The sequence below is a fragment of the Lotus japonicus genome, chromosome 1 (genome assembly GCF_012489685.1).
Source record: "Lotus japonicus ecotype B-129 chromosome 1, LjGifu_v1.2".
In the NCBI taxonomy this organism is placed as follows: Eukaryota; Viridiplantae; Streptophyta; class Magnoliopsida; order Fabales; family Fabaceae; genus Lotus; species Lotus japonicus.
This window is the reverse complement of record NC_080041.1, coordinates 99659215-99772188: the sequence shown is the minus strand read 5'-3', so window position 1 is coordinate 99772188 and position 112974 is coordinate 99659215. Positions and strand designations below refer to the sequence as shown.

The window sequence follows — 112974 nt, the reverse complement described above, 5'->3', positions numbered from 1 at the left end:
TTCAATTTATTTATGATGTGGTAAAATAGTGAATGCTTCTTGGATGTTCTGCACTTTACCTTCACTTCATCCTGCAATTACCTTCACTTCTCCCAAGCATTTGTTTTCTGGTGTGGCATAATGTTGCATCCATGGTGGTATCTTTGGCTTAGATTAGATATTTTTGTTACCTAATTAATGAAAAGCTCTTATCTTGATAATCATAAACGTGCATTACTGTACTGGTCTGTGAATTTGTATGTTTACTACTCTCATTGGATGCAACAAGTGGAAATTCACGACCAAACTTGTAATCAAAGTAAAATGGTGGCATATATCTAATACAATATATGATAAGGATCATAGTCATGCTCATGCTTATTGATTTGGGTGGTCCCAGAATTGATAAATGGGACACCCCTAAGAGGGACACAACAAGGGGGTAGATGGTTAGCTTTTTCACTCACCTTTGATAGAGGGGACTGAAGAGTGCTAACTTTGGCCAATAGCCCCTGTTTTTGATGGGTGTTAATTGTTGTTGGAGAAGATAGATGTGATGGTATCAATGCATATTGTTGTGCCCAACTGTATATATTATGGTAGGTAGTGGTTGGGTGGGAGTATGGCAATAAAACCTTAGCTACATGCCTGCTGTTTTGGTATCTTGTTAGTTCACTGCCCTTTACTACATGATTGACTCCCATATATAAATACAACAAGGCTTTTTCATTTTATTTATGATTAGAAAAAGCCATTTATGTTTCTTCACCCAACACATTCAGATTTTGAGACAATTTGTTAATGATATGGTATCAAATTCTCTAGGACTAATAAGTGGTCTAGAGTTTAATCCCCTTGTTGTCTTTAATATTAGGATAACAAGTTGAATTTCAACAATAGATAGATAGACCTATACATTTTCCACATTTCAAGCCGAATGAGCTATTGCGTGAGAGAGTGTATTGGAAATATATTATCAAAACCATCATCATGTGTCTTAACTTAATGACAATTAATTTCTAAGTATTGTATGATACTTAGGCCCTGTTTGAAAGAGCTTATGTAAATAGCTTACAACCTACCTGTAAATTATTTTGAGCTTATTTCTATAAGTTGTTCAAATTAGCTTATAAATAAGAGTTTATGCTCACCTTAATCTTTTTTAAACTTATTTCAATAAGTTTCTCAAGTTAATTTATGAATAAGCGTTTGATGGAGTTGTTTACCTAAACGCTCCGTGATTATAATACTAAAGCTTTGTAATGTATAGAAAGCATGAGTAACTGATACCAGAAGTGCTTACTTTGTGCACCAAACTTCTTTCTCTTTTTGATTCAATTCACCAAAAATAAAAATCACTGTTTATCAGTATTGGTAAATCTATGGCTGTAAATTTTGGAGTTGCATATCTCAATTTGGTGTCTTTGAGAGCATTGTTTGGGAATCTTTCCGACCTCAACTCGGCTACAGCCCATGTGCTGTTCAAAGCATATTTTATGAATAAAATGTGTTGGGTCTCTGTTTCATTATTTTGGCTGTAAATTTTTTATGAGCTAGCTTGTTTATAAAATTTCAAAAAAAAAAAATCAAATACCAAGTCTTAATATAAGGCATTTGCTCTTGTGGAAGCTGACTAACAATGGGTTAGCTACTAACCAAATGAGATATCAGCGTCATCTATCCCCAACAGCTGCGTGTTCAGTTTGCTGCAGGGAGGAGGGAGAGCTTGCAACTGTATGGGTTTAGTGATTGGCACCTAGATTTTGGGGTGGTTTGTGGCACATAAGAAACTTGGATCTTTGAGCAAACACAACATAGGCTCTTCGTCTAGGTGTGCTGAGCATGCTGCACACCCATCTCAGTCAACTCTCCCCGCTAGTGCTCTTGCTATCCTACTTGTGTTGCTCCGGTGCTCACGATCACTTTCCTTGCTTTTGTTCTAATCAATATGGATGTAGTATGTGTCACTTTCCGAATGGTAGCCGAAATGCCTAGCTACTCTGGCAATGCAAGATCCAACTGTGATGTGTCTGGTGTTCCCTATAGAAAGTCTCTAATCGAGATCAAGGCATGCCCATAGGAAGGCAATGCCAGAACTGCATCGCTGTCCCATAGTCATGCACCAAAGGCATACAAGGCCCAATGGGGTTCTGAATAAAGCGTGTAATACAACAATGAAGTATTCAGACAACGGGGTTCTGAATCTTATTAGCCTTTGACATACTAGTTAGGTATTGTCTCGACCCTGTGAGCTCAAACCATAATTCATCTCCTCATCATAGTTGTTCTCTACTGCTTTGTATGCCTTTGAAGTGACCGATTTCGCTGTCTCAAATCCACAAATCCCATTGAATATGGCCATCGTCCTGGATCACTATGCGCCCCTCATATAGAATCCTACCATGTAGTCAATCCCCCTCATGGTTATTAGCGTTGGGTGAGCCTCTCCATTCTCACCAGGTTGCTAAAAACTCCAAAGTCAGTTTCATTGAAGTTGGCTCTATAATATCAGCAACCCACTCCCCACCCAATGGCCTTGAGTGCCCGCCATACATCGCCATCCAGCTGACGGTCTTGAAGATTAAGATACCTTTGTATGAACTTTCTAGGAACAAGTATTTGTGGTTCCTATTTTGTTGGTGTAATTCTTGATCTCTTCTCGGCTCTAGAAGGTGAGTCAGAGGATTCCATTGCAAAGTATCTGAAATCTGACACATAAATTCGTTAATTCAGGGTCTTTGTTCAGCAAAGCACCACACCACCATGGCGAAGATTTCCACGAGCATGCTAAAGGGAACCACGACCGTGTTTGAAGGTTTCCCAAGGTCAAGGATAGACTATTCTTCACATATGTAATTAATTAAGTTAAGAATATTGTGAATATTTGCCTTCTATAATCATAAGTTATATTCCTAGATGTATGGCAAATTTTGCTTGAACGAAAGTGACTCATTTTGAATTAGCACCAACTCATAGAACCAGCCGAGTAACAGAGAACAGAGCGCAACATAGAAAGCTAAGTTGAGAAGACTGAAATAAAACTCAATCTCAGTTTAAGACCTCCGCACCAGAAATAGTGCATCCCCTGCCAATAATCCCACACAGTTGGACATGCGGAAAGGAAGCAGAGCAACGTCACAAGCTGAAAGATGTTGTAGGAAATGAGCTTCCTCCTTCGGTACTGCAATAGACACCCCACAACACTTGTATATCCTCATCCAAACTTTCCATAAACTTTCACAGGTGAAGAAGAGGTGAGAACTTGGTTCCTCCTCCAAAGAGTGAAAGGGTCAAGGGGCATAAGGATTTCAGTACACTTTGAAGAACTCTCTTCCTTAAATTTTCTCTTGACTGGACTCGGTTTAGAAGTACTTTCTAGACACTTTGAAGTACTCTCTTCATTAAATTTTCTCATTTCATTTTCTTAGATTTGTTATGGAACAAGAACTAACCCTATCAAAGCTATATTTTATTCTTAAACTGGTGATCTTAAGAATTTATTAACGAAACAAACTTAAACAACTGAAAAATCACAAGTTCTTAAAACACATAACAACGATCAAGTAAATTTAGGCCAAGACTATTTGTACCCTCCCTATTTACTATACACACCATCCCCTTATTTTTTAATCCCAACATAGAAAACATACAAAGTAGAAAAAAAAAAACTCTCCCAACCTCACTTTCTTCTTCCTTCTTCCTCTTCCACTCTCACCTTCCCCATGCCTATTTCATCTTCTAAATCACATCACACACCTTAGAGGTATTTGAAGTTCCAAATCAGTGTAGAATATAAGTGGGTGAGATCAAGAGAAGAATAGAAGCTCAAAATATGTGTGATTTTGGACATTTTTACTGTTTTTGCGTAAATCTGGGTAGAATATATGGGTTCCGGTTTGATCCGCCATTTAAACTGCGGACGTTTTATTGCTACCGCAACTTAAATGGCGGTAACGTCCGCTAACTTAGTAGCAGTAGCGTCCGCAATTTTAGTTGTGGTAGCTTCCGCTATCTTAGTAGCGGAGGTTAGGTTTAGGTTTCCATTCTTCTTCCTTTGCCAAGACCACCGTTAGCCATGAATGAGAGAGGAAGATGGTTTGAAGATTTGGAAGGGGAAGAAGGTACCGTGAATGAGAGAGGGAGAGAGATGGTGAGGAGAGTAGGTTTTTTGTTTAATTGAATCAGTTTTTTTTTTTAAATTGGCGGTATAATTGTATTTTTGCTCAAAAGGGGATGGTGTGGATAATAAATAGGGAGGGTACAAATAGTCTTGGCCGTAAATTTATTCATCCAACACATTTTAAAAGCAAATATACTTAAACACAACATCTAATAGAGTAGACAAAACCATGATTATTAATTTTTTAAAGCAATTTTTTTTATTAATATGCGATCGATCAGGAGCTAAGAGCCCTCCAAGTTGGTGAACAATAACAACTGAAAAAATCAAGCCTAGCAAAACCATCCGGGAAACCCCACAACTCAAAGATTAAAAACCAAAATGCAACAACATAATGAAAAACACCCAAAAGATCCAAGTACCAAAATTCCTATCGCGCTCTACGAGAACTGATCTGCTTCGCCAGCTCCTGAATGGTGTCTTCATTCCTTGTCTATTGGCTTGACTGCTTCATCTGCCATTTGAGCTTGGCTCTGTGATGTTGAAGCCTTGTTGTCTAGTTCAGTGATCCTCCAATTGACATGCTTCAGCTTCTCATCAATTATCCATGCCATATCATTCAACTCAACATTGTTCATATTGTCAATAATATTTCCATTGGCCATTAATTCGAACATGCGCATAGACATCTCCATCTCCCTGTTCTCCTTCTCAAATTTTGCTAATTTTTCTGTGGCCTTTAGAATCTTTTCCTCCAAAAAGCTCTCCTGGTTCATCATGTTCTTACTCTTCCCAAATTCTGAATAATTATTGAAATTGTTGATCATCCTTTGAACCTCCGGTGGAGATGGCCATACTAGTGGTTGGTGATGAAACTCACTATAAACCACAGCACATACATCAATCCCACAAAGGGTGGTGAGTTCTTCCAGCTTCTTCAGCATGCCCTTTTTCCTTCTCACGTATGTTGCCTTCCTTGAAGATCCATCGACGATGTACTCAAGATTCACCTTATTTCCCATGGTGAATAGGAAAAGAGGAGGAACACAAAGGATATTGGGAAGTGTTTTTGTGATGTTCTTACAACAAGCAATATGTTATTTATATAGCCTGAGTATTTGATACACTCATCAACACAGCCAATCTCATCAACACAGCCAATATACCTCCAACTGTAGACAGATTATATTATTTATTTTACTTTCAAAAAAAATATTTATTTTAATGTTCTAATATATTGTTCATAATATTTTACTTCTATCCCAAATTTATTTAATTTTAATAATATTTTAATTACTGATATATCATATTATTAATTCTAAATTAATAATATTATTAATGCTTATCTACAAGATAATTTTACTTTTCTATATATATGTAGATAGATTAAAAAAGAATCAATTATATATAATAAAGTCTTAAATTCAATTATTAATAAAATTAAAAATGCCAGCCCTGATTAATATAAATTGAGGATATATAATCTCATTCATTCTTAATTAATATTATCATTAAGTTTTAATGATTGGTTTAACTCATCATCATTTTCTGTCAAAAAAAAAAACAACTCATCATCATTTATTTAATGAATGGTTTCTCATGGATTTATCTTAAACCCTGTACCAGAATAAACATATTATTGTGAATTAATTTTGTAGTATAACATTTAATTTATATATAAGACAACTTTAAATGTAATAACTTATAAAATTAATAAAATAAGTCCTGATTAATAAAATTTAATGATATAAACTGTCTTATTGTGTCATGTGATTTACCTTCACCGTTGTTAGCTTGCTGGATGATAGAGCTATATTTCAAATTTTGGTAGAGGATGCACTAGGATACAAGAAGAGAAAGATGGCGTATGATGACCTCACATACGAGGCGACGTGAAAAATATGAAAAGAATGGGTGGGACAAGCAACACAGCAGTTGTTAGAATCTCTTAATTACTTTTGAATTGTGTATTATTTCTCTTATATGTTAAGTTACAATTATGTAACTATAAGAAAATTGCTAGTTATCGATGATTAAAAGTCGTCAATAACATATAAAAGTCATCAATGAGTAGGATTTACTAACAGATAGGGATGGAAATAGATCAGGTCAGATCAGGCTTTATATGACCTAAGCATGACATGCATTACAATTTTAAGGCCCAAGCCAGCCTATGGCCTGTCATAGGAAAAATTTGAAGGCTTGACCTGACCTTTTTTATAGTCTGGTCTGACCCACTAGCTTGTTTGTTGTTGGCCTATTTAACATAATTAATTTTTTTATTTGCCTAATTCACGCCCAACAGAATTGGGAAAATTAGCCTTCATCCGCATGCTGGATCAAACCTTTAAGCCAGAGCCAGTTTTGTGCCATTAATCTGTAAACTTGACATTGAACAAACCTTAACGTCATATTGCAAAGCAAATGCAGATTTAAATTGAAAAATGAAAAACTACAAATTTTGACACTACTCAAATAAAAAACGTAAACTCAATAGAAACTAGAAATTAAAATGCCATATAATACAAGGAGATGAAAAAAATGTAGGTGGTGCCCTCAAATAGTCAAATCAAATTAGGAATCAAAGAGAGGAGACATGTTGATATAATCAATTCAATTCCGTACACACAACCATGCGTTCTTCATTATGTAATTCAGAGCATCGAACAGATTAAGATATTAAGATATCATAATTAAAAGTAAAAACTTTCATAATAAAATATAAAAGATTGATTCTCAAACCAAAGAAACTCTAACGAATTGACAAATGATAGTAAGGTGAATACATAGCCGCAGCAGCTTCCAATGAATATTAGGGAGGGAAGAGTTTAGCGTTTGATTAAGGGTGGGTGGGAGCGACAGAATGAGTCTTGGGCTGTTAGTCTATTTTTTGTTTGGGCCAGAAGTCTCATTTTTAATTTGGGTTTACATATCACATGTTTTTTTAATACATGCAAGCTGTTAGGCCACAGGCATTTTTAATAGCCTAGACTCGGCCTACTTAATTAATCAGTATTTTTAAAAAAGCCTAAGTTTAACTTTTTTAATTATTAAATGGGTTAACTCAGGCCTGGCCGTAGGCTCCGGATAGATCGTCTATCCTATTTCCACCTCTACTAACAGTGACAGACCACGATGGCAAGAGAGTTGTGTGTATTTCCAACGACATTTAGATATCAAATTGTGTTATTGCTCCAAGTAATCAAGTTTTGATAGTAATAGTCCCCGCGTCTAAACATGGATGGTTTCAACATTTGTGTTACATTTCATGGAAAATAAATAATAATTGACTAGCTGCCTAACAAATATTAAAAATAAAAAAATTACAAGTTAACACATGATGGTTTTGGTTGCCAAAGTTTTAGTTCAACTTTGACGAAGAAAGCTTGAATTATCCCCCTTTTCTTATGTTTTTTGTCTTAAAAATGGATCTCTGAGAGGATCAATGCATAAACTCCAATATTGCATAGTAGGCAACTAAGACAGGAAGCGAAACAATCATTCCAAAGATCACCCTGAAGACAATAAAATTTAAAATATATATTAGCATAAACTGCAACATATTACTCTACACTTGTTCCTCAATTTCTTTCAAAGTTTTAGCATAGGAATTGTAAAAATAAAGTTGGTTTAAGAATTCTTCAACATAATAAGCAAAACAGTAATGATTGGTTACTGCAAGACATCATGAGACACTAATAACACTAAATTTTGTAAAGGTTTTAGACCGCCATCAAACGTATTTTATAATTTTTTCTATAATTTTTCACTTTACAACGGTCTATAACCTCAATAAAAATATATGTGATGACACCATTTGAGGTTCACGTATCATGCACAGTTGTAAGATAAAGGAATATTGAACTTACGCAGTACTAAGAACCTCTGGATGTAGCCCGTATTCTTTAGCATAAATGAAGGATGTGATGGATTGGGGAACTGCAGCCTGCATGCACAAAATAGAACAAAATAATATTATAATTGATATCGTTTTTAAGCTAGAAATTAAGAACATAATATTTATTTAAAAAAACGTGTCTATTATTTTTCATAAATGATATAGACAATCCTGTTATTTTCAAAAAAAAAAAAACAATCCTGTTATTTACTCTGAAATAATGTTTTTTTGACGGGTACTCTGAAATAATGTTTATGCCTAACTCAAGTTTGATTTTTAGATAAGTTAATTTACTATACTAATTATTTTGTTTATTTTTTTTTGAAATCAACTATTTTGTTTATTTCAACCGGACATTACCTACAATTGATTTAAAAAAATCAAAATAGAAGGTTAACAGAGCAAACATGTAGTGTGACATCCTTGTTCCATATTCCTCCTCACTGTCACTCATCCACTAATTTGGATGCTGACACGCTTATAATTAAATTGGTTCATTGACTGTAAAAATATTTTCACAATTCTTAATTGTGTAAAATATCAGTTAAATTAATCAATGTTTTTAGTGATTAACTTGACCAACGTTTTACATATCAACACCTTCCTTTTATGTATGAACAAACTTGTCCTCGCACAATTTTTTTGATGCACCAATTTCACCACTCGCTTACCAATTTACAATAGATGAATAGTGACTAGAATTCTCTCATCCTTGAAACTATTTTAGGATAAACATATAACACTTTAATACTTTTTTACAATACTCTCATTGATTGGTTGATCATATTCACGCGGATTCTACTAAATTGAAAGAGTGACCTGTATTTTTAGTGCACTCATGACTTTTAATTAATTAAAGAGTGTTACGAGTATTTTTTTTATATGGAATTTTTGTGTATGGGAGTGGAAGCATATATGCATGTTTGGTGAATTGAATGAAGTTACCTGAATGATAGCAACTCGTAAAACGTCACCATGCAATCCAACAGCGATAGCACTAATAGCCATAGCTGCTGGCCCCGCAATGAACTTTAAAACCAAACCAAACACACTCAGAGTTGGTCCACACGAAATCAGCTTGTCCTGAAGTGCCATGAAAATACCTGCATATATGCACATCACACAATATATATCACCTACTAATCCGAATTAACCGCTTATTTTTTATTTATCTAATTAAGTTGTCAATAAAAATACATAGTGAATTAGTGATAATCAAAATAGACCCTTCAACCATGCTTGGCATTAAGTACCATATTATATTGTTATATACATGATATATAACAATATTAAGTAAGTCACTCACCCATACTAAACATGGCAGTTCCCATCCCTGCTTTTGACATGATCAATATAGACCCTTCAACCATGCTTGGCATCTCCAAATTCCACCTATATATATATATATATATATAACATACATGCACATCACACTCACATAAATAATAAAAATATTTGATATACAAAAGCAGCAATTGGCAAATAAAGTGAGAGTCTCTTAAAAGGAATCAATCAATAGTTTCTGACACTTCGTGACATGTTATTGACATACGTGTTCAACGATGGTTTTTACCATATATATCTGCTAAATGTGAATAGAAAAAAAAGACGTTACTAAGAGTTTTAAAACGTCTGAAAAATAAATACGCAAAACTTTGTGGAAGTTTGTGCCTCTTTTCTAAGTTGTCAGAAAAATATTTTATTTGATTAAAAATTGCCACAAATCACGTGTTTCAATATGTGTCAAAACTTGCTATATGTCAATAAACATTCTCCAAAAGAATAAACGCTTGCAAAACATCATAAATTATTAGTTATTATTTAAATAAAATAATTATGTTCGAGCTGAGAACATACACATTATAGTTGGCTCAAATCTCTTAATAATAATGACTTTTCATGCACAAGACTCAAACTTAGTACTTTATTTAAATAAAATCAAGTATGTATCACTCAAAACAACCAATGTTTTGTTAAATGATTTCAACATATAGACAAATGGGCATGAAATTAAGAAATGGAGTACCTGTTAGATATGAAAGCCCATGAAATACCAATGACACAACCATATGTATTTGGATTCACTGCAAGCTTAATCCCCACAAGCTTCATCACCTTGTATAAAGGAGGCCTAATATCAGTACTATTGTCTTCCACATCAACAGCTACTTCTTTCCTTTCTCCATCTTCACGGTCCGGCAAGTTACCACCGCCGCTAACAACCGTCATTTTTGGTTTAGCGTTGAAGGTGGTGGTGGTAGTGCCCTCAATTCCCGCCCTTCGAAACTCCATCACAAAGAGAAGCAAAGTGAGCCATATGATCGCCTGCACGACCGAAGATTGGACCACCAGGTCCACGCCTAGTGGTCCATACATGGACTTCACCATCGGCACTCCCACGACAAGCGCGTTCGTGAGAGTGCACAGAGAGAAGCTCGTTATGAACCAGCAGAAGCTCACTTTGCTGCTGCACTTGGCCCAAAGGGCGAGAACCGCGATGATGATGAACTTGGAGATGGTGTCAGCGGCGATGAACAAGTAGTTCATCTTGAAAGGGTCGATGTGAGCGGTGAATTGGAAGGTGAAGAGTGGCAAGGTGAAGTAGCAGACGAGCTTGTTTATCGCATCGCACTGTTCTCTTGTGAAGATGCTCCACCACCGCACGGAGCCGTAGCCTAAAAACAGGGCGAAGTAGAGTGGCACCACCGCTACTATCACCTTATACACATCTTCTAAGCCGATCATCTTTTTTTAATTTTTTTCTTGTCTCTCGCTCTCTTCCCTTTTGTGCCCTTTATGATCTTAATTCCTTCAACTTCTCAAGAAAAAATTATGAATAATTTGCATGCACAAGGCTTCTAACTAGCAAGCTAATTAAGAGCTGTAAGGAAAGTGCATGTTAAGTTCAACACATCAATGTTAAGTATTTATATGCGAACTGTTAAGAAAGGACAAAAGGTAACAATGATACTTAGACGGAGAGACACTTCAATTTCTCTACTTATATCATATTACATCACATATCACATCTATTACTTAATTTTCTTATATTTTCTTTTTCATTCTAGATTTCTGCATTGTACGGATGTCTATTGACGCCCTTAATTCACTCACACTAAAAGAGAATAAAAAAAAAAGAAATAAGGAATATGATAAATAATGCACTAAAAAACAATAAAAAACAATACAAGTGAAAAAATGGGATGGATTAGAAAATATAAGTCAATGTATAAAAAATCATGAGCATATTAATAGTTTTATTCTACAAATTAAGATAATTTCCATACACACACATTGCGAACACGCATGTGTATAAAATTGAAAGTGAAAGATAAAATATCATATCAATTAAAACAGAGATGATGTGTGTACATATACTTTCTGGTTGGGGTAAACCTAATCAAATCACCAGGATGAGGGTTGTGAGCGAGGTAAGGAACACAAGAGGAAGATACTATGCGGGGGTGATGTCCTCTGCCAAGGGGAATAAGATGGGGTAGTACTTGAATATTGAACACTAGTACCCTGACGTTCAAGTTAATTGGAGTAACTTAAAATGCAAGATAAGGAAAATAGAGTATTCTAGTAATATATCTTTGTTATTTGTGTAAATACAGTTCTCGCACAGGACAGATGTCGAACGCGATGCTGGGACAACCGGTTCGACAACTGACTAACAGTAACAAAACCAGAAAAATAATAAAGTAGAACACAGAAGATTGGTAACCCAGTTCGGTGAAACTTCACCTACGTCTGGAGGGTTTGCACCCAAAGAAAGGAAATCCACTATCTCAAGATTCAGGAATTACAGACACTCATGAACACCACAGTTCATAGTTCACTTCCTAATCTACCCAAGTGTATTTCTACTTAGTATCTCAACCTAAGTATGAGAGTCCCTCTCCCTTTCTCTCAATCACTGCCACAGTGATTGGTAACAAACAATCAACAATCAGAGTTTGAAGAATTAAAGAACACAGAACACAACTTTGCTTTATAGAATCATGGAGCAAAGTTTGTTCACAAGAAACAAGGATAAAGAACAATGAACAACCCTAAAACACTTGATCTCTCTCTATTAGCTTCAGTGGTCTTCAAGCTTTAGGTCTTCATCCTTTTTATAGACTTCAGCAGCAGCAGGTAGGCACTAGGGTTTGTTTGGGCTGAAGTAACAGATTGCAACAATAATCAAATCAAAACAGAATCTCCAAAGATCTTGTTGCGTTTTTCCCAAGTAAAGATAGAAACAAATCTTTTATCAAAGATTGTTTCAACAAATAACAACCCAACAATTAAAACCCTTCTGAAATAGCTACTTGCTCCTCAAGTAACTCAAAAACATATCTTCAGCAAATCTTCAGAGGGCCCACAAAATTAAACTTCAGCAAAGGACTGATGTCCTAGCTTCACGAAATCAGATGCCACGGCATCTGCTTCGACAATCAGTTGTTTTTGACAAAATGCATGACAAAATGTTCCAACAATCTCCCCCTTTGTCAAATTTTGTCTAAAACAACTCACAGATCAGAGAGGATAAAAACTAGAGAAACAACTCTCCCCCTTAGTCAGAGCTCCCCCTCAAACTGATGCATCTACACAACCAACTACCATACTTCAGAAGACATAGTCGGAACAAACCACTTAGCAGCACAAACACACAACCAGAGGTACAATCAACCTTAGCACATGATGTCTTCAAAATGGATCAGCTTGGACATCATCATATCAAAAATACTACCATCAGAAGCTGGCAGCACATACCCAGAAGTACAGCTAACAGAAATACTGCTCATCAGAAGCACCGTCAGAAATACTGCTCATCAGAAGCAACATTTCAGAAAACAAACATAGCCATCGTCTTGAACTTGTCTTCAGACCAGAGCTAACACTATCAGAACACACATAGCACAGTAGAAACAGAAGCAACTTCACCTAACTTCTGAGAACATGAACATCTGAACAAACTTCTGATCTGCGAACATCTGAACAAAAACAACTTCTGATCTGCGAACATCTGAACAAAACCAACTTCTGAACTACTAACTTCTGATCATAAACAACTTCTGAACCACAAGCTTCTGAACATAAACATCTGAAAACACTGTTCACACACTTCTGAAACTTCAAAACAGCTGAAACCATCTGAAACATAAACTTCTGAAAACTCAAACATCTGAATCACAAACTTCTAAATCACAAACGTCTGAAAACTACTCCCCCTTTTTAGCACAAATTTGGCAAAGGTAGCACAGCATAAACAACCCATCACTTCTAAGACCAGAATGACAACAATTCATGAACACTTTCAACAACTGACTTCTTGCAAACGGTAGATGGTTCAGAACCCAAGGTAGATTGATGGATTTGGAGATCAAGTTCAGATGTGTCAACAATGGGGTTTGGATTTCCAACAGAGGGTCCCATACTCACATCTGAAGTAGTCTCAACTAATGTGTCAACATGGGGTTCAACATTTGGAACAGAAACAGATTCAACTGATATCTCATGAATCACACTAGGCACAATAGCATTAGGATCTGCACTTACAGATTCACCTATGCTTGCATGAACAGTTGATGGTGCATTTGAACCTTCAAGAGAACTTGCAGCAACAAATTTCTTCCTCCATTCCTTCATAACATCTACACCAGAACTCTGAGATTTAAGAAGAGCAACATCCTTGTTGGTCATGAGAAAATGCCTAGGAGCCTTCACAATCTCTTTCTTCTCCTTCTCTTTAAGCCCACTTGGTTTCCATTCTTTCCTTGTTGGAGCTACTTGTGGATTAGTCCTTGGTTGATCATGAGACTGAGGATATCCATATAGCTTGTAACAGTAGGGCCTTATATGACCAAGTTTTCCACAGTGATGACATCTCCAAGTAGATTTCTTGGATTTTCTGAACTGAGGGTACACATGTCGTACAGAATGATGCAACATTGGGTCTGACATTGGTTGCTTAGTTTGCTTTTCAGATGAAGCAGACTTATTTGCACTCTTGTAGCTGAAGCCTATCCCCTCCATATCTCCAACTGTTTTCCCAACTTTCAGAATCTCCTCTAACACATTAGTGCTTTTATTCATCATACGAATAGACTTTTTCATACCTTCAAGCTTTGAGTTCAGTAATGTTACCTCCTCCTGCAGTTTTGCATTAGTGATCTGAAGTTTCTCATTCTCCTCACGCAACTTGCTGATGGTCTTTACTTCTTCTTGCAAACTGGAGTTATTACTCTGAAGTTGCTTCTTCTCAGCAATCAAATCCTTGACTTCTTTTCTCATTTTCTCACCATACATACATGATTCCTCCCACTTAGCCAGCAACAATTTGTAGGTTTCAACTAGTTCTTCCTCATCACCATCACTTGACTCAGCATCAGAATAGCACTTCCCAATGAGAGCCTTTACATGAATAGCCTTGGTTGTATCATTCTCATGTTTGTCTTTGAGTTGAAATTCAGTATTCTTCACATTGTCCGACACATTGTCCAGGACATTTGTATTTGACATTCTGCCCAAACTCTTCAACGCTTTGTTAAGTAATGATACAGCTTCTGCAATGTTTGCATCAGTATCCTTCTCCCTCTGATCTTCATCTTCTTCAGTGTTGGACACAAAGGTTATACTCTTCGCCTTCTTCTCAGATCTACCATTAAGAGACATCTCAAAGGTTTGCAAGGAACCAATGAGTTCATCAACCTTGATGTTACTGATGTCTTGGGCTTCTTCAATGGCAGTTACCTTCATATCAAACCTCTTGGGGAGAGACCTGAGAATCTTTCTTGCTAACTTTTCTTCAGACATTGGTTCCCCTAGGGCAAAAGAAGAGTTGGCTAGATCCCTTATTCGCATGTGAAACTCATATATGGATTCATCCTCATTCATCTTCATAGTTTCAAACTGAGTTGTAAGAAGTTGAAGCTTTGACATACGTACTTTTGATGTTCCTTCATGAGCAGTCTTGAGAATCTCCCATGCTTCTTTAGCCACAGTACATGTGTTAATTAACCTGAACATATTTTTGTCAACTCCATTAAAAATAACATTCAAGGCTTTGGAGTTTCCAAGAGCTTCGTCATCTTCTTTCTTTGTCCACTTATCTTCAGGCTTCAATTCAGTTGTGGATGCTATCACAGGATGTTTCCATCCCTTGACTATTGCCTTCCATGTTATACTGTCCATAGATTTGAGAAACACCATCATTCGAGCCTTCCAGTAGTCATAATTGGTACCATCCAAAATTGGTGGCATATAAATTGATCTTCTTGCATCCATAATGTTGTCCTTGAGAACATAATATATTCCCTGGAGCTCACCCAACAGAGTAGGGTGCCTGCTCTGATGCCAATTGTAAATACAGTTCTCGCACAGGACAGATGTCGAACGCGATGCTGGGACAACCGGTTCGACAACTGACTAACAGTAACAAAACCAGAAAAATAATAAAGTAGAACACAGAAGATTGGTAACCCAGTTCGGTGAAACTTCACCTACGTCTGGAGGGTTTGCACCCAAAGAAAGGAAATCCACTATCTCAAGATTCAGGAATTACAGACACTCATGAACACCACAGTTCATAGTTCACTTCCTAATCTACCCAAGTGTATTTCTACTTAGTATCTCAACCTAAGTATGAGAGTCCCTCTCCCTTTCTCTCAATCACTGCCACAGTGATTGGTAACAAACAATCAACAATCAGAGTTTGAAGAATTAAAGAACACAGAACACAACTTTGCTTTATAGAATCATGGAGCAAAGTTTGTTCACAAGAAACAAGGATAAAGAACAATGAACAACCCTAAAACACTTGATCTCTCTCTATTAGCTTCAGTGGTCTTCAAGCTTTAGGTCTTCATCCTTTTTATAGACTTCAGCAGCAGCAGGTAGGCACTAGGGTTTGCTTGGGCTGAAGTAACAGATTGCAACAATAATCAAATCAAAACAGAATCTCCAAAGATCTTGTTGCGTTTTTCCCAAGTAAAGATAGAAACAAATCTTTTATCAAAGATTGTTTCAACAAATAACAACCCAACAATTAAAACCCTTCTGAAATAGCTACTTGCTCCTCAAGTAACTCAAAAACATATCTTCAGCAAATCTTCAGAGGGCCCACAAAATTAAACTTCAGCAAAGGACTGATGTCTTAGCTTCACGAAATCAGATGCCACGGCATCTGCTTCGACAATCAGTTGTTTTTGACAAAATGCATGACAAAATGTTCCAACAATTTGACTAGCGTTGCTTTATGTAGAGGTGGGTTTCGTGCCTTCTGAGTTATCGAGGTACGGGGTTACAGAGTGCTGCATTTGGACTGAGGGGTCCCCAGTTTCATGGATCCACATGATCGTTGGATTGGTCTGACCTTTCCTAATTATGTGGCTCTAAGAGGGTTGTGTGGGCTTCGTCTTCTCGATCTCAACGCGCGCGACGGGTGCAGAGCCTCGATCATTGACCTCAATAGGACTAGTGATGGGATGGGTTAGAGTTCTGTCGTTCGCTTGGCTCCAAGGAAATGATCAGTCTCATCTCGTATGTTTGCATGAGTTATCTTGTTCCCTCGTGACAAGTATCCATGTTCGGCAGACTGTCGACTATGAGGGAGTAATGGGAGGTGTGTTACGCCCGAGAATCCCTAACTTGTTTTCATAGTAGCTCTACAAAGGAATCCGCTAGCTCATCTGTTAGATCACTTGCTTGCAACTATCGCTCGACCAAAAATATAACTTGTCCCCTTCTGATCCATTCATTTCTGCAAGTAGGGGAATCCAAAGCTAAGCCTCTCGTCTATTACATAACCTATGAAAGCTATAAGAAAAGTACCAAAGGTGCTTTAAGCAGCAGTGCTTTGTTGGGGTGGTGAAGATCCGATTGAAGAGGAAGAAAGTGTTGGATGAAGCTTGCTAGGGTACGTTGCTCCTTAGGGATATATATGATCTTGTGGACGCCAATCTTTGATTGATACCCTGATCCATCCGTCGGAACAGTACTCTCAGCCCGAACAGAAGTCTCGTGTCTCCGTTGTTGGCAACACCGACGATAAAATACAAGATTAATTGAGTGTGGCGTGAGAATACCCAAATCCGCTGATATAACACTTTCCATTGATTCTCTTTTTATGTACAATTTTGTGGTTTCTTTTATTTTGAACGACAAAAAGCTTTCATTACTTAAAAAACTAAGAACACTACTCTCAGTTGCGATACGGTCACTATAAAACCCAACCTATATCAACTACAAAAAATAGTCCAAACAAGACTCACATATGGAGTAAAATATTTTCTCTACCATCAATTTGGGGTTTTAAGCAGAAATTTCAGGTTGGAGTACTGTTGCATACAATTAGATCAAAATTTTGGTCAAAAGAGCTTTGTCGCTCATAGTTAGTGGTCATATTCATTTCAAACAAGACTATAGTTGCGTCAAATATTTGGTATGAAGAGTTGAGCATCTCATACTGCATTAAGTATTTGATAGTAAAGTTTTTATGCTTATAGTGATTTTATCCGACTCAAACATGATGATTGTGTCCGTGAAGGATATTGTGGTTTAAAAAAAAAGTCTCGTATCTTATTGGTGGAAATCTCCTTGCATATAGAAAAGAACATGTCAGTTTTTATGTTTTAGATTTGTCTATTAATAATGATTTTAGACATAGACATGGGTTGGTGGAGTACGTTCTAAGAATTGGATTCCATGCAATATGGGTTCCTGAGGGCTGACACGAGTGAGTCTTAGTGCATGCAAATGTGTATTTGTTTTCACCACCATGCATGTTTTATTTTGTGGTCAGCAATTTTCAATAAACAGAATAAAGAATGAGGTGCAGCTAGCTAACGATTATTATTCCACTCATAGTGTTTATGATTTCATAAACTATTGGCTTATTGCATATTATTCTTAGCACAGCACAAAGTACGAATTTGAGACAGCTCCAATAATGTAAGCATCCTAAGTTCCTGCTTGCAAATGAGGCTGTTACTTCTTTGTTTTTTTCAGTAAGAAGGTGACTACACCAACGAATACCAATTTTGAAGTCAGTCAGAGAGACTTGAATTAAAGTAGAACGTTGATGTGTCCTGCTTGAGCATAAATCCCTCATTCTCATCAGTCGACAGTCAATTACAAATTCGTTTGAATTTTCACTTTTGCAGTCACTAGACACATCTAGCAGTATTTATTGATTTTTAAATGATCTTCCAAAAATCTAGCATGGTAGTTGAGCGTGGTGGTAACCGGCTGAGGTGGTACAATGGATGAGCATGACGGTAGAGGTACCTTCAATAAAAAAATCCACGCTCAAGTCAGTAATTAGTTCAAAATCATAGAGATAGAATCGCAAAATTTAATTAGAAGAGAAATAAGAGAGTATTAATGAGTGATCTGAATAGCTAATAGTGCATTATAATTAAACATTTTTTTTGTCAATGCAATCAAACCTTTATTTTCGCAATCGTTTATATTCTTGTTTGGCAATCCTCGCGCCATAAATGCCCATGTGACAACACCCTTACGTTCCGCCCGCGATGGAGGAACTACTACTTCACCAAGACACAAGAAGTAAGCGCTTAGCATAGAAAATCCTAGGTCAGTCTCCTATAAAAAGGGAGGGAAGTAATATCCGAACAAATACACACTAAAGTACACAACTAAACTTGCTAGAGTTAGCGAGCTGCTATTCCAGAGGTCGATTTCGATTTGGATCGAAATTCGGCCCACATAGCATCAAATTGGCCATTAGAATGACATGTCAACAATTATACATATGGAGTCTCTCTCTCTCGCCCGACAGCACCCAAGGACTATGGAAACATCCCTTATACCCATCTTGTCAACACATTTTGTCAAGCGGCAAACAACGCTAGAGGGAGTTGCACTTGCACCCACACGCAATCAACGCAGAACCATCCAATGGACTAAACATCGTACCCTGTGGCCTAAACCTTCACTATTTAAAGAGAACCAAACCATAAACAAAAGTAACTCTCATTTTCTCTATCACGTCACTAGTTCTACACTTTCTAACTTAAACTTCGGAGTGCTAACGTGTAGGCTACCATCGGTGCATCCAGACGATGAAGGAACTACCCGAGAGCATAAAGAGTCACTGTATCATCATTGTTTCCCATCTCACAACACTCATCCGAGTGATTTGGTCGAACTTGTCCGATCATAAAGCAATGGCTTAATCTGTACCATATGGAGAATATCTTCAATTTCTGTACAGAAAATTTATCTTTGTTTATCTCCCTTGATTCTTAGCTAGCTTGCTCTATGTACTTGATGAACATGAAAACCATTGAATTAGTAGTGGAGCTGGAGTAAAGTGTTAAGTTTAAACACCCTACTCCTCTTCTTTATTCCAAGTGATCTCTGACGTACATGCAAAGTTGCTCATATTTATGTCCAAATAGTGCATACTTGATTTGATGTTAGTGTTGAGAATCAAATAGCTGCTCGCTTCAAGTAATAATCGAACAATAGAGAGTAAAAGAGGACAATTGAATTGTGAGCAATTAAATCAAATCAACTCACAACTCGACTACAGATATTGGTTTTTCTATCCGAATAAATGGAACGGTTCACTTTTATTACTGAGGTGGACGAAACATACAATCAAATTTTGTTGCTGGAACATTTTACATCAAAAGTGGTAATATATATATATATATATGGGGAATGCTAACTTACTCCCACTTGATTTGGTGAAGGAGTAAATTAACAACCAACACCTTTTTCTATTAGACAAAAAACTCTAAAACTCTCTCTCATTGAAGAGAATAAAGTGAGGTTACCAATGTAATTGGGCATCTAATCTCTTCAACTTTCTATTTGCATATTCTGAATTTGGCATTGAAATCATGTCCGATTTTGTTTCTCCTTTTTTTAAAGCTTTATATGGTAGTCTAGTGTGGTGACGGGAGAGGGGTTTTAAATATGCTTTCTCAGTCGCACATTTGCCCAAGGATGCCGTACCATTTCAACTATTTGTTGGATATTGATTTAATGTTATAATAGAATTTTATAGCAATTTAGTATTTAAAATTGTAGAACGGAGAGAAAGCACCTTCGGGCTACTGAACAGGGTGTCAATTTCGATCCAATGAAACCGGCGAATCAAACCGAACCAATTAAATTGGATCGGTTTAAATTAAAAAAAGGCTACCTTAATTAGTCCGACGGAACGCGCCCTTATGTTCTTTCATGACATTCACCTCAAGAAAACTGATTATTTTGGCCCAAAACCGACCGATTGACATCTCTTCCCTCAAACTCATCTAAATGGTTTACAACTTCACATTACCCCCCACTACTAACTTTTTTATCTGATTTGCCTCCTCCCTCAAACATTTCTCCTCTCTTTAACAATCATAAATCTGAATGAGTCTGAAGGCTAGTGAGGTTTTATGTAAGAGTTATTTTATTCAGATGAATGAGATATATCTAAGTAGAGTTTCATTCTATATCACTGTCATGCACCGTCAAGGAGGAGCCAGCTTCATAGTGTCATCTTCTATTTTTTATGATTTTTTTTCTATATTATTAAACCGTAGTAATCCACCTGACAAAACCGTGACACGTGCAAACCGAACACGAACAACCCGTAGCCACTAATCGTTCGGTGGCGGGTCTAATGTTTTGATGTTTTTCACCCGATAAAACCGACTATTTTAGATCGAGTCCTTCGATGAAAATATATGGGATTGATGGTGTTGAAAGATTTTTTACCACTCTACGTTGAATCTCTCAAGACTCAATTGTAGTATAGTAAAGGGTTTTGTCGTATCCACAGGGAGGTGTAATACTTATGCCGTTCAATAGCTAACAGACTTAAATGATGGTTTACAAATATATTGGGTGTTTGTTTAAAAACATAAAAACATAAATAAAGAAGATAAAAGAGTTGGATTCACCAAGGTAGATAGTTTTGCTGAGATTAGAGTTTCGTTGTCTGACCTCTATGTATTCTATTGATTCACATACAAATATAGTTCTATGAAATTGATTCCTCCCACCATTTCTTATCTTACTACCCAGTCCCCCGGCGTAGAAAATTATCAACTCAGCTATATTAACCCTCAATCCCTTGATCGATTAACAATAGTGAGTAGCATTAAGCATGGATGTTTGAATGGACTAATGATCTAACCCTATCCCTAGACCTTAGAATCATTAGATGATTTTACCTATTTCAGGTTTAAATAGCTAGTTCCCACCATCCTATTAAACCTAAATTCATGTTCTAGGTGATCAATCCAAAACAAGCATAATGCACAAGGTAAAATCATTGAATCATGGCAAAGATACATATGATTAACTCTAGTTCAGACTCAAGAACGTGTGAGTTCCCTACACAAGTTTGAATCAATCAAAATACCCAAGGGGATCAACCTAAGATATAGCATGAAGCAAAAGAGAAAACCATTGATTCTTTAACATAGAAACATCAAATTTGCATGAAAGGAAATCAAATAGATTACATGAGCATCAAAACAACTAGTTCCAATCCCAACAAATGAGAAATTAGCTATCCATTTCCATGGATAGCTTTACAATCATAAAAGAGAAGAAGAACGATGAAAAACCGAATACGTGACGGTTCCCCGGCGATGAAATCGGCTCTAAAGCCTTCTCCCAAGTCTCCTATACCTCCCTTGATGCTCTCCTTCGAGTTCTATCTTTCCCAAAGTTGTGGGTTTCAGTTCTGGTCCCAGAAGTTCTCCTCTGTTATGATTTAAATTTTCCTTTTAAATTGCAAATCTGGCACGATCGCTCAGCCCCTTTTCTGGTCGCTCAGCGCCCTGTTACTTTAGGGATGGGTTTTCTTTAACCGCCTTGAAGACGCTCAGCCCCTTTCTTGGCCGCTCAGCCCTTTTCTGACAGGATAAAAGGAGCTCAGCTGGTTTTTAAAGGGCTCAGCTGGTTTTTAAAGGGCTCAGCTGATTTTTCCCAAACCTTCCAAAACTCTTTATCTTTTCACCAAATCTTCATCTCTTCACTAGATTCATGTCCCTACAACAACAATTGAGATTGGATCTCCATTTAAACACATTCTAATCAAAATAGAGTCAATTTGCAAGATAATTTCCATAAATCACATAGACAAGTGCCTTAATAACAATGGAAAACTACGTAAAATTGGCACTTATCAACTCCTCCCAACTTAGCACTTTGTTTGTCCTCAAACAAAAGGTAATGACTTAAATCAAACAAGCATGACTTAAACTTTTTCAAAGCTCAATTTGCAAGATCTCACAAAGATTGAATCAATGATCCAAAACAGAAACATGATGCCCACAAGAGAATGCATGACATTAATACAACTACTTATGCAACATGAAACTCAATAGGCATGCAGTCAATTACTCTTGATCAGGGAACCACTCAATCGAGTCAGGATATAGCATGTAAATCAGGCAAGGTATGTGTTTCGCTCATGTACATCACTGAATCACATAAGTCAAGATTGTTACTTGTCTCCTCAATCATCAAAACTACATGTGAAATCAAGGATCACTAAGGTCTTTACAGGGTTGTAATGAGGCTAGGCTTCAAAGAATTTTGTTTTTCAGGATATGCAAAGAAACTCAACAAGGCAAGAGAGAAATCACACTTTACATTCATGATATTCACTCCCCTCAACTTGCTTTAAACCAACTCCCATTCACCATGTTCAATTCAACTCAACCCTTTGTTTTCTCATCAATCTCTTCTTTATTCTCTTTTTGTTCTTGTTGCATTTTTTTTCTTTCTATTTTTGCCCTTTTCTTTTCTTTTCAAGCATACTCACATTTGAAAATGTTTACAAATACATTGAATCTGAAATTGCACAAAAAATTCAGCTCAAGAGCCTTCTCCCCCCAACTTGCATACAACTCACACTAGTGAATGCTCTCTTAGCCTATCGAGCTTAGGAAAGTCGTTGTTTTTCTTTTAGGGATAGGGTTATAGTGAAGAACAATACACAAAACATTCAACATTCAGGCTCAAAGGGGTAACAAATGGACTTCTATTGAAATAGGAAGGCTATTTAGCTAAGTAGCTATATATACATAACAAAATATGCCTTGATCCTTTCCTATCAATTCCATGCAGCCAATGATATCAGAGACTCAAACAAAATCAACCATGCAAAGAAGTGATGCTCTCTCAACTCACAGTGTATAGGAACACTCCCTCACAGGCTAAAAAGTTTCAAATAACCCTGATTTTCAAGTAATTTTCATGTTATGCTTCAAGAATTCCAAGTGAATCATGCAATCATATCAAGTCATGGAATCAATGAGTGCAAGCACAATTTCAATCATGGAATCATTCATTTTTGTAGCATAAATCAAGCAATTCTTACAATAGTCATGCAAGTATTGAAACAGTCAGGGAATCATGGAAACCGGAACACGAGTGCTATATATAAACTACACGATTAAAAGGAAACTAAAAACGGTGAAAAAAGGACTCCCTCATGATGTGAATGCTTTGAACCAAGCTCTCTACTTAAATCTTTGATCTCTTTCTCCCTCCATGGGAATTGGACTGTCCTCAGGCCAAATTGCATGATTCACCTATTAATCTGCCTTACAGTCACTAAATAACAGGTTAGAGTACAAGAGATAAATGAGAATATCAAAGCATTGAAACAACTCAAACCCTAGTCCATATGAAAATAGATTTCAAGAGCTTTCCAAAGAGTGGTCATTGGTTTAAATCCAATAAGAAATGAAGAAGTTATGCTCATTTGAATAAAAGAGTGAATTGCTGATAAGGGGGTGGCGCTGAGCGGCCTCTGCATAGCGCTGAGCGGTCGACATCAGAGTTTGAGGCCGCTGAGCCCTATCAGATGGACGCTGGGCGCCCTGTGCAATGTAAAAACTCAAGTAAACTCAAAACCCACAACTCGATCGGTCCAATTTTGAGTTCTACACTTCCCGATCATGCCAATTGATTTATTCACATTCATATATCATTTAAAACTTGTCCAAGCCCTAAAATTTAACAATCAAGCATAATTTAGCAAAGATTCACAATCCAAGTCTTCCAAAGACAAGTTTCCATGCTTTTTCACAACTTGATAGGCCATAATTTGATATATTCATTTCTAGTACATGCCGCTTAGTCCAAGCACACATAAATACCCTAAGAAACTTGTGCGTACCTAAAAATTAGCAATTGAAGCACATTTAGCACAAAAGTCATTCTAGGTTCCATTAATGGTCAAATTTCATGATTTCACAACTCAACACCTTATCTTTTTCATTGCTCAAATTCCTTGCATTCTATGCCTCATAATCACTCATCCATGTCATTTAAAACTTGTGGAGAGCCTTATAACACACAATTGAAGCACATTTTCTCATGACATACTCCATAGACCATACAAGAGCAAATTGACCTTCAATTTTGAAATTTCATCACATCATCAAAGGGTTCACTACAAAACTATTCTTAAACTTGAAAAACAACACTAATTCACACATGAGATGGTTCATAAGTAATGGGAAGCACGATTTCACAATTTATGCAGAAAATGGCTAGGAGAGACTAGTTTTTCATCCGAAACTCACAACCACAAACCCCGAATTTTGCAAAACACTCAAACCATACACACCAACCATCCATATGCATGCTAAATCTAAATTTGGACTTGTTACAACTCTCAATTGCAGATTTTGAAAAGAAATTTCACATGATCCAAATTTCAGTAAGTTTTCATGCATTTTCACAAGTCAATCCCTCAAATTCCAAATTCATCATTTTCATTGCTTCCAAAACCTTTAAACACACTCAATATATCTATCAAAACTTGTGAAGCACCTTAAAGCACAAATTTAATCAAACCTTCACAAAATCACTACCCTAGTTCTAAAAGCACAATAAAAACAATAAAAAACTGGGTTGCCTCCCGGGAAGCGCTTGTTTAACGTCATTAGCTTGACGCAAACACAATCAAGGTGACCATAAACAAGGGTTATAATATAACCCCTTCCGCTTCTTAGGCCGTTTGACTTGGATTTCATTTAAATTCCTATCAAAAGCTTTCCAAGCCAGCAAAAGTTTTTTATTTCTCTTCATTTTCTCAACCCAAACCAATTCACCTACACTCAACTCACATGCCAAGCTATTTACATGCATATGAATGAATGCGAATTTACAATTCTTTGAAGAATTGGATTCAGTCAGCTCATCAAACCTATCACCAAATACAACGTCTATATGCTCAACATTAAGAATTTCATCATTGTGTTGGTGATGTGATATACTATCAAATTCTTCAAAGCTTACCTCATCCTCTTCACGTTTTACCGTTGGAGGGCTTGAAGAAATCGGTAAGTGGTGAAGGGTTGGATCATTTTCTTCTTTTTTTGATTTTTTCTCTTCTTCCTCACTTTCTTCCACTTCCCCTTGTGCTTCAACCACATCTCTTCCATGTTCAGCTACCATGGTAGCTAGCTTTCCAATTTGATCCTCCAAGTTTTTGATCGAAGCCTCGGTATTCCTTTGATTAATCATTGACAATTGCATGAATTGCACCAAGGTATTCTCAAGCTTGGAAATCCTATCCTCTTCAGAGGGGTAGAATGACTGAGATGGTTGATCCATTTAAAGAAGTTGGTGATTTAGAAGCTTCTTGTTGATTCTCCTCTTGAGCTAGATAACTAACACAAGAGATTAGTAACAACAAGAAAAGTAAACAGAAAACAAAAACTGTACACTATATTCACAATCATTCAAGAATGAAAACTACTGCAATGCAATTAGTATTGACACACCTCCCCGGCAACGGCGCCATTTTGTTGAAAGATTTTTTACCACTCTACGTTGAATCTCTCAAGACTCAATTGTAGTATAGTAAAGGGTTTTGTCGTATCCACAGGGAGGTGTAATACTTATGCCGTTCAATAGCTAACAGACTTAAATGATGGTTTACAAATATATTGGGTGTTTGTTTAAAAACATAAAAACATAAATAAAGAAGATAAAAGAGTTGGATTCACCAAGGTAGATAGTTTTGCTGAGATTAGAGTTTCGTTGTCTGACCTCTATGTATTCTATTGATTCACATACAAATATAGTTCTATGAAATTGATTCCTCCCACCATTTCTTATCTTACTACCCAGTCCCCCGGCGTAGAAAATTATCAACTCAGCTATATTAACCCTCAATCCCTTGATCGATTAACAATAGTGAGTAGCATTAAGCATGGATGTTTGAATGGACTAATGATCTAACCCTATCCCTAGACCTTAGAATCATTAGATGATTTTACCTATTTCAGGTTTAAATAGCTAGTTCCCACCATCCTATTAAACCTAAATTCATGTTCTAGGTGATCAATCCAAAACAAGCATAATGCACAAGGTAAAATCATTGAATCATGGCAAAGATACATATGATTAACTCTAGTTCAGACTCAAGAACGTGTGAGTTCCCTACACAAGTTTGAATCAATCAAAATACCCAAGGGGATCAACCTAAGATATAGCATGAAGCAAAAGAGAAAACCATTGATTCTTTAACATAGAAACATCAAATTTGCATGAAAGGAAATCAAATAGATTACATGAGCATCAAAACAACTAGTTCCAATCCCAACAAATGAGAAATTAGCTATCCATTTCCATGGATAGCTTTACAATCATAAAAGAGAAGAAGAACGATGAAAAACCGAATACGTGACGGTTCCCCGGCGATGAAATCGGCTCTAAAGCCTTCTCCCAAGTCTCCTATACCTCCCTTGATGCTCTCCTTCGAGTTCTATATTTCCCAAAGTTGTGGGTTTCAGTTCTGGTCCCAAAAGTTCTCCTCTGTTATGATTTAAATTTTCCTTTTAAATTGCAAATCTGGCACGACCGCTCAGCCCCTTTTCTGGCCGCTCAGCGCCCTGTTACTTTAGGGATGGGTTTTCTTTAACCGCCTTGAAGACGCTCAGCCCCTTTCTTGGCCGCTCAGCCCTTTTCTGACAGGATAAAAGGAGCTCAGCTGGTTTTTAAAGGGCTCAGCTGGTTTTTAAAGGGCTCAGCTGATTTTTCCCAAACCTTCCAAAACTCTTTATCTTTTCACCAAATCTTCATCTCTTCACTAGATTCATGTCCCTACAACAACAATTGAGATTGGATCTCCATTTAAACACATTCTAATCAAAAGAGAGTCAATTTGCAAGATAATTTCCATAAATCACATAGACAAGTGCCTTAATAACAATGGAAAACTACGTAAAATTGGCACTTATCAATGGCTACCCTAGAATGAAATGAAACTAATTGAAAATTCTATGCTCGTACCATCAGAACATTCGGTAAAGAGTCCACATTGATTGCAGATTCCATGCTCGTACCATCGTCAAGGATGAAAAGTTTCCATGTTCACAAAGGAAAACAAAAAGGAAAGAAGGAGTAGAAGAGGTATACCTGACAAAGGGAAAGACCTGGAAGAGTTTGATCAAAATCTTTCTGTGAAGAAGGATGAGACCCCGATGGGAGTACACAACCAAGGGAAAAGTTAGAAAATGCGAACTAAATGTCAAGTTCTTTGAAGCGAAAAGTAGAAGAACAATGAAAAAGAGATGTTACCCCAAATTTTGAATTAATAAGGTTTTCTTCAAATGGTGATGCCAGCAGAGTAGGGGCGGCTCAAAATGGTTCATCAAGTGGGTGGTCACAAATGCACGATAAAAAAAGGATGGACTTAAATTGAAAAATGTGACCTATCAACATGAAACATTTCGATAAAAAAAAACACACCAGTTGAGAAAGAAGGTGACACTTCAGTCCTATGGTTACCCCTCGATCGGAACGTGTAAGTCATGAGTGAACCTCAAACACTATATTTGTCAAACGACCCTATGCACGAGCAAAAACATTACTACTACAACTTAGACTATCAACAAGAAATGGCTAAAAGGGATCTCAAGCAACCCAAAGGGATCTTAACAAAGTCAGAAGCTTGACATGTCAACAAATGACACGCCAAGCTAGGGGGCTCATGTTCTATTGAGCTCTAAAAGTCATACCATCCGACAACGTTGCGGCTGATTCACACGGTTATACTCTTAAGAAGACACCATATGGTCGACCAACAACCAGGGTTGACCAACGAAATGAAGCACCCCGGCTCAGCTAGCAAAGTGTCTGAGCGGCTTGACAAAGACCTAGATAAACTACTTAAGTACGACAACACCAAGTCAATCATGTGCTTGAAAGATCCACTTAAAGGATTTCTCTTACACTTGCAGAAACACTGAATATACATACCGAGCCTATAAATATAGGCTATATCGTTCATTTACATAACATGTTATTCGTTCTTAGCATTTCTGAGTTCTTCTAAGACTTGTGGATTCTTTTTTTGCTCATGCACTGACTTGAGCATCAGAGCATCTTCTTAATGTACTTCCCCTACGCTTGAGTCCAGTACGACTAGTCTCTCATGTCAAACTACAACTGATCTTCGCCACTGAGCACGACAAGGGACGCAATCCAGATTCCGGGAATAACAGGTGGAGATGATGCATGCTTGGAAATGAGATGAATAATGTTTCAAGAGCTATTGGAATCATTGTTTAAAACAAGATTTTCAGGATAGTTCTTAGTGCTAGTATTAATATTTTCTCTATTTTCACTATGCTATTTGTTTTTGTTCTTTGCTTGTATTTTGAGTTGGGCTTGTATATGTGCCACTTAGATTTGGAATTGGGCTTATTATTGAGCTTTTGGGCTTGTATTTATGGCCTGTAAAGAAATTTAGAATTGTGACTAACACTTGTGGTCCAAATATATACCATATGAGTGTTTGTGAGCAGAGTGTGGTTAGATTAGGTTTAGACCACTTTAGCTTGGGCTAAAGCTATTAGTTTTTGTGGCTTTCCTCCCCTATATAAGGGTGGAGCTTTGTGTTTTCTCTCCAACTTTGATCATCATATTGAATTGAATTTTGTGAGGTAGTGTGTCTTCTCCACATTTCGTTTTAAGAGAATTCCCTTAAAGATTATCAAGATACTTCCTTGTAGCCCTAGGAGAAGGAGATTGATAAAAGTATAAAACCATATGGTGAAGAAGAGTCACGATTAAGGAGAAGATGAAGTAATATATTTATTCCTCCCACAATTTGTAGGACCATTTTATTGAGTGAGATGTGTTTTTTTTATGAGATTAATTTCCATGCACCGACAGTGTAAATAAGTTTTACACCATCATTCAATCACATCTCTCCATTTTGTTAGCTTACAATTAATTTTAAATTTAAGAATATCTAAAAATAGGAAATGGAAGGTTGTGATTGAATGATGGTGTAAAACTTTTTACACCGTCGGTGCATAGAAATTAATCTCTTTTTTTATTAGGCATTGAGTGAGATGTGTATTTTGTGCTAATTGCTTTACACTTGGCTCCATTAATTAAGTCAAGCATCCAAATATTCTCAGACGTATACCACCCAACTTGCCCTCGTGACCACACCTTGGATCCTTCAAAGATTAGATCAGTTTTTTTTTAGCTCACAACTCAATCACGTTACTAGGTGGTTGACTGTCTTTTCTGATCCTTTAACAAAAATAAATCATGATTGGGATATGGCTGCTTGTGTAGAAAATGACATTGTGTTGGAGAGGAACCCAAAATGATTTTTGCTCAATCATGCAAGCACCCACAATTAGCCCCAACAAATTTGTAGTCATCAAAAGACATCATCAGGACCCAAAAGACATTATTTCTACCAATCTTTATATTTTTATTTTTTCTTTTTACCAAAGATGCTTCCATTACAAAATAATAGCAACAAAAAGTATTTCGGGACGATTTGACGAATTTCTCTCTAATGCGTGACACCTTATATCTCCTAAAGACAAAAGCTGATATTTTACTTGAATTTTGCAGGTGAGAAAATAGAAAGGAAAAATATCGTAAGAAAAGATAAGACAAAATATCTCATTTGTAAGGCATCAAAGGGAAACGTTGGCTAAACACCTAATAAGTGTAGAGACACAGAGAGTGAAAAAGAAAAAGAAGAGAAAGAAGTAATAGATGTCATATATAATGTGTAGAAAGAGTAGCAAATAGAGAGAAAAATTAGGTGTGTGTGGAATATTTGTACTGTTTGGTGTTTATTGCGGAAAAAAAATCAGGATCAGGATCAGGAAGGAAATAGAAAAATGACTTAAAACTCAAAAAAAAATTATCCTCTTCTATTATGAAAAGAAAAACTACTAGAGAAAATTTAGATGGACAAGAGTCCCTATAAAGTAGAATGAAATGTTTAAGAGAATAAAGATAATTTGACATAAATAATTTATTCTTCTTCTCATTTTTCCCTTCATTCAAATAGTACATGATATTCTCTCTTTTCTTTTCTCATACTCTCCCCACACACCCCATCAAAGCATATGTAAACATCATTCATTCCTTTTTATTACCAATTCAACATAAAATACCCACTTTTCACTCTGTATTATATTATGACATGAGTAAGCACCAAAAAGACAAACTACCAACACTGAAAAAGATGAGAACAAAAAAAATCAACATTGAATTTCATTTGGACACCCCTCTGTAGATCTATTTGCAGGAGTGAAGGTTGTAGGTGGTTTGGTCACAGCAGCAAAAATATCAGCATACCCCACCACACCAACTATAACATCATCACTCTCGTCCTCAGTGACCCACACATGAGTTGCGCGGTGAGATAGCATCTGAGCCATAACTGCAGCCAGTGAACTAGTGATTTTACATGTCAAGGGTGCACTTCTACCTCTATACATGCTCCTAGAACCAAAGCCAGGGCTTGCAGAGTTACTGAAGAAACCGATACTCCTGCTGCTGAATTTCCTCGGTTTTCTTGAAACACTACCATTAACTGAACCGTTATTATCTCCACCTGTTGAATTCACACAGAAATCGGGCAGCGAGCTTCCGGTAACGTTATCTTCAACTCCCATAACAAACTGTCCTGCCGAGAGATTCGCTAAAGCCCACGCTGCGGCTAAGTAATCGCATTTCCATAACTTGATTGCAGAAATTTCACCAATGATCTTGCACTGGCCATCTGACGTGTTCTCTACGACCGCAACCGCGCTGGGATCTAGAGGAAGCTTTTGAGTCGCTTCGATAGCGGGAGTGGAAGCTTCAATGTACCTGTAGTTTGCGTTGATGGCTCCAAGAGCAGCAATGGAAGTGAGGGGAAGTGGGGCTAAAGCTCCGAGACAACCGATGATGAAACGAAGTACATCTTCTCTAGAGAGACAACAGAACTTGTCGCGGATAGCTGCGGTGGAAGATGAGGAGGTCCGATTCACGTTTGAAGGTAGATTGTTGCTGCTGCTGGTAGGAGTTTCGGGATTCTTGAGCCACTTGCCGTAGTAGATCATTGAGAACCGCCTACTCATGCCCTTCCATACTACGCTCTTTGGAATAAGCAGACGTTTCACACCTTGCTTCATCATGTCCAGTGCATCTATCAATCTTAATAAGAGAAAATAAATAAGATATCAAGGGCGTGTTTGGTAAATTAGAAAAGGTAAATCAGAAAACTGGTTCAGGACTGTTGAAAATATAACTATTGATGAAAAATATAAATTTAAACTAGCATTGAAATATATACTGTTAGCCTATATTGTTTTGAATTTGTTTGATAGCAAATGATGTTTTATTAAAAAAAATCTCTCCTAGAATTTCTGATAAAGAACAGGAAAAAGAGGACGGAAACAAGGAAAGTTTTTATTCAGGTGTAACCTGGATAGCTTAAAACAAACTTTTTACTGAATTTGTTTCAAACTAGTTTTACCTCAAAAACTAATCAAACTAGAGCTAGTTTTTCAAAATTAAGTGATTATTCTAAAAACAAGCTTCATTATACTTTGTACTTTGTTATCAGGTTTCATAATGTTGACAACCACCCATAAACCATTTTCTTTTTCACTTGCTTTTTTACAATAAGGTACTAGATACACATCTTAAGTTTTAGTCATCTCATTTTAGCTTTGCCCAGCATGTGATAAATAAATACAATAATGCATCATACATTCTTAGATAAAAATGATGCCCCTTTGTTATTAAAAAAGGAACAGTAAGCCACAGATTCAACTTTCAAGGCTTTAGGCCACCATATAGTTAGGATCATATAAATCCCAAATTCTGTTGAAACAGATAATGAATAATCAATATCTACACAAAAGTTTAAAAGTAATGAGCAAAAATTAGGGTGTAAAATAGCCACCGGCCACATGCTAAGACCGAGTTCAAAGATACTAAACTGCACCCTATTTTGATATTACACTTTAAACCTGGAGAAGGCGGTGATTAACATACATCACGCGCCCCCTCCTCAGGGTGCATTCAATAACCTAGAAGCAACAAATCTCATTTCCATAAATTCAAATAGATGGTAAATTATGTTCCTTCAGCTAAGAATATATGAAAACCATGAACAGTGTATTTAAGCCTTTAAGGACAGATTCTGGACAGAACTCAGGATGACAGGATCAAACTTAGGTATATATGGTATACAGGCATCTTAAATCTGTGAATGTCTTGGATAAATGAGTATTTCATACCAAAGTATAAACACAAAGGAACCTATGTGCATGTTTGGATTCACGTTCAGATCTTCCAAAATCAATTCTCCACCTACAAAAACTACTACGAGTAGCTTCTCCCATAATCAATTCTCCTTCCAACGTGAAAATCTACCATGTATCCAAACATGCACTAAGATCTTGATGTTTGGTATGGAAGTTAAAGATATCAAATAATTTACTAGGGAATGTCAAATTCCCTCATTTTTAGGGAGGAGGTAGAGATTCTGTAATAGGAATCATTTTCCTGCAGGGAGCAACATGGCATTCTTATTGTCAATAAGGCCAGAGCATACATTTAACAATGAACTTTGCTGCTGCTGATGCATTGAACTGCTACTAAAACAAACCCATGAACATTCTAATAGCACACACCAATTAAAGCACAGCTATATTCACTAAAACTCAGCACATATTCACTTTAAGAAAGAAAAAAAGGTGCAATTATTGATAGAATCACATTCTATTCTCACAAAAACAAGTGTAAAGATGCTAACCTTGTTGCAGGGTCAACTAGCCTGAGCAGAGAATTATTTGGAACAACAACCTCAGAAACTGGTGTCTTCAAAGCCTTGTCCTGATCCTCCAAACACTGACTCTTAGCCAAAAATCCAACTATGTCAAAGGAACTAAGAATCCCAACAAATCTCTGCTGCCTCATATCACTGTTCTCAACCACACCACTCCCCACCACATGAGATCGCTTCTTCCATACAGGTATGCTTCCCTCAGGGGATTCCCCTATTGCCCTTATCGCACTCTCCACCGTCTCAGTCTCATGAAACTCCACCAGCTCCGGCTTCCCCACCGTCAGATCACCCACCACATGGTACACAAACACCGACGCCATCAAAATTCAAAAGGGTATCTGGATTCAAAGCCAAAATTGAATCTTTTCCCCACAAATTTTTAAAAAAAATACAAAAAAAGTTGCAAATTTTTGAAAAAGGGTATTGGCTATAAGAGGGTATGGAGAAAGATGAGGAGAAGATCGAGGGCGTTAATGGGAGGTCTGTGAAGGATCAAGTTGAGAAGAAGGAAAGCAGAGAAGGAGTTTGAGATTGCCATGGAAGATGAAGAACACCAAGGTTATGGCCCATCAATCAGAGGATTTGACTGAAGACTCGGTCACTGAAAATTGCGACGAATTTGGAGATACCCAGATTCGGGGATGAGAATTTTGGAGAGTGAAACAATGAAAAGGAATGAACTTGGATCAAGAACTCATGGGGTTGGGACCTCAAAGATAGACACAGAGCCAAAGAGGATGTGTGTCAGGGTGTTGTCATGAGCTGCACCATATAGAGAATAATCACATCACCTTCCATTCAATTATATTTTCTAGGCTAATTAAAAATTATATATCTCCATGTGCTGCATTATTTTTTATTTTGGTAAATAAAATAAGTTTTATTGATGGGATGGGATCTAGAAGCTTTCATCAAAATTATTTCACTCATAATTGTTATAAAATATAGATTTAATAAATTCAATTATTGAGTTATGTATATTAACATAATGTTTATGTGTACCCAAATTTTAGATAGATTATTAAACATTCATATGAGGAAAAAACTAGAGGGATGAAAAGTTAGGGGAGTCTGAAGGGGATATGGCAAAAAGTTTTCAATAGAATAGAAAAGATTTTACGGAGAAGGTTTCCTCAAAATTAAACTCCATTGATTATGAGATGTGTATTTACAATATTATCTCGAAACTTATTGGTTGATAACCATATGTCCATATGGCTCCTAACTCTGTAGGGATTAAGATAAGATAAGGTGACCTCCTGTCACCTTAACTTTTTCATATTTTGTGTTCAAGTCTTTTTTTTTCTTTTTCAGAGTCAACCTCGTGAAATATGATTAACTTATATTAGTGTGTAAGTGTGTTTGATTAGACGTTGACTACTTGGATACATGGACAAACCCAAGTTTTGCCAAAAGGGACAGCAGCCCCTACGGTTGCAAAATTTACTTTTAGACTATGTTAATGTCTACTATGCCCCTAACGCACCACCCTGTTACATAAAGGTCAATCTTGTATCCATGTAGATTTCAACCCGTAGCTGAGAAGAAAAGTGTGGAAGAGAGTCATTTTACAATAATACCAATTTTAACTTTTTGAATATTTCTCTTACGTAAAAATAACAAAAAATATAGTATATAAATTTTAGTTTAAACAACGAAACTCTCTTAACTGGGCTGAGGAGGTTGACTATTTTCTATACATAGAGATGAAAAACTACCTGATCTCTATTGTTATCTCAAGCGAATGTATCAAGTATCTATGACTCGTTATAAGCTACACCACTTAAGAATGGGGTTTATCGGAACACCACAATAGTTTAGCTTGAAAATACAAAAATACCCCTTTCTTCAACCTTCCACATTCAAACCTTAGACTACAAAGTTGCAAAGTCGTCCAGCCACCGTAATCGTGCTATGTTTTGAAAGATGTGGCTCATCCACCTCTTTACCCTTTATTGTCGTCACTATCTCACCTCTAGCCTTACGTGCCCCTATCTTCAACCTCTGGCCTTCCTGACCCAGATCTACGGCCATTACTACAACGCCGTCGTCATCTTAACTACCCACAAACACCATCAACCTCATGTAGTACTCTCCAACTACCACATCTCTGCAAATTTCTATATACCAATATAATGATGGATTGTCACTTTCAAAAGTAAAGTTTTAATATAATTAAAAGAAAAATAATATATAACTACTTTTTGAATATGTGAGACATTGAGTGATCCAACTTCCAATTTTAAATGTATTAAAAAAATAGTGCTCTTATTCAGGAGTGAGCATCTGTTGGTCTCCTTAGCATGTCACTGACGCTTTAATTATCTAATAGTCTGCTTTTTATTTGCTCTACCATTTAAAACAAAATAGTTTTATTTGGACAGTATATCAAAATTAAACTCGTAATATAATTAATAAACAAAGGATTTTAATATTTTTAACATAACATATAAATAGGAATACAAACTTGTGTTAAACAGAGTAAGTAGAACACAAGAAAAGAGTGGTAAAAAAGTAAAGGAAAAGTGTGATAAAGAGAGGGAAGAAAGCACATCAAAGCCACTTTACTTTTCTGATCTCCATCTAAACTAAACCCTTCACTCTCACTTCATCACTAACCTAAGTCCAGTGTTCTCTCTTTTCTTCTTTGATTCTTTCCATTTTCTTAGCTTGTTCTGTCTTTCTTTCTCATATTATTCTCATGCATCCATTTTAATCTCCCCAAGGTCCTCTTTTGCCTCAAGATTCCACCATTACTCTCATGTTCATGGAAAACTCCATGCCCCACCATCGTTTTTACCATCTACTCACACTCCTCTGTTTGATTTTGCTGTGTGTAACACCCTCCAACTCAATTGATATCCACCCACAAGACAAAGCCTCACTTTTGAAGTTCAGGGCATGGCTGCAATACCCCAACCAGAGTTTGCCCAACTGGGTAGGTTCCAACTGCTCTACATGGAATGGAATCACCTGTGACAACAGCACTGGCAGGGTGATTTCCATTAACCTGACCAACATGAACTTGTCAAGCCAAATCCACCCCAGTTTCTGTAACCTTTCATATCTCAACAAGGTGGTTTTGTCCCACAATAACTTCACATGCCCTCTACCTGTTTGTTTTGGGAACTTGCTTAACCTTAAAGCCATTGATCTCAGCCACAACCAGTTTCATGGTGGAATACCAGACTCTTTCATGAGGCTGAAACACCTTACTGAGCTTGTTTTGAGTGGGAATCCAGATTTGGGTGGTCCACTGCCTTCTTGGATTGGTAATTTTTCTGCAAATTTGGAAAGGCTTCATCTTGGTTTCAGTTCACTCAGTGGGGTTATACCTGAGAGCTTGCTTTACTTGAAGTCTCTCAAGTATTTGGACCTTGAAGATAATCTCTTGTCTGGTAATCTGGTTGATTTTCACCAACCTTTGGTTTTTCTCAATCTTGCTTCCAATCAGTTATCAGGTACTTTGCCTTGCTTTGCAGCTTCAGTTCAGTCCCTAACTGTGTTAAACTTGTCTAACAATTCTATTGTGGGGGGATTACCTGCTTGTGTTGCTTCATTTCAAGCTTTGACTCATCTGAACCTATCAGGGAACCACTTGAAGTATAGAATATATCCTAGGCTTGTGTTCTCAGAGAAACTTCTTGTTTTGGATTTGAGTAACAATGATTTTTCTGGTCCTATTCCCAGTAAAATTGCAGAGACAACAGAGAAACTTGGCCTTGTTCTTCTTGACCTTTCCCACAATCAATTCTCTGGTGAAATTCCTGTGAAAATTACTGAGTTGAAAAGTTTGCAGGCCTTGTTCCTTTCTCACAATCTTCTTTCAGGAGAAATTCCTGCTAGAATTGGAAACTTGACTTATCTTCAAGTTATTGATCTCTCACACAACTCTTTGTCTGGTACCATTCCATTCAGTATTGTTGGATGCTTTCAGCTGTATGCTTTAATACTTAATAACAACAATCTTTCTGGTGTGATTCAACCTGAGTTTGATGCATTGGATATCTTGAGGATACTGGATATAAGCAACAACGGGTTTTCTGGTGCTATTCCACTCACTTTGGCTGGATGCAAATCTCTGGAGATTGTAGATTTTAGGTCCAATGATCTTTCTGGATCCTTGAATGATGCAATAACCAAGTGGACAAACCTCAGGTATCTTTCTCTTGCTGAGAACAAGTTCAGTGGCGATTTGCCTAGTTGGTTGTTCACGTTCGAATCAATAGAAACAATGGATTTCTCTCACAACAAGTTTTCTGGCTTCATACCTGATATTAATTTTAAGGGTAGCTTAATATTTAACACAAGGAATGTCACTGTTAAGGAGCCACTGGCTGCACCAAAAGAGTTTCAACTCAGAGTTTCAGCTGTTGTTTCTGATAGCAATCAACTTAGTTTCACTTATGATCTCTCATCAATGGTTGGAATCGATCTATCCAGCAACTTGCTACATGGGGAGATTCCAAGGGGCTTGTTTGGCCTAACTTCCCTAGAATACATGAATTTGTCTTACAATTTTCTAGATGGACAGCTTCCTGGTTTGCAGAAAATGCAGAGTTTGAAAGCCTTGGATTTGTCACATAATTCTCTGTCAGGACATATCCCAGGAAACATTTCTACCCTTCAAGGTCTTGCGGTCTTGAATCTATCTTACAACTGCTTTTCTGGATATGTTCCCCAGAAGCAGGGGTATGGAAGATTTCCTGGTGCATTTGCTGGGAATCCAGATTTATGCTTGGAATCTTCAAATGGAATATGTGATGGTGGAAGGACTCCATCCGCGCGAGGAACATCTTTTGGGGAAGATGGGATGGATGGACCAATATCTGTGGGGATTTTCTTTATCAGTGCCTTTGTTAGTTTTGATTTTGGAGTTGTTGTTCTCTTCTGTTCTGCTCGAGCAAGAAACTACATTCTCCATACTAAAGTTTGATTTGGTGCTTCTTGTTACAATGACTAACTTTCTCATGTAAATTCCATTGTGATTTGGTAGCTCTCTTCTTGTTTCAAGTGAACATACACATTCTGTGATTGGGAATATGATCTCACCATCAACTTCATTGGTGTTCTCTTCCAACCTAGTCCTCAACTCATTATTGCTGAAAAAGTTGTTACAGAAATTACAGGATCAAATGGCATGAAATTGATGTGTCTCAAATGGTTTAAACAACATCATTGACTCTGGCCTTATTTATTTTACTAAAGACTAGTTTTGCATCACTCATCAAGAAGGGAAAGTGATGGTGAAAGTTTGATCTGAGTGAATACAAGCCTTGCATCATTCAGTTGGTTATCTTTTGCTAGAGCTCGGTTGCTCGAATTTAGAATGGTCACCATATTCATTTAGATACCATGTTATTTATAAGGGAAAGTTGTAGTGACCTCCCCTTTATTCCCTTTATTATTTAATCAAACACTGATCATCATTTTGTTAAGGACATTGCACGATCTCGCTCGGAGTTTATTGTTATTGCACTGATCTCCTATGAGATTTATCATTATAACACTAAGCATCTCTATTATTCTAAATGGTGTATGAAAGATAGAAGGTCAATGCAATAATAATAAGCCTCAAAGGGAGGTTAGTGAAATTTGCCTTATGTCTAGTCATGGTGAAATTTTGATGTTGCTCATCATTGCAGTCATGTTTGTGTGAGAACATTTATCAATCAAGATTAATCTTCTTTGAGTTAGGGAGCCAAAATTTCCCTTTAGTATTGTTTTACTTAAGATTGTAAATTGATTAGTATAATGAGGACAAGATAAGTGGAGTAGGTATAAATATAAGGATTTTACCATCTTCACGCCTTCCTCTTAAGTCTTGATGAAATGATTTTAAATGTTGAAACTTTTTCATTGTCAACAGGAACGAGGTTTACTGATCAACTCAAAGCATGTTTAGAAACACAGTGAAATCACGTTTAAAAGCCAAAATTTTGAGAGTTCATGTGAGTAACGTCTACATGGAGTTGATCTGAACATATTAGTTGTGAGAAATGCATCTGATGATTACTTTAACACTCTTTTAATGGTTGACATTCATACAAAATATAATGCCTGAAAGAACAAAAATGCGGAAAGGATGAATAGAGATAAAATCACAGATAAAATCACACAAACTCTCTCAATCAGTTGTTTGCAATGAGAAAAAAAAGAATCATGAAGCAGATTAATTGACTATAATGAATTGTTTTACAAAATAGATGATCTTAGCACATCAAGCACTCTGTATAGAACTCATGTTAATAACTTGTATTCTACAAATCTCTTCTACCTACTTCCTCACGACACCTATGCCATCTCCCAATGCAACACTCGGATGGCCAATTCAATGTGGTTAAATTGGAAGTTAACACCAGAACCATGACAAGCCCTTCAATCCTTGCTTCAACTAATTGATTGCTCATCCCAAAAGTTGCTTGTTGAAAGCCACATCCATAACATTTTAGCTAGTCTACAATTGCAGTACCGTTCTAATATTTGATAGGACCAACCCGGTTCCCAGATGCAAACTGCCAAAACACAAGAAGAAACAATACTAACAGTTATTAACAATATAATTTTGAAACAGTTTTTCTTTTCAACTTCGTAAAACATTTCGTTCAAACAGATTTTAAAAACATGTTTTACAAATTGTTTCTAAAAACAGTTTTTAAATTTAGAAAACTTTCAGGGGAATCAATTGAGCCCTTAATGTATCCCAGTTGTCCAATAATCAGGCAGCTCAGGGGTTTATCAGACATACAGAAAAAACCAAAGTTTGAACATCTTATTGCATGTTCTGCAAATAGATATCCAAATAACAACACCCCAAAAGAATTTTTCTTTGACCTGAGGATGGTTTGGCTTGAGGGTTAAACACAGGTCATTTATATATAACCTCCCTGTGAAATACAAGTTGCCTTTTCCATTTCTCTGCTCCTTCGCCAGAAAAGCTGTTTCAGGAGATAATGTTGTGAAAGGAGGCTCTTGAGAAGTGATTGAAACCTTTGGACAGCATGGAAAGAAAGAATTTTCAAGACAAAAGTACTGCCCTCCACAATAAGCTTGGTCAAGGCAGACTTGTGTGTGTATGATCTTAAAACATAATGTGAATTACAGTGCATATTCCTCACTAGGAAAAAATTTGTAGTTTGAAGAGGAGAAAAGTAGTCTTCTTTTGTACTAGTCTTTCTAAATGATATATTTAGATATCGCTGCTAGATAAAGAAATTGTGATTCCATATAAAAGAATTCAGGTCAACTAAATATGTTGCTAATACCAGATATAGCTAAACAACTTACCTGCTGAACAATTTTATTTTCTGTTGAAGTTGTAAATTCATGAGTCATTCCTTCCCAAACAAGCTTTCCCTCGTGCAGAAACAATAACCTGCATTTATGAAGTAATTTCTCAGACTAAGGACCATAAAATCTAGGTAAATTAAGAGACTTCAAGGGCAGTAGAAATGCAACTTTTATGAAAATGCCTTTACCTATCAACGGCTCTTTTAATGGTACTATGTTGGTGAGTAACGACCACATAAGATGCAATATTTTGAGAATTTTTATCATCAACGTGCCCTTTGTTGTGCACAGACCGAATCAAATCCTCAACAACAGTAGATGCAATGGGATCAAGTCCAGCAGTCGGTTCGTCATACAATAGCACCTATACAGAAGTGTAAAATGCTATTTATATTTTATAAACAGAAAAGGGGTAGGGGGGGTTAACATGTTGGTTAAATAAACATAGTAAATGTTACATCAGATTAGAAATGTAGCCTATAAATATTGTACTTCTGAATCAACAATTAATAAAGTATTCATCAATAATTCGGAATTCTTCCAGCTTCAAGATGATATCAGAGCGGTATCATCGTCTGTGACATGTGTCATCACTATCACGCTGTTGAGTTCCCCAAAATTTGGAACTCTGTTATAATAGCTCCCGGTCTCAGGAGGCCCTACTTCTGCATCTTAACCACATCCAATTCATTGAACCTATGGTAGTTTGTTCATCAGCAGTGTTGTACATCACTGCACTGTTCATTGTGATTTGTGAGTACTGTGTACCGCGTTTGTGGGGTTGTTCACCATGGTATTGTTCTGCAGCGTATTGTTCATCCCTTTTAAGGTACTATTCATTGCCGCCATTGTACGTTGTGCATCTTGTTCGCTGGCACTGTACATCACAGCTTCATAGTACTGTTCTAAGTTTCTCACATGGGTTTAGGGCTCGAGCGGCCATTGAACGCTGATCCGTTTTTGTTGTGGTGCCCGGTGTCTAAAGTAACACCGCAAAGTCTAGAGGCTGCCGTCCTGTCTGTTCGCTGCAGCTCTGATCTGTTCCCTGTGGGTTGGGTTGTCTCTTAGTCTGTTTTGTTTAGGGTTCCAGCCGGTGTTGAGCATTGACCAGTTTTCACGGCCATCAGAGCTTCCACTCGCCGCTGCACGCCACCATTAAGTTTGGCAGTTGTTTTGTTTAGGGTTCTGCTACTTTGCTGTTTTTTCGCCCTTCCTGAAATTGGAAGAAATCTGAATAATTGATTGAGACATGATTAATTATTGGTTCAGAATTTCTTCTAGTTTCAAGATGGTATCAGAGCGGTATCATCTTCCTTGACCTATGCCATCATTATTCTGCTGTCGAGGTCCCCAAAATATGGAACTCTGTTAGAACAATGTTATTCTACATCGCTCTTGTTCGTTGTTAGTGATCATTAGTTTGTGGCTACTTAAGTGAACGATCTATCATCGCTCTCGATTGTGGTTACTGGTTAGTGATCCTTGGTTTGCTCTAGTTTGTGGTTGTTAGGTTTAGCAAATGATCCCTTTCGTGGTTCATTGTTTAGTTCATGCCTCGTGGTTCGAGGCGCTCTTTTTCAGTGAACTTGGCCGACTTTATGCAGTCATCAGGTGTTGAAGATGACGCCCTTGTCAAACTTGGAACGTCATCTTCGTAAGTTTCAGTCTTGATATATTAGGATTAGATTTTATTATGTTACAATTCTGTTATGATATATTAGGATAAATATAAGATTTTATTGATTAGATTTTGTTGTTTAGACTTTGTAGTTGACTAGGAAACCTATAAATGTTGTACTTCTGAATCCATAATTTATTAAGTATTAATCAATTATTCAGAATTCTTCCAGTTTCAAGACATCCTACACCTCTCAACTGAGTTGTTATTTACAGTTCCAAATATAATGTTAATAAGGAAGAGAAAGAACTGGATTATAAAATAGTAATAATAATAAGTGCCAGGAACTGACACGAGATCTATGAATCTCAACTATAAAATTGCACTTTATTTTTACCCTGCAGTTACAAGAAAATAACTTTCAGAAGCCCAAATCACTGGTCTCACCGAAGTTACATATTTGTTTTTTACATGAATCACGTTGATAGATACTGGCTCTGAAAACATGGAAACACCTTTATTTGCAGAAACTGCCCCTCATATAGTATCATCATGTTACAGAACTGAGATCCAAGCCAATAGGATACACTGTTGAGATCACTCTCTAATCTCACCATGAGAGACTTGAACTCTCTCTCTCTCTCTCTCTCTCTCTCTCTCTCTCTCTCTCTCTCTCTCTCTCTCTCTCTCTCTCTCTCCCTCTCCCAATTCTCACTCTAAAACCAAAGATGCATAGGACCCATATTTTTCCCTTCCTATTATGTATACCTGATCAGCTCTCTCTCTTAAACTATCTAATCATCCCAACCGACTAACCAACTGAGACTGGCCCCTCTTTTATGTGTTAACAATACTTTCCCAGAAAAGGTTCACATAGTCTTCAAGGGGATAGTTTGTATTATCCTCAGGGGCAGGTTTCAGACAAGGGGGCACGACTGTTGGCTTATCGGCAGTTATGCCTGAACAGTTATTTATGACTGGTAGGAGTAGTCATGCCTGAATAGACGTGACTGTTATGAACAGTTATGATGTTAGGAGTAGTCATGCCTGAACATATGTGACTGTTAAGGAGTGTTATGACTATTAGGAATGGGTATGTTCAATTGTTATAAATAGGGGGCAAATCTGATAGCGGAGGGCATTCAGGTATTGGGAAATTGGTACTTTGGGACTTAGGAGAGACCTGGACTCTCGAATTTCCAGTGTTTATTGAATAAATTCTATTTCATCTTTCAATTCCTATCATGCTTATTCTTTTTTTATAGAACCATTGCAGCTTTGAGGATCTTGGGAGCTCTAATACTAATTGACAGATACAGGTTCACAAACACAATGGAAACACCTTTATTGTAAAAACTGCCTCCAATACAGTATCAATGCGATCCAGAACATAATCATGATATAGTTGTTAAGATCACTCTCTAACCTCCAAACTATTCAAGAGACCAGGACTTTCCCTCCCAATTTCCACTCTAAACCCAAATACTCTTCTATATTCTTCCCTTTCTATTAGAATTGAAGATTGAAGATACATACATACAACAACCAAAGCCTTATACCCTCAACGTGGGGTCACTACAAGGATTAAACAATGATATAACAGCGCATCATGAAGCATGTCTAGAGAAAGACAATATAATAGTTTGCATTATATTTTTTCCTTACTCTTCCCTCTGCCTCGAACTAATAGACTATCTTCCATCTTGCTTCTCTAGCCTCTTTAGCTATGGGTCTTCTCTACACATATACAGATCACCGAAGAAAAGACCCTACAGCATTTTTTCTACAATGGGTGCTACCATAACTTTCTTCCGGTGCTTTCACCCCTGATCCTTGTTTTGTATGAATACTCATCCATCTTAGCATTCTCATATCAACAACATTGAGCTTATTTTCTTGTTGTCTCTTTACCATCTAGCTTTTAGTCCCTTAGATAACTGCAAGTCATATAGTAGTGTCGTAATATTTTCCTTTAAGCCTAAGGAGTACTTTTATGTCACAATTATTTTCCATTTCATCCACCCTACTTTATGATTGACACTAAGCTTTATTTCTTGTCGTTTTGTATGATGGACCCAAAGATACTTAAATCATGCAATTGCGGTGCGGTGTACTATCCAATTTTTGCCTCCAAACTAGGATCTATGTGCTTCCAAAGGTTATCTCAACAACTCTTTTTTCTTCGCTCGACTCTCTAACTAGGACTACATCTATAAAAAATTGAAGATTAAAGACAATACACATATATTGAAAATTGAAAATAATTTTATCAAATGAACATACATTTATAGATGAAACACATCACCAAACAAAATGCATGTTCTAAGACAATCCTACCTAGTAATAAACATTTCAAACAATAATTAACAATGTTAAACTGGCCTTAAGTAGTGGTTAATCTAAGGGAGGGCTGAGAACTTAAGCATTAACGCTTACATACCTCTGGCTCTTCTGAACTCTTCTTGGGGTCATGAATAATAGATCGAGCTAAAGCAACACGCTTTTTCATCCCACCTGATAGCTCTGAAGGCAACCTCTCCTCAACTCCCGCCTACAGGAAAGGGTGAGTGAAGAGTTAGTCTATGTGTATAAACCATGATGGTTATGAAACCAAAATAACCCAGTTGTGCGTATAGGGAACAAAATTCTGAATGGCAAAATGAAAATGTTCACTATTCCTGCTACTCTTTAATGCAGTATCTGGTGCCTGATGTCAATGGTTGAACCAACCATTACACCTATAAGATGCATACCTCCAATCCAACTGCAGCCAAGCTTTTCTTGACCTCGTCTGATATCGCTTTCGCAGACATGCTTGAGTGCTCATACCTGAACAATTAACATGATTGGGAACAACAAGGAAAAGGAACATAAAGTCAGAAAGTCAATTAAATCCATCAATGTTATCACCCTTTAGACAACAATGTTTAAAAGATTAAGCCCACATCTTACAAGAGAAAACCAACATTTTCACGAACAGTCAAAGAATCAAAAAGTGCTGCACTTTGGAACACCTGTATGCAGAAAAGTAACTAAAATTACAAAAAAAAAGTAATAGCACTTAAGAATAAGCATATTGCATATTACTCTAAAACTTACCAATCCGATCCGAAGACCAGAAATGTCATCGTCGCTTACCAAACCAACTCTCTTTCTACCACAGATGTAAACTTCCCCCTGTTCATTTAACAACCCCAACACTCAAGAAATGAAGTACTCGTTTGAAATAAAAATTAAACATTCAAACCAGATACTTACTTTGTCTGGAGCAAGAAGTCCAGCAATAATCTTCAACACTGTAGATTTCCCCGTCCCAGAAGGACCAATTATTCCAACAGCTTCACCACGTCTGATCTATTCATAAAGTCAAAAGAATAGGTGGAAAGATTCAGTAAGCTCGCAATCAGCAAGGCCTCCTCCAATTATCAATAGCAACTAGTAGTTTTCATTTAGTAGACATGATTTGAACATAAATTTTTCGAAAAATTTGGTTTTCGATAGAGCCAAAAGAGCTTGCTTAATTAGACCCCACCTTGAGGGATTAAGGCTTGGTTATGGTCATAAGTATTCATAATTTAACTTTATACTACATCTACATCACACTCAACTCAATGAACAACAAAGAAACAGTTTAACCAAAACGCCAAAGGACAAGGACCAAGTGTAAAACCAAATCACCTTGAAGCTAACACCATTTAAGATTTTCTTTTCCCCAAAAGACTTGTAGATATCTCTGCATTCAATAAGAACATCAGAATCATCCTCATGATCCCGCAACGTGCTTAGCTGTTCTGACTTCGATGAACCCTAGTAACACACATCATGTCAGAAAGAACCAAAAAGAAAAAACAGAACTTTGCAACTACCCAGAAAACCAAAGCTAGTTAGCAACCAAACCCATCTCAAAAAACCAATAAAAAAAGCAAAAATCAAGAAACTTGCAATGCATCAACAACAACAAAGGAGAAACAAATCATGCATCAAAAAATGGGTGTGTGGTGTTACATTGAATTCAATGGCGGAAGAGTCTTGGCTGTTGAAGTTTCTTGGTGGGGCGATGCAGGCACAGACAACCTTCTTGTGATCCTTACTGGGCTTGAGCGGGTTCACCCTGTTTGCAGGTGGAAATCTAGTGGAAGCAAGAGAAGAGAAAGCGTTTTTTGCTGTGAGGGGTAAGAAGGGATTGGTGGAAAGCGAAACCATGGTTGAAACAACAGAAGGATTGGAATGAAGGGAGCAAAAGGGAGATAGAAAAAGAGAATGATTGAGTTGAGCTATAGGGTGTGAAGCATGTGATTCATGTGGGTGGGTGAGTGGGTGAGTGGGGAAGAAAGTTCAGAATTTTCAAATTCAAAGGGTAATCATAGTCAAATAGGGGAATTGGTCGGTGATTTTGAGAGTGAAGGAAGAAATGATGCTACTTTCTGGGTTGCTTCTATTCTCCTCTGTCTCTGTGTGTGTGTGTTTGTTACTGTTAAGGACATGGTCCTAACTTATATGGAGTTTTATCTTCTTTTTATGTAACAAGATCTAGGACATGATCCTATTGGATGGAGAGATGGAAAGTTTTTAACTATTTGCATAAAATATTGTAAATATAATAAAATTTGTTCCCACAAAGAGGAGAGAGGGTCTTAAGAGTAGGATCCTAAACAATATAGGGAACTAGATGAGTCTGCACAAGCATTCCTTTCCATGGGGTATGAATAATGAACTAGATGAGTCTCTCATTACCTATTGAGCAGACCCTTAACGTTTTAGATCAAGGTTGCATATACATGATGATTCGAGGAGGTCTCAAAAGTTAAAATCAAACTAGTTGCATGCAAAGAATCAAATAGCAAATCATGAACATGCTGGATAGCTAACAACTCCATGTTGAAAATGAAATAATCACCTCTCGAACCAAAGAAACCCATAAGCCAATCACCTGCATTGATCCTTAGGCACCCTCCAAAACCAAAGCAAGTCGTAGTAGCCCCACGACTCTCATCATAGTTCACAGCAATGGTTAGGGCTTCATGAGGAATATAGGAAACACGTCGAACCAGAGCATAATTTCAAGCTTGAATACCCAAAACCTGAAAGCTTCTCTTGTGCGATAGGATTGATGCAATAAGGCCATCATTTGAGACCAATTGATGCTCCATTCAAAAGGCATTTCTCGCACACCAAATGTCCCAGATTACAGCCAACGCCAACAACTGGTGCTTGCGCAACAACGCCCACCCACAAACACGACTCAATCAGGATGAAGCTCGAGTCGCTTGCTCACAACCCTAGCCCGGTCCAAATCTTTTTTAGCAAGTAACAATTTTGTAAGCAATGGAGAGTAGCTTCCAGGTAAAGATGCCACCTGCCGCTAAGCGAAGAAGGAGTCATACTTCTACAAAACTGAAGAGCATTTGTTGGTACTGCATCATGACAAATGAGCCAGACAAGAAATGAAATCCTAAGAGGAACCATTAGCTTCCAAATCCAAGACCAAGAGAGAGTCTACTCACCCCATACCTGAGCATGAGCGTTCTTATCATCGTTCAACCGAGAATAACCAAATTAAAATTAGCAATATAAGTACCCGGAGAATCACTAGTCCACACACAACAATTACTAGCATTTGAATTTAGCATACCCTTGTAATTAAGGATCACAATTATAACATCTTGAGGGAGGCTATTATGCATATGATCCAAATTCAAATTTCTTAACAACATCACAAACTTTGAGGAACACCTAGTGAATCTTGATTAAATCAACTACCTGACACAACTTGACTTAACCGAACCACTGATCAAACCAAAATGAAGACATGCCATTACCTAATTGAAAACAAAGTCGTCCTTGAGCGAGTCCTCTATCTTAAGAATAAATTGATAGACAATGGAGCTCCTTCATAGAAATAAAATGACCATGAGCATTACACGTCCCCTTCATTAACCTCACTAAACCCTGAACCAGTTGCCAAACACTCTTTCCAATAAGTGTCACATTATGATCACGAGATTTGCAAAGCACCAAAACCCCTCAACTTCTTAGTCTAAGTAACTTAGTCCAAATTAACCAAATGGACACCTCTTTGATTCGTCTCCTTCCACACAAATTTTTGAACAGAATAATCAATGGCATCACAAACCCATGCACAATCAAAATGCACTGCATACAATATAAAGGCATAGACACGAGAACTAATTGAGCAAGAGTAACTCTACCCACTTTATTGAAGAGCTTACTCTTCAAAGAGATAATACTCAAATTCACCTTATCCACAATAAACTGAAAGTCCATCTTTGAAGTTATTTCATTAGAAGTAGGAAACCCAAACTTACCAATATTAGGAGAAAACTACACAAAGATGATTATAACAAGATAGGGGTGGCAAAATGGGCTTGGCCCGCTGCGCTAGCCCATTTGGCCCACATTTTTTGGCGGATTGGGTCGAGACTTTGAACCCAAATCTTAAAAGTGGGCTAGCCTAACCCAACCCACACTTTGGCAGGCTAATGACGTGTTGGGTTGGGTTGGCCCGCCAACCCATATTTTCACCCTCATTTGTAGGTTATGTTTTGTCTAAAACTTTCATGACTACATGAAATTATCGTTTATTGTTGTTGGTTGATTATTATTAACTGAAATAAACTCTTGTTGATAATTGTGTGACACATCTAGTAATTTTAAGAAGATTAAGTGACTCCATATCCAAGAAAAAATGACTTTTACCTATGAATTGATCAAGGTCATTGACACTTACATTTGATAGTTTCTAATGAGGTTACAGTTTAGTTGTTAGTAACAACGCATGGTAAATTTTTATTTGATATTGTCATTACAGAGACTTCCTTGTTGTGCTCATAACCTTTAAAGATAAATAACAAGTATAATATTGTGATGATTCTAATTTCTACATGTGTTAACATACAAAAAATGAAATTTCTTAAAATTGCTCGTTGCACAACCTTTTTTTTCACTATATTCTATAAGTGGGCTAGCTCGCCAACTCATTGGTCCACTGAAACATGGATTGAGTTGAGACTTTAAACCCTAATGCCAAAAGTGGGCTAGTCCAACTCAACATGCATTTTTATGGGCCAATGAGGTCGGGTCCGCCCCGTCCACCAATCCATATTGCTCATCCTTTAAGAACCTAGGAAAAAAGTGATCTTTCACTTCCCCAAGCGAGGGAAAAGATGACCTTTCGCACCTTTTGCCTCATTATTGCGCCACCTTTCGAGAATCGCACTTAATCGATCATCACCAATCCATAAGTGACACAAGTTCACTTGCTTCATAAACAATCAAATTATGACAAGATACACATCTTCCCGTTCGGGGGACCTTAGATAAATCTTAATACGAAAGGTAAAACCTTAGAACAAAACAAATCCGCCTCTTGTCATCTCAAACACACGCCTCGAAACTCTTAAACTCATCTTGGATCATGAGTATACCGCATGGGGCCGACCAAGTATCTCATTACTTCGGACTAGTGACTATCTTAAATCTTGAAACTTCAAACATCCTAATACCTCGAATATCAGACTAAGGAGAACTGTTACAAAATAAAATAATAAGTCCATATACTTTGACTCGATATTAATAACGTTCTAAGATAATTTTGAGTGATGTGCCTATGAAGAGAAAAAATATCCTAATTAAACCAATAATCTCTTGAAAGATAAAAAGAGAATAAGTTAATTCACCACATTCGGTCATTTGTTTAGCAACAATTAGGAGATTCTACCTTATTGCTAATTACGGTCCAATGATGATATGGTGGTCCATATAGCATTTTACTACCACCAGCAGGGCTACACATGTCAACTTAGAAAAACAAACAAGAAAGCACAAATAAAAAATAAGAATACAAGTAAGCCCTGTCTTTTTCAATTTAAATCACCAAATTTTCAATTTTTTTACTTACAAAAATGGTAGAACCGGTGAAGTTGGAACCCTCAATCTATGAGGAAGTGAAAATTAAATTCGGAATTGTGGCTAGTTGTGTCAACTCAAGTGGGCGATATAACTTTTTTTTACACAAACATGAAATAATTGATCGTCTGATCATAAAAGAAACTTTAATTTTAATTAAAATAAAAAACGTAAGTGCTTTTAAGTATGTGACATCAGATGATTGAATGTTAGTATAAATAAATTTTACACTACATGTCTCTAGCGGGAACAATCGTGATCAAGTTGAGAACATCCACATCAATGTGAAGCTAACTCCCATAGTGTAGTTTTTTTTCCTATTTGAGAGACTCAAACATGATACAATTGCTTAAGAGCATTCCAATGCCCTTAGGGCTGGATCTTATCTCAAGATTTCTTATCTTAAATTTTCTTTCAATTGAGCAAGTTGATGTGGAGGGTGTCATATTTTATTTTTAAGGTATGTATCTGACTTAAGATACCGGACTAAAGCATGTTCTTAAATTAATTTTGTTCTCTTTCATTTATGTGGGTCATTGCGAGACCCAATCAAAATTTGAAAATAAATAATACCTTTTTTTTAAAGAGAAAATAAATAATAAGGTATTGTGAGATCTAACTAAAAATAAAATAAGATACTAATATTAGAGTAAATATGCATCTAATTACCTTATGGGTACCTTATATCTTATGTGACATTTTGGACCCATGAAAAAAAGTGATAAGATAACAAGCATTAAAAATGCTCTAAGAGAGATTAAACATGTGTCACTTAAACCAACAATTTATTGGTTGTAAGAAGCCTAACATTCCATCAAAATTAAACTCATTTTGTGTTAAAATAACTCATTTTGAAATATTGGGCAAATAAAAATATTTAATAATTTATTATTATTATTCAGTAATAAAAACATTTGATTTTTTTATAAGGCATAATAAAACATTTGATGAGATATTAAATACCTCTTAATTAGTGAAGATCCACAAGATCATGATAAATATTAAAATGAAACAACATTGAAATGTTTTCTTGAAGAAAAGCAACATCAAACAACATGAAATGAGTTTATAGATGAAAAATGAAAATGGTGTCAATGAGTGTGGGAATGCCCTCAATCTCAAAATGTTTTCTTTTCAACACAGGATTAAGAACACCAACAACTCGTTACTCTGTCAACTGCACCTTGAAACCTTCACTTTCAGCTTCAGTCACAAACATGGCACTCCCCAACACTACCAACAGGAAGCTTCCCATTCTGCTGTTCGACATCATGGACACTCTCGTTCGTGACCCTTTCTACGAGGATGTTCCTGCTTTCTTCGGAATGTCTTTTAAGGAACTCATCGATTGCAAGCACCCAACTGCTTGGCTTGAGTTTGAGAAGGGTTCCATTGATGAGGTAAAACCAACTGTGATTGATACAATACAATTCACTGCAAACTCTGCACCCCTCTTGCATGTTATGTATAAAGATCAAAGCTTTTTGGATTTTGAATTGAATTGCAAATTGGGTATTTGAGGGATTTTCAAATTTTTGAATTGAATTGCTTATTTCCTCCTCAACATATTATTTAGCCATTTCTGGGTAAAGGGTCACTTTGAATTTTCTAATATTATGTTCTTGCACAGAATGGTTTGATGGTTTCTGCTTTCAACAACATTTTTGAATTTTTCTTATCAATCTGTCTTTTTATTCCAGATGGAGCTAGCAAGAATATTTTTTAAGGATGGAAGGGATTTTGATTTAGAAGGTTGGTCTAAGATTTTTGTTGCTAGATAGAGCTGATCATTTAGTATCAATCATGTGTGTGGTGAATTAAACAGATAAGTTCTATAGATTGCTATACATAAAAATAATCATTCATCAAGAATTGCAAGTCTGCAGCTAGCTTATTTTGATATTGGCTATGGTTCTCTCATGTGGTCTGCAGTATTATATACACTCCACAGTCCACAACATGTTATCTTTACCATGACCTTTGCTAAAAGAATGTTTAGGTCTTTTTGGAACTGTAGCTGACTAGCAGTTAATGTTTTTCATTCAAAGCTCAAGTTGGTGATGGGGCCGCTACTCAATAGCAATCTGATGTTGGAAGTAGCAATAATATATTTTTAGCAATCTGATGTTGGCAGTACAACAATCTTTGAAGTGAACTTGTCTCAAACCATGGGAAATTTTGGGCTTGCATTAGTTTCCTATTAGTTGATTTCTTGTTTATTACCTGCTCAACCAATACATACCAGTGTTGTCAAATCGCGATCGCGGACCATCGCGGTGAGCCAAAAATCCGCTATTTCGGCCGCTATTTAGAGGCGAATAGCGGGAATAGCGCGCTATAGTGGGAAATAGCGGCGTATTGACTAGCCAAAAATCCGCTACGCTATAGCGGCGTATAGCCGCTATTTGATAACACTTACATACCGTAAATCTTGTTGTAGAAACTCAAAAGGTCATATTTAAAAAGGTGTGAAATTGTTTGGATGCAAGATATGCTGTCAATGGTAACTATATTTTGAGTTGCTTTTAAGACATTGTAGATTAGTACTGTTTTTAGGGTGAACTGTAGTAGTACTTCAGTGCCGTGAACAAGGCCATGTTTCCCATATATATATGGATATGAAATGACACAGTCACGGAGATATGGCATTTTAAAATAGCTAGTAGAGATTGGTTCATATTTTTAGCGTCAGCATTGAAATTCAGTCAGAGCACTCCTAAAGTACCCTGAATGTATTGTGCTACAATCCCCCTACTGACTTGCATGTGTGTTTCTAATTCTCTGACAGGCCTTAAAACTTGTATGAGAAATGGATATTCTTACATAGACGGCATTGAACAATTGCTTTTTACCTTAAAGCAAAACAACTTTGAGATGCATGCTTTTACAAACTATCCTACATGGTAAGGCAGTTGCTCTTCTCTTATGATTTCTGTTTATCTTTTCATGGCATTCTAAGGAATGTTTTGTATTGTAGGTACCAGTTGATTGAAGACAAGTTAAAGCTATCCACATATTTATCTTGGACATTTTGCTCATGCACACATGGTATAATATATAATCTCTCTGATGAACTCATTGAAATGCTACTGGTTTATTGAAGAAAACAGAGACTCAATCCTCAAGTACTGAGGTTGAATTCTCAGGAATTACACAGAAGAATCAAGAACACTAACAAGAACCCTAGCCTCTGGAATTCGAGATCCAGAATCTCCCAAATCCTAACCAACTGAATAACTACCTGTAACTTCCCCCTTTCCCTTATTTATACTACTCAGTAGTTCTAACAGAATCACAACTATTAACAGAATTAGCCAGCTGTACTCTAACAGAAACAACTAACCATGCCAGCTGTTTATTAACAGATCAACTAACAATAACAGTCACACTAAGTTGTGACTTTCCTCTTGTTTCTTCTCTCATACACCTTCTTAATTGAAGGTCTATGCTCATCAATACCCCCCCCTAAAAGTTTCACCTTGTCCTCAAGGGGAAAATCAGGAAAAGCTTCATGGAGCTGGGCAGCAGATTCCCAACTGTTCTCACAAGCAGGTAAAGAGTGCCACTGAATTAGCACCTCAATCTGGCCCATTGTGGTTTCCCTAACAGCCAGCACTAATGCAGGTTCCACCAAGAGCTCATGATCTTCATTCAAGGCTGCTGGGAGAGGTTGAGGCTGAAAATTAGTCCCCACAGCCTTCTTGAGGAGAGAGACATGAAAGACAGGATGCACTCTACTGTGAGCTGGTAGCTCAAGTCGATAAGCCACAGCCCCAATCTTTGCTACAATAGGATAGGGTCCATAATACCTAGGACTCAATTTTTCATTCATTTTCTTGGCCAAAGACCTCCTTCTATAAGGTTGTAACTTGAGAAAAACCTCATCACCAATTTGATAATCCACATCCCTCCTCTTCTTATTTGCATATGTCCTCATCATGTCCTGAGATTTTAAAAGATTAGCTCTCAGATCTGATAGCAATTCATCCCTCCCCACCTGCAAATCATTTACTGCAGCTATCTTGGAAGGAATTGTAGTCCCTTGAAGAAGCACAGGTGGTTCCCTACCATAAAGAGCTTGAAAAGGAGACATTTTGGCAGATCGGTTGTAATTGCTGTTGAACCAAAACTCTGCCCAAGGAAGACAAGTAACCCATTTCCTTGGCCTGGATCCAGTAAGGCATCTCAGATAAACTTCAAGGCATCTATTGACCACCTCAGTCTGGCCATCAGTTTGAGGATGGTAGGCTGAGCTAAACTTAAGTTGTGTGCCTGACACTCGGAACAGTTCCTTCCAAAAACTACTGAGAAATAAAGAGTCTCGATCTGAGACTATGGTTGTTGGGAACCCATGAAGTCTCACTACCTCATGAAGAAATAAAGCTTCCACTTCAGGAGCTGTAAAAGGGTGCCTTAAGGGAATAAAATGAGCATATTTTGTCAGCCTATCCACCACCACTAAGATTGTATCCTTGCCATTAGATTTAGGCAAACCACCAATAAAGTCCATGGACACATCTGTCCAAACCTGAGTAGGCACAGGTAATGGCTGAAGCAGCCCTGCAGGGGAGAGATTGTCAAATTTGTTTCTTTGACATGTGTCACATTCTGCCACAAAATCTCTTATGTCACTCTTCATCCCTTCCCAATACACCACTGCAGCCAACTTTCTATAGGTTCTAAAGAACCCTGAATGTCCTCCCAACAAAGAAGCATGAAACTCTTTGCAAAGAATTGGAATCCTAGAAGATTGCTTGGACAGAACCAACTTTCCTTTATAAAACAACCTGTGATCCTTCAAAGTATACCCTTTATGAGCCTCAGGATCCACAATCAGATCTTGTACAATGGCCTGTAGCTTGGGATCTTGCAACATCTCAGTTTTCCACTCCTCAAAGTCATTCACCTTAAGAACTGACAATGCACAATATGAGCTTCTCCTGGACATGGCATCAGCAGCTGAATTGTCCTTCCCAGGCTTATATTGTATCTCAAAGTCATAACCTGAGAGTTTGGAAATCCATTTGAACTGCCCCTCTCCCACAACCTGTTGCTCAGTAAGGAACTTCAAACTCTTTTGATCTGTTCTAATTATGAAATGCCTTCCTAAGAGATAATGCCGCCACCTTTGGACAGCTCTGACCACTGCCATTAACTCTCTTTCATAAACTGATTTAGCTTGACTTCTATCTGAGAGTGTAGCACTCCAGAAAGCCAGAGGCTTCCCTTCCTGAGTCAAAACTGCTCCTAGACCAGTACCTGAAGCATCTGTTTCCAGAACAAAGACCTTGGAAAAATCTGGAACAGCCAAAGTAGGTATCTCTGTCAAAGTGTGCTTAAGAGCTTCAAAAGCCTGTTGGGGACTAGGTCCCCACTAAAAACTATCTTTTTTCAGTAGCTGTGTCAAAGGCCTAGCTATCTTGCCATAATCCTTGACAAACCTTCTATAGTATCCAGTAAGACCTAGAAATCCCCTTAAGCTCTTCAAGTCTTTAGGGACTGGCCACAACCACATAGCTTCCAATTTCTTTGGATCAGCTGCCACAGTTCCAGCAGATAACACATGTCCTAGATATTCAATCTGGCCCCTTCCAAACACACTCTTCTTACCATTGATTTTAAGATCATGTTGGTCCATCAATTGCAGAACTTGTGTCAAGTGAACAACATGTTCCTCCATGGTCAAACTGTAAATCAAAATATCATCAAAAAAAACTAGAGCACACTTTCTCAAAACTGGTCTCAGCACCTCATTCATCAGAGACTGAAAAGTGGAAGGAGCATTGGTGAGGCCAAAGGGCATCACCAAAAACTCATAGTGGCCCTCATGGGTCCTGAATGCTGTCTTTTCCACATCCTCTGCCTTCATCATAATTTGATGATATCCTGATTTCAGATCAATTTTGGAAAACACTCTAGCTGGACCAATCTCATCTAAGAGTTCATCAATGACTGGAATAGGAAATTTATTAGGGACTGTGATTTTGTTCAAAGCCCTATAGTCTACACAAAATCTCCAGCTACCATCTTTCTTCCTAACCAAAATCACTGGACTTGAATATGGACTAATACTAGGTCTAATGATTCCAGCATTGAGCATTTCAGCCACTAACTTTTCTATTTCATTTTTTTGGTAATGGGGATACCTGTAAGGCCGAATGTTGGGAATGGATGCACCTTCTTTCAGATGAATGGCATGGTCATGTCTTCTCTGAGGGGGCAATTCAGTAGGTGCTGCAAACAGTGCTGGAAAATCTGACAAAACTGCCTTCAACAACTCTGGAGTTTCCTCTGCTTTAGCCACCTCTTTTTCTAACATTTGATATTGAAGCACATATCCCTCTCCCTGCTGTTGAATGGCTTTAACCAATGCATTCATGGAAGCTCTCTTCTTCAGCAATTCAGGCTCCCCTTTGAGGACTACCTTTTTATTTCCCAGTTTGAACTTCAAGGTCAGCTCTTCAAAATTGGCTTTGATGTCCCCCAATCCTGCTAGCCATTCTAGACCAAGCACAACATCCACTCCTCTTAATCCAAACAAAAAGAAATCTTGAGTTACCACAAATCCTTGAATCTGCACACTGAGATTCTTACACACCCCCTTGCTTTTCACTACATGTCCATCCCCTACTTCTACTGTGTAAGCTGGAGTTTCTGTAATCTGTAACTCCATTTCTCTTGCCAAGGACTGAGAAATGAAATTATGTGTTGCTCCACAATCTACCAGCACCACTATGACAGTTCCTTTCAATTTTCCCCAAACCTTGAGAGATTTCCTTGAAGAAATTCCCTGTATACTGTTTAGTGACAAGTGCTTTAACTCCATAGCTTCCTCAATTTCTTCAGTGAGAGGCTCTAGTGTCTCAATCTCTTCTTCCTCACCATCATCCCTCAGCAACATTACCCTGAATTGCTTATTCTTACAGATATGGTTTGGTCCAAACTTTTCATCACATCTGAAACACTCCCCCTTTCTCAACTTTTCCTTCATCTCTTCCCCAGTGAGTTTTCTGTAAACTCCTCCCCTGGCTGGCTTACCTCCTACTCTCTCATTAACACTACCACTAGATGATTGCACTGTGCCCTGAGTTACACTACCACTACCACTTTTCTGTCCAGTATCAATTTGCACAGATTTCTGAAAAGTTGTGGATCTAAAAGGTGGTTTGAAAGAGGAATTATACCTGCTAGTACTGCCAATTCCAGCCTTGCTCACAGCCAGGTTCTTCTGTTCCACCATCAAGGCTTTCTTGACCATGATTGTTAGGGATTTGGGCTCATAGAGCTTGATTTCTGCTGCAATTTCCTCCTTGAGTCCATTAACAAAAATATCCATGTAATGCTCTTCATCAATTCCCTTGAGCATTCCTGCAAATCTCTCAAATTGTCCTACAAACTCTTCAACACTACCTTCTTGCTTCAAGGCCAGCAAAGCCGCAAATGGACTAGAATTCGAGGTGAGTTGAAATCGTTCCAGCATGGCTTCCTTGAACTTGGTCCAAGTAGTCACCTGGTTGCAGGTTTCCCACCATTGGTACCAGCTCAATGCCTTTCCATCCAAGGCCACCATAATCGCTTGTACCTTCTCTTCCTCAGTCGCTCCCTTCAGTCGGAAGTAGCGTTCCAATTTCTGAATCCAACTGTACGCATCTTCTTCACCCTGGAAAACTGGAATGTCAAGCTTCCTCCAACGCTCTGTTTGTGCATTTGCAGTGCGCTGAAGATTCTCTCGCGCATCAGCTTCGTCTCTTACGCTTCCCGGTTGTCCTCCGTTCACGGTGCGCTCCTCCTCCATTCGTCGGCGTTCTTGCTCGCCGTCGCTGTCGCCGTGCTCGCCGGCTCGCCGGCGCGTCATCGTCTCGACAATCGCTTCCAGATTGCGAAACCTCTGCTCCACGCGTTCATGCTCGATCGCACGCTCTCTCCGTTCTTCGTCGCGAATCCTCCTGTCTTCTTCGCGATTCCTGCGTTCTTCCTCGCGATCGCGATTCAGAACCTCAATGAATCTCTCAATCGCTTCCACTCTGGCTTCCATTCTGCTCGCTACCATAGACAAATCGATACCACAGCTCCTGGATGGAGCTCTGATACCAATTGATGAACTCACAGAAATGCTACTGGTTTATTGAAGAAAACAGAGACTCAATCCTCAAGTACTGAGGTTGAATTCTCAGGAATTACACAGAAGAATCAAGAACACTAACAAGAACCCTAGCCTCTGGAATTCGAGATCCAGAATCTCCCAAATCCTAACCAACTGAATAACTACCTGTAACTTCCCCCTTTCCCTTATTTATACTACTCAGTAGTTCTAACAGAATCACAACTATTAACAGAATTAGCCAGCTGTACTCTAACAGAAACAACTAACCATGCCAGCTGTTTATTAACAGATCAACTAACAATAACAGTCACACTAAGTTGTGACTTTCCTCTTGTTTCTTCTCTCATACACCTTCTTAATTGAAGGTCTATGCTCATCACTCTCTCCTCTATGACTTTTATACTGATCATCTTTTTATTTGATGGACAAAACAAATTTATGATTCTACTGTCTCCTAGTTGAAGTTTTTTGTTTATTATTACTGAGGGTGGAAGAGTGCATTCAAAATATGCTGTCATGAAAACCTTTTATAAACCCATTTATATTGTGTTTCAGGAAAGAGGAAGCCTGATACTGAATTCTATATGGAAGCTCTGAGGCATCTTAAAGTTGATCCAGCATCTTGTATTTTTGTAGATGACAGGTTCCTACTCTTTCTATATACCAGATCATTTATGGAAATTAAACCATGGTTACCATTTATCTGTAATAAATACACATATACATTTGTGTACAATGCATATGTTCTAGCATCTTTTAAATGTTTTCTTGTTTAATTATTCCTGAGAAAGGAGTTGTGGGATGTTGGTAGGTACGTCCTAAAGCGTGATAAAATTTGGTTTTTTTTTGGGAAAGAAAGTGGTAGGGCTTGGAGAGGCACCTCCAGGCTACAGGATGGTGCCAATGGCATGTTGGGGATCTCCGGCGGGGAGGATCGTCTTCTCTCTTTCCCTGTGGAGGCCAGCAGATGCCACTCCATGTGCTGGAGTGCCAGGGGATCTCCCTGAGTAGGAATGTTCACCAACTTGAGGTTTTTTGTCTCCAGGGGGATTTGAACCCACACCCTTGGGGTTGAAGCTCAAACCTGGGTGTGGTTTTTGATTGAGCGCAATAGCGTCGAATGATCCATATAACCGACCTCAATTAGTGGGATAAGACTTTTGTTGTTGTGGATGTGTAAATAGTGTGAAGTGGATTGGGACCTAGACTTGCTGCAGTCACCTCAGTAAGAAAATCAGAATCGTTGAATGGAAATCGGACAACCTAATTTTAATCGCAGTGAATTGAAATTAATATTTAATCAGGAAATCCAAACCGTCCAATCTCCGCTCAACGGTTACGATTTGATGATTGTAGTGATTGGACTATTTTTCATTACAAATCCCAAACTCTTGAACTAATTTATGTTTGTGATTTTTTGGGTTATCATCTCAGGAAAAGAAATGTAGAGGCAGCAACTGAAGTTGGCATCAGAGGTGTACAGTTCAAGAATGTTAATTTACTGCGTGAAGAGCTGTCATTGATGGGGGTTGATATTTCAATAGGTCAAGATCGATAGCTTATTTTCTTTGATTGTCTTGTTTGAACTACACCAATAAACTTCCCTAGGGGAAAGGGGATATTCCATCATTCTTAATTGTATATTCAATTCATATCATGCTAATAAGCATTGTTGAAATGACTTCTGAATTTTTTATCCTTCCAATGATCTTTCTAGTTCTTCTCAGCTGTTGAGGGTGCTTATAGGAGTAAAAAAATCAAGTAATTGAGTAGATTCAATTTAAAGACATGGTGCACCCCTTCAGACCAGTGAAGTACAGAATTGGATTAGATTTACTAGTTATCATTGGTAGATATTGAAACTTTTTATCCCAAGAGTTAAGCTACACAACCAATTTTTTGCTTTTTTTCTTCTTCTTGTTCAGTTTTGGTTTCTGTTCCTGCATCTTGGGCCCTTTGGGAAATAACTAGTTAAGAGCTTTTGGCAATAAACACACTTATTCTTAAATTTATCCGAGAAATGTATTGAAATAAACTCGAAGTAACTTATAGATAGATTATAAGTTATTTCATTAGCTTAACCAAACATTTTGTTCAGATGTTTATATTGTAAGAAAGTTAAATAAGCTTCTCCTATGTTTCAATTGATGAAAGAGATAAAACAGACATAACACCATGAAATGCCATTTTGCAATTTGCAATTGAAAATGTTACTTTTCTTTTTTTGCACTGAGAGTATCCCAACCAATAATATAAATCTAAAGAAGTGAGGAATAGAAATTCACCCAACCTATTTTGCACTATGGGTGTATCATCAACATTAATGGTTATCCATCTTTGATCTGATATGCCTTGACAAATGAGACAAAATCCTCATCAAAACATGTCAAATAATAAAGACTTAAAATGAAGGATTATTCTTTTTTTTTACACTCATTATGATTAACTAGTATCTCGAGTGTGAGTTGAGTAAGTTTAGCATCCTGATTCATTTTGAACACACACCTCAATTCACTTATTATGATTGACTTACTTTTTACAAAGAATGACACTTTGTGTTTTGCAAAAGTGATCAATTTACTAGTTAAGTGTGTTGATATTTTAAAAAATAGACAAGTCATAGAAAGTAGGTTAAAGAGTGTTTTACTAGCACTCTTCTAAGTAATGTAAATATATTTTTAAAATAATTAAATGAAATATCCTAAAAATAATTAATTAATAAAATTTATTTTACTAATTTTGAAATCGAAAATGTTTAGTGTTTTTTTTAAGGAAAATGTTAGTAAATCAGTGGCTACACTTTTTGGTCCGTCACAAAGTGAAATGTAGTATTTTTTTTTCCTTCTACTTTTCACTATGTGGAGGTAAAAAACCGTCATAAAATGTGGTGTCAAAAAGTGTTGCTATTGTTAAGAGGTACGATCAAACATTGTTTTGGAATAATATTAAAGTATAAAGTTGTACACACTTAAAGTTGTAATAATAATCCATTATTTTTTTATAATATATTATTATAATTATTATAACAATGCAACTATTGTCTCGCAAGGAAGGCCTCATGGGAGGGGTCAGTGCGAAGGGTTTGGGGGCAACCTCCATCTTTCTTAGTGGAAACTCTGTATTTAGATGCTCGTGATTAGTTTTTCTTGGGGTAAATGGTCACATTGGTCCCTGGATGTTCGCACCGACTTCAGAATCGTCCCTGGATGAATTTTATTAGGCTCGCGGTCCCCAGATGTGGCAAAAAATAGTCATATTAGTCCCTGACGTTAAAATCCCCTAACGTCCGTTAACCCAATTAATAAAAGTCAACATTATCTTTCTAATTTTCTTTCACTTTGGTCCCTTTCTTCTTTCTTCCACCCTCTTCACCCCCTCCTTCCATCATTTTCACCAAAACCCACCCCCATCAAGATTGAACAGCGTCGACCTAGCTCAACCTTCGAAATTCGAACTCGCTGCAATGGAAGCTAGATCTGTTGAACGTGATTGAGGAAACAACAACATCCACGAACACCGATTCAATTGAGAGAGAAAACAAAAAAACCCCTAAATCGATGAAATAAGAGAAAATCGTGTGAGGAGAAGAACGAGTCAGAGAGCGATTTAGCAACGCGTCCGAGTCGATTCGGATGGGTTGCAACTCGTTTTATCTTGCTCTGGTTTTTTTTCTTGAGTTTCTGGATTGTGTTGTGTTCTGACTTCTGAGAACGTTCTTGTTCTTGCTTTAACCAGATGGGTGGGGTTGGGTTAAGGAAACTAACCATGGTTTTCAGTGTTTGGTGAGAAAAGCTTCAGATTGGTGGTGAAGGGGGTTGATTTGGTGTTAAATCTGAGTTGGGTTTGTGTTAAATCTGGGAGAGAAGGTTTGGGCATGGTTGGTTGAAGAAGGAGAAGAAGAGTGTTGATGATGATGATATGAAAAAAAAGAAAAAAAAAGGGGAATGGGTTGATGAAGAAGGAGAGGAGTTTTTGGTGAAGATGATGGAAGAAGGGAATGAAGATGAATAAAGTGAAGATGAACAAGATGAAGATGAAGGAGGTGAAGATTGTGGGTTTACGTTCTGGGTTTCTGTGGGTTTCTGAAGCATGATGGGGGGTGGGTTTTGGTGAAAATGATGGAAGGAGGGGATGAAGAGGGTGGAAGAAAGAAGAAAGGGACCAAAGTGAAAGAAAATTAGAAAGATAATGTTGACTTTTATTAATTGGGTTAACGGACGTTAGGGGATTTTAACGTCAGGGACTAATATGACTATTTTTTGCCACATCTGGGGACCGCGAGCCTAATAAAATTCATCCAGGGACGATTCTGAAGTCGGTGCGAACATCTAGGGACCAATGTGACCATTTACCCGTTTTTCTTGTTGTCTTTAATCTTCCTCCTGTAATTAAAAAAACTAAAAAAATTAAGGACTCAATGGATGCCGATCGCAATGATAAAAAGTGATTGTTTGAACTTTGAACCCCTATATTAAATATTTAATTTCTAGGAGCCGCACTCTCTTGAAGACTTAATATGAAAATCTTGGACATATTATTATGGACAAAAATATTTATTAATATTTTTATGCATATTTTTCAAAAATATAGTAGTACATATTTTTATTAGAATTTAATGGATATACACTGTTAGTGTAAAACTATTTTACATTGACATCCAATTGAATTCCGCCAAATAAGCAAATATGTTTTTATTTTAATTAAAATTTAAAATAAATGTAACTCTCTCTCCTACGTGACAAACATTGATTGGATGTCGGTGCATATCCATTAAACTCTTTTTATTAATTAATTAATTTTTAATGAGTTGTTGCATCCCTGATACGAAACACAAGAATGGTGTGTGTACTTTCAATTTCTCTATCTCTGCATATGTTTCATTGTTACGCGTCTTCTCTGTCTTTCTTTCCCAAATTCCTATGTCTTGTTTTCCTCTTTGTTTCCCATTCCAATTCTAGCTCTTCTTCCTCTTAGATTATCTAGACAAAGCATAAATAACCATCTTTAGTTCCTCCTTGCTCACATGAATGAACCAATACCATCATGGAGGTGAGGGAAGAGTTCATGGTTTCACCTGCTGCTGGTGATGATAGTGAACCAACTCTCAGAACTGCCCATTTTCTGAAACCCATTGCTATTGCTACCTCCATTGTTTCTGAAACTGAAACTCTCTCATTCTCCTCCTTTGTCTCACCCAAGTTTGAACCCAAGGAATGGCCACTGACAGTGCATTTCAATGGCTGGCGCAACACAAATAAGAAATGGATTACCTGGGTGGATGCCCTTCGTCCCAGGTATGAATCTGTGTGGAAGAAAGTTGGAATCTTTGAAGCAATCATGAGCACCAAGTGCTACATTGTGAAAAATCAAAACTTGGCATTGGGGTTGGCAGAGAAATGGTGTTCTAAGACTAACACCTTTGTGTTCCCTTGGGGTGAGGCCACAATCACGTTGGAGGATGTCATGGTTTTAGGGGGTTACCCTCTCCTTGGTGATCACCCTGCTTCCACTTCTTCTTCTTTACTTGAGAACAACAAGGAAATGAAAGAGGTGGAAGAAAGATTGATTCTTGCAAGAAAGGAACATTGGAGATGTGAACATGGTAAGCCTTCCACAGTAGCATGGATAGACACTTTCATCAATAGTAGTGGGTGTGAACTTGAGCATGAAGCATTCCTTGCTACTTGGTTGTCAATGTTTGTTTTTCCTCACAAAAGAAGCTTGGTGAACAAGTCTCTCTTCCCTATTGCTATTCTTCTTGCTGGAGGGAACTCCATTGCTTTGGCACCTGCAGTTTTGGCTAGGATTTACAAGGATTTGAGTTTGCTGAAAGAAACAATGGTTGATTTGAAGAAAAATGACAAGTTGGAGTTGGAGGTGAGTCTTTACTCACCCTTTTACTTGGTTCAAATTTGGGCATGGGAGAGATTCAAAAGTTTGCAGCCAAAACCCAATTTGACCAATGATGGAGGCCCTGTATTGTTTAGGTGGAACAAGGTTAAGGCCATGAAAATTGACAATGTGAGGCTGGTACTGGACTCAGCTATGGATAAGGATGATTTTCTTTGGCGTCCATATGTTAGATATGCCAGTATATTTGAGGATAAAGAGCTAGCCTTATTTGTTACTTGCGTTAGAGTTTCTGAGCTTGTTGGAATTGACTCGTCTGTAATGCAGTACTTCCCACATCGAGTTGCTATGCAGTTTGGAATGGATCAAGGGGTTCCTGGCTGTGTGCCTGTGTTCAATGGCACTAAAGCTATTGCTTGGGAAAACTACTGCAGGCCCATATCTGATGAGAATTTGTATTTTCCATCTAAGGTTTTTAAGGCAGGTGTTACCGCGCGTTATGCAAGGTGGTGGAGGAAGCAATCAGCATTGCATTTGCATCATGAAGATTTTGCTAAAAATATTGTGCGGAAGAAGAGAAGTCCAAGGTCATTAAAACTTGGATCTCATGTAGCAGCAAAAGCAAGCACAAGTTGTAATGATGCTGATGTTCCTCCCAAAATTGTAAGCAATGAGTCTAATGACAGAGTAAGCCTGTTTGGGACTCATGGTGAAAGCCATATCTGTGGATCAGAAAATGTAATGGAACTTGAACAGAGAATTAGCAGACTTGAGAGAGTGATTGCAGAAGCTAAGATAGCAAGGTTTGGTCACAGTTGAAAATGTTGTTTGCTCATGAAACTATGTTGAGAAATCTAACATTGACTAAAGATATAGTTAAATAAGTGCTTGTAAATGGTAGAGCAACCCTCACCCCTAAGTTTGCTTTTAGAGTACTGTTAGACCTAACTCTAAATTCTAAGAAACTAAATTACTAAAACCATAACACTAGCTAGTTGCTAATATGTGTTTACTTATTTCTTGTAGTAGCTAAAACTAATGTTCAAAAAACAAATGAAAAATGATCTTTTGGATCTTACTGTTGGTACTTTGTTCTGCTTTCACTTCACTAAACACTATCATGTAGTTATCAATCTGTTCATGCTCTTAGAAATGTAGCTAGCTGCTATTTAGAACAGTGGATATTTGCTTGTGAACTTTCATTTGTGACATACAAGGTAATACCAACTTTACCATGATGGTCCCATTTGGAAGAACATATTTGAGTTTATCTTATAGCATAAACATTTATATGCAAGTGTTTGGGAGAACTTATGTAAATAGCTTATGACCTACCTATAAGATGTTTTGAGCTTACTTTCATAAGTTGTTCAGAATAACTTATGAATAAGAACTTACGCTTATCTATAACTTATTTTCTGTTCATTCCAATGAATTTCTCAAACTAGCTTATGAGATAAGCACTTATTGTCATAAGTGCTTAATTAAGTTGTTTATCCAAACACACCCAACATCTATAATGTTATGTAGACCCGTGATTTATTGTATCTGTTTGGCATAATATTCAAGTATGTATTAAACATGCTGGTTAGATGAAATGTTGAATTGGCTGAGATATGAAGGTTAATTTATATCAAAGTGGGATATCTGAATTCAATTTACATAATTGATTGATCTTTCTCTTGATCAAAACAGCAATATACTTTCCAACTTGTGTTTCATCTTGTTATTTACAAGTGAATTCAATTTATGTGCTGAATTAAGTTGTTCCAAATTAGATTTGGAATGATGTTAACTCATGAGCATCGTGTGTATGTATAGCTGTTGTTTCATGTGTGATAGATACATGGATTTGGCAGTGTTCTGTTTTTTATTCTTTTATCTTAACTAATGTATCATTAGTTCATTACAGTTTATGAATCATCTGATCATCACAAGTGTAGCTGTGAGATTAATCAATCGTTTTATGATTAGCGCATTAAGCGGTTGAGTTTTTACCATTCACAAGAGTTGAGAATCGAACATTCAACCATTTACTTAAGATCAACGTGCTGAATCACCACTACGTCAACCCACTTAATCGACATCATAACAACTTATTATCTAAGACAAAATATATTTCTGTTTTTGTTTTTCTTTGTCAAAAGGTTTTCACTGAGCAAGTCCTACTTTCATTCCTTTCTACCCATCATCCTCAACATTACGATTTAGGATGACACATGATTGTATAGCACACAAGGAATGATAAACACAAACCACATATTGAAAATTCCATCTTGATTTTTCCTCTCACTCTTATTAAACCGGGTTAAACATCATATTAGTCCCTGTCTTAGAGTCGTCGTCTGATCTAGGTCCCTCGCCGAAAAAATTATTGTAAATGGTCCTCGTCTTTGAAATTTTTTTGGAGCGAATCCTCGCCGGAGGCCGGAGCTCCGGCGAGTGCTTAAATGGCATGCTGACCGGGATTAAAATGCTTACGTAGATTATAAAAATAAATTAAAAATTAAAATAAAATTTTTTTTTTGGAAAGGAAAAATTAAAATAAATTACACATTAGAAAATTAATTAAAAAAAAATACAAAGCCTCATCATCCTTCATCATCAAATCAGCGTAAATCAAAAAAAAAAAAAAATAACCTTCATCATTCTTCATCATCTTATCATATTCATTAAAAGTGGTGTAAAATTACATCACTTTAAAAGTGGTGCATATTAGGGAGAACCTTATTCTTATTATTCTCAAAACCAGAATAATCATTTTTATCTTTTCATCATCCTTTTTTTTCTTCAACAGTATTTCAAGCCCTCCTAGAAAATTCCTAGATTCTACATCAAACTTAGATCACCCTTACGCACTGCAACCCCATCTCATTCTTTAAACCCATATTCTTATAAAAAACCAGATTGTCCAGAATCACTAAAAAGGAGACGGGGAAGAAGAAATGGAGAAAGGAAACCAAAAATCACAAACCAGATCTAGGAAATCCATCACCCATAACCCCTAAGAACCATAATCTCTCAGATCTGCTGCTACCTTCCCTGGGCTTGAGATGGTTGTGGAGAAAGAAGTTGGTCCTTTGCCTCTCTTTTGTGTTATCTGGTCACCAAAGTGGCGATGGGTATGGTGGGTGGGGGTTCGAGTTCTGGGTTACGGTGGGTGGGGGTTATGGGTTTCGTGAGTGATGGGGGTTGCGATGGGTGTGGGTAAAGATTATGGGTTCATGGAGTTACGGTGGATGGAGATTGTGGGTTGCAGTCGCTGGGAGATGAAGATGACGATGTGGGGGTTGCAAATTGTCAAGTGAATACAAGTCATTCAAGGTCCTGGATTTCAATGCTCCTCCAAATAGAAAAAGAATTTACCATCATAAAGAGCTGCAACGTGATTGAATCTTGGAGAAGAAATTTTCTGGGAGATGAATTTTTTTGGGAAGAAGAATGACATGAGGTAGCAGAGATGCAGAAGATGAACCCTACTTTAATTGAGAATTGGGGTTAATTTGGGTTTGTTAATTAGATTAGGATTAATTAATTTTTTGAACGTAGGATTAGTTAATTAATTTTGGTCAATTTTGGTCATTAATGTGAGATGGAATTTATTTTTAGTTTTTAATTTATTTTAATAATCCACGTAAGCATTTTAATCCCGGTCAGCATGTCATTTAAGCACTCGTCGGAGCTCCGGCCTCCGGGGAGGATTCACTCCAAAAAAAATTCAAATACGAGGACTATTTACAATAATTTTTTCGGCGAAGGACCTAGATCAGACGACGACTCAAAGACAGGGACTAATATGATGCTTAACCCTATTAAACCTTATGTAATTTCAAAATTGTGATAACCACTAGAAAATAATTATCTTCCACACTAACTCAATACATTAATTAATGATAGACGTGAAAGATTGTATAATTTTTTTTTACATCAAAAAGATAAATTGACCTTAGGAGATTGATCCTTAAACCTCTATCATCTAACCTACATGTCTCATAATTCTTATCACTTGAACTATTATTTGGACGAGAAAAAATTTGATGCACTGACGGTGTAAATTTTTTTTACACCGTCAATCAATCAGATTTCAAGGTTGTGAGAAAATTTCTCTTTTCATTTAATTTCATTAATTGACATGTCACATCCTTGAAATCTGATTGGTTGACGGTGTAAAAAAACTTTACACCATTGCATCAAATTAAACTCTATTTGGACACCAACCATACATAAAAAATTAACTTCATTATATATTCTACTTTCAAAAAAACTTCATTATATATTTATATAATTAGGAAGCGATCAACCATAATACTTTGTGAGCGACAAAGTGAGTTGGTAGTTGAAACTTGAAAACCTTGTAGCAAGTGAAAGAAGGATATTGGAGGAAAGTGTGGCTGGAATTGGAAGCAGTACAAACATGTCTTGGTGCGTGAAGCCATTGCAGTTCCAGTTACAGCTGCATCCAATTAGAACAACACCAACAACATCATGCTTCCACTCCCACATCTCAGGAGCAACAACCTCGTCATCACTGTCTCTCCGACCTCGATCTCCTCTTCCTTTGACCCACAACCTCGTCTTTCACTCCCAACACAGACAATTCAAACGCTCTTCCACCACCACCATTCGCTGTTCCTCTGGTACTGTTTCCCCTTTTCCCTTTCATGGGTTTTCATTCAAACATGATAAAGTTGCAAACTTTGAAATGCCCATATGAAAATTACAAACTTCAATTTTCCCAATTCACCCCAACCCCTTTTAGGGTTTGCTGCAATTCAATTGATATTTCATACAATACAATCAAAATAATGTGTACCCTTATGTCTGTTTTTCTTTTTCTTTTGAATATAAGTGTAAAGATTGCAACTTGGGTTGTTTTGCTTGGTTTTTCAGCGTTGACTCCTGAATTGAAGTCCACCTTGGATAAAGTTGTGACTTCAAACAAAGTGGTTCTGTTTATGAAGGGAACCAAGGATTTTCCACAGTGTGGATTCTCAAACACTGTGGTGCAGATATTGAAGTCTCTGAATGTGCCTTTTGAAACGTTAAACATATTGGAAAATGACATATTGCGCCAAGGACTCAAGGAGTATACAAATTGGCCTACTTTTCCTCAACTCTACATAGATGGGGAGTTCTTTGGTGGTTGTGATATCACTGTTGGTATGTCTCTCAGTTTTTTGGTTAACTTTTGATGCTTAATTTTGCATTGTTTGTTACAATGATGCCTGATCCTGATCAATCTTTGTATTTCTGTTAGCGCATTCCAATGCAATTTGAATGTGGTATTAGTCAATCCATGTCTCTTGTTTCATTGAATGAATGTGCTTTTGGCCAAATTGAATGTATGTACAATATAAATTGGTTTGATTTGTTGATGGAATCATTTTAACATGATCAACAAGGATGGTAAATTAGTATTTGTAAATAGAGGAGGGCCAAAATAGAGAAGTTAAAGGGGAGAGCTAAGCTAAATTTTACATTTTACATTTGTCCAAGGAAATATGAGAACCAAGTTGCTACTGTTAATTATCATCTTAGGAAACATTGTACTAGGAATATATTACCTACAACTTTCTTCTCATTCTTTGGATATTGAAAATTCAATAGCTTGAACCTAAAGTGAAGAGGGAAATGAGTCATATCCATAGATTAGATTCAAATGAAAAGTCAGAAATGCCAAGCTGAGCAGACTAATTCAAGCATAACATGATAAAGATTCTATCATGCCAGTGACAGAGGCTTATTAGTTATTGCGAAATTGATGCTTAGAAAATGCCAATGTGCACTTAGTAATACTACATGTTTATTATATATATGTTTGTTATATATACATACCTCACTTTCCTTCGTGATTCATAATAGTTGAAAAGAACATAAGATTGCTGTTTCAATAGATTCTCCAGCTTTCACTTGTATGCTATTACTATTCATTGCACAGGACAGGAGTCAGTTATTAGAATTTTTCTTTTTTAACATTAGGTCAGACCTTACCATCCCTTGATTTCTTGAGAAAACACTTTCTCTCCTCTAACTTTTTCTTTGGCTGCAGAGGCATATAAGAACGGGGAATTGCAGGAACTGTTGGAGAAGGCAATGTGCTCTTGAAGCCTCATTGCTCAAGAGCAGATGGAAGGAATGAGTTAGGGTTGAGGACTTGCCATGTTAATTATCCTCCCTAAACTCATATATGGACCAAATATATTGTCTAATTCATGTGTCTACAAACATCTATTACAAGTACCACATCACAATTATCCTGGTATTTGAATACAAAGCAGATGAAACTATTGTTTAGAAGATCTCATTTACAATATTATAGTAGTTACAACTGCAAACTACGTTCAGTCAATTTATTTTCTAGTTTTTGTAAAGCTCAAAGGAACCTCTGAAGCACAGATACCGCTGGGTGTCGGACACCGGTGCCACACTGAGTCCGCACCGACACCTGTTCAACACGTGTCCGAATAAAAAATTGTTTGTCTCTCGGTTCAGACATGGCCGGACACCGAGCCGATCGACACCTTCAGGACACCTATTTTAATTTTTTTAAAGCCAAATTATACTTTAAATTCATAATCCTCAAAAGTTTTAAACCCCAAATAGATTCTTTAGGCTTCAACTTCACGATACATTAGCAGCCCTTTCAATGTTTTGACTTTTGTCTCCTCCGGTCCTCCCTACTCCCTGTGTGACATTGTCTCTGCTTCTCCCTTGACCACTGCAAGCGACGACATTTGCTTCGCTGGCAACGACGTTTTCTTGTGTAGTCGTCGTTGCTCTTTTGTGCTCAATCCTTCCTCCTAGGTGGCTAGGTCTTCTCTTCTGTGTTATGACATTGTCTCTTACCTGTTACCAGCTGAAATCTCACTACTTGCTGCTCACCGGAGAAGGAAACAAAGAGTCACCCTCACCCCTTGTTCCATTATGGAGCTAAAAGTAAGACCTTTTCACACCCTCACATTCTACCGTTCTATCCACTTTTTTTTTCCGGAGTTTTGAATTATATAACAATAGTGTTTTTGTTGTACTTCTCCCTTTTCCTTGAACCTTAGTTGTTGAGTGCTGAGTATTCTTATATCCCTGCTTTTTATTTTAGAGTTTTGTATTATACAACATTGTGTTTTTGTTCTATCTCCTTTTGGTACAACGTTGCGTGTTGTGTTGTTTCTTTCTTGGAGAGTGAGTGCTGAGTTGCTGACCTATTGTTTTGTAAGTTTAGCCTATTATTGGGGCAATTCCTCTAGTACAAGCAAATATTTTTTGGATCAAATACAGGAGTGACATGTACCATAGGAAAAATGACATGTGGAAATATTAGTAAATATTATTTATGATCTCTTGAAATTTTATATTAACCCAGTAGGATTATTCAAATTATGAACCAACCCATAGGTTACATTTGTTTTCAATTTAGTCCGCATCTCAAGTTAAAACTTAAAAGGATACAGAGTCCATCGGCATTAACACCACTGAACCAACCAGAGGAACCCAAATCAATTAGATCAAACCTTTCCATGTTTGATTACACCACTGAATTCCTCCTTTAACATTCATATTCAATTAATTAGATGATTCACGAACAACATTAATTAAAAATCAAATTTTTTCATGTTTGATTACACACCACTGAACTAGAGGAACTTAGATCTGAGCCATCTCCATCATATCATTGTTTGAATCCGCACCATTGAACCCAGAGAAACGATGGGGTTTACAGTGGTGGCTTTCGTCGTCATCCCTGCTCGCGTCATCTCGTCCTCGTTAGAAACTGAGTTTGTGATTTTGGATTTCCGATTTCCGAGGGAAGAGGGAACGGATTTGGCTTTCTGAAAGTGAAGGTAGTGAGTTGTTTTTGTGGAGGAAGATGATTGCAAAAGTCATGGCGCTGATTGCTCGTACACAGATTAGCGAGAGAGAGGAGGAGAAGATGGTCACTACCTACAGAACCAGGAGCACACCGCACCATACTCAACCTCCACACCTGATAAAACACCAGATCTAGAACACCGCCACCATGCTCTTGCGTTGCCGCCGCTGCATACAGAAACCCATCGGTAGAGGCATCTTCTTCTTCCTCGCTTCGATTCTAGATCTCTCGTTGCAGGCTCTCAATTCTCGGTTGAGCCTCGAAAGGTTGAGCCAATCTTCTTAGATCTGTGTTTGAAACTGATAAAAGAAGATGATGACGTGATTCATGAATTTCTGGTTTGAGTTGTGGGGAAGAAGATGAAGATGGAAGAGGAAGAGGAAGAGGAAGAGGAAGAGGAAGATGAGAATTTTTTTTAATTACAATTTTCTAATAATTTTTTTAAATTTTAAGTGAAGGGTGATAGCTAGTAAAAAAATAGATCTGAAATTGGTCCCAAAAAATAGGGACATATTTAGTAAAATAACAAGTATTGTGGTCATGGCATAAAAAGTGTAAATGATATCCACTCAACATTAACTTATTAATGCCATATTAAATGTACTGTTATTATTGGTCCATATCACTAATGTACCATACACTCATCTGAAATTCTGGGCACCCAAGCAAGCACCTATTATTGGTCTCCCCTGAATTGGTGTTTGTTTAAAATTATGTTAGAAATGAGTGCTTCCTCCGGTCAAGTTGAACCTGGAGATGACACCAACTCCTCTCTCTCTCTCTCTCTCTCTCATAGGTTTGCGATTTTTCATCATCATTTATTAAATATTAAATAATTTATTAATATCAAATGTCAATAAAATTAAGTCAAATTAAATTTTTTCCATAAAAAAAAAAAGTCAAATTAAATTTTTAACTGACATAAAATATTATAATATATATTTATAAGATAATAATAATAATTTATATGTGGTGTGCGTATTCTATCTCTATTTGAAAATAATATATATATATATAAAATAATATATATATATTTTATTAAATTTAATTAACATTTTTTTTGGAATTTTATAATATAAAAAATAACATGTTCAAACCGGTTCAAAACCATCAATTGTGACCATATTTGACCTGATTCAGCCGGACCTTGACTGTTTTTCACCAGTTTTGAGACCAACCTGTTTTTCCTTCAAATAGACCGGTCACTTTGTTGACTCCCAATTCAACCGGTTCAACTGACCGGTCCAGTTTTCACATGGTGAAAAAGTTATGCTCAATTGGGAATCTAACGTTGAGAACATTAGGAATACCTTTTATTTCAATAAACATTAGGAATATCTTGGATAATCTATACAAAAAAATGTACCTGTCCAAGTCTACCACATCAAAATAAAGTTGTTATCACTCTTATGTAATTTTGAGGTCCCTACTGACAGTTGTGTCTGTCCGTTCCATTGTTCCAACCAACAAGGGGCACATTCTGTTAAGCTACTCTTGGTTGCATCACCCTTCTAGACAAATAGCATTATTGTATCTCTTTTGGTAAAAATTTAGAGAAGTTACTCAGCATATCATATCATAATGGAAAATAATTTGTACACTTACACATAGTACAAACATCCAATGAACACTAGGAAAAGAGAGAAATAATAGATTATAGAATGAATAATTGAATATGATAAGAGAGAGATAGAGAGAGAAAAGTTGGGTGTCTGTTCATTGTCTGCACTACTATGTCTATGAATAAATTCTGTATCACAATATACAATGTCGATAAAGAATAATAAGTGAAAATCATGTTACATTTTGAAGAACTCTTGATTCACAATAATACAACAACAACAACAACAACAACAAAAGTCTTATCTCACTAACTGATTGATTCACAATAAGAATGCCTGCAAAATCATTCCTGTACACAAAATAAAGCATTGGCTTTGCAATGTTTCATGCCAAGTATATGGACATGGAAAAACACTTTCACAGGAATATAAAAGAATATACCAGATGAAACTAGGATCAGCATACTTTGTCCACACTTAGCAGATTTGAATGTAGGGATACCTGGCAAGAAGGGCTATGGTTTGAATAGGTCCATGCAGCAAAATTCTCCCGTTTGCATAGATTTTTCAACCACAAAACTTAGATACAGTTCTGTAGATATTGCTTTGGCTGTTGTCCAATTACAACAAGACATGTGGGTTAAAAAATGAGAAGTTGAGTAAAGTTATCACATGAGTAAAATGTCGAAGAAGTGGATGATTGAATTTTTCATTGGACAACAGCACAAACGGTATGTAGAGTTTAGACCGTAGGTAAGTTTTGTCCAATTTACAATCACTAGTTCCCCTTGGTGAGCTCTCAATAAAGAATCAACTTCCATCGTAGAACTATATCCATGCTTGTAATAATCATGGAGCAATATGAATTCTGCACAGTGTGTGCCGATAAGGACCCCATTCAAGTTCCATTGCTTTCTACCTGAGAAGTGTGCTTGGATGAGGAAGAACGGAGTTGAGACTGTGTAGCTAACAATTTTTCCCTTAGCATGGCATTGTACTCATACAAATTTTTTAGATTCTTCTGAATATCGGATATGTCCATTTCAGAACCACTCTTGCATTCTGTGTTGCATCCATATACAAGTTAAATGTGTGAGAAGTAGCAAAAGCACTAACAAACAATTAACAAAACTTATAAAATCGAAGAGCTATGCTGAATCATTAAAATAACTAGTCAAAAAGTGTAGAAACAAACTTCAAAAAAAAAAAGGATGGAGATGGACTAACTAACAGCTACAGAGCAGATAAACCTTTTGTAAACAAAACTGAAAAACATAATTTATGGCATTTATGTTCAATATAAAAACAGGAAAACTGGATTTGTCTTGTGCAGATTATCTATACCCATGAACTGTTACTAAAAGTGTCAACCACTAAGCTCAAGCTAAACAACATGCACATACCAAGTTAGGTATAAATATAAATATAAATATAATACTTAGCTTAGTTTTGTATATATGTGTGCTATGTTTGAGTGAAGCAACAGTTGGGGACTTCACCCCATTACGCCTGATCTTAAAAGAGTAGTGCTATGAACCAATTATCCCAAAAGCTTGATGACACATGAATGACTTTATATTATATTTCTAACACGCCCTCTCATGCAAGAGCTCATTGGGCTCGAAGCGCGGACGATGCACAAGCCCACATAGCTTGTGCTGAAATTCAACTTTTTTTACTAAAATAATAGGAGAAACAAGGATCATACTCTATAGTTATACCACTCGGTCATAGAGGCTCTGATACCATGCCATGAACCAATTATTTCGAAAGTTTAAGCTTTTGAGTAATACACATGAATGATTTATATTATATTTCTAACAAGTAGCAAAACCAAAAGGCATTAGCTTTTTAACATGACAAAATGTGAGACATTTATGATGGTGAGACAAATAATCTAAGATCTTAGTTTCACGTTTTGAAACTCAGCAAAGTAACAATCAACAAAACTAATTTCATATGAGAAGAGAGATTGCTTTCGAGGTCACCTAATAAGTATGCTGGTGAATATATCATATAAAAAATGCACTAACAACTAGTGAACTGGTATGAACTCAAAATTAAATCCTACCTAGTGAAGGTGGAGGAGGAATGAAGTTATCATCAATAATAGAAGACTCTTGATGTTGAGATTGAGGTAAATCTTTGTGTGGACCAACATTCTTCTGCTTTTCCATTTGTTCATGCTGCGGTTTCAGATCATTTGTGGACCCAAGTGGTTTGCAGCTCAAAGACTGGAAGGCAAAACATTGAAAGATGGAAATTAAAAAGTGCTTCGCATCACTGCATCAACCGTACTTTTTTATTTGAAAAACTAGCTACAAGCCAATCATGATAACTACATAGCTTAGCCACTATAATACTACATACATAGCGAAATGTGATATGAAAGGTGAAGAACCAGGTTTGGCAACTGGATATTGATGAAAACAATTTAAAACTATGAAGCTGAACCATAAATAACAGCACTTATTTTAGAAAATCATGTGAACTTCTAAAGGTCCTTCCATCCTGGTTCATTAAAACCCAATGGGAATCTTGTCTCTCATGGACTTACCATACATTCTTCATATTATATCACATATATTAACTAGTTTAGAACTTTAGCAAGTAGCTACTAACGTCCTTTGGTTTGACATAAGTGCAAACGCCTAGTTTCAAATCTTGCCTTAACCAAGTACAGGGAAGCGAAAGGATTACGTCCTAATCTCGTACAAAAGGAAAAACAGAAAAAATGAAGTATCACTAAATATTTACAAGGTATCAACAAAATGTGCTAACTTCAAGCAACCAATTGATCGAAAGATAAAGACTTAATGTCCCCAAATAATCTCTGAATTTCCTGTCCCACCAGTGAAATTCTGTCATGTGAATTAAAAAAGCACGAGTGGAGCAGTTACAAACCTGCATGGTAGTTTTATTTCAAATATCAAAATTTTATTAGTGGGATAAAGAATAAGACCGTTTAGGGACAGAAGACTTCATCTTTGATCTAGATGCCTGCATTTAGTTACAGAGACTATTGACTAATTAATTTGGCAGCCCAGTTGAGAGGCCCAGATGTAATAATTTGGCAGGTTTAAATCGTTAAATTAACCAACAAACATCTTGAATATTAAAAGATTATATTGGCTTATGGAAAACTGAAAGTGCAGCATATAGACCATTTATCATATAGATGATTTAGTATTTAGCATTTGATAACTGGAAACATGGCAAGATAAAAATAGACCCCTGAAAAATTATTTACTATGCAGCACAGATGAAAGGCTTTGTTCAATCCAAAGATAGACATAATTGCACTATTCTCTGCTTAAAGAGAGGAAACTGGAAAGATAGAATAGGGGTTGAGTGACTAGAACAATTCCAGAATTTGGACTTTTAGTTATAAAAAAAAAAAACATTCAACTTGGAAATTTAACTAAACTGAAGAATGTGATGTGTACAGTGTTTACCTTGCTGGCAGGTACACTGGGTTTCTTGTGCAAATTTAAAGAACCTGTTCTGCTTCGCTGCCTTCGCTTACGTGATGAACCACTACCATGAACGGAATGCAACATAATCCCACCACAACAAGATTCATTTCTAGATTCATTGTTGTTGTCATCAATTGTAGGGCAGCCATAGGTGTACATTACATATTTCCTCAACTGATTAAAGGTGGAATTATCAGTTATATAACCCCAACTATGAAGCCTAATATTGAGCAAAAGGATATTAATGTGAAATATACAAGATCATTTAAGAAATTGACAGAGAAATTACTTTGTCCCAATGATCTTGAGCTTTACGCCGATTTCTAATTGCTCGCAAAATGCTATCTTCATTTCTGAGCTTCTTTATCCTGTACTCACACTAGAATATAATAGAAGGTTAGGAAAATATGAAAAATAAGCATGAAGAGGCAATGACTTGATTAGCCTATGAGCAATTAAAATTCATAATGATCAAATACATACAATGCATTGTTAGAAAATATAAAAGAATGTGCCCAATCTGTTAATAATGTGAATTCTAAAATGTAAACTACTACAAAATGCTATTCCACAGCTGAAGAAAAGTGGGCACAAATATCTGTACACAACAATCCATTAAAAAAATTGACCGCTAATATCTGTTAAAATCAACTGCTGCTCACATTCCCTAAGAAGTTGCACCAGCACCACAAACCGAGTATGGTAGCTTCTGATGCTGATGTTATGTAGTTGAATATATAGGACTGAGTCACTGCCTTGATTTATAGCATAAGAAGATCAAGCCCTATCCATACTTAACCATCATATGGTAAAAAGTTTAGTTTTTTAGGAATCATAATTGAAAAATAACGAGAAAGGAATAAGAAGAATACCTGTACCAACAGGTAAAAAAAGATTCCTATGCTAATGCAGTATAGGCCACCAAGGTCAGCAAGGAAGCTCACTGCACACAAAAACAGAACAGAATGAAGATATCAATAGTTAGAAGTAGAATTGGATATTCAAGCAGAAGGAGCTGAAGATACGATATTGTATCTGTTACGATCCCATATTGTTTGGGTATATGGTCAGAGTATGTCGTATAATTACTAGGCCAATCCCCCCCCCCCCCCCCTCTTGAGCTAGCTTTAGGGATGAGTCAAGAACAATCCATATCTATAAAAGAGCATCTAGAACAAAAACTCATAGCCCCATCAGTTAACCTCATATAACTATTGCCACATGATCTAGTCTATCTAATCTTCTAATTTTGGTTAGGTCTAAACCAGATTAAAATAGGGTTTGTTAGGTTAAAAATGCATTAGTTTATTAAATCTTGCTTCGGGATAGGCCAAACTCTACCCCAAAAGTTATCTCACAAGCTAAGTATCACCGAGACCTTTATAATCTCTACTTTGGTCATATCTCGAGCCAATGTGAGACCTTAACAGTCTTCCCTCACGCCTATGACCTGACATATGGAGGGTGGAGATTCTAGGACTTTTTCTTATTGTATCACTTTGAAAAACTGAATTATAGAAATAAAGGAATTAGAGAACGAAGAATTAGGTGGTTGAACTTAACGGTGGAGTATGTTGTAGTATCTAGTAAGGGAGCGAACAAAGACTGAAGGAAGACAAATGAGAAATATGACAGAATAAGGAATTGAAGCAAATAGGTGAGGGTGAAGAAAACAACAGCATAACATGAGAAAAACAGAATTCGAGTACTGCAAAGAGAAAGGAAGTCAGGAACTGACTAAATTTAAAATATATTAGCTTGCATATACAAGATGACGAAGGTACATACCAGGACCCAAAATATTCTCCTTTTCAACTTCCACAACATAATCAGAGAGGAAATTGATATACAATGTGGTATTGACTAGACCATCAACAGAATTTTCAAGAGATGCTTGAAGTTGTTTTGTATCACGAGAAACTGAACCTGGGAGGAACTCGTGAAATAAAGGCTGTATGAGCTTCAGATCATGTAGATTACGATATATTCGAGGAAACAAGTTAAATTTCATTATATTTGTTTCCCTCCCTCTGAATGTAACCAGCCCATCATCAAAAGCACTTCCGTTCTTTAGTGTTCCATTAACAAAACTCATGTGTTTCTTAGCATTATCCATTGAAGTCAGGTTGAACTCGAAACCAACAGCGGTGGCAGGACTATTAGGGAGATCAACAAACTTCCATGAAATGTACATGTGATCATGGATGGCCTTGCAGTTTTGACACTTGAGTGCTATGGTTGGTCCCTTGCTTGAGTTGTGACAAGAATAGTTTCCAAAAGTTGACAGCGAAACAACTCTTTCGTCAATAAAGCCAGGATTCCCAACAACCAAATTACCCAGATCACGTAGATTCGCACAGCTCATACTGGATACAGTGGTTATATTGAACTCCATGTCATTGATAAATGAGGTTAATTCGAGTCCATTAGTCGCTCTTACATTATGCACCTCAATTGATCTCTTTGATATGATCTGGTACAGCAACCTGATGGAAGGTTGAGTTAAAAAGAAGAGAAGTGGCAAACACAAATTGAGGGGTAAAATGTCAAAAAAATAATCGATTTCACCAAGATATCCTGACAACATGATGAAATAAGGCATCAGAGACTCACGCAGCAAATAAACCAATAAATAGTATCCAACTTGCTATGGAGAAAGCTCCTCCAAGTTCAGTTTTGCGTTTGGTAACTACTTTCTGATCATCCTACAAGGAAAAAAAATTGGAACCCAATAAAGCATTTTTCAAACATACCGACTAAAGTTAATAACAATATGCACATTGCTTTATGCCCATCTGGAGAGTAGAATGGCTTGAAAAGCATAATCGCTTATGGCACTAAAACAACATATAACAATCAGATGACTACGAGAGCATGCCTATGCTGTAATGCTGATTCAGGAAAAGTTGCGAGCAATCTTGTCAAGGTAACAAATTGTTAGCAAACAAGCAATTTTAACCATAACAAATTGTTAGCAAACATGCTTTGGTAATATTGATGTTTGAGAGTCATTTTGGAGAATAGATTTCAGACCTAAAATCAATTATGGTAGAAGATAAAGAGAGTAGCTTCTGAGTTGAACATAATCAATTCTGAGATTTTACAACTGACTTTCACAACATTACCCAACAAAAATCACTTTTTCATAAATGTATTCAAACACAAATCATTTTTACTATAATCAATTTTACCAAAATCAATTGCGACAAACGCTAATCCAAACACGCACTAAATCAAATTAGGCAAAGTGAAGGCTTCAATTTTCTCTATTTATTGTTCCCATAGTGACTATTTATAACCATAAAGTAAAATCATTGAGACCAAAACAACCATCAATGATCAAGAATGAAAAGCATAAGGTAATGGAATCTCAAATCTTGTTTTTGTTTTTGTGAAGTTGAACAACTATCATGATTCATCAAATCAAGAATGGAACTAAACTAAACTTAACAAAACTAACCAGCCAATGCCTGGTGGCAAAGCAAACATCCAAGCGACTAATACACCACCTAATGTTGAACCACAACCCGCGGCCATCACCAAGCTTCATGAATCTAAGGAACAAGCAGAAAACAAGCCAAGAGAGGAGCATGACAAGCGTAGCCTCCAAGAACACAGCCTGCGACTGCGTGAACTTCTTGATGGTGTCAAACTCAGCCAGAGTCTTCGGCAACTTGAAGGCATAGTAGTCAACGCCGGAATCAGTGGTGATGGTGGAATTAGCAACAAAGAGAGTGCACCTCCTTGCTACCGCATCAAGAACGAACCCGGGTGCGCAGGCACAGAGGGTGCCGTTGTAGGTGATGGAATTCGCAGGACACGATGCCATTGAAGTTTTGAGAATCTGAGAGATGCCCAGTTGGGAAAAAGATGGAAAGAATCAAAGTTGGAGTGAGATTTGGGTGTTGGAAGAGGAAACCTGAAATGGGGTTGTTCTTGTTAGCTGGATTGGTTAGAAGTTAGAAAACACAAAAAAAGAACACGACATGGACAGCACGGAACCAAAGACACTGTGTGTCTGGGTTTCTTCACGATGAAGCAGTGGTGAGAGAAGAAAGGAATTAAAATGTGAGCTGGGTTGTGTGATTTGAATACTTTTGGTTTTTTCTATTCGTTTGAGCCTTTTCTTTGCTTTACCATGGTTACAGTTACAGGTTGTTCTGGAACACACGTTTCTTTTCTTTTTCGTCATCCACTTTTTCACTCTTTGCTTAGTGGTTTTAAGAGGAAAGATAGGTATCATGGATTTTAAAGTGGGACACACTGTTTTCATTCTGTTTGGATGGCAAGAAAGGTGAAGGAGATTACACAAATTTGTCATTTGTCAGCTGAGCTAAATAATCTAATCTAACGATTATAATGTGAACTCAATTTTATTTATTTAACTTTGAGAAGGTTGTGGTTTAAGGGTTGCAAAATGGTGAAGAAGAGGAAAAATTTATGTGTTTAAGGGTTGAAGATGGTGAAGATGAAGATGATGGGGTATGATGAAAAATTAATTTTTTTTTCTTTAGGTCTAAGTATTCCACGTGAACATTTAAAAAAAATAGAAAATCCACATCATTTAAAACTTAACACGAGCACATCAACATCTAAATGAGTAGAGGGTTAATACCTGACTTTTTCCATGATCAAGGGATTAATTTCGTTTAGAATTTCATTCACGGACCAATACCAATAATTCACTATAGTTAAGAGAGAAAAAAACACTTAACGCTAAAGATTTTAGTCTCCAATTGCCATGTAGGATTAAAGAAGCCCTAACACACTAACTTGCTTTGGATTAATAAAAAATCTATTCACACCCAAATCCACACAAATCAGGAGAGATACAAATAAAAGAGATGTAACTAAAGATGTGATAGAAAAAAATTGATAGTAATGATTGTCGAACATCAACGATTCATAATATTCAATCGAGATATGCATTTAGCAGCGGTTTTCAACTGCCATTAAACGCAAAGTGTAAAGAAATAACATACAGAACATGTTTCCGACGATGTCAGACCGTCACAAAAATTGTGTCTACAATCACACATGAAGGAGTTGATTCCTCCTTGGAGAATAGATAGAAGTTAAATAAATAAAATTGAATTCACAATATAACCATTAGATTGTTTAGCTTAGTTGGCAAATGGTTTATTTTGTCACTTCCATGTTTCGGGTTTGAATCCCCCAACATCCTTTTTGATAAAGTTTAGGGACAAACTTGACAGCGTTTGACACTTTCAGAGACCAATTTGGTTATTCACCCTATTTTATTACATTTTATTAATAAAAAAATCATCTTTTTAAATTAATTTAGAAAACATTTAAAAATTATAATTATAACAAAATATGTTAATTTAAAGCTCAAGTGGTAAGAGATATGAGACATATGAGCCGGGTGGGGGAGGTCCAGAGATCAATCCCTAGAGGACGCAATTTATCTTACTGATGTATAATAATAATAATAATAATAATAATAATAATAATAATAATAATACTAATGAGATGTAAATTATTTGTAATGATTTATTTGTGAAGGCTAAACTAGTTATTATCTATATCTTCTGATGTACCAAAAAAAAACTAGTTATTATTTATCACTAATTTTCAACACTCACATTTTCCCATTCATTTTCACTTTTTTTCTCTCAAAAAAATAACTTAAAAATTCTCTTATTTCCGTCTTATATCTTTCCTCTTATATTCTTTAGTGATAGACAAATTAAACCTCCGTAAAAATGAGAGAGCACTAGTTCGAATCTTGGGAATGATTTCATATTTTCCACTTTGCATTCAAATTAAATACTAATTTTATTATCTAAAATTAGGGGATGATCCATAATCCCCTCATGAACCATCTACCTTAAAAACTCAAGTTATTAGTTGTTAGATAATAGATAGACACATGTAGGATTCCACCGAACTTGTTAAAATTCAAAATTCTAGTTAAAATAATTAAAAACAATAAGGATTGAACTCTGAATCACTTAGTCATTAGTCATTTTCATACACGATGGAAAATTACAGTGAGATAAAATCACGACAAATAATAGTCACTTATCTTGGCCTTTGTGGTTGTCCACCGAGATTTTGACTTCATTGTTGTGTTCCACAAAAACACAACATATCCAAACATGTACTTAATTATAGAGACGTTGAAATCATGTCATGAATCAACCGATAAAGCTTTATATTTTTTTTTTTGAAATGATAAAGCTTTATATTTTTATCAATAATGAAACAAGTTTCAAAAATTTATGTAATGCAGCTGATAGCTGAGCTGAATAATCATCAAAATATTAAGTCAAAACTGTAAACCAAACATGTCAAATGGACGGTTCATTTTTTAGATATACAATACAATACAATAAATATGGACAAATATAAAATTTTGTAAATCAGGGTTCTCTCCTACTACGAGCAAGGTCATCGGCAATATCATCATCTTGCTCACACTGATCCAAGAAATTTTTATAACGAGGGTTATAAGCAACGACAAGACGCAAATACTTTGCAGCTTCAGCCTTTTCACCCGAATCAAATAGAGTGCTGCAAACCCAAGAAATCAAATTAAACCAAATCCAATACAATGAAAATGAACAAAATGGACATAGCAGTGTTAGAAGAGGAAAACTTTAACACTAAATTCAGGTAATAAACCTGAGTTGTACCTTGCAAGCAACAACAACCCATCAAAATAATAGCCTTTGCTCGTTGGATCTTGTGGCTCCTCCATATTTGCAACTCTTTCAAAGTGGGCACGTCCTTCAGCCCTCTTTCCCTGTCATACAGAAAATCAAAGAAAAATGAAAATCAAAGCTCTATTAAAAGAACTACAAGTTTCTAAAATTGCCATGTATGATGCTTGCAAAAGTAATTACGCTTCGATTCTGTCTGTTATTATTAAACTGGCCAGTTAGTTGCACAAATGCTACTAAAACCAAACCTACTTTCAAAATCTGTTTAAGGAGGAATATAGTTGTAATTTTCATTTAAGCAACAAGACACCAAGTATTAGGCATGCAGGACAAGAATTGGTATGGCTGTAAATCCAAAACCCATTTCAGGCGAAGTTTTTCTCATAGAACAAATTGAATTGTGTGTTTCACCTGTCGTTCACAAGCAATTCCAGCCCATTGGGATGAAAGAATCAAAAGATCAACTTCTTCTGCATCAGCTGGTTGGCCGTCAAGAGAAAGCTAATGAAAAGCCAGAAATAATTACGGATTAATGCCACAAATGTGAAGTGGTGCAAGAATTATACTGAAGTACAAATTAAAAGGAGAAATTAAAAGATACCATCATCATAGCTCACAGATGAACAAATACCTGATATTTTAGTGGATAAAAACTGCATAATAAATTAAAAACAGAAATCAGAATGAAAGTGAATATGAGTTCATACCTTTGATATTGCACGCTCAAAGTACTCTTTAGCTTCATCATTTATAAGCTTCAGCAATAGGACTCGTCCCATCAAAACCAAAGCTCGTACGTATTCAGGATCCTTATCAAGTGCTAGTCTGCACATGGAAGTAACTAATGCAATGCAACATCAATCAGAGATAAAGCTTAAAAATACAGTACCACGCGTTTCCATCTCAATTTTTTCCCCACCGTGAAGAAGGTAACTTACTTTAGTAAAGGAATTGCACTTTCTTTATCATTGCTGGATAGAAATGGGATTGCAAGCTATGAACAAAACAAAAATTAATTAGTGACATTCTTAGTGCCAATCTGCTTTTACTGACATGTCACACATGACAACTGTTCATGTTTTGATACACTTACGGTAGTCAGTTCGTTAGGCGACATATCCTCTATAGGTATTTTCTGCCACTTTTCAGGTGAATCCAGAGGGTTATTTTCAGGAGAAACTGTTTCCTTGACCGCTGCCGTTGGACTATTCTCTTGTAACCCCAATGAAGGGGGCGTTTTAGAAGTACCAATTTCCTTAGAAGGAGCAGCTTTTTGACTATTCTCGTCAACTAACCCCAATTTTGCATGGACAGCCGGGTGTCTAAGAGTGAAATGCTGCAAAGTTCATTGGTTCAACTTTAAAAGTTAATACAATAGTAGTTCAAACTTTAAGCACCTAAAGATGCACAATGTTTTCTTACTGACCTGAACGAGAGATAACGAACTATTGGTGATCCAATAGACTTGGCTACCCTGCAAGAATAGATCATATTAACATAACATAATACAGCATTTTGGAATGAAAAATGGCACATATGCAACAGGAGTGCTGCAATGAAACGACACTATACTCAGGGGCGGACCCAGCTTAAGCAAAAAGGGGCAATCGCGCCCCCTTAACACAAAGATAACTAGCATAAATATACTTAAAATTGTATGTTTGCCCCCCTCCCTAGAACTAATCAGGCTGCTCTCAGCTTAGCATTTTATTTTTTAATGTATCTTTGCCCCCACACCTAATATCAATAACCCTGCTCCTAGCTTCACTTTTTACTTTCAATCATTGCATGCTTAAAACACACAACACTACTTCAATAAAAATAAAAATTTTGGTCAGTCAAAGTTAAAAAAAGACCCAAACGGTCTACTCAAATTATCAAGTGCATACATGTCACATGATGAAAAAACGGTGAGTCAATTACAGTGGATTGAAGCAATTTTTCTGAGCTTTTGTGATTGCTCACCGTAATTTTTGGTTTACCGTTATTGCTCACAGTATTATCTAAACATGCGCTAAAATAACATCAACTTTATGTCCCTTGCTGTCTTCTTTCCCTTGCCACTCTGTTGCTGGTTCTGGCTTTCTCAGCTTCATATTACCAAGTTAAAATTTTGCCCCCCATCTCTGATTTTTCTGGTTCCTCGGCCCTGACTACTAAGGGCCTGTTTGATTACAGTTTTTTTAAAACTGTTTTCTGTTTAAAAAAAATTCAAAACAGTTCTCATTTTCACTTTTTCAGTTTTAAAATTAAAATATTAGAACAGCTCATAGATGTTTTCTGTTTTTAGCTTTCGAATTACAGTTTTTTTTAATGTTGGAAAACATCTCATTCAAACAGTTTTTTTCTTTTCTTTTGAAAAAAAGTTCCCAAAAACTGTTTTTAAAGCTTGGTCTACACAGTGCTAACAAATCTGAATGAAACCTCTACCCATACCCCTTATTTATTTAACTAATCCCTATCTAACAAACTAGATAACTCCTCTTACAGTTCCTAACTAAATTTCCCTTCTCTTCTGTCCAACCTAACGATATCCTGCGTGTCAGTATATCATGACAGTTAAAAAGAAGATAGCTCAAAGTGCAGTTATATTTATTAACAATGCAGTGAGTTCTGCTTTTACTTTTATGTGAACCATATTTGTCTTTGAAATCTAGTAATAACTATCTCTTTTGTATGATCTAGTAGAACAAATTGTCAAAATGCATTATAACAGAGTTTATGAGAAAGAGCGCTTAAACCAAAATCTAAACCCAAAAGAAAAGGCTGGTACAGTGGAGAAAAAAGATGTTATCAATCAATTAACATCCTAAAAGTACAGAACATGTAAGAATTGAAGTTACCTGAGGAACACAGAAGGCAAAAAAAGCCATAGGCACCGTTAGAATGTCCAAGTACATCTTATAGTACTGCAGCAATAAAAGCATTTCTCATTTAATGGTGGAATTACTGCTTCAAATTCAATGAATAAGAAACATTCTTACAAATTAAAATTACTAATCTAATGAAATAAGGAGATTGATATCTCAGAAAATGAAAAACTAATAAATCAAGTAACAACTCCATTTCTTTTCCAAGAAAATGATACAATGTTAATTGATTAAAATTACTGAACAAGTTATACGCACTTCTGATAATAACTGAATAATGCCCCTCGTTTCTTCGACCACAGGTTTCCGAAATGATATCTGGCAAGTCAGTAAGCACAAATTAGCATACATTATACGACGGACTCATCCACACCATTTGCAAAACAAATGATTCAATTAACTAGAGGTACAAAACTACAAATTCATACACCAAACAAGTCCCACAAAAAAATGCAATAAATACCACCCTATTATACAATAAACTAAAATCGGATTATTATTTTATACCATGTAGCATACTAGCTATTATAATGCATATTCTATAATTTTATTGCTAACCGACCTACTACAGAGACAAGAAATGCAGATTGTTTAATAAATGAGATGAAAAATCAATACCAAGTTTTAGTCATCAATACAGGAAGAACAACAGAGCTGGTAAGCCAACAACACAAAATTGGATTGGGTGACTTGATTAATCACAGTTAACATTGACCAGTTGCTTTTGGATCCATCAAGTTTGCGAGCTATTTTTATTTTGGCTCTACATTTATTATATCAGCTTGCTAAGCCCTTTACTCAACTACATCCTAACCTTTATCAAGGGATTGCAGCTGCAACAGAATGATATTTTTTTTAACAAGGAAAAACATCTGCCAATAAATGACGTTAATGCACATGGGCATGAAAATGGGGGGTAAAACAACAAAAGGTAAATAGAGGTAAACTTTTAAGGTTAAACCCTGCATGGATATGGATTTCTGTACTCTATTACCTGAACATTAATGTAGTGCAAACCAGCAATCAGAAAAGGAAAGATGAACCCTGAATAACCGTGAGAGAGTTCTGTTAAATTCTGGAACCATAAAGCACCACCCTGCAACATAGTTAACATGTATAAATCATTCAGCAAAAATGGGTGTCTTTGTGATTATGGTGCTTGTAGCTTTTCTTCAGCAAATTTTTTTCCACATGCTAAGTTTATAACTTAGATGACATCATTAAGAATTATGTTTATCATCCTAATCTGCCTCATCCAATGGAGTCAGATCTACTGGTAAGATATATGATGTTGTTTTATTCATTAATGGAACTACAACAGTGTAAGCCATGTTTGGAAAAATATAAAGCACATAAGAACAACATTTGCAACATATCTGTTAGTGCTTACGCAATCAAAACCAGGGTGATCATTCAGAGACATCTTCCTGATGCTCATCATCCATAAGAAAAAGCACGGAACCTGGAGATAGATAAAAAGACCAAAAGTCAAAATAAAGATAAAACTTTTGTATAGGAGCTCTATGATCATGCTACTTTGTTATTCCATATTTTGGTTTCTCTAGAGATATAATAAAATCGAATTAATTTCTACTACTTTCTTTGCAACATCTACGTGCCGAATGATATGTTTTGTTAAAAGGAAGGAGGCCAAAATTTTGTGTTGCCCTGCGTAGTTTATGCAATTGTCTGGTGCACTTGGCTATTTGGCTGGACAGAGCACAAATACTTTTAAGGTTGTTTCTTTGTCATTAAACCTTTCAGACAATAATGTTTTCATCCTCTCTTTGATTTTCAGCCCAGAGTTGTTTAAATGGTGTTTCCATCTCAGACTTGCAGAGATTAGGCAGCCCTGCTGCTACACTATAAGTTTTTCTCTGTCCATCAGTTCCCACCCTCCTTTTGTTAGGTCTAATTTTAAAAGATACTTATCCTTGGCCTAATATAAAAGTACTTTTTCCTTTCCACTGAAATAAAGCCTAATTGAGTAAAATGAAAGGAAAGTAATTACCTTGGATGCTAAAATCCCACTATTAGTTGCTAATGAGAGCTGGCACTGGTAGGATTAAAATGCATTGATTTAAAAGTCTTGGCCCATGGGTTCCTGGTAGTAAGTAGATTATGGGTAGGTTATCTTTAAGCCCTTGCTACAGTTTGTGGCATAGCCTGAGCTTGGAATGGGGAAATTTCCTCTCCACCTAATCTTTTATAAACCATTAAGAATAAAACTACAAGTTAAAACAATTGGACTATGACATTGGCATTAATTACTAAACATCCTGTGTTTTAGATCAAATCAGCTTCCAACCAGATCACGGATGCTTCCTCTGATATTTAGGAAAGTGAAGAACAAACGCAAATCTGAAGAAAGAAGAACCATAAAGCTTCATGAAAACCTCGAATTCAGTGATGTAAAATTTTTCATCAGTTAATTGAAGTTGTCAAAAGGTAATGTAAGGTCTTTAGAAATAGTGTAAATAGGGTCATCATGTTGGCTGTTTTCTATGATTACGGTAATTACATATAAATCCTTGCAATTTATTTTCCAACCAGAGGATCCAAATCTTTATATATAATATCCTCCTTTGAGCAACTGAGACACACGGATTCCAATATATATCTTTCATTTTCTCTTTCTCTCAACATGGTATCCAGAATTGACCTAGAGACAACCCTAATCCATGAATACCTAGAGGATCCACTGTCCATTGGCAAACATATCTTTGCCAAAAACCATGTTTCGCCTTGGATTTTCAGCCTCACTGTCATGACCACCATGACATCACACAGGGAAATCAACATCTTTGCCATCATTCAAAAAAACCTAAGTAGACTCGATACTTCAGGGATAGAGGTAACATAATCCAAGAATAGTGTTGTGATTTCTCAGAAAAAAAAAAGCATGCAATGGATATTTTAATGGAGACTATGTTGATGAACACCAATCCTATAGACTCTTATGGATCCCAATGCCAAACTTATGTGAAATATGAGGGAGAAACTATCAGACCAAGAGAAGTACAGAAGAATGGTAGGGAAACAGTATTGTCACACTCTCACTCATCCAGGTATCTTCCTTTCAATCAGTGTGGTAAGTCAATTTTTGTCTCTCCCAATGAAGGACACTGTGATGCACATGCAGTAATTTGCATCTTGAGATGTATTAAAGGAGCTTTAGGAAAATTCTTAACTATGAAAACAAATGTGATACTCAAATTGAGGGATATTCAAATATAGATTGAGCAGGCTCTCTTATTGACTAGAGATCCACTTTAAGTTGTATTTTTATTGGTGACAACTTAATTTCATGAAAAAGCAAGAAAAAAAATTTGGTCGGAAGAACTTGAGCAAAAGTACAATATCAAACCATGGCTTCAGCTACTTGTGAACCTATTTGGCTCGAACAATTGCTTAACAAATTGAGATTTAGAGAGGTTACACAAACGACACTCATTTGTGATAATCAGGTTGCCCAATATATAGCCTGAAAACTAGTGTTCCATGAGAGGACCAAAAACATTGAGATAGATCAGCAATTCAACAGAGAGAAGATCTTAAATGGAGATATTGCCACTAGCTTCACTGATCCTAATGATGAATTGGCAGATGTCTTCACCAAGTCATTAAGAGGTCCTTGAATCAATTAAATATGTAACAAACTAACACATTTTGTGGATCAGGTTTTTTTAATCCAGCTTGAGGGGCAGTGTTGGAAATAGCATAAATAGGGCGATTTTGGGTTGATTATGTGTTGCATATTATTTTTTGTTTACAGTAATAAGAAAAAATGTAACTCATTGTATTCATAGCTTTTAGTATATATAATATCCTTCGCTATGTTATTGACAAACACATTCTAATAACGTCTCTTGTTTTCTATCACTCAACAGAAATGATAGGCAGTAAAGTCTAACAACAATCTATCACTCCATAGTCCATAGTTTTTTATGGGAATGAAGCATTAAAAGCTCCATAAAAAATTAGTGAGTAAGATATTTCAATTGAAAACTAGAGCTTTATCTAAAAACATATTCTGTTTTGGAGGAGTGACTGCTATGCTATCTTTTTCTTTTTCAAATTTATTATATTTCCCTTTGTAAGTGATAAAGTTAAACATTAAGCATGGTTTTTTCTTCCCCTCTTTATTCATATAGGCATAAACTAGGAATTCCTTTCATCCTTATCACAACTACAGCCTTATTTTGGTGGTTTCTTTCAGATATGATATTATTAGTGAAGGTGAACTGGAGAGGAGAAAGAACTAAATTCATTGCTATAGGATTCATCAACAATGTTTCCCATGAAGCTAGATATATCACCTGGACAATAAGTGGTACCAGAACCCACACAAATGAGGGGCATCCAACTGCTTTTCTCTCCTTCGTGAAAAATTGAAAGTGGCGAATATAACTCTTTCCTGAGAAAGGTGGTGGGAATGGAGGAGGCACTTTAAGAAGTGAAGGAACCAAACACAAATTAATAATAATTTCAGATGAACTAGATACGAAAAAAGAAACAAATATTTCTCGTCCAGGGTACCATAAGAAAGGCTATAAGGAAGTATCCACTCTAATTTTCTAAGCACAAAAAAGAGTAAAACACAACTTATAGACAAAGAACAGTCAAAATGACATCAAAATATGCTGAAATCAAAAGGCTTGTTTTACAATATAATGGTAGGAAATGCTTCAATGAAAATTATGACAATCCAACAATATCAGTTGCAACTTGCAACATCTACTTACAAACAAGAACAAATTATTTGACCTTGCTGAGTCAATTTATATATTTATTTAGCTATTTTTTCTTCCAATTGAGATTGAATAACTAGTAAACTAGTCTAAGATTAGCATATAATAAAGAGAAAGAGGCTATGGGGTATTTGTGAAACTCACATTTGGGGAAAAATTCTCCAATCCTTTTAACCTTGTGAAGTGTTACAACCAAAGGAAAGAGCAGAACAATTCTGAGAGCCAATGTAGATGAAACTATTGTTATCCACCTGAAATTCAATCACTGGATTAACACGAAAGTTCCATTCAGAACCAAAAACTGATGCAAGTGTTACAGAAAGAATGAAGAGACGTCGAAGGTTACCATGGAAATCCAGAAAGATCGTGGAGAGAGTCAAGTATCGAAATCACTGCACGGACGGGGAAGACCAGGTTTTCTTCGCCGCCGCCGGCGCTGCTGTCGGAGATCACTTTCAGGAGCTCGGAGGTAACCGGTGAGTCGAGACCGACCGAGTCCGTCTCCGAGTCGCCGTCGAGGGATGGGCGAGTCGAGAAAGCGCGCGTGCGGAACGCGCCGAGGAAGGGGAAGGTTGGAGACTGAGGTGTGGGGGAAGAGGGAAGAGGGGGAGGGTGGTGAGAGGTGAGGACACGAGGCACGTAGAGGAGGGAGGAGTAACGCGCACGGCGAAGATGGGAAAAGAGCGCCGCCGCGGTTGCCATTAGCGGCGGGTGGAAGCAGAGTCTTAGAAATGATGTGTCAACTTCGATACGACCATAATCTTACGGCTTATTACTGTGCAACCAAAATCCAGGAGTGGGTGATTCTAATTAAATCATAATAACTTTGCTACCAAGAAAATTGGTTTTCCCTCCTGGTTTAGTTTCAAACTGACACATGGTAGTTCAGTTCAACTATCCACCGATGAATTTAATATTTTAAATTAGAACGGTCTATATAATCTAATAATAATAATAATAATTTATTGATTAGATATATTTAACTTTACCAAAACACCCTTCTTCCTTCCCATGTTTCCTTCAACCCACTACCTGAACCACTACGCTGCCACCGTCAATCTCCCTCAGCCTACCAGCACCGCCACCATGTATCTACCAAAAACTCATATTCGAAGTTGAAGCAACTTGCAAACCCATCACCTCCACCCAAAGCCACCCTACCAAAAGCTCATATCTAGAACTTCACCACCGTCAAATCCAGCTCGTCGAGGGTGGAGTTAGCCACGATCGTCATATCCACCCATAGTAAAGCCACCCCCACCAAATCCTCCACCCAAAGCCACCCCCTAGACCTGTCAATTTGGCCCTAAGCCCTAGGGCCAGCCTTAAGCCCTCCTCTCTTGGCCCTAGCCCGCATAGCCCCATTATTGAATGTGGGTCATTAAGCCCTAGTCCACTTAATCTATGCAACATTTCAAAAGTGTAAGATTCTAAGCCTTTATACATCAGTACACCTTGTTAATGTCTAACAGTAAAGACAGAACATTTAGAGGTTTCTTGTAAAGCAAACAAGGGGCAGCCATTTTTTTCGCAAGATATTTATTCAGTCATGCACTCTAAATCTACGACTAACCAATCACACATAAGAACCTTTGTTCCAGACAAAAGAGGATATGAACCGAATCATAAACGAAATGGAAATAATAAACCATGAACAACAAACATGCATAAAATACCACAATTAAGTCTCTAATGGATTGACCATCAAGTCAAATCAACCAAGTCAAGTTTCATTATAAACTGAAAAAGAAAGGAAAACAACCACGATCTTCCCCTATTCAATCTCCCTACTTAAAAGGGATGGGTGGTCGAGAGATCTACATTGGGATAGAGAGCTTTCACTTTATTTTTTGCTTCGTCAAAGCCAGCATCAAATTCCAAGGCATTGTCTTGCTTTAATTCATCAACCTCAACACGCAACTGGGCCTCAATCTCCTTCAGGGCAACTTTGCTCTTCTCCATTTTCTGAAGCTAGATGGTCAACCTACCACGCTCCTCCTCCCTTTTCTGAAGCTGTATGGTCAACCTACTGCGCTCCTCCTCCTTCTCCTGAAGCTGGATGGTCAACCTATCACGCTCCTCCTCCCATTGTACCTTTTCATTCTTTAGGAGAGCTAAGTTTCTCTCCAAAGTTTCCTGAAGTAATTTGATCAGCTTTGCGCTTGTGGACGATGTGGCGTGAAGACGTCGCGAAAGAAGTGGATGTCTTATCCTTCGCACCGCGGGCAACCTTCTTAGGACTCTTTGATGCTGCCTTAGCCTTTTCATAGTAAGCTTGACGTTCATCATTGGTCATCTTACCCACGCACCTGCAAGAAAAGAGAAACACCAAAAAAGGTTGGAGTCAACAATTGAGCATAAAGTGGATGAGTAAAAGCAAAAAAAAAAAAAAAATTACCCAAAAACTTTTGCATATCCATTGGTTGAGACTCTAAGAGGATGAGATCTGAACGGCTTACAAGACCTAACGAAAGCAACCGTTCAGCTGCCTGAAGCTCACTAGGGAACTTCTCATCATCACCCATTTTTTCCGTGAACAAAGGGTCAGATTCCCAATACAAAGGAAACTTGAATGACCCGTTCTGGTCCAAGGCAAGGTCGGGAAAGCTTTTCGTGACCATCACCTTAAAGAACTTATTATGGAAATAGCGGAAATTTTGGGTAAAAAGTGAGTATGTTCCGCACTTTAAAACCACTTAGAGATACCCACCCAATTCCTTGTTTGTTGTCTTTTTTTTATTGAAAAAAGTAAAAGAACAAGCGACGAGTTGGTCTGACCCTATGATATGCGCACAGAATTTCAAAAGCTCGCACAAAGGCCCATCCATTTGGGTGGAGCTGCGAAGGAGCAACGCGAATGTGGGACAACACGGAGCATGTGAACTTGCACAAAACTGGGATATAGACGAAAAAGAAGTCTTTTTCGAGGTCTCCCATTGTCCCCGGCAAACTGGTTCCGACGAGTGGCATGGCGCCACAACCATTCGACCATCATGACCATCGGTGAACACTACATGCCACAAAATCTCGTCCATGGATTCAGGGGTTATGAACCTTGAGAATGTTTGGAGCACCTTAGGACGAACCCAATCATAGGTTGATGAATCGAAGTTTAACCCTAAATCCTCATCCGACCATGTCACATCTCTACTCTCCGATGGGGAATAATCATCCCCGACGGCGCGCTGAAACCATCCTTTAGTTGTTCCAATCCCAAAGACATCCTAAGGGAAAGGTAAAGTCAATTAAAGTTGAACATGTGGATTACTATTTAGGTGCTGTTTTTACTGTTGGCCAATTAAAATTTCCAAATCATTAATATCCTAAACTAATAATTTTCACATAGTCAAAATCTGCCACTGACTTCTAGCAACCTGTGTTCACTGCCTTTAACAAGAAGAGCATGACTTAGACAGCAAACCATCCAATTGCAGCACCCAAACGATGAGGTCGTTGTTGGAGACGAAGAGAAACATCGTGAGAACGCAGACAACGAACCAAAGGAAGCGCAGAGCGTGGCAGCGGTGACTATGAAGTCGGGGTAGAGGGTGCCACCAATGATGTGGTCGAGCAGGTATTGGGTGACAGAGGCGAACCAGATCCAGAAGTAGAGGGAGTGGAGGAACAGATCTTGCGCTATTTGGGATTAAGTGACGGTCATGGGTGGTTGGGGATTTTCATGAAAATTGGGGAAACTTGTGCAGTTATTAGCTTAATAAGTTATAAGTGTATATGAAATACACAGCTTTGATGACAATTTTGTAGTTGGATTGAAATTGGGGGTTTTGATTGTTTTCCTTCGTTCTATTTGCTGTATATAATGTTAGCTTGTTATCAATTTTTGTGGTGTTTTGCATTCAAATCAAAAATTTGAGGAGCTTTTGGAGTAACATGATTGGTGGACATGTGAGACTTCAAAGTATGGAACGAAGCAACACTGGAGTAACATAAACCATTGAATTAAGTTTTGTTCATGATTCAGAGTAACATAAACCATTGAACTATAGGGTCGTGGGCTAGCCCTAGCCCACAAGGCTTTTGGGGGCTTTTGGCCCCGTGGGCTTTTTGTGTGTGGGGCTTTTTGGCCCTATGGGATTTTTGGCCCTAGCCCACGTGGGGCTGGGCTGGCCCTAGGGCCTAGGGCTAAATTCACAGCTCTATCCACCCCTCCAAACACCCAGATCCAAAATCGCATTAGCAAATCCCAGATCCGAAATTGCATGGCTTCATCAATATTTTGGAAAAGAAAGAGAATGAGCGCAAGATGAAGAAAGAGGCATGAAAAATTGAGCGCGAAAGAATGGAGCAACAAAAGAAGGATGAAGAACGAAAGAAAAAGCAAGCAGAAATGGCAGTAAAGAAAAGACAGAGGGAAGATGAAGAAAAAAAGGAGAAAGAAAGAAAAAGGAAGTAATCTGGATTTTTAAACATATATTACAGATTTTGGTGAGTTATGATGTTAAAACTCAGATTTGGGGGCCCAAAAGCACGTTAGCATCCAAGATGAGAAGATGGTCATGGAGAAACTTTGAATTTTTGGGTTGTTTTCCTCAATGAGATGAGTGAATTGCAGGGGTGGGTGGAGTGGAAAGGTTGAGAGAGAAAAGGAGAAGAAAGGAAATAGAAAAGAAAAAATGGGCATTTTTGTAATTTAGGAGGGGAATAGTAACTCAACCACCATGGATCAGTTTCAAACTGGCCCACGCTAGGCGCAGCCAAGAAAATTAAATCATAACTTAATTTTGTTTTTAATTAAATTCATAGATTATGAAGAGACATGGCGATTGGCCATTACTTTTTTTTTTGTCAAAAGGCGATTGGCCATTACACCACTCTGAATAAAAACCTACAAGCCTATATCAACCTCTTTTGGACTCAAATCATGTGATTGAAATTAAAAAAAAAAAAAACTTCTGAGCTAGATAATCAGCGTCAATATTATCAGTCCTAGTCTTACTTACGTAGGACAAATTCAGAAAATCAAAACCTCTAGAGAGATGGTATAATCACTAATAATAGTGCTAAGATACGAATAGCTATGCCAAATTTCAATCACTTGAAGGCCCATCAGTTTCGAAGCACACATTGCGGAAGCACAAATACACTACCAACAACATAGTCCATTGAAGACAAATAGCCTCCACCAACACAAGGTGTTGGGCCTGAAACGAGTACGTAGAAACAACAACAATGACCTCTCCTGAAATATCGCTTGCAACGAACCCGAAACCTACAATATTTGTGGATCGCATGGAGGCATCAAAGTTGATCTTTACCACTCCAGCAGCTTAGTGAGACCAAGTTGATGGCAACGCTACTGCATGTCTTGTCGAGATGGGCGGCAGCTCCAAATGAGGACATAACAGTGATGCAAAAAGATAAAGAAGGGGAATCTACTAAAAAGTTCAGTAACTTTGTTAGAAAATTAGCAAATTTCTCGCTACCACAAGACATAGAGCATCGTGAGAACCTGTATTATAACATCTAAATTTGCAAAGTTAAGTAAATCTGTCAAGAACTCGACCATCCACGCGAATTCCCAACAAGGACGCAAACCACACAAGCTTCATCCCTATGAAACCAAGTAAAGTGTGATTCATTTCAGTAGCTACCGCACAGGCTCCATCTACCTCCATCCCTCACAACTATAAATGAGCACGCACCTGTAGGATCCCTATACAAATCTTCCATCCAAACTTCCTACACCAAGGCAAAGCTTGACTTTTCCAGACTTTCTTCCAATTGGCAGTAGACATAACAACCTCCGATGGTGAAGAGGGCAAAGAAAGAGCCTTCTGCTGCATAGTAAAATTGTATCCAATTTTTTCATATTTTTAGGGAAGCTAATGCATTTGTTGATCCATTAGCTAAACAATGTTGTAATAGGGGCAAAGCTTTATGGTCCATGTTTGGGGGCATTTAGTTTATGACTTTGTACTTTGATTTGTATTGTGTTGTCAATAATCAATATATGTTGTTAAAAAAAGGTTATGTGAGTCAATCCATAATTGATCACGCATGACTTAAAGTTCATGTAAAGAAATGCCATTATTATCTTACTTATCCTTTTATGGCATTGAGGGATTTCCCCTTGACTGTTTGAGGTCATTCTTTTCGTAGATCCTTAATCCTGCAAAGAAGGAAAGACATGAATCCATACCAACAATGTGACGCCTTGAGCTGACGAGGGCGAGGATTGATCGCCTTCTATGTGGAGGGACGCACGACACCCGAACAAGAGGTATTCTGAGACTGTGTAGGGATGGACTATACAGTTGAGGAGGGCATATATGATTTGATTGTACTACCCATAACAACAAGTTGCAACTTCTTTTCTGGAGCCCAACTCATAAGAACTCCATGGTTAAGTGTGTTAACCTTGGAGCAATATTATGATGGGTGACCTCCTGGGAAGTTTTCCCGGGAAGCGCGCGAGTGAGGACAAAGCGCGCTGAAAAGACTCGTGTTGTTACCGTGAGGCCAGTCGTCAAGTCGGGATGTTACAATTGGTATCAGAGCCGACCTCTCCCAGTACGGTGTGGTTCGAGGACAAACCAAGCGGAAGTTGGTGGGCCTGTGACACCTTGAGCTGACGAGAGCGAGGATTGATCGCCTTCTATATGGAGGGACGCACGACACCCGAACAAGAGGTATTCTGAGACTGTGTAGGGATGGACTATACAGTTGAGGAGGGCATATATGATTTGATTGTACTACCCATAACAACAAGTTGCAACTTCTTTTCTGGAGCCCAACTCATAAGAACTCCATGGTTAAGTGTGCTAGCCTTGGAGCAATATTATGATGGGTGACCTCATGGGAAGTTTTCCCGGGAAGCGCACGAGTGAGGACAAAGCGCGCTGAAAAGACTCATGTTGTTACCGTGAGGCCAGTCGTCAAGTCGGGATGTTACAAACAACACCTGAAAAAAGAAGTCTTAGCTTGAATTGTAATGAAAACTTAAGGTGAAATTGATGAAGATGTTATGCAATGCCATGACATAAAAAAAGGATTGCTAGGGTTCCTTCCCAATAGAAAAGGGTTAAGGTAGGGAGCCTAGAGAAAGCAATAACCGAGCTAAAAAATGGTTCATAGGGGTCCTATAGAATAAGAAGAAATTGGGTACACATAGGAATCCAAATACATTAAGCACTTTACAATTTTGTTGGAATAAGATAATTCTCCACGATGTGTGTCACCGCGATGTAGTATTTCCAAGGGTTGGGTTGCTCTCTTATTAAAGCGTTACGTGAGCTAGGTACATAACATCGTGCGACAGTTCGGTCCATATCTTGTATGGGCGTTAAAGCATTGAGATGATCGGGAATGACACAACTCTGATATAGAAACTATCGTGCTCGCAGTAAACTATCTCCACTTCAAAAGTTAGATGACTTATCCGTTCATATTAAAGTATTACTTGTTTCATCATTCATGTATCAGTCTAATTGTACCAGACGTGAACATACTTGTTCTTACTTTACTTATTTGTGTGCATTGCAATATAATTTTTTGAGATTGAAGTCTAGATGATGCAAGTGTTTGGACTTTTTTTTTAGTACATCGAAAAGATAAACTACAATCATTCAAGATTAATCCTTGAACCTGTCACTCACCGACCCTTATGTTCTTCATCTCTTTACTACTCAGGGCTCGTTTGGTACGCCGTATTAGGCATGATAATATAAGCTTATACAATACATTATGAACTTATCCATTGTTTGGTGCTCACATGTATTGTATAAGCTTATATATCAATCTCCTATTATACATCAAAATGATGGATTATTTAATCCACCCTATAGATAATGGATAATGCATGATAAGAGTGCAATATATAAACTACTTGAATATATTTAATAAATCGTCATCACAATCACCCTCCACTACCACCGCCTCCACCATTACCACCACCGTCATCGCCGCCACCACCACCACCGTCGCTGCCACCACAACCACCTTCCACCGCCGTCGCCGCCACCATAACCACCGCCTCCACCACTACCACTGTTGCCGCCACCACCACCACTGTCGCCGCCACCACCACCATGCTCCACCACTGCCACCATCGTTGATACCTTCATACCACCACTACTGTCGCCCCTGCCCTCCACCACCACCGCCGCCGCCACCAACACCACTCTCTACCCCCACTGTCACCACCACTCTCCACCACTACTACTACTACCACCACCATTGTTACACAGCTGAAGAAGTAAAATAAATGAGGAGCGCAATCAACAACACAAGAATATAACGTGGAAACTCCAAAACAGGAGAAAAAACCACGGCCGTTGTCAAAACCGACAACTAGAGAATAAACACTATGCGAAAATTGTTACAACACATAGACTTCACTCTTAACCACCCCATGATCCCAGTACACCCACACTCTCCAAAGTGAATATTTGAACTACATCTCACAATACTCTAAAACAAGAGTATAAGAGAAAAAAAAACACAAATATAAACTTAAAGTGTTTTCAGGTGATATTGTTTGGTGTTTTGGTGTGTTGAAACAAGATGGAGCCTTGGACCCCCTCATTCTTCACTATTCTAAGTAATGTGGGACTTCTCCAAAATACATTTCCTTGATCTTTTTCTCCTTCATTAGCAATGTGAGACTTACATTGCAATCAACCCCAACAATCTTCACCTGAATTGTAATGGTCTTCAGTCTTCATTGTCTACACCGACAATCATTGTCTTCACCGACAAACATAATTCTCATTGTCTATATACCGACAAATTAAATTATCATACTCCACCATAAAGAGTACACTACACTTGGAATTAAATCATCCCAAGAATTTTCTCCACTTGGAACTAAACCATTCCAAGAAATTTCACATGCCGAAACATTGCTGAAAATTTATGGTGCAACTTCCATGTTGGCTTTCTCCGGAGTCCGGAAGTTCATCAACCATCGACATAACCACGTACCTTGCATCAACGCCAACCAATGCCCGCACGCTATCATCACACACATTGCATCTATATCAACCAATGTCCGTGTGCCACCTGAACAATTTCATGCCCAAAACACCTTGTGTAATCATGACTGCATCAACTCCTCCATCACAACATCATCGCAACTGCAAACCGATTGTAAACCGTGCACCAGGTTGGTTCCCAGGAAAGCAGAACCTCCCAAAACAACACTTCACAAAGTCACACTTCTTTAGCACCTTCGCAATACCACACACCTTCGCAATACCACCATCGAACCGGAAGCTTTGATACCACTGTTAGGAAATAACGCAGCTGAAGAAGTAAAATAAACGAGGAGCGCAATCAACAACACAAGAATATAACGTGAAAACTCCAAAACCGGAGAAAAAACCACGACCGTTGTCAAAACCTCATCATCACTTCCCTCCAAGTTGTCCAAAGCATCCTCAACATATGGGAGCTCAAGATCCCTCCCATTCATACCCAGACAAGCATCCTTATAAGATACCAGATTTCGAGCTATCCCAAAATTCCCCTTCACATATGAAGAACACCCAGCCTCAGAAGTCGAAATTCCTCCTTGCGGTTCTGTTAATCCATCACCAGGCATACCCATAGGCTTCTCCGTGCTTCGGTTGAGTAAGTCAGCCTCCTACACCGAGCGACGCGCGCGTCACAATCACAATCAATGTGGTCGAAGAATTCTCAATGATGAGAGAGAACAGAGGATTCAGGTTGAAACACGTGAGATGCACTCGCGTAACATTTTATCAATTTCAAGATCTGTTCCCCAACTTAATTCTTTACTACTTGAACTATTATTCGGGTCGGGACCATTGAACATTAATGTTTAATCTAAACATGATGAAAAAAGAAAGCAGGCTGGAGTCGGAGCTTCTAAAATAATCAAGCCTTTCCTTTTTTCTATATTCCCATTTAGCACTTTGCGTGACACTGCACATGCGGGGAGCCAAGCGTTGAACTTGGAAGCGTGCCAAGAGAAAAAGGTAGAACCAATCTTCTTTTAATATCTGGTTATTATCAAGATCAATTTTCTTTTCTTCGCTAATCACTCCAAAACAGAGGACGGAAACAACACAGAGATTCAAGGATCTCGTTTCCCCTTTCCTTCCTTCGTTGTCTGTAAATCGTGACCAATTCTAATTCTTACTTCACCAATTTCCCTTTTTCATTTTCTTTTTCTTCCCCAAATCAGTGAGAGAAAAACCAATAGAAACAACGCAAAATTAGGGTACAAATTCATTAATTATCTATCTGTTTTTATTTATGCTACGAGTGAGTGAATGAAAACACCGCCATCACTTCTCTCTCTCACAATTGACTCGGCCGTCCTTAATCTCTCCGACATCTCCGATCTCTCTCTCATCCCTGATCACATCCTCCTCGACCTCTTCCTGGTATTATTCTTATTCTCTCTCTCACATCAATTTCATACTTCAAAGGTACCCAATGTTATTTTTTCTTAAATTTATCAACTTTGATTGATTCTAAGGTACCCCATTTGCTTTATTTAACGCCCCATGTCTGGATCTCCCGGAAAAATCAAAACTTGCTTGCTGCCTATTGTTACTTTCGTTCAAGAAGTAAAGCTAGGTTCTTGCTGTTTTTGTTTCTTTGTTAGCTTCTTAAGGAATGATGTAATTTTGATTGCCCTTACTGCATGATTTGTCACTGTTCAGGTATAGTTTTGAGGCTGTGCAGCTTCTTTGTCTATTAGATGGTTTTTCAGTTTTCTTATGAAATAGGAAAATCACAAGGGCTGGTCAAACAAACCTCATTTCTTCTTGTTAAGATATTGGATTGATAGTTATCTACCTTGCCTTATCATTTTTTTGGGGTTGCTAGAGTGATTTTGCCTGAATTCCTACTTTATTTATTATTTTGTGGTATCAAATTATGAATTTTGTCTGTTTTTCTGTTTGTGAAAATTGGATCTTAGTTGGATCAAGTAAATCCTCTTTTACAATTTTTTGGGGATATGGTATTTGGTTCTTTCTCATGTTTCTTAATTTGGACTGGACATATTGTGGATCTGGTTTCAATTCTTTTGTAATCTGTATATAAGTTATAGCTCTTTTATTCTGCCCTGAAGTTTTATTTTTTATGGACAGAGAATATTGAAGGCTGGAAAGCTGACTGAAAAAGTCTTGAGGCTGTTTATAGCAACTGGTAAGGATGAAGTTCTCTCACTTATTCAGGCACTCAATATCCAACATATTTTGACCCCTGTGCTTCCTACCAGTGAGTTATTTTTAAAATTTCACCTTATACTGATGGTAGTTAAACCTTTTGTGACTTTTCTGACATTTGAAAATCATATTGCAGGGTGTTCTGAGAAATTCTAAGACAAGGTTTAAGCTATTGTCAGCAGTTTGAATTCAACTCATCAGGTTTCAAAGGAGGCTAAACTAGACTTTTGTTTTGTGAGGTAATCTGTATTGTGTACCACAGAAGATGTCTCAAGCAATTATCAACGATAATGAAGTTGACATTGTGATTGGTGCGCTGCACCCTGACCTTACATCTTTCATGAATGAATGGAGGCCAGTTTTCTCCCGTTTCCACCTGATAATTGTCAAAGATCCTGATCTCAATGAGGAACTCCAAATTCCTGAAGGCTTCAGTGCAGATGTGTATACGAAGTCTGATATTGACCGAGTGGCGGGTTCTTCAAGTTCTCTTCGCTTCTCTGGCTACTCTTGTAGATATTTTGGCATCCTCATCTCACGGAAGAAGTATGTTGTCTGCATTGATGATGATTGTGTTCCAGCAAAAGATGATTCGGGAAATTTAGTTGATGCTGTCGCTCAGCATATCGTGAACCTCAAGACTCCTGCCACCCCTTTCTTCTTCAATACGCTGTATGATCCATTCCGTAAAGGTGCAGATTTTGTTCGCGGGTACCCATTTAGCTTGAGAAGTGGGGTTGATTGTGCTCTGTCATGTGGATTATGGCTCAATCTGGCAGACCTTGATGCACCAACACAAGCTCTCAAGCCAGGGCAGAGGAATACGCGTTATGTAGACGCAGTTCTGACAGTTCCTGTGAGATCCATGATGCCTGTCAGTGGAATCAACATTGCCTTTAACCGTGAAGCAGTTGGCCCAGCATTGATCCCCGCTTTGAAGTTAGCTGGAGAAGGGAAATTCAGGTGGGAAACTGTGGAAGATATATGGTGTGGAATGTGTGTGAAAGTTATCTGTGACCATCTAGGCCTTGGTGTCAAGAGTGGGCTGCCCTATGTTTGGAGAACAGAAAGAGGTGATGCCATAGAGAGCTTGAAGAAAGAGTGGGAAGGGGTGAAATTGATGGAGGATGTTGTTCCTTTCTTTCAGTCTGTAAGGCTGCCACAATCAGCTACTACAGCAGAGGATTGTGTGGTTGAGATGGCCAAAACAGTGAAGGAGAATCTGGGTAAGGTTGATCCTATGTTTTCTCATGCTGCTGAAACCATGGAAGAGTGGGTCAAGCTTTGGAAGTCAGTTGGATCTGCTTGAAACTCCTGAACTGTGGTTGGCATGGTCCGGATTTGTTTCATCCTTCCATGAGGACTCTTGTAGGCGTGAAGGTTATTGTCTTAGTGGCTTCTATATTTCTTTGTTTTGAATTTTCTAATTTATATCTGCTTTATTTATACTTTGTAGTCCACTAAGCTTACTTTTTATCTGACAGTTAGATTGGAGGCAGAATAAAATGATAGTACTTATTGGCTTTGTGCTGATTGTCAATTGAATAAATGCTTTGTCTTGCTTTATATATTGGTCTTTGAACAAAATTCCAAGGTCTGCTAACCTTATAGCTCACAATGCATGTGAATGGGTGTCCACATGTAATTTTGGCCTTTTGGGACCTAGCATCCTCATATACCATTGTCAATTGTTACTACTGTTTAAGAAAAATCACAATAGCACATTATGTAACACTTCTTACAATGTGTTCTTTATCACTAATTGAAATTCATTTGCAATCTATCAAATGGGAAGTAATACCCGGATGATATATTGAATTTTATATGAATTTTACTCAATAATAATGTGTTCCCACATATTTCAAAGCTGTTCAAAGCCATGCAGATATTTTGTTGGCAACCCATTGCCTTCTGCATCCTATGTATTTGGCTATTTCATGCTAACTGCTAGGATATAATGATGTTCTCATATTCCCAAGGAGAACCAACATTCAAATTCAAACGTTCGGATTTGAAATCGGTTGGTTACTTATCACTTGAACTTTATCTTTGAATCTCGTCCAAAAATCTATCCAGTTTTGCCAAAGTCTTAACTATTGTTTGTGTGATGAATCCTTGATTATGGTACATCTTTGCTTGCAAAAACTCACCCTCATCACATATTCCTTTCATCAGCTACCTTCAAATCCATTGCCTTGAACATGTCTGATGCAAGTGATTCCCAAAACTATGAGTATTCATTCGGCGATGAATCTTCAACTTCCTTATCCTTTCATTCACACCCAATTGTCAAAATCATGGGAGGAACTAGGAGAAACAGTGGAGGAGGAAGTGGTGACAGACTAGAACCTTCTCGGCTGCAACAACCGACGCCTTGGTTCCCTTTAACATATGAAGCCATCGTTACCTTCTCGACCCATACTCTCAGAAAGTTAGAATCCTTCCTAGTTTTCATTGATGCTGGAAGATTTTATCCGGCTGACGACTTCCAACCCTCAATCACTTGAGATTGGTATTCTATTGAGAAATTCCATGGAAGTTTCAGGGGTTGGTCGACTAATGCCAACATTCCTTCATACTCGACGTTGACCAATCGAGTCACAACATTGTTTTTAGAGTTCTTATAAGCCCATAAGGCTTTGGACAACGTTTCACGCTACATTCTCAACTTCTCTTCGATGCCCTTCTTGATCAAGTCGATGATAATCTTGCTAGTTGCCTTGACTTACCCATTAGCTTGTGCATAATAAGGTGAGGAATGCATATTTTGATCCCAAGCTCTTGGATAAATGCCAAGACCTTGCTACTTGTAAAGGTGGCACCTTGATCGACTGTCAAAGTTTGAGGGATTCCAAACCTATAAACTATCCCTTTCTTTATGACGCGAATTATGTCATGATGAGTAACACTCTTCAAAGGTTGAACTTGTACCCACTTAGTGAAATAATATGTGGCTACTTGTTTGAAAAAGTGTTTCTTAGAGGAAGAGTGATGGATCTTTCCAATGATGTCAAGTGTTTATCTTCTAAATGGCCAAGACTTGATGATTGAATGAAGTTCGTCAGATGGAACTCTCTAAATTGAGCCAGGTTTCGACACTCTTCACATCCACATGTTTAATTGTTACAATCGGTTGTGATAGCCAATAGAAACTATGCCTATGGATTAATCATTTCAAATTTGGCCTTGGGGCTTCCCAAATTCCTTCGCATACTTCCCCTATTAATTTCATGGTTTCTTGTTGATTAACACACTTTAGCAAGAGTCGTTCAACTGACACTCTGTAAAGGTCTTAATCAATGAGTATATATTTTAGAGCTTGATGCTTAATTATTTCATCAACCTGATAAAATGCGAATGTTTGATTAGAGGCTTTCTCCAACCCTTGTCTTGGTTGACTTGGCCAATGGTTAGGATCTCTCATTATTGTGCATTGGTCAGCTGCTTAAAACCATAAGCATGTTGGACCAATTCACTCGCTTCACCATTTACGTCCCTTGGGATGTGCTGTGCATGATCGTTACATCGACAAATGCCTTCACCGTACCAATGCTTTGCTTTGATAACCGGCTAAGCTACGATTGTAACACTTAAAACTCTCTAGTAGTTGTTTGATGACTAATTGTGAGTTACCCATTATGTGTCTCACTTAGGCTTCTGAAAGTTCAAGGTAACATAATCCCAAGATAAAGGCTTCATATCCAGCCCGATTATTTGAATACTAGGTTGGTAGTTGTTGGGTGAGTCTCCAAGACCACTCTAGCTCTCACTCCAGAGTTAGTTCTGGATCCATCAAAGGCCAACACCCATGGTTTGAGATGCACATATGCTTATGTTTCTTGCCATGGGTCAGATACTTCCAACATGAGGTGTTTGACTAAGAAATCAACTATTGTTTGCCCTTTTATTGCCCTTAAAAGGGATATAATTCAACGCAAAGACATTTAGCTTACTTGCTCATTTCATTATCCTACATCTCAATACTAGTCAATTTAGCAAGTTGATTTTGCACATAACCTTTCCTTCTCTAGGCAACAAATAATATTCACGTTTAGTACATACATAATACAAAGTTAGATACAACTTTAGATATGGGCATATCTAAGCTCTGCATCATGTAGTTGCCCACTAACTAGTAAATGGCTTGCTCTACCCATATTCTGCATCTTGTGATAGCAGACAAGCGATGGATGCATCTTTTGCGACTATATATAGCTTAAGTGGCTGATCCGGTCGTGGTGGGATCAAAACTGATGGTTTAGACAAATCCTCTTTAATCTTCTTAAAGGTCTCTTCTTGCTCTGCCCCAAGTGAACTCCTCAACATTCTTAGCTTTCAACAGAGTTAATAAAGCCTTTATCTTACCAATCACCTTTATCTTACCAATGATTGGTTATAGACCTCCTTAAGAAGTTGATTTTACCCATCAGAATGTGCAATTCCTTCTTATGGGTGGGAGGAGTAGCTTCCAACACAACTTTGACTTTATTCTTATCAACTTCTATACCTTGACGAGGAATCCTAAGAAGTTTTATACCAAGACTCCAAATGCACACGTAACTGGATTAATCAATAAACCATATTGCCTCATCTTCATAAAAGCATGTCGTAGGTCGACAGCATGATCTTTTGTGCTTGGTGACTTGACTATTATATTATCGATGTATACCTCTTTTTGATTAGATCATGGAAGATTAAACTCCTTGCACATTATACTTCAATTTTCCTTTTTTTTTTAACACGAATCATGAAAAATTTAATTTTAAGAAAGTAGAAAGAATATTCTTGAAAAAAAAGCAACTATTTCCTAGCAGCAAGATACATGCGTGAGGAGGTGTGGAATGTTGTAAAGCAGATGAAGCCAAATGCTGCTCTGGGGCCGGATGTTTTGCCTGCTTTTTTCTATCAGAGGTACTGGCGTATGATTGGTGATGAGATATATGATGTTGTGCTTGCTCTTCTTAATGATGGGGAGGATCCTCGACGCTTTAATGCGACTTTTCTTTGCCTTATTCCTAAGGTTAAGAAGCCAAAACTTTTGGGGGAGTTTTGTTCTATTTCTCTTTGTAATGTCTTTTTTAAGATTATTACAAAGACGGTGGCCAATAGATTGAAGCTCATCCTCCTTGATATTGTGATGCCTTACTAGAGTGCTTTTGTCCCAGGTAGGTTGATTACAAATAATTCCCTCTTTGCTTTTGATATTTTTCATTATACGAGAAAAAAGACAAGAGAAAAGCATGGGATGGTAGGTTTGAAATTGGATATGGCGAAAGCTTATGATAGGATTGAATGGAGCTTTCTTCACATTGTTCTTGTTTCCATGGGTTTTTTCGTATAATATGGTGGGGTTGATTATGAGATGTGTGACCACTGCTAGTTTTTCAGTCTTACTTAATGGTAGGCCAGGGGAATTCTTTCATGCTTCTAGAGGATTGCGTCCAGGGGACCCCCTCTACCCATATTTGTTTGTCTTGTGTGATGAGGTGTTCTTTGGTCTTATTTTGAGGGATCAGGAGAGACAATCCATTCATGGGGTCAGAATTGCTAGACATGTGCCTGAGATTTCTCATCTTTTCTTTGCTGATGATAACATTGTTTTCTTCAGGTCTAATATGCAGGAGGTGAATGTGATGAACCTGATTTTGGTGGAATACCAACAAACATCTGGCCAACTCAGTAACTTGGACAAATCTGAACTCTCTTTTAGTTGAAATGTTCCAGAAGATTGTAAAATTGCCCTTCAAGAAAGATTGCAGATTAAGGAAGTTGAGAGTCACTCCAAGTATCTTGGCATGCCAATGTTTTTGGGGGTGTTCCAAACAACAATTATTCAGGTTCATTCAGGATCGGGCGTGGAAGAAATTAAAGGGATGGAATGAGAATTTTTATCTCCAGCTGGAAGAAAGGTGTTGATCAAGTCTATGGCTCAAGAAATTATCTCTTATATTATGAATGTTTTTCTTTACTGGTGGGTCTTTGTAATCATATAGAAAGCATGATTAGCAGGTTTTGGTGGGAGAGTAAACAAGGAGAACAAAAAATTCATTAGGTGAGATGGGATAACTTGTGCTTGTCAAAGAGTGAAGGGGGTATGGGGTTTTGGAGTTTTAAAGCCTTTAATGATGCTCTTTTGGCTAAACAGGGATGGAGACTTGTGCAATTCCCGAATTCTTTGGTGACTCGTTGTTTGAAAGCTAGGTATTGCCCAAGATATCATTTCATTGATGTTGGCTCAGGGAATCTGGCCAGTTATACATGGTGGAGTATTCAACAGGCCAGTTGGGTTATTAAGAGGGGGATCTTTTGGAGGGTAGGAGTTGGTTGTCAGATTAAGGTGTGGGAGGATCACTGGTTGCATGCTCAGGTTGGTCATAAGGTACGGTCCCCGAAGTCGGGTTCATGTGATATTACTCATGTAGTTATGCTTATTGACAGAGATGTTGGGAAGTGGAATGCTGATTTAGTGCGAAGTAATTTTTTTTCACTTTGAAGCCGAACAAATTCTCAATATTCCTTTGCTGAATATCAAGCATGATGATGGATTGGTGTGGGAGGCTTCAGGTGGCGGCTTCTTTACAGTGAAGGCATCCTACAAGTGTATTAAGGATTGGGAAAGGATGGATGTGCATGGTGTCTCTTTGCATCAAGCCTCAAGCCTATGGCCAAATCTATGGAAATTGAAGATATTGCCTCGCGAAGCTCATTTTATCTGGCGGGTTTTGAAGAACGTGGTGCCAACACGAAGGAGGTTATGGAATCAGGGTGTTCCCTATACTATTTGGTGCCCGAGGTTTGAGGAGATTGAGGAGAGTGTTGATCATATTTTCAAAGAGTGTTTTTGGAGTTAAAAGCTCTGGTTTGGATCTGATTTGGGCATTGTTTAGGATGCTGAGTCTGAGACTGGCTTTGTGTCTTGGCTACAGTCTATAGTTCTATCTGCTCGTACAGATTTTGTAGCAATGGTTAGGGCGTTATGTTATTCTTTGTGGAGGGCCCGAAATCAAGTTTGCTTTGAAGCCAAGATTGTAGATGAAAGGACTACAACTGCTGCGGCTTTGAAAGAGTTCGCGGACTACCAAATGGTGTGGGATTCTCTTGAGAAAAATGTGTCGGTAGCTTCGTCTCCCTCTTCTGATCGTCGATGGGTGCCCCAAGCTGGTGGTGGGATGAAGCTGAATGTAGATGCTGCGCAGGTACAAAGTGGTTGGCGGAATGGCGTGGTATTTCGACGAGGGGATGATGAGGCTTGTTTACTGGGATCATTGGCTTGTAATAATGATTTGAGGGTTGATTTTGCAGAAGCAATGAGAATGTATAGAGTCTTGCAACTGGCTATCCCACATGGTTTTACCAAATTATGTGTTGAGTCTGATTTTGAACGGGTCATTCGTGCTATCAATGGTCCGACTATGTATAATTCTTACTTGGCTTCTCTTGTTGAAGAGATTAGGGGATTGACTTCTTTTATTTCTCTGTCTTTCATGCATGTTTTTAGGGAGGCTAATAAAGTCGCTCATAGTATAGCTAAGTATCCAGTTTCTCATGGAGATGAGGTGTGGATTGATCACTTCCCGATTTGTTTTAACTCTTGTATTCGATCGGATATTATGACCTTTATTTTTCAATGAAGTTTATCTTTCCGTAAAAAAAAAGTAAAAAACCCTAAAATATTAAATGACATTTTTTAAAATATTTCAGAAGTATCAAACATATTTTATACATTCCCAAGGACTATGATTCTCATAAACATGATTCACAAAAATATGATTCCCATGAATTAAAAATGTATCCACATGCTCCTGAGTATAATTTTTTGGGTTCAACCCACATGTATTTCTAATGAGACAATCATATTCGAGCCGAGTAGGATCAGTATGAGTGGCAAAACTCTTCCTACTAATATGAATGCAATTTTATACTATTGAAACTATAATGAAGAAAGTACTTCTATTTTTCAAAAACTTTACCAAACAACAATTTACATAAGTTTTTAATTAAATACCCTTTGATGGCAATCCATTTGTATAAAAAATAAACACTAAAAAATTTTAAAACCTTATTAATAAGTATAGTCAAATAATTTATATTTTTAATTAATATTTGTATTTTCTTAATTAATATTAAATATAATAATATTTATGTCAATCATTATTAATTTTTTATCAGTTGAACTAGTTTTTAATTTTTTATAGAAAATATTCTAAAAAGAAAATTAATAATAATAATTTAATTTTTTTATAAGCCAATAATAATTTACTTAAAACATTTAATATAAAAACTTATTTAAGGTAAAAAATTTAAAAACAGTCAAATAACTTCTTTATTATTAAAACATTCAATTCGAAGTCAAAATAGCTTTTAAATGAAAAAAGTATGGTCAAACTATTCAAAGAGAAAATAATTATTGTACTAAAAATACACATATTATATAGTATTTTATTATAAAATACTGTAAATATTTCATAAAATATATTAAATATTCTTAACTAATATAAAATATTAAACAAACTATTAGGCTATGATCATTATGGGCAACTTCACATTCACTTTTGACCAACTCACCAAAAAATACTAAAAAATGGAATACCATTTTCTTCTTTCTTCATCCTCCTTCTTCATTATTTTTTTTGTAATCCTTTTATCTAATACTCTTAAAAAAATATGGTCAAACTATTCAAAGAAAAAGCAATTATTGTACCAAAAAATACACATATCATATAATATTTTTATTATAAAATATTGTACATATTTTTAAAATTTTATAAAATATATAAAATATTTTTTAAATAATGTAAAATATGAAACAAATTGTTTGACTACTCATTTATGAGCAACTTTACATTAACTTTGACCAACTCACCACAAAATACTATAAAATGCAATACCTATTTCTTCTTTCTTCATCTCCTTCATTTTTCTTTTGTAATCCCTTCATCTAATGCTTCTTGTTATTCTTCAAAGTTTTTGTTTGACCCTTTGAGCGAAATTCTAGTATTTCTCTTCAATCCTTATTACGTTATACTTTTCTTTTTTATCTTGAAACTCTCTCTTCTTCGTTCGATTGCGTAGGTTAGCATGTTCTTCAAAATGGTGCATCCTCTCTTCTTGATATTCTAACTTGAAGTGTTTTCTTCAGGCTTGTTGCTAGTTTAGAATTCCTTCAACTTTTGAAAATCTTAGAGTTTTGGGGTAAATTAAGTTCTAATTAGTGGTGTTCTATTTTTTTTTTTTTCATGTTTTGAAGTTCTTTGCATTATTCTTGTAGGAACTTACAAAGTGTTTATTTCAGTGTTGTGTCTTTGAAAAAATGGAGAGCTCGAAAAACAATAGTAATGTCAATTTAGGCGTGAAAAAAACTAGTAAAAATACAAGAAAGGGTCGTTTCGATCACATCAACTTTGCTGATTTCCTTGCTATTAGGCAGCGACTGGATAAGCCTCCGATTCACAAGTTAAGCAAGGAAGAGTTCAAGGATTTTGTTCAGAAGCATACTGGATTACAATCCTGTGATCAACCACCGAGACCTGTACACAATCCCCCTGAGGAACAGAACACACGGTTGAACAAGATGAGACCTCCGCCACTGCCCCATATCCGAAGGCCACCGATGCTGGAAACCCCTCTGCAAGCTCCTTACAATAACAATGCGGCATTTCCAAGATGTGCTCCATCTAGACAAGCATCACCAAGTCCTTCACAACTACTTATTCCAGGGAACATGACATGGAGTAATCCCGTTGAGTCACCCGTATCTGCCTACACCAGAAGCTTTCAGAATGCAATTACAGATCCGGGTTCGTTGGGTATCCAAGCTCAACCTCAATCACAACCTTGCCCTCCGCAACCACATGGATCATGCTATGTGCAACCTCATCATCTACCTTCATCGTCTTCAACTCCTAGACATTGGGTGTCTCCGCTGCCTTCTTCCACATCAAATGGCCTTATTGTGACTATGAATTCTCATCCATATGTGCCCTCTACAAATGATGCTACTCACCCGCCCATTCCTTCGGTGAGCGTTGCCCCTCGTTCACCTCTGCATACTACGAATGGTGCTACGAATCCACTTGTTCCTAATGTGAGTGCTTCTTCTAATCCATCTATTCCAACACTGAACATTTCCAACTATCCACCTGCTACCACTTATGTTTCTAACCCATTTGTGCCTGGTATTCCTTCTCCACAAACATCCCCTCCTATGTTAACATCTCCAAAATCCCAATTCCTCTTGCCTTCTTCACCAGCTGCTTACATGAATCTCATATCCCCTCAAACTTATTATCCACTACTGTCGCCTGAGGCACATTTGCCATTTTCTTTGACACATTTCCCTTCATCTCCTTGTTCGCAATCATGGATTCCCGAGCTGCTGTTTTCTCCAGGACAATTTCCATCATCATCTTCAAGCTTTCCCCCAATCGCAAGTCCTAAAAGGAAATATTAGTAGCCTTCTCATTTTGAGCCACTTGTTGACACCGTAGGGGGCACATTTCTTCTTTCTAGAGTTGATTTTTTTTATAAGCTTCTAAATGAGTTGATGTTACTTCTCATACGAGATATTTTTTTATATTCGCATGTAAAGTACAAGCAAGATAATGACGACAATGGCTGAGATCCTTTTACTTTGTCTAGTAGGTTACATAATTTTTTTATATAGTCCTCTCTTATAATACAATTTAATGTTGATATACATAGTTAAATTCATGTTAGCTTTATTGT

At 37.3% G+C, this 112974-nt stretch overlaps 11 protein-coding genes across 15 annotated transcripts; 5 read left to right on the top strand and 6 right to left on the bottom strand.

The window, feature by feature from the left end:
* Positions 1-4286: 4286 nt before the first annotated feature.
* Positions 4287-5211, bottom strand: LOC130732322 (agamous-like MADS-box protein AGL80). The gene has a single exon (XM_057584391.1). The coding sequence runs from the start codon at positions 5119-5121 to the stop codon at positions 4582-4584; it is 540 nt and encodes a 179-aa protein (XP_057440374.1). The 5' UTR covers positions 5122-5211; the 3' UTR covers positions 4287-4581.
* A 2095-nt stretch (positions 5212-7306) lies between these two features.
* Positions 7307-10917, bottom strand: LOC130728328 (auxin efflux carrier component 5). Its single transcript, XM_057579768.1, has 5 exons — positions 10024-10917; positions 9304-9389; positions 8943-9100; positions 7969-8045; positions 7307-7614 (listed from the first exon to the last, which is right to left on the bottom strand). The coding sequence occupies exons 1-5, from the start codon at positions 10740-10742 to the stop codon at positions 7542-7544; spliced, it is 1113 nt and encodes a 370-aa protein (XP_057435751.1). The 5' UTR covers positions 10743-10917; the 3' UTR covers positions 7307-7541.
* A 19344-nt stretch (positions 10918-30261) lies between these two features.
* LOC130728327 (CBS domain-containing protein CBSX6) lies at positions 30262-33872 on the bottom strand. Its single transcript, XM_057579767.1, has 2 exons — positions 33055-33872; positions 30262-31445 (listed from the first exon to the last, which is right to left on the bottom strand). Exons 1-2 carry the CDS (start codon positions 33405-33407, stop codon positions 30506-30508), a joined length of 1293 nt encoding a protein of 430 aa, XP_057435750.1. The 5' UTR covers positions 33408-33872; the 3' UTR covers positions 30262-30505.
* Positions 33873-35604: 1732 nt separating this feature from the next.
* Positions 35605-38815, top strand: LOC130728324 (receptor-like protein CLAVATA2). The gene has a single exon (XM_057579764.1). The coding sequence runs from the start codon at positions 35849-35851 to the stop codon at positions 38021-38023; it is 2175 nt and encodes a 724-aa protein (XP_057435747.1). The 5' UTR covers positions 35605-35848; the 3' UTR covers positions 38024-38815.
* A 424-nt stretch (positions 38816-39239) lies between these two features.
* Positions 39240-46479, bottom strand: LOC130728325 (protein TRIGALACTOSYLDIACYLGLYCEROL 3, chloroplastic). The gene is made up of 10 exons (XM_057579765.1): positions 46001-46479; positions 45674-45802; positions 45254-45349; positions 45095-45172; positions 44948-45009; positions 44749-44824; positions 44436-44546; positions 40566-40741; positions 40375-40462; positions 39240-39602 (listed from the first exon to the last, which is right to left on the bottom strand). The coding sequence occupies exons 1-10, from the start codon at positions 46196-46198 to the stop codon at positions 39564-39566; spliced, it is 1053 nt and encodes a 350-aa protein (XP_057435748.1). The 5' UTR covers positions 46199-46479; the 3' UTR covers positions 39240-39563.
* Positions 46480-50940: 4461 nt separating this feature from the next.
* On the top strand, positions 50941-59751 carry LOC130728326 (flavin mononucleotide hydrolase 1, chloroplatic). Its single transcript, XM_057579766.1, has 6 exons — positions 50941-51321; positions 51622-51673; positions 52710-52824; positions 52899-52969; positions 58581-58668; positions 59460-59751. The coding sequence occupies exons 1-6, from the start codon at positions 51001-51003 to the stop codon at positions 59581-59583; spliced, it is 771 nt and encodes a 256-aa protein (XP_057435749.1). The 5' UTR covers positions 50941-51000; the 3' UTR covers positions 59584-59751.
* A 3317-nt stretch (positions 59752-63068) lies between these two features.
* LOC130714643 (uncharacterized) lies at positions 63069-64694 on the top strand. Its single transcript, XM_057564567.1, has one exon. The coding sequence runs from the start codon at positions 63069-63071 to the stop codon at positions 64692-64694; it is 1626 nt and encodes a 541-aa protein (XP_057420550.1).
* Positions 64695-68171: 3477 nt separating this feature from the next.
* LOC130728323 (monothiol glutaredoxin-S14, chloroplastic) lies at positions 68172-70172 on the top strand. The gene is made up of 3 exons (XM_057579763.1): positions 68172-68512; positions 68766-69035; positions 69925-70172. Exons 1-3 carry the CDS (start codon positions 68290-68292, stop codon positions 69978-69980), a joined length of 549 nt encoding a protein of 182 aa, XP_057435746.1. The 5' UTR covers positions 68172-68289; the 3' UTR covers positions 69981-70172.
* Positions 70173-73396: 3224 nt separating this feature from the next.
* On the bottom strand, positions 73397-80976 carry LOC130728322 (uncharacterized). Of its 2 annotated transcripts, XR_009015645.1 has the most exons (9): positions 80241-80976; positions 79394-79485; positions 78569-79266; positions 77653-77723; positions 77070-77159; positions 76760-76954; positions 75376-75538; positions 73747-74366; positions 73397-73654 (listed from the first exon to the last, which is right to left on the bottom strand). XR_009015645.1 is itself a non-coding variant. In XM_057579761.1 (8 exons), exons 1-8 carry the CDS (start codon positions 80607-80609, stop codon positions 74203-74205), a joined length of 1842 nt encoding a protein of 613 aa, XP_057435744.1. In that variant the 5' UTR covers positions 80610-80976; the 3' UTR covers positions 73397-74202. The 2 variants fall into 2 exon arrangements, 1 of the variants encoding a protein (XP_057435744.1); XM_057579761.1 differs by having other exon boundaries at positions 73397-74366.
* Positions 80977-82937: 1961 nt separating this feature from the next.
* Positions 82938-91882, bottom strand: LOC130728321 (ALBINO3-like protein 2, chloroplastic). The gene is made up of 14 exons (XM_057579760.1): positions 91434-91882; positions 91232-91338; positions 90656-90783; positions 87727-87798; positions 87331-87432; positions 86595-86654; positions 86310-86375; positions 84893-84940; positions 84560-84802; positions 84405-84460; positions 84174-84291; positions 83878-83967; positions 83440-83549; positions 82938-83317 (listed from the first exon to the last, which is right to left on the bottom strand). The coding sequence occupies exons 1-14, from the start codon at positions 91787-91789 to the stop codon at positions 83167-83169; spliced, it is 1707 nt and encodes a 568-aa protein (XP_057435743.1). The 5' UTR covers positions 91790-91882; the 3' UTR covers positions 82938-83166.
* A 9030-nt stretch (positions 91883-100912) lies between these two features.
* On the top strand, positions 100913-103815 carry LOC130728319 (probable UDP-arabinopyranose mutase 5). Of its 4 annotated transcripts, none has more exons than XM_057579757.1 (3): positions 100913-101046; positions 102172-102229; positions 102386-103815. In XM_057579757.1, exon 3 carries the CDS (start codon positions 102515-102517, stop codon positions 103556-103558), a length of 1044 nt encoding a protein of 347 aa, XP_057435740.1. In that variant the 5' UTR covers positions 100913-101046; positions 102172-102229; positions 102386-102514; the 3' UTR covers positions 103559-103815. The 4 variants fall into 4 exon arrangements, with proteins under 4 accessions (XP_057435740.1, XP_057435739.1, XP_057435741.1 ...); XM_057579756.1 differs by having other exon boundaries at positions 102172-102301; XM_057579758.1 differs by lacking the exon at positions 100913-101046 and adding an exon at positions 101068-101457 and having other exon boundaries at positions 102172-102301.
* Positions 103816-112974: the final 9159 nt, after the last annotated feature.

Excerpts from the sequence above, each read along its gene's own strand:
- LOC130728323 (XM_057579763.1), top strand. The coding sequence starts at position 68,290 with ATGTCTTGGTGCGTGAAGCCATTGCAGTTCCAGTTACAGCTGCATCCA. Across the intron at positions 68,513-68,765 it reads CACCATTCGCTGTTCCTCTG|CGTTGACTCCTGAATTGAAG; the intron begins GTACTGTTTCCC and ends TTGGTTTTTCAG. Across the intron at positions 69,036-69,924 it reads TGGTTGTGATATCACTGTTG|AGGCATATAAGAACGGGGAA; the intron begins GTATGTCTCTCA and ends CTTTGGCTGCAG.
- LOC130728322 (XM_057579761.1), bottom strand. The coding sequence starts at position 80,609 with ATGGCATCGTGTCCTGCGAATTCCATCACCTACAACGGCACCCTCTGT. Across the intron at positions 79,267-79,393 it reads TTTATTGGTTTATTTGCTGC|GTTGCTGTACCAGATCATAT; the intron begins GTGAGTCTCTGA and ends ACCTTCCATCAG. Across the intron at positions 76,955-77,069 it reads CTCAAGATCATTGGGACAAA|TTGAGGAAATATGTAATGTA; the intron begins GTAATTTCTCTG and ends ACCTTTAATCAG.
- LOC130728325 (XM_057579765.1), bottom strand. The coding sequence starts at position 46,198 with ATGGTTTCGCTTTCCACCAATCCCTTCTTACCCCTCACAGCAAAAAAC. Across the intron at positions 45,803-46,000 it reads CTTCCGCCATTGAATTCAAT|GGTTCATCGAAGTCAGAACA; the intron begins GTAACACCACAC and ends GTGTGTTACTAG. Across the intron at positions 45,350-45,673 it reads TAAATGGTGTTAGCTTCAAG|ATCAGACGTGGTGAAGCTGT; the intron begins GTGATTTGGTTT and ends CTTTATGAATAG.
- LOC130728321 (XM_057579760.1), bottom strand. The coding sequence starts at position 91,789 with ATGGCAACCGCGGCGGCGCTCTTTTCCCATCTTCGCCGTGCGCGTTAC. Across the intron at positions 86,655-87,330 it reads TGCACTACATTAATGTTCAG|ATATCATTTCGGAAACCTGT; the intron begins GTAATAGAGTAC and ends CTGACTTGCCAG. Across the intron at positions 84,941-86,309 it reads TTGCCTTCTGTGTTCCTCAG|GGTAGCCAAGTCTATTGGAT; the intron begins GTAACTTCAATT and ends CTATTCTTGCAG.
- LOC130732322 (XM_057584391.1), bottom strand. The coding sequence starts at position 5,121 with ATGGGAAATAAGGTGAATCTTGAGTACATCGTCGATGGATCTTCAAGG.
- LOC130728326 (XM_057579766.1), top strand. The coding sequence starts at position 51,001 with ATGAAAATGGTGTCAATGAGTGTGGGAATGCCCTCAATCTCAAAATGT. Across the intron at positions 51,674-52,709 it reads AAGGGATTTTGATTTAGAAG|GCCTTAAAACTTGTATGAGA; the intron begins GTTGGTCTAAGA and ends ATTCTCTGACAG. Across the intron at positions 52,825-52,898 it reads TTTACAAACTATCCTACATG|GTACCAGTTGATTGAAGACA; the intron begins GTAAGGCAGTTG and ends TTTGTATTGTAG.
- LOC130728319 (XM_057579759.1), top strand. The coding sequence starts at position 101,344 with ATGAAAACACCGCCATCACTTCTCTCTCTCACAATTGACTCGGCCGTC. Across the intron at positions 101,458-102,171 it reads TCCTCCTCGACCTCTTCCTG|AGAATATTGAAGGCTGGAAA; the intron begins GTATTATTCTTA and ends TTTTATGGACAG. Across the intron at positions 102,302-102,524 it reads GACCCCTGTGCTTCCTACCA|CAATTATCAACGATAATGAA; the intron begins GTGAGTTATTTT and ends AGATGTCTCAAG.
- LOC130714643 (XM_057564567.1), top strand. The coding sequence starts at position 63,069 with ATGGAGGTGAGGGAAGAGTTCATGGTTTCACCTGCTGCTGGTGATGAT.
- LOC130728328 (XM_057579768.1), bottom strand. The coding sequence starts at position 10,742 with ATGATCGGCTTAGAAGATGTGTATAAGGTGATAGTAGCGGTGGTGCCA. Across the intron at positions 9,101-9,303 it reads AACTGCCATGTTTAGTATGG|GTATTTTCATGGCACTTCAG; the intron begins GTGAGTGACTTA and ends GCATATATGCAG. Across the intron at positions 8,046-8,942 it reads TACGAGTTGCTATCATTCAG|GCTGCAGTTCCCCAATCCAT; the intron begins GTAACTTCATTC and ends TTGTGCATGCAG.
- LOC130728327 (XM_057579767.1), bottom strand. The coding sequence starts at position 33,407 with ATGGCGTCGGTGTTTGTGTACCATGTGGTGGGTGATCTGACGGTGGGG. Across the intron at positions 31,446-33,054 it reads CTAGTTGACCCTGCAACAAG|ATTGATAGATGCACTGGACA; the intron begins GTTAGCATCTTT and ends TCTCTTATTAAG.
- LOC130728324 (XM_057579764.1), top strand. The coding sequence starts at position 35,849 with ATGTTCATGGAAAACTCCATGCCCCACCATCGTTTTTACCATCTACTC.